The 144,179-nt window shown below is 41.0% G+C and overlaps 1 protein-coding gene across 3 annotated transcripts; it reads left to right on the forward strand.

Moving 5' to 3' along the window:
* Positions 1 to 49,172: 49,172 nt before the first annotated feature.
* lmo3 (LIM domain only 3) lies at positions 49,173 to 113,735 on the forward strand. Of its 3 annotated transcripts, none has more exons than XM_073480272.1 (5): positions 49,173 to 49,452; positions 53,374 to 53,587; positions 94,538 to 94,663; positions 111,481 to 111,577; positions 111,847 to 113,735. In XM_073480272.1, the coding sequence occupies exons 2-5, from the start codon at positions 53,382 to 53,384 to the stop codon at positions 111,976 to 111,978; spliced, it is 561 nt and encodes a 186-aa protein (XP_073336373.1). In that variant the 5' UTR covers positions 49,173 to 49,452; positions 53,374 to 53,381; the 3' UTR covers positions 111,979 to 113,735. The 3 variants fall into 3 exon arrangements, with proteins under 3 accessions (XP_073336373.1, XP_073336375.1, XP_073336374.1); XM_073480274.1 differs by lacking the exon at positions 49,173 to 49,452 and adding an exon at positions 49,803 to 50,121; XM_073480273.1 differs by lacking the exon at positions 49,173 to 49,452 and adding an exon at positions 49,803 to 50,121 and having other exon boundaries at positions 111,481 to 111,935.
* The last annotated feature ends 30,444 nt before the right edge of the window (positions 113,736 to 144,179 follow it).

Raw genomic sequence — 144,179 nt, forward strand, 5'->3', positions numbered from 1 at the left:
AATAATCATAAAAAACAAACAAACTAAAATTTTCATTTTATATACTGGGCCCTCAAAGTCCTCTCTGAAACCTCCGATGGCTTTAGTCTGTGACATGAGGAAATTCAAACTTTTTCATAAATTAAAAAGTTTGAAATTTTTGTTTGTTTGTTTTTCTTTTTTAGTGGAAATAGTGACCAAAATAAGTAACCTTCAGAGCTAAACCTGTTGACAATCCAAAGCATTAATACACCATACCACCACAGCAATGATATCATACATAACAGCTCCACAATTTTCTGGCGAAACCTGCAATAATCTTCGTAAAAACTAACAAACTAAAGACCACATACATTCACTGAGCGAGGATTATGAAAATAAAGTGCATATTTCTCGATAAAAATATAATCAAAACACATTTTAATGTAATACCTATCTTAAAATATTACATTTTTCACTGGAAATAAAAGGAATGGCAACCATGTTTTTTGTTCTCGCAGCCAGAAAGTTGACTGTCACATGACGTGGACGCAGGCAATAGGCAAGAATAGGCCAAACAAAAGTAGACATCTCACAATTTAAGAGGCGTTATTGTGAAACTAGTACATTTTGCCCTGTGGACCAACGTACCTATTACACATTTTCATGTGAGACTGGGTCGGGAGAAGAGCTGGGGGAAAGGCCACCCAGGGGGAGAAGAGAGCTCAGAGGGCAGGCAGCCCAGTCAGAGAAGAGAAGAGAAGAGAAGAGAAGAGAAGAGAAGAGAAGAGAAGAATGGAAGGAGCTAGAGTTTTGACTACCTGCTCAGTGGGGGGTCTGTCACCCTGACCAATTGTAGCTTAAAACTGGGTCTCTGGTCAGTCTTTGCACCTAGGTTTGAATACTGGAGAATTCTGGGGAACTGAGTTCAGTTCAGAGTCCAATTTCAAATCACTATGAACAACTTCTGTGGATCCCAACAGAGCTACATTTCAGCATTTTAGTGATTCTTTGGATGTGTATTTGAAGCCTCACCAATTATTATTATTATTTTACTAGACTGGGTTGAAATTTATCTTGATTATCAAAGATACCCTTTGGCAACATGTTTTCATTAAAGTCACTGTTGCTGATTTGTTACAGTAATCAAATTAATAACAGGAAGTCATTTTTTTACCTGTACAAAGAATCTCTCATTTTCAAAAATTCAGATCTCCACTAGTTTTCATTTTCTTGCAACTATTTATATCCAATTTTGGTTCTGTTTAGTATTAATGTAGTTCTATCACATCCAGAAGTTACTTGGTCCTGCAAAAACAAAATTGAGTGCCACCAATCTTGGTAAATGTAGCTTTATTGTTATTTTGAATGTAGATTTTCCCAAGAAGTATTATTACTATTAGTAGATATTTGTACCGTGTTGACTTCAGGGTCTGCTATCTGTCTGATACCTATTGAGCCTGTTTTTTATTGGGTTCTTGACACTTTCAAGTTACAGCTTGTAATGGCTTAGTTAGTTGCATACTTGATGATGTCATCTTGTTCTTGTGACTAGACAAAATATTAATCTTACCTCCTTAGCAAAATAAACATACCATTTCATAATGTTAAACTCTCTGAACTAATTTCTGACATCAACAACTCATGCAAACTTCTCCAGGCTGTCTTGTGACAGTTGGCTGCTGCTTCTAGGATTTTCCAATGGAGTAGGGGTCCATGATCTCACTATCACATCAACTGCTTAATGATGAAATAAATTATGATTGCACTTTTTAAATAATTCTTGTTATATTGCAATCCATTTTGCAGTAATCCACCCAAACCTGTTTCAGGTGGAATTATCCCAGAGTGGCTATATTATTAACATGCTATCAGTTGATTATGTCAGAAATTAGTTCAGAAAAGGTTTTGAAATTGTGAAATAATGTATGTGCACTGAGCTAAGAAAACAAGATTAATATTGTGTCCTGGGGTAAGGAACAGGATGACATAATCTATGCAGCAAACCAAACCATTACAAGCTGTAACTTGCAAATTTCCTAAAACCCAGTGAAAAACAGGCTCAATAGGTGTCAGGCAGATAGAAAACCTTGAAGTCAACTTGATGCAAATATCTAGCTATGAAATAAAACCACTGAATACAACATTCAGTGAAGGAGTAATATAACATCTTTGAATATTATATATATATATGCAAGGAGTATCAACACTTTCACAGACAAAAGTTTCAAGTCCAAATCACCCAAAACATTTTTTTTTTTTCAGCTCTGAAGCTATATTTAGAAAGAATCGCAAAAATGCTGAAATTTAGCTTGGAAAAGATATTGAGGAAAGCAATATGCCATCATCAGTAAGGGAAAAAACTGTACTCAGGTATTAAATTGACTATTCATTCATGTGTACGTAAAAATGGCGATGGCAAATCCAATATAAACATCCCATTCTAAGCGGCACAGTTTGACTGTCTGCTGATGCTCGCCATCGCAATCAGGGATTGTCGGGATGAGATTAAAAGATATTTTCCTCTTCAGGCGGAGTAAATTGGTTTTGGATTAAGGCTGATTGATTGCTGCTGAGGTATACAGCAGTCTGTTTGAAATGCTTCTGAACACACAAGTAATTTCAGTCCAGGCTACTCAAGGAAATCACACTGGATGGAATCGATGGATATTATGTAGCAGTTACCAGCATTGTATTGTTCAAGGTTATCATTAAAGGCCTGGAGAAATATTATTCAAAGGCTCATCATATGGTACTGAATGGGATAGCATGTAATTTTACGAGACAGAGAGAGTTTGTGTTAAGATGTTGTGCGTGTGTGTATAAATGTGTATACAGTACAGATGTACTTTCCATACGTATATTTGCATTTATGGATCAATATGCCTTGGCACCAAGAATAACAAGGACTTGAAATGAGACAAGCCTTAGTCTTAGATCCTCTACTTGCAATAGTTCTGTGTGTTGAAATTAAATGAAAAAAAACTCTCATTCTGAAATGCAGAACAGCTTCAGTGCAAATTAATCTAACTCTGCATGAGATTTTGAAATGTATTTTCTGTGCTTAATAATTTTGTCATTGACAAACTTCCACCGATCAATTAATTTGCGAAACTAACATTACTAAAGCAGTTAGATTCAGAGATTCAATCTTGACTTTGGATTTTCCATCATTATTCACTTTGCCATGATAAACATTGAATGTTCCTAACTGTCCTACCAAGGAGTTCATTTTATTGTGCTTTATTACTGCCATGCCCAGACACACCAAATAGACAACAAAGAGGTAGGTAGTGCTGGAGTCCAACTGTTGGATCACCTCTCGTTGCCAATGTCTTGGCCAAAAAGCTACATTTGAACACAACCCCAAGGCGTCAGCCTCCAGCCAACTAGCTTGTTAGCTCTGTGCCTGCATGGAAGGAAATAACTCTGTATACCACAGTGTTTCCCACAGGATTTCATGAGACTATGGCAGATGGACCTCAGACCCTCTAGGGGGGTGTGGGGGCATGCTCCCTAGGAAGAAAATGTTGCACATTTTGAAGTCAAATGCATGAAGTTGTAGAAAATATGGAATGTAGAAAATAATAAAATATAACGCTGAGCTTTGGCTCTGCTGCCTGTTAATTAGTCCCAATAATTTACTATACTTCAAGGCGCTATTTGTAAGAAAAGATGATTTTTGAGTCTCATTCCCAACTCGTCAAATAATGACGCTCTGGGTTTCCCAACTCGTCAAATAATGACGCTTTGGGATGGCCGCTGAACCATTCTACAATCCCAAAGCGTCATTATTTGACGAGTTGGGAATGACACTCAAAAATCAACTTTTCTTTAAAAAAAACACTTTTAACAGCTTTGGCAATACCATGTTAACACAAGCCTAGGCTATAGTCAATATTCAATATCAATCTATTGCTTTCAATTTTGCATTAGTCCATAGTTGTAACTAAACCTTCACTGAGAGAATAAGATAATCATTGTCTTGTTTCAAAATTATGAGCACCCATGAGTGCCATCTTAGCTTTACTGTATATTGTCAGGACTGCCTGGTTGAGCTTGCTACTGAAAAACCCATGTTTTATTTTGTGCCCGCACATATGAACATGTGTACACACATGACATGATTACCTTTTCAGAGCTGCTTTCCGTAAGAAATAACGTGAGTTGTATTTCAGTCTCACGTTTATCAGGCATAAAGTCATAGAACATCATTGGAAGTGGCTGGTAAATAAAACACAGAGACCAAGAGATACACTGAATGGACGGCAAGCTAGCACATCAACTTAAAATTGCTGTTATTTGAAACCACAAGACAGCTGTGCCTGCTGTACTAGACTTAGCTGTATTTCAGAGAAAGAAGCTTTTTCTAGCAAGATTACTGCCTAGAAACGAGTAAAGTAGGATGAATATGATTGCAAACATGAAGGGAGTTTCCCTTCATATTTTCTCATGGTGTATGTATGTATGTATACCAGAGTATGTGTTTGTGTTCACTCGGAAAATCTCTTAGGACAGACTGACCCATGTTCAACTGCTGTTCACATGGAATCCTTCTCCACTTCGGCCTTCAAAGTTCTCGTTTGAATATTTGCTACTACCACCAAGATCTGCACGTGAGAGCGTGTGCATGTATAGCAGGGGGCTTGACTGACTGGGAATGAAAGATACTTTGCTGAAGCAGCGGTGCAAAATGTTAGAGATCTTAAGTGCAAATAAGACTGAGGCAGGCTGCCAGAGTCCAGTTAATGAATGGGAAACACTACCACCAGGTGGAGGTATTCTGTTGCCATGATTCAAAAAGAGAAACCGGAAGACTCAGGACTGCTGATCTATAAATCATTGTCATAAACCCATTTTCACACCACTCTTGCTATTATAGCCAATTGAGAACATGTATGATAAAAGTTGCAAATAACACTGGTGAAGTGGCAGAGGCTAAAAATAAGGAGGAATAGCACTAAATGGGTGACATCATGGGCTCAAGAGCATTTCCTTTTCATTTTCTCATTTTTCTTCTTGTGCACAGATTTGCTTCGCTGAAAAGCCAGAGTGATGACAACCAACCTTACAGCTAGTTGGCACAGCCACACACACCGCAGGACTCTGCTGCTCGCCTGCTGCTAATAGCTCACTAGCTCCCCTCCCGCCAACATCAGCGCAACATATTTGCAAGGTCCTGCCAGAAAGCCATTTGTGACTGAGGGGATAGATGAGCCGGTACTGCAGAACAGTTCTCCTAATGTTAGGTCTTGTGCTGAGAGACCAGTCAGTGATTGTAACTAGACCTGAAACAGCACTGTGAAGAGAGAGGTCACTATGGTAAAAGCAGGAGAAGACATGTTCCACTGTAGTCAGCATAATCAGTTCAATTTATCATTTGAGATTGTCTGATTGTCCTGAGCGCAGCATGCAACAGCATGAGAGCTAACAGCCAATGGAGCTAACAGCTTACAGCAATTGTCCCCAAGAATCCTGATCGGGGCACCCTTACTAAAATTAGTGGTGAGTTTTAATGTTTGCTAGTGGTAAACTTCCCCAAAAAGTCATAAATTAAAATGAAATGAGCTGGCTGAATTTAATGCAATTTTGCATTGTTTTCTTTCTGTTAAAATGTTAATGCCACATACTTTTAATTCATGTGCAGTAATAAATAAGTTGTATGCACCTGGTGGGCTTCATAGAAATGTGTCTAATTCTGAGATACTAATAGAATATAATGTAAGTAGTTATTTGGTGATTTGTGTTAAACTAGCACCAATAGACCATGTTCATCAAGAGTATACTATGTAGACAGCTTTCATTTCAGATATTGCTCACGTTTATTCTTCAATAGTTATTTCCTGAGCTGATTTTGAACCAGGCTTTAGCTTTATTTTCCTTCAGCTGTCTTGTCTAAGGTCTGTTTCTCTGTAACATATTCTCAAAATGTAACTCCACTCATATTACAGGTGCTGTTTTGATGTCTGCTCTAATTCAATAGTATGTACATAGCTTTAATTTGCATTCATTACTCAGAGGGCCAAAGGAAAAAGTTGTTATTGTGTTGTACTGATCAATAAGTCCCTGAATTTTACATTTGAAATACAGCAAAATGCATTTGAGCTATTTGTGAGAATGTAGGGATTAGAATATATTGCCTTTTCTTTTGAGGAGCATGTTCACTAGAGATTTACCCAATATAATCCAACACCAATCTCTTTTCAACATTACCATCATCTTGTGGCCTGTGTGTGTGTGGCCAGTCCACAGATTCTTATTTGAATTTTCCATTCCACCACCTATAGATGGTGTTGTTCAGTAATTTTTCAAGCCGGTTCATAGACTGATGACATCGTCTCAGAGGGGCTCTTTCATACCGCTTTTCCCCCAAAAAAAGCGGATCTACACAGGTTTTTTAAATGCGGGTCAACCCGCTAAAAATCAAGTATTGACCCCATTCCCACTACAGGCAAGGCAGAAACAGTTGTAACAGAAGATAAAACAACAATAGACTCATTGTGAAAGAAGAATCTGTAAAATGGTGGATAAATTATTTTGAGCGTCACAACCCCAACAAAATGACTCGTTTCACTATCATAATTTGAGCCACTCAGTCCAATAACATTTGGAAAGTCTAGGAAGGATGCGCAATTAAATTATTTTATCCACCTTCAAGTTAGCCGGGTGCTTAACCAGAAGTTAGCCGCCTCGATCGGCGATCCAAGTATTTTCATAGTGCCACCATTGGATGTTGATAATGTGTCATCATTTCATGCAGCAGAATTGAGCGTGTTCACCCAGGTCTTACGTTTGGATCAAAGCCGACCAGAGGTGATAAAAACCCAGGTCTACTGCAGAGTCAATTGACCCAGGTGTAAATGCAGACTTTACACATTCCCATTAAACACAAAAGCCTGATCTTAATGGGTGTGTACACAGAGTTTACTAAAAAGAAGGTTCTAGAACAACTCACGTTAGCAGTAGCTTGCTCCGCTCGCCACCGTCCTGCCAGTCGAGATGCGTCGATCCCCGAGTGCGGCGTAACACGCATCTCGACTGGCAGGACGGTGCTAACGTGAGTTGTTCAAAAACCTTCTTTTTAGTAAACTCTGTGTACACACCCACTAAGATCAGGCTTTTGTGCCACTAAGATCAGGCTTTTGTGCCAGCCGAGAAGAGTCGTTCCCCGAGTGCGGCGTAACATTGAGCTTTCTCCTCCATGTTACGCCACACTCCGGGATCGACTCTTCTCGACTGGCAGGACGGTTACTGCTAATGTGAATTGTTCAAAAACCTTCTTTTAAGTAAACTCTGTGTACACAAACAATGTTCTCAATGCTCGTGTTCATGTGTAGAGACCCTGGTGATACTATGAGCAAAGTTTCATGTTGTGTCGAGTCTTCTTAGTGTTTTAAAAATAGCGATTTTGATGCTACCATACAATTGCCCCTAGCACGCAATTGAAAATGATTTTGACCAGAAAACGAAACTACAGTAAATCTTAAAAGTGGCTTTTTTGTCGTAATTATGCTTTTACACGAAGGTTTGACTCGGGTACATTCACAAAAAAAGCCTAGGTTGCATTTTGGCGAGAGTTACACTTTAAGTCGGATTTTTGACCAGTGGAAAAGGGGTATTAAATACAGTTTCAGATTTGTGAAACCTTCATTCTATTTGTGAAAATGCAAAAATGGCCATTTAACAGCTTTTTTCAGAAAGCCGCTTGTTGTAAATAATAAATCTAAGCTTATGCGTAATTGTTATTTTTCTTTTTTCTCAAATACATTAAGGTTTCACAAATCTGTGTCTCTGGAGTCTCCTTCTTATTATGGTCCAGATATTACCAGTCTAAGGGCGCTTTCACACCGCTAGTTCGATTATTTGGTCTGCACCAGGCAGTAAAATTGTTACATTGTAGCATACAGACTGCGGTGTGGTCCGCGTTCACACATGCAAAAGAACCAAAATTGGTCTGAATGATGTTTCGTCATCTTCCGGTAGAAATAAGCGCCAATTCGGACTTTCACAATGGAGCGACAAGTTCGTACACTGTTACTTGCGCTGGTCCTTGCTTTTTATATTGTCAATATCAGCCATTTCTGGCAAAATATCCAATTTCAGAATGAGTCGTGGCTGCGGCTGGAGAACAATCTGCGGATGTACTGGATTCGCCAACGACGTATAGCGCGTCATTTCAGGGAGAGGAGACGCGCTATTTTCACAAGTGCTGTCATGGTGATGATGAGACAAGCACCTTTCCAAAGACCCACAAGGTAGGCTATAGCCTGACAAGCCAGACCGCTAGGTTCTAGATTTCTAGGCTGTAGAATCTGTTATGCTGTTTATACATTTCGTTTATACCTGAGTTGGTCCAGGTTCGCGTTCTCACCAGAGGGACCGCACCAAAGGTTGGCATTTGGTGCGGAATCAAGCGGACCGAGACCAAAACTTTTGATTGTAAACCAATTACAGATCATGTCATTGTATAATTCATTGTCATTTCATCTTCCCCATATTGATTATGATTTTCAGTCCATGAACTGGCTTGAAAATGACTGAACAACACCATCTATAAGCAGTATTTTATTATTTTTATTATTATTATTATTATTAGTAGTAGTAGTAGTAGTAGTAGTAGTAGTAGTATTTTTACTACTACTATTATTATTGGTTCCAGTGCGACCATGGTGTCGATTTATTGACGATCACTGCGTGATTCTGGTTATTCTGGTCTTTCACACCGAACTGTTGTTCGATGCTTATCAAGAGCAACACACGAAGAAGTCAATAACTTCTGGGTCACACAAATCGGACAAACTAAATATTATCATGGCCCGTTTTTTGATCTGAGCATTAAATCAAAGTATGAAAAAACAAACTGTTATTTGATTTTTGGTATCAGATTCATAAACGAATAAAAAATATTTTTTTCATTTTCTGATGTTGGTTTTCCAATTGAATATTAAAAGAATGAATGACACACGGATTAAACCCTTTATTTGAATTTGGTTTTTTTTTTTTTTGATTCTGAAAACAAAACAGAAAAAATGATTTTTGATTTTAAACAAATTGATTCTGACACTGCTAAGCAGCCAGGGACAGGTGGTCCCTTTTGTAATAAGTCTGCCTGGCCTGGGAGGCGATAGTGAGTTACTGTAGCCTCTTTAGCCTCTCAGGCTGTCCCTTCTTGTAATAATACCTCCTGGCCTGAGGGTCGATAGTTCCAGAAGTTCCAGAAAAACACCTTTTATCATCATCATCTCAGACAACAGGTCCTGAAAAGAAACCTAATCCACAGTAGAGAAAAGAAGCAATGTAAAAAAAAGTTAAACAAGAGTACATTTTGTCGGGACTTTCCAACACTGGAGACAGCTGTGGGAGTAAAGAGCTGAACTCGCAAAGTTTCTTTAGACTGGTAAGTAACACAAACTGTAACAGTTAGTGTGATGTGACTGTTTTCTAGTTACTGAGGTGTTGCTAAAACTGAGCTAAGTAGGCTATAATGTAAACTTGTACACAAACAGCACACGTGAAGATCATACAGTAAGATAGCAGTCTTATTTTGACCAACTCTCGGAGGATCAGCAGTTTAGTCGAGTTTTGCGTTTTTTTGCTCTGCTGTCAGTTATTATCATATTCATCATATTCTATCCACTTGGCATTACTGTTACAAGAAGAGGCGAGATTTGAGGTTATGTAACTTCGCTATACATTTTTGAGGACATTATAAGGTTAATTATGAGTGTCTCACTGTAGCAATGACACTGTTAGATATTGTGCACAGTTAGTAAATCATGAAATTCTTGCTCCAGGAAAGAACAAGGAGCAGCTCTGGCTTCTACCCCCATGAAGAAACGACAAGGCCTGCAGAGCTGGAAGATCCTGCTGTATCAAGCATTGGACCGAGTGACAGTGACAAGTAATGCTAAAGTGGCTGAAGATCTCAGTTAGTTTACTGTAAACCGTGTGTCCTGTGAAAACCATGTGGCTGTCTGATGAACACATTTTTCTCTGCAGTCCATTTTGTGGAGTTAAGTGATAATATAAAATTGTTAGTTTTGTACTCAACTGCTTCATACTTTCTTCCTAAAAGAGGGCAGATGGCATTGTGACGTATGTATTATGAGTACTGACATAATCTGACTGAAATAATGAATAAACTTTGTCTGCAATAGTTCACGCTGTATATTTCTTAGTCTGATCATATCACTGTTTACACTGTATCATAAACTCAGTCCTACCGTGCTCTAATAAAAACATTGTGTCTAAACAAATGTCAAATGTAGGTTACAGTGGTTGTTAAGTATGCCTGCTTACACAGACCTGTGTTTGTTACACCAATAGAATGAGCTGTTTGGAATTTAGTATCAGTGTATACCTCCAAGTTTTTTGCAATTATTGTGTAAGAAAAGAATGCAACTGAGAAATGGTGAATATATGGGTTAATAAATACATCCATGGTAGTAATTATTTCAGTCCTTACAATTTAAACAATTTGCAACAATTAATTTGCAAAGAAACAAATTAAATATATAAAATAAATAACAAAAAGGGTTTGAACTAAACATTGCTACAGGGGGAAATACTTACCCTCATTCGCTTGAAGCAGATGGCTGGAAATTACAAATAGTCCTTTAATGTATATATATCTTGTCTTTAACAGGCTATCACAAACAACAATTACTTCAGCTAAAAAAAAACCCGCTCTACTTTATATCTTTGGATGCTCATTGTTACAAAAACAGTTTATTGCTGGTATTAGCATGACGAAAAGAGAGTACTTGCTGAAGAAAAACATACCTGCACCTGCACGCACCTTGCACACCTTCACTGGTGCCACCACATATTCATTCATTCATCACAAAACTATACAAATGAAATGACAAAATCTAACCTGAGCATTAGCAATGTTGTCTATCATTTGTTGTCATGTAACATGAGTAAAAGTATAAGGCTACACAAACCACAAGCAAGGTAAGGTAAACAAGGCTTAATTTGCTGCCACTTTTTGCAATATAGTGTATTTAATATTATGTCATCTTAAACAAAAAGCTTTCCAGTTTCATCCTTTGTTTTCTAAGATGGGTGGATCAAAATAGAAATTTCACTAATGTTATAATGTTGTTAGCCCTAGTAGATGACTAAACCGTCTTCACTGCCCACTATTGCTAACCACCAAACTGGCAATATTGAGCTAACTAGCTAATAGGTCAACTAGCTTCCAAATTAGTAAACAGCTTTTATCAGCCACACAGCAACTGTGATTTTAATGTTGATTTTAATGAATGACTTAGCCATAAGAGACTGTTTAATTAATGCTACCATTTCTAACAGTAGGTACTCTGTCCTGTTTTCCATGCTAAACAGCTACTGTTAGCTAAGGCTAAAATCCCTGTTGTTGATGGGCGGCTCCAGGGTCTCAGCACGGACTTCATGTCATCCAAGTTGTCCCCCTCACAGCAGAGCATCTGGTTGACTGCGGGTCAGGGTTATGCTGGGAAGATCCCCAAGCAAATGATTCATGACAGCAGACTCCCTTCCGGTCGGCATTTTTCAGTAAGATGTTGATGAAGGTTCTCAGTCATCCAGGTCATGGTAAATCTGAGTGCTGTACTGTAGGCAACTGAACTTGTTTCAGTTTCTTGAAGACGTTTCACCTCTCATCCAAGAGGCTTCTTCAGTTCTAACTAACTGGATGGGAGTTGCAGGCTTTTAAACTCTGTGTGGAGTTTACCAAAACATAGTTTTGTATAAAACTTGTGGATATTAGGCTGTTTCATGTTCTCTTTAAAGGTGCAGTTGGTAAGTCTTATAAAAGTAACTTTTTGTCATATTTGCTAAAACTGTCACTATGTAAAGACAGCATTACATGAAATTAGTAATCTGTGAAAAAAAAACAGGCTCATTTAGCCCCACCTACTGCTCCTACTGCAAATTGCCAGAATCCACCGCGACCGGACACAAAGAACCAATCAGAGTCAGGGTGGTGTCTAATGGAGTGTCTGACAGCTGTCAATCACTGCTCACGCACACACTGCAGACAGCGCCCTCCCCCTTCCTCCTCAGCTCATGCTAGCGCTCGGTCAAGCTCATATCTCCGAGAGTGGCTTCAGGAGCTTAGAGAAAGTAATGGCTCAGCAACAACCATCAGTGAGGAAAAAACTACCGATATCTCCGTTACCAACAACAGCATACACGGCAAAGACGAGTAAAAAGAGGAAGCCAGAGCCAGAGCCACTACTCCGTAGTGTATGTGATGTTACTGTGATGTTGCAGTCGGGCTAACGTTAGCTTGTTTCCGATGCTAGGGCTAACGTTACTGGCTGGCGTTGTTTTATTAGAAAGTAGCAGAAAATATCTTTATGAAGTGACCTGGCAGTCTTATCGGTTTTGTTTTTGTCCTCGTAATTATGTGGAACGTTTCTGTGCTCTCACAGATAAATGTTGTCATACGTGGTTTACTGGCCATTTAGCAATATTCACAACAGTTTTGGTTATAAAAAAAAACATTGAAGTAACTTACTGAAATCAGTGTTTGCTGGGTTTTTACTGAATACATATTGCTGTAGATTACTTTTCATGTCGACATGATTTATTTCTGCTTGTTTGTTGGCCAGCAATGTACTATTCACAACAGTAATATCTAACAGGGTTCCCGCGGGTCCTTAAAAAGTCTTAAAATGTCTTAAATTAAAATCCGGGTAATTAAGGTCTTAAATTGTCTTAAATTTACAGTAAATTTGCTGTAGGTATTAAACTCAAAGCGGTGCGTTTAATGCCGATGGGAAAGCACTGTGGCCCGCCGCCGTAAAACTTCTAATTCTAAGTGTTTGTTTCATTAACTTACCGTGCAGTAAATAGGAGACTTCGCGATTAATAGATGTTATACGGTACGTCGCGACGTATCGTCAGCGTCGCTGACGTCGGGCTGCGTTTCGCGGTTGTCGAGGTGAGCGGAAAGATGGGAAAGTGCAAATTTAACGAAAAATGGATGGACGATGATAAATTCAAGAGATGGTTGGCCCCTGCTGAAAATAACAACAACAACGCCATGTGCAAATTATGCAAGAAGACCTTTTCGTTAGGGACGATGGGGCTCAAAGCCGTCGAATCGCACATGAAAGGAGACAAACACCAGCGGTATGCGGCAGCAGCTTCTAGCCTGAGCAGGGCCAGGCTAATCCCTGCGTTGTTTGCCGCGCAACCTAAAGTTACTTCAGACGTCACCTCTCAGTCAGCTATGACGAGCTTCGTTTCACCGCTAGAGACCCAAAAAGCAGAGGTAATGTGGGTTCTCCACACTGTTGTGAGGCACAATTCATTTAAATCGAACGAAGACATAAGTGGCGTCTTTGCTGCCATGTTTCCCGATTCCCAGCTTGCCAAGTCATTCACCTGCGGTGAAAATAAATCGGCATACATCGCCAAATATGGCATCGCTCCATTCATTAAAAAGGAGCTATCGCGCAGCGTCTGTGAGAAGACATACGTTGTCATGTTTGATGAGAGCATGAACAAAACTACGAAGACTAAACAAATGGACCTTCATTTGCGGTTCTGGAGCACAGATGCGACGGGAACACAGCGCGTCATCTCCCGCTACTATGGGTCGGAGTTCATGGATCACTACAGAGCCGAGGACATGTTGGGTCATTTCAATGTAAGTAACGTTACGATTGTGTTTGAAATTATTTTATTCAGGTCATAGTCTACGATGACTTTGACAATCTGAAAGGTAACACACATTAGCTCAGAGTTTAGGGTGTGTAACTGTTGGTAGTTGTAGTTGATATTTGTCTAAATATGCCGTGATTTTACGGGTTGTTGGTGGGACGGTAGGGCAAATCTAGGTAACAGCTGTTAACTTCGGCTGTCGCTTGTTGCCATAGCAACAGTAAACATTCACGTAAGGGCTAATGAGCTGTAAATAGAGATGCAGAATGAAGCTATGTTGTGGATATGTTGTGTTTTAGCACAGAATACATGATTTAACCAGTTAGTAAACCTATAGAAAATAATTTGCAAAATTTACCATTACATTTATAGGACGAGTAGTAGTATTTTTATCTTGGCACATTGAATTAATAATTTCCTTTTTTTCCCCCCCATTTGTGCAGGAAATTACAAAGGAGCTGAATCCGAACAACATGCTCTCACTGTCGATGGATGGGCCTCATGTTAACTGGAAGTTTGTTGAACTCTTACAAGAGGAACACAGAGAGCAGTGTGGTGGAGCCCAACTACAAATAATTGGGAGTTGTGGCCTTCACACAATGCACAACTCATTCAAGAATGGCTTCACGGTGTGGCAAGTTGAGAAAGTCCTGAAAGCCCTGCACTACCTCTTTCATTGTGCACCTGCAAGGAGGGAAGACTTTGTGTTAGTGACCAAGTGTGATAAATTTCCTCTACCATTTTGTGGACATCGTTGGCTGGAAAACCTTCCAGCAGTGGAGAGAGCCATTGAAATTTGGCCATATATTGTCACCTATGTGGATCAAGTCAAAGCCAAGAAGCTCCCCAATCCAAGGTCATCATCATATGACACCATCGCAGAAGCCTGGATGGATCCCATTATCCTGGCAAAGTTGCACTTCTTCATGAGTATCTCAAGAAGTTTTCAGCCATTTCTCAGCAAGTACCAGACAGATGCCCCGATGATTCCCTTCCTCGGCAGAGATTTGGAAGATCTGATCAGGGTAGGCCTAATGACTACTAAAAATGTATTAATGGTTTAGTCATTCAAGCACCATTACTTACAGAGGATATGAACAATAAAACAAAGTAATGAGTTGTGACGTCAGCATGTTGATGTTTGTAGAAAGTATTGTAAATACTGTAATACTTATTCCAATTTTGATTCTAAAAATAATTATTATGCCTGTGCTATTCTACTTTCAGAGCCTTCTCAGACGCTTCATAAAGCGAGATGTTCAGGTTGATGTTTCCCCAGTAAAGCTGGTCAAGCTTGATGTGACAGACCAAAAGCTTTGGGTCAGTCCAAAGCAAGTGGACATCGGCATGGGAGCCACAGCTGTCCTCAAGGTAACATTTATTATCTTAGATAACAATGTGCTATATCAGCTACAAAGTCACTTGACTAGTGAAGTATTTATGCTGAAACATTAAGAGATTAGATTCATTGTTTAGACATCAAGCAGTTGCCATATTAACATGATTTGTTGAATATTGTGTAGTGTAAGTTACACATAGGGGGAGTTTATTTGATGTTTCAGGTGACACGTGACTTTTGTGCTTTTGTCAGGGACAGTCAGGCAGTCAGAGTGGTGGAAGTGAGCTTGATGTGTTACAGTTCATGCGAGACAGCCAGAATGTTCTGTCAAAAATTTGTCAGAACATTCTATTGAAGTGCCCCCTGAAATACCCCACTGTCCGAAATATGATGTGCCTGGACCCCCAAAAGATGCACACTGAACCAGACAGGTGCCTGCAAAAAATGAAGGCCCTCATCATGAGATTTGTGCAGGACAAGAAGTTGTCAGGAGGAGTCACAGCGGGTAATATGTATAGACATATTAGAAATGTGAACACTTACCTTGTGTTTAGCAAAGGGAGTCTTTGGGCACCTTCTTTAAATCAGTGGTTTTAAAAGTGGATTCCAGGGGTCCTTGAGGGGCTTTCCAGGAGGTCCCCAGCAAAAAGGGGAATCATTTATTTTCACTGTAATTCCATCCATAAATAACACAGTTACAGGATGTATGACTATTTTGGTAATGTGATTCATACACTTTTTGTATTAAAACATCTAAATGCAAAAATCTTAAAAGATGGGGATTTGTGGTCTAATTTGTGTCAGTTTAGGGGTCCCTGACATGAAAAATGTTATTGTGTCTCTCTTCTTTGACTAAGATGATGTTATTTAATCAGCAAATTGTCATATTTTAGATGTCAAGCGATACTAGCCTATTATTTTGCAGTTCATCTTTTTAGTTGTATTTTATTTTATTGGAAATATAGCCCAGTATGAGTTCTAAAAATGTCTGTAGGCCTAATATATGTTCTTAGACATAATAATTGAGATTCATTTTCCAGGTTATACTGAATATAAATCTCTTGCAATTTCCACAAAATATAATTTTAACTTTAATTATTACAAATGTGCTTGTCTTTATCTAAATGCAGGTGATGAGATTGGACAACAATTTCAGAAGTTCCTCTTCATTGAGGCCAGAGGAGAGGATTTTATGGCCTTCAGTGCATTGGATGGAAAATCGCGAGTTGACAGCTTCTTGCATAAGGCCATGAATGGATATGCAGAACTTTGGAGCTTTGTGGAAAAGCTGTTGCTTCTGTCCCATGGACAAGCTACTGTGGAGCGTGGATTCTCCATAAACAAGGAGGTGGAGATGTGCAATATGCACGAGGACACTATAGTCTCACAGAGACTGATCTGCGACTATGTGAGGGTGTGTGGTGGAGTGGTCAAAGTGCCACTGACTAAAGAGCTGCTAAATGAGTGTGCAACTGCACGCAGCCGGTACAGGATCTTCTTGGAAGATGAGAGGAAGAAAAAGGAAAAGACAAAACAGAGGGACAAGAGAAAAGGGGCTGAAAATGAGCTTGAAGAGCTACGCAAGAAAAGAAGAACAATCTCAACTGTGTGCGAAACTCTAGAGAAGGATGCAGATAGCCTTGCAGAGAAGGCTGAGAATACAGCAGGGACCAAGATGGCAGAACTCATCACTAAATCCAACTCGATGAGAAAAAGATGCAAGGACAAGAAAGGGGAGTTGATGGACCTAGACCGTGAAATTGAGAAGAGGGTGGTGGAGCTACACCACATGTCTTAAGGAGAATTTGGGATGTTGTTGCGTTAAGTGTTGGAAGTGTTTATTATTCCTTCTCCTTATTTGGAAAAAAGAATTTTCGCAGGATTAACAAATGATGGAGAAGGCGTGTTTGTTTGTGTTTACAATAAAATAAAATATTTTCTACCGACATTTTTGGGTCTTAAATTATATTTGATGAGGTCTTAAAAAGGTCTTAAAAAGCATTAAATTTGACTTTTAAAATGGTGCAAGAACCCTGATCTAACGTCGCACGCATGCCACGTCGCATGCATGCCAGTCTCCTGGGGAAGGACTTTGGAGGCAGGGCAGGAGTGCAGCGGAGAGGGAGGGGGAGAGATCTGAAAGTTGTATTTGTTCAAATTTAATGCTAAGTCTTCTCTCTCCTCAAAGTTACCAACTGCACCTTTAAGTTCCTATTTTAGTTTACTTTGTGCTCATATTGCACATTTTCATTTTTTAGTTTTTAATAGGATTGTATGACTTTGTGGTTGGTGTCTTCACCTCTAAACCACAGGATAGCCCTAAAATGACAAATTTTATCAAATTAAGTTTAAATAAATCAAATTGCTCTTTTTTAGTAGGAGGGGGTGCAAATTGGGTGATGTTTCAATTTAGCCTTAAGTCTATGTGGGAGAATGTATAATAAAAAAAAATTTAAACTTAGGAGTGGAAAATGGTAGATTGATGTGTACATAGTCACAGGACACTGGCAAGTGTCAATTAATTCTCGTTGGTTGAAGATAAACATGTCCAGTATGTGGATGGTTTTTGTATCATATTGTCTTTGATTCACAATGTTGCAGTAGATTTTTACTGATCTGTTTCAGTGAAATTACACAAATTATTGATGAATGTAAAGCTATAGGTTCTACTGTTTCCATCTACTACTTCCCGTCAGGCACTGACTTTTATTCCCTGTGTAGAGTCAGAGAGAATGAGAGAACCTAATACCATAGTCCTAGCTCTTTGACTACTACTGTTCTCCTTTTATATTCTGACTAAGTGAATAGGCGCTTGAATTAAGTAATCTCAATTAACTCTCAGCGGAGTAATAAGAAGGGTCAGTGCTCTTTGGGACAGCTATTCTTTAGGTTAGAAGTGCTCCCTACTGACCTATTACAGAAGGTGATTCTCCAGACTTTTGAGGGAGATGGCTCTGGAACTTAGTTCTGCCACTTCCCTTTCTGCTAAGACAAAATTGGCCTGCGGGGGAGAGGACAAGTTGTCATTAAAATTACGTATCCCTTGACCCCACTTGAAGGTCGTATACTGGCAGCAATTACTGAGTGTGTCTTTAAGGAGAGGCTTTGCTGGTCGTTAGTATAGACAGTCCCCTGGCTTATCCCCCTGGGGGAGAAGAAGTGTGTGTGTGTGTGTGTGTGTGTGTGTGTGTGTGTGTGTGTGTGTGTCTGACGAGAGAGAGGCTGGAGGACCAGGCTGCAGTATCCAATCTTTAAGCCCCTGGCCTGTGAGGACTCCACTATAGGAGGAGAATGATAGCAGTGAGGGACTAGAGTGTCCTCTAGTAAATGTCAAAGCCCTCAGTGAGGAGATTCTCTAAGAAGGACAGATATTTGAAATGTTACTGATGGGACAAACACTCACATCTGGTCATCATGACAGTTTCATATCAATATTCTGTATTTCCTCAACCTACAAAAATCTTGACTCTTATGTTTCACATTTTAAGGGTGTTCTGAATACAGTTTAGATAAAAAGAGTTTGATTGACAGGATGAATAACCTTGAAGAAAACAGAAACTGAAGGCCCATTCAGATATGCAACAATGGCATCACTGCCCTCTGAAACCTGCAACGAATACCTGCGTGGTCACTAGAAACAAGGCAGCCAGGCACAGAAGGAAAAACAGACACACTAATATTGTGTGTGTTCTTATTCCGTAATTTTACAACACAAGACTTCAGTTGTATCAAGACCTCAGGAGGAAAGCCCTATCTTGAAAACATGTTTCCAACAAAGTAGGAAGTAGACATTTCAGGTTTGTAATAACAATTCATGGCCAAAGTTGTATAGTATAATTTATTGTTTCTACTGGACTAATTACCAGGCAACAGATACATTTTACATTTTTTATTTTCTACATTTTACATTTTCTACAATTTCTTATTTATGTTCATGTTACTTATGATATAGCCTCTTAATTTTTATCTCAAAGTGCACCAAATTAATGCATTTAACTTTAAAATGTCCGAAATTGCATTCAACTCCTCCCGGCCCATTTTGAGTATTTGGTTATGTCATGTAGTGTGACCAATGCCCCTAGAGTGTCCCAGACTTTAGTGAATACAGTAAAGATCTTAAGAGCTGCTTTGCCTCAGCCCCTGTCCTGATCCAACCAGATCCTGCTAGCCAGTTTGTTGTAGGGGTTGGATGTCTTAGACATTGGGGAATCCCACCAAACCTCAACTTATAATATACTTCAATTATGTAACTTTCACTCCTGTGGGCTCTCTTCTGCTGAGAGAAATTATGATATTGGTAACTGGGAACTTCTTGCTGGCTTTTGAGGAAAGTTGTCACTAGTTGGTGGGTGCTGCCCAGCCCTTCATCATTTAGAAAGATCACAAGAACCTCTCCTTTATCAGCCCCCAATCCCATCCTGTCAACCACCTGTTTTGCTGCTTCCATCAACAGGGAAATAGAATCATTGATCAAACAACCAACACAACAACCAACTTAGGTAAAGGACCCACCAACTCCTCTTGCTTGACCTGTCATCCTGGTGCCAACCAAGCTAGTCTTCCTCCATAAGAGGTTTTGGTGGCCCACCATGTGCTCAAAACAAGTCTTTAATCAAGCCTACCTCTGGCCTGCTCTTTCCCCTGCCTTTTCACCAGTTGCTTTTTTCTCAACGCTTTGGATTTGGCAAATGGCATCCCAAGATGAAACGGTAAAAATGGTCATACCCACAATATTAGATTGATTTTCAAAGTTACCCATTGTCTTGTCCTGTCCAGACTTCCATCTGCTATTGAGACCATGGACCTTAAGGTAGACCATATCCTCTTCCTGCAAAGAATCTCATTGTGTCAGACATTATGTCTGACAGAGGCCCCACAGTGCCCCTCACTGGTAGGAAGGCATTTTGTTCAGCCCACAGATATCTTGTGGTCACTATCCCCAGTCTAATAGCCAAACTGAGTGCAGCAATCAGGTGGAGGCTGTGGTCCGTTGCATCACCTCGGGTAATCCATTCAGCTGGAGCACCCAACTGCCCTTAGTGAAGTAAGCTCACAACACTTTACCAAATGCCTCCTAAAGTATGTCCCCTTTCCTTTGCTCTCATGGATTTCAACCTCCTTTATTCCCTGCACATAAAGAAGAAATACTCATTCTCTCTGTCCAAGCTCACATGCACTGCTGTCACAGAACCTTGAAGCTAGCCCTCTCTACCCTCCTCTGCTCCTCCTCCAGGACCCAGAGGCAACCAAACTGCCAGTGCCAGTGCCTGCAAATCACTCCACACTCAGCCTTAAACCTGTCGGTGTGAATGTGTAAAATCAACATTCACTCCTGCATCAATTGACTTTGAAAGGGTTTCAAAAAGAAAATTAAGCTTGGGTCCTTTTGAGTCCTGCTACATCTTTCTTAGATAATGGAATCTTGATGATGAATGAGGAGTCTTACAGCCTCAGAAAAGAAGCTACTCCATGGTCTGGTGGTATGGCAGCGGATACTTCTGTATCTTTTGCCAGATGGCAACAGGGTGAACAGACTGGCTTGGGTGGGTGTTGTCTTTTAGTATCTTTGGGCTCTGTGTAGACATCTCACTTCACTGATGTCACTGATGCTCTGTAGATGGTACGAATGATGTTCTGGTGGTTTTAATCACCCACTGTAGAGCCTTCCTGCCCTGTCCTGGCTGTGATGAACCATGACAGTTTGTGATGTTTCCAGCCAAGATGCTTTCTATTGCTCCTCTGTAAAAGTTGACCAGAGTCTTGCTCTGGAATTTAGCCTTCCTAAGTTTCCATGGGAAGTAAAGCCTTTTCTGTGCTTTCTTAACCAGGGTGGGTGATGTGTGATGACCAAGATAGGTTCTCAGTGATGGTAATTTCAGACAGGGGTGTGTGTCTTTGCCTCCTTTTTTCTAAAATCAGCAATCAGCTCCTTGGTTTTGCTGACATAGAGCAGTAGATTGTTCTCTGTGCACCACTCTGCAAGATTGTTGATTTCCTCCTGATATGAACTTTCATCGTTGTTTGTTTTGCGGATGATGGTGGTGGTGTCGTCCGCATACTTCACAATAGAGAGAAAAATCATTCCTTTGAGGACAACACTGTAAACATCTTGGCCAGAGAAGACAGATGGTTTGAAAGAGGAGTAAAATAATCCATCTAAGTCAAGCTGGAACGACCATCTTTGAACAGAGGAGGTGGCCTCCGACACTTCTTATCACCCACCTACAATGCTGTACCCTCCCTCTGAGTTCCCTCCGCAGACAGCTTAACAACCATTCACATCTGGGCTCACCTAGCCCATACATCCCACATGAAGGCCGGTTGGGTCAACAGCTCACAAGTGGCCCTAACGACTCTGAAAGTCAGAGTTCACACGTGACCTTAACAACTCTGTAAGGACACTCCCACACAGTGTTTAAAGCCTGGAACTCCCCTCCAGTTAGTTAGAACTGAAGAAGCCTCTTTGATGAGAGGTGAAACGTCTTCAAGAAACTGAAACTGAAAGTCCAGTTGCCTACGATATAGCACTTAGAATTTCACAATAGAGTTCTCTTGATGTCTAGGAGTGGACCTTGCAGTAGTCACACGTATTTATTGCCTCCAGCTCCAATCGTCTGTTCACCTAGGTGAACATGTTATTTTTTGCCCCTTGTATGATAAGATTCATAATGATATGAAGTGTGTTCAAGTTTGGTATGCTGGCTTGTCATTACTTTTAAATCTGTCTCTGTTCAAGCAGCACTTGAACATTGTTCAGTCAGTGCTGAGCTTCAAAGAGAAACTGAAGTAAAAGATATAAATAAAGTTAACTGTTGTTCATGGTTTCTGTGTTTGTCAGCCTCAGATCGGTACATTGCATGTGCAACCCTCAACACAGATTAGAAAAAAATGAGATGTCTCACTCTTTAGCAACTGGCGTTATCAGATCCAGACAAAATTATGACTTTTTAAATTGTCTCCCTTAACTGGATCCCTTAACTGGAGTCTCCCTTAACTGGATCCCCACCAAGCCCTTATCTGGATTTCACACCAACCTGGTGTTCTCTGTGTCCTGGCCCAGTCTCAACTGCTTCTCAGCCTGCCTGACAGCCATCATCCAAGCAAATTAAGCAACACTTGACATCTAAGACAGCCTAAAGCTCAATGGAGTTATTTCCCTTAATAAAATCATGCACTTCCTGAATTTTGTGGGCCACTGTGATGTCACCCATAGCTTTGTGCAGGGCCGAAATAAAGCCAATTTCTGTCATAACACATAAAGGTGTTTACACACAAAGATCAGCAAATTTTGCCTCATGAAACCCATGTGAGTTTGACTGCAGGTTTATATGCCCTAAACAGCCAGAATACCTTGTGCATTAGCTGCAAGATGGAAAGCAACAACAGGCACCGAGGGTATATGTTTATGTTTGATCTGTGCGTAGTTAATACTCAGCAAATACATTATTTTTCTGCTTCTTTTTATTATCCAGTTATTTATTTTCCCCATCTTCTCTGTATGTTCATGAAGTAAAGTACATTTCCCCTCCATTTAGCAGTCAAACAAGAGAGTTATAGCACATTACAGTGGATTTTGGCACCTCCATGGCTTGCTACAGGAGACAAGAGCGTAGATAAATCCAGTTTTTAATCACCCCTCAATTTCTGGTGTTTTCCTCCAGAGGCTCCGGTTGTCTCTTCCAGAGCTCGCTGGCTCCAGCTGCTGTCTGCCGGTTAACACCAACAGAGTAGCTTGTCTAAATCACTGGCTTCTGTCCCTCCACTTCAGTCTTTTAGTTTAATTAACCGCACAGAAAGCCATATTATGTGTCAGATATATGAATTTAAATTCTCCAAAAGGCATCAACACCACAAATATGGCCAAGAGATCAAGGTCAGTGACAGGATATAGCTGAGGTGAAGCCGAGCAGACAGCTCACGGGTACCTGTCACACAAAACAGCCACAGCCCTAAATAAAGGACCTATTTGTAATTTCCAGCCACCTTCTTCAAACGAATAGGGGGCAGTATTTATCCCCTTCTCAATGTTTAGTTCAAACCCTTTTTGTCATTTATCTTATGAGTTGCATTCTTTTGTTACACAATAAGTGCTAAATAAAACTTTTGGAGGTATACATTGATACTAAATTCTAAGAACAGCTCATTATATTGGTGTAACAAACACAGGTCTGTGTAAGCAGGCATACTTAACCACTGAAATCTGCATTTGAGTAAAGCTGGCACAAAAGCCTTTCCTTGTGGTCGGAATGTTTCATTATTCATTCATTATGTTCATCACAAAAAGTCTTTCATGTTCAGACATTTATTACAATGTTTACAAAACTTACACAACTATCAGTGCAATAGTGGACACTAAAATGCCACTCCTTTTTTAGAGGAAGGAATTTGCCTTAAAAATTAAAAATGAAGGCTAATTACTGCAACAGTCAAGACCATTAATATAGTACACAAAAAATGTCTATGAAATATTAGGAATTACTATAACAAATACTATATTACGTATATTTATGTTTTAGACTCGCAAAGTTGTACAGTTTTGTGTAAACCTTATCATCATGGGATGTGCAAAAGCTCACAGTATGATACAGTGTGAACAGTGATATGATCAGGCTGAGGCTAACCATAACCCTATTTTTCAGCTCTGCAGTCCCTGGTCGTTTCTTCATGGGGGTAGAAGCCAGAGCTGCTCCTTGTTCATACCTGTAGCAAAAATGTCATGATTTACTGTACACAATATCTAACAGTGTCATTGCTACAGTGAAACGTGTAATAAACCTTGTAATGTCCTCCAAAATTATAGTGAAGTTATGCAGGTATAAGAGGTTGAATTGTGCAGCGTCTCGCCCAGATTCAGAACGTGTTTAGTAAACACAAGTCAGTCTGTGGCTCGTCCAACAATGTTAAAGACTGTGGCCTAGGTTTGGGTGCTCCCTTTCAGTAACTGCTGCATGGGTGAAAACTAGTGCTTCCAGCAACATGTTATGATGGGACTCTGGTAAGTTGTGCAGGCAGCTGTACTTAAGCTCTTTGTGCATCAGGCTCTTGCCAGAACTGATGGTGTGTTCAGGTGCACTTCCAGCCAATGGGAATACTCACCCACAGCTGTCTCCAGTGCATCACTTCTTTTTTCTGCCGTGGAAATGGTTTATTTCAGGAGCTGTTGTCTGAAATGATGATAAGTTGTTTCTCTGGAGCTTCTGGATCTTTGGGTTTACTGAATAACTAACTGGGCTGTAAACTTTTATGTGGTAGTTCCCGCTGACCAGCTCGATGTCTTCATCCTGTCCTGTGACAGAGTAGAGGCTAGGGCCAGGAGGTACTATTACAGAAGGGATGGTCCGTCCTAGCTGCTTCAGGCTGCTTAGCAGTGGATATGTCTGCAATGCAATGCGTACTGTAGGTGTCTTGGACATAATGCCAAAACTGTTACTTCTTCACACTCTGTTGATAGGGTTAGTTCATTTTTTGAAACTTTTAAATTTAAATTATTAATTAGCGATTGAGTCATATAAAAATGTACCCCCATACAGTTGTCATGAAAAGATGAATTAGGTATAGAGACCAAAACTGGTTTTTGTACTGGGTTTTAGTAATCATTGTTTTTTTCTGCTGTAAAGCAGGGCATTTTAACATGGGCTCTTATGGGGATTGACTCGCTTTTGAAGCCAGCTTCAAGTGGCCACTCGAGGAACTGCAGTTTTTGGTACTTCCACAATGGCTTCATTTCTCTTGCCTGAAGGCTGCTGCTTGGGCTTGATCTACATGTGTTTTCCATCTATGGACCTCAAACTATTTGAAAGGATCCACAATCCAGAAACCATGGGAAATGTTGGTACACTCTCCGACTGTAACAGCCTAGCACAACTCGGAGACAATCAAGAACACAGTTGCCAATCTTAATTCATAGCAAGCAGCATCACTTACTGTATCTGTTCACCTTTGTTCTTTTGTCATTTCTAGAAAAATGAGCACTGCATTTAAAAGGCCCAGGATATAGAATTTAGTGGGATTTAGAGGCATCTATTGGCAGAAAATGAATCAAATTTTTGTAAGTGTATAATCACCTGGTATTTCAGGGAGTCTGACATGTTGTACTGCCGTGTTTCTTCAGTAGCCCAGAATGGACAAACCAAACACTGACTCTGGAAAATGCCTTTCGAGTTATTAGTGGCCACCATAACAGATGATGAGGCAAGGGGTATTTCATTTAAAGAAAAAAAAACCTGCATCTTAAAATGAAGGGCTTAAATTTAGAAAAAATAGGTAGGTTAACTTTTTCTTCTCTGTTAAATTAATTCCTTAAGTGTCTCAACCAATTAAACTATCTCAACATGTTCACTAATGAATGGCTTCTACACCTTTTCTGTTTCTTTTCCTCTTATATACCTGTTATGTCTCTTTTTAAATCCCTTTCAAGTTGCTGCTTTAATATTTACATTTACATTTAGGGCATTTAGCAGATGCTTTTGTCCCAAGTGACTTACACTAATTCATACATGAATACACTGATGGCAGTGGCTGCCATGCAAGGTGCCAACCAGCACATCAGGAGCAGTTTTGGGGTTCAGTATCTTGCCCCAGGACACTTCGACATGCAGACCAGGGGAATCGAACCAGCGACCTTCCAATAACAAGACGCTTATTATGTCGGGTCTTTCTGTCTGGACCCAAATGCAGAGAGAGCAGAGGCAGTGATCAAGGTGCAAAGGAATTTATTTGAATTCAGAGGGTTCGTGGAGGGGGTGGTAGTGGATGAGCTTGGCTGGTCAGCAGGCAGGCAGAGTCATCTGGGAGCTGCACAGGTGGAACTCTGGACGCCGGAGTGGAGGGGCGCTGGAGATTTCTGCACACAAGGTAGAAAATAAAACACAATCTCATGAGATGGAGCTCACAGAGAAAAAAAACACGAAGAGAAGAGAACCCTAAACCGTCTGCCCGTTGGACTGTGGGTGGTATCCCGAGGAGAGGCTGACTGAAGCCCCGATTGCACGACAAAACGCCACTATCCACCACGAACTGGAGGCTTGGGTCCAGGTGGAAGAGAACTGGGGCGGTGGCGAATAGTGTCTCAAGACGGCCAAAAGCCACGTCAGTTTCGGGTGACCACAGATAAGGGAGCTTGGTCGACGTGAGCTGGGTGAGAGGGGCAGCCACCCAGCTGTAATCACGGATGAACCGTCTATAAAAACTGGCGAACCCCCGGAAACGTTGCCGGTGCCTACGGCTCTCCGGCACCGACCAGTCGGTCACCCCCAGCACCTTCGAGGCGTCCGCCCTCACTTGTCCACGCTCGATAATGAAACTGAGGAAATCCACTGACGTCGTATGAGACTTGCACTTCTCTGCCTTGACGTACAATCTGTTCTCCAGTAGACACTGGAGCACCAACCAGACATGTTGAACGTGCTCCTCCTGGCTCCGGGTGAAGATGAGGATGTCATCCAAGTAAACGAACATGAACCGGCTCAACATGTCACAGAGGACGTCGTTGACCAGGTTCTGGAACACAGCTGGTGCATTGGTAAGGCCGAAGGGCACGACCAGGTATTCAAAATGGCCCAGAGGTGTCTTGAATGCCGTCTTCCACTTGTCCTTCTCACAAATTCGCACCAAGTGATATGCGTTACGAAGGTCTAATTTAAAGAAGACTGCGGCTTGATGAAGAGGTCCGAAGCCAGAGTCGATGAGGGGCAGAGGATAGTTGTTTTTAATGGTAATGTCATTTAAACCTCGATAGTCAATGCAGGAGCAGAGAGAGCTCTCCTTCTTTGCCACGAAGAAGAATCCCACCCCTACTGGCGAGGAGGATGGGCGGATGAGTCCGGAGGCGAGGGAGTCAGTGATGTAGGCTTCCATGGCATCTCGTTCTGGGCGAGTGATGTTGTAAAAACCGACTTGAAGGCAGAGTGGCACCAGGTAGCAGGTCAATAGCGCAGTCACATGGTCGGTGAGGAGGTAATGAAAGGGCTCGATCCTTGCTGAACACATTGCTGAGGTCACGATAGACTGGGGGAACTGAAGAGAGGTCACTGGGTTGTGGAATGACAAGTGTCGAGGGGTTACAGGAGGGGCAGCAGAGTGCAGGCAATAGGAATGACAGTGAACACTCCTATTCACAACTCTGGAACCGGACCAGTCAATGTGTGGATTATGCCGCTTTAACCATGGAAGCCCCAGTACCAGGGGGGATTGAGGCGAAGGGATAATGAACAGTTGAATAGTCTCTCGGTGATTACCTGACAGGAGCAGGGTCAGTGGGATTGTTCGTTGAGTTACCTGCGCTAAGAGTCTGCCGTCCAGAGCGAAGACACCTTCTGAGATGAAAGGGTGAATGTGGGGATATGGGCCTAGGTTACAATGTCTGAGTCTATAATGCGCCCAATGAGTACTTGCAGAAGTAAAGATTGTTGAGGCCAAGAGAGCATCCCCTGGAGCTGGATACAAGAGGAGGGGGTACTGGTGGTGATAGTTCGACTCATCAACGCCCCTCCATGACATTATGAGCCTGCTCTTTTGGCCACAGAGGACAGCGGGAAATGACGTGGCTGGTCCTCCCACAGTAGAGACACAGTCCCTCCTGGAACCTGCGCTAGCGCTCCGCTGGGGTAAGGCGCATCCGGCCAAGCTGCATCGGTTCCTCCGATGTCACAGGAGGGGGTGGAGATGGGTCAAAGATACTAGTTGACACCAGTTTTCTGGGCTGGGGAATAGCTGTGGCTACGCTAACGGCCCTCTCCCTGCATCTCTCTCTTAACCTATTGTCCAACCTAATAGCTAGTGAGATCCTCCAAGCCACTGAGTTTCTTCCCTGTCTGAGTGAAAGCAGGCGATTAGACACCTCCCAGCCCTGCACCGGAAAGTCAAATATCTTAAGCAGTTCTGCTGAAAATAGAGGATATGACTGGAGGGAAGGAGCCTGAGATCTAGACGCTGCTACTGCCCACTGAGAGGCCCCATCACACAGTAGACTTTTAATAAATGCTATCTTGGCTCTGTCAGTACAATAAGTGTTGGGTTGCTGATCGAAAACTAGTGAGCACTGATGTAAAATGATGCAGATGAGGATGCAGCAGGTGGGGGTGCGGGGCTTACATTCGCAGTGACAAGAGACAACTGGGAGTACACCTGGTCCATGCGGCCTCCTAGTTGTGTCACGCTAGTGGTCAAACCTTGAAAGGCATCCATCACCTCCCAGAGGGCTTGCTCATGGTGTCCGACCATGACTCCTTGGGATGTGAGGACGTAACGCAGATGCTCAGTCTCCACTTGGTCCATATTGTGGATATATATTGTTCTGTTATGTCGGGTCATTCTGTCTGGACCCACATGCAGAGAGAGCGGAGGCAGTGGTCAAGGTGCAAAGGAATTTATTTGAATTCAGAGGGTTCATGGAGGGGGACGTAGTGGATGAGCTTGGCTGGTTGGCAGGCAGGCAGGCAGAGTCGTCTGGGAGCTGCACAGGTGGAACTCTGGAAGCTGGAGTGGAGAGGCGCTAGAGATTTCTGCACACGAGGTAGAAAAAGTAACACAATCTTATGAGATGGAGCTCACAGTGAAAAAAACACAAAGAGATCCGTGGAATGAATAATATCAACTCTAGGAAAAATACTAAGCTAATACAATGATTAGAGGCACTCGATATAGTCACCGTAACTGGCGGAACAATCTGCGCCGGAGTGGAGATGAGACCGGAGTTATATAGCAGGGGATGATGAGTGAAATGATTTGCAGGTGCGGCTCTCTGCTACTGCCGACACTGCTGCCACGCCCACAGGTCCAGACACACAGGTAAACAGGAGCAGGTGAGAAAAAAGGGAGGGGGAAGACAGACAGGGGAGAAAACACAAAAACACAACAACAATCCCGACTGCTACGGTCAGACCGTGACAATGCTGGCTCTACCCCTGAGTCAAATCCCTCCCTCATATTGGCGCTTTACATTTACTTCTATAAGTGATGAAGTGATGTTGTCCACTGTCCATCCACAATACCATGCCTTTTTCGAGTCATGATGCTTCTGTGCACATCAAACTTTACAGTTTCTACTGCAAATTAATGGGTGTGTTGGAGGTGGGGAAAACTTAAAACAGTTCACACAGTTCCACAAAATATTGTGGATCACTTAAAACTTCTCTCTCCGCTTTCCCATGGAAACCCCTGCACACTTAATCTTTTTTGGCTGGCCAAAGTGTGGCCTGGATACGCAACATGATATGATACCCTTGAGCATACTATTTCTATATATACAGTATATATATATATATATATATACATATCTTTTATTTATTTTTCTTTTTTTAAAGGGAAGTATAAGACATAATATGTAGGAATCCAGCCTTCCTGACTCTGCCCCTCCTGCCCCTACCCATCCTCCTCGCTAGCCAAGCCTGCTCCTTTATTCACCATACTTCCCACTGTGCCTTGAACCAAACCATCAGCCAAGAACCCCCTGTGTTCAGCAAAGACCATGCCCATCACCAAGCCTGACTGCACCAACCATACAACTGTGCCATCGACCTGCAGCCTGGAGCTCCACTTTCCAGCAGCTGGTTGTAAAATCTCTCGTGTTCTGAACATCAAACAATGGAGAAGCACCTGCAGGACTCCTTGGCTGCAGGTATTATTAGACCCTCTTCAACTCCAGTGGGTGCTGGTTTTTAATTTGTTGGAAAGAAAGATGGAACCTAAAAATATCCTCTGCCATGCATCAGTTCCGCCCATGGTCATGGAGCCAAAAGTCTATCTCTGGACGCCTATCATCTTGTCCACATCAGAGAGGGGGACAAGTGGAAGACAGTGTTCAACACTCCCTTAGGCCACTTCGAGTATTTGGCCATTTGGACCAGAATCTGGTGAATGAAGTGTTGAGGGATATGATCGGATGTTTTGTGTTTGTCTGTATGATATTCTGATCTTATCCAACTCTTCTCTGCACCAGCAGCATGTACGTCAAGTTCTCCAACAACTGTTGGAAAACAAGCTTTTTGTTAAAGCCGAAAAGTGTGAATTTCATGCTTCATCTGTGTCATTTTTGGGGGTATGTAATTGCACCAGCATTCCTGGAGCTCAAGCACCGCTTCACATTGGTGCCAGTCCTCACTCAACAAGACCCTGAGGTCCAGTTCATTGTGGAAGTGGATGCCTCTGACCCCTCCTAAACTTCCCCTCTGAAACAAAAACTCCATCCATGTGCCTTTTTTTCTGATAAGCTCTCACCTGCAGAAAGAAACTATGACATTGGAAATTGTGAACTTTTGGCAGTCAAACTGGCTCTGGAAGAACAGTGCCACTGGCTGGAGGGTGCTGCACTTCCATTCATTGTGTGATCAGACCAAAAAAACCTCTCCGACATCCAGACCGCCAAACATCTGACTCCCGGCAAGCCAGGTGGCCCTTGTTTTTTGGTCGCTTCAATTTCACATTCACTCACCACTCTGGTTCAAGGAATATCAAGACTGATGCCCTTTTCCACCAGCTTTTTGCTTACTACTCCAGCGCTGAGCCATATACTGTCCTGCTGCTTGTCTACATCATTGCTGCCATCTCCTGGGATCAACACCTGCCCCGTAGTCATCGGACTTGGAAGAAGGCCTAAGCTGCCATTCTTCGGTCATCAACCAGGTCTCAATTCCAAGCCAATCATTGCCGTATCCCAGCTCCTGTCTATGCCCCAGGCCAAAAGGTATGGCTCTCTTCTAAAGACCACCCCCTCAAAGATAGATAGATAGATAGATAGATACTTTATTGATTGCGAGGGAAATTCAAGGTCTCCAGTAGCTTATAAACAACACACACAACATACACATACAACATAAACAGGATGATAAAAGGTGATTCTAAGAAACTTGCCCCTCAGTTCATTGGTCCCTTTGAAATTGAAAGTATCATCAATACCTCTGCTGTGTGAATGAAACTTCCTGCCTCTCTCAAGATTCATCCTACCTTTCATGTGTCCCTGATTAACCCTATCCTCTCCAGTTCCCTTTCCCCTCCAACTCTTGCACCTCCCCACCCCAGATGATAGATGACCACCCTGCCTAGGGTTGAGGGGCTCTGTTACATCCGCTCCTTGAACATTATCTATTACCTTTTCTCAGTAACCTGCTGTCGCCCTTGGAGCTGCACCCTCTCTCTCTCTCTCTCTCATTATGAATAGTTGTCTGCAGGTGTGCCGGAGTCAGGGAGCAGCCACCAGCTGCCATAATTACCATAATCAAGATCTCCTCAGGGCGCACACATGGCCCAGTTGCCCAGGCGCTTGTGCTAGTGCATGAGCAACTGTACTGTGCCCAAGCACCCCTCTTCCAAATGTTTCAGGGCCAAGGAAGTATACAGTGTTTGAGCATGGTACGAATCGCTCAAGCTAGTCAAACAAACTTAGGGGTCAAACGTGCTTGGGCACAGTACGAATTTCTTAGAGTGAGTGCGCCCTCAAATACCCTGCTCTGTCACATCCACCCTGCCAGTTCATCATTGTTACTACATCCTGCCTTCCTGACTCCGGCCCTATCCATCCTGATTACCAGCCAAGCCTGCTCTTTATTCATCACACCTGCCACATTCCCTTGGACCCACCCATCAGCCAAAAACTCCCTGAACCTTTAACATTTTTACCTGAGTCAGATCAGATAGATTTAATGATGAATGGCAGTTTATTCACCACAAGAAGAGTGATCATTTTTGTTTATTTTGGGTTATTCACAGTGTTCATCCACCCCAAACAGCAACATTACTTTACTGTACATAAGCTGTAGGCTAACCTTACTGAGCAACAGCACACACCAATTCAGAAACTTCCCAGAGACTTCCGTTCTCTCTCTTCTTTTCCCCTCTCCTGTCTGTAACATTACATTCATGAAGTAAATTACATTTACCCTCCAGCTCCAGTCAGTAGTCAGCATAACAGTACATAAACACCTGGCAATGGAGCTCACCTCCACAGATTGCTGCTGCAGTCAGGTTGATAAACAAGATTGAAGATAAATCCACATTTTAATCCCAAAAGTTATAAAGTATTCTATTCTGCCCTCGCTATATGTCAGATACAGCTAGACAGATAGCTAACAATAATGAAGGGAACTCTGAAGTCTCTTTGAGGATTGAGGTTTTTTGTTTTCTTCTTCCTCAGTTTTATTTCACAGTTCTTCCATTCATTCTTTTTTGTAAGACTGTAAACAAACAACAGAAATATAAAATTACAAAATGTAACGTCTTTTGTGTCTTTTCACCACAATAAAACATAAAGTTTCACACATTTACATTCACATAAATCACAAATAAATCAACTAATAAGTCTATGGCGTAGCGCCACGGCCCCCTACTGGGCAAATTGTATATTACGCCGGCAAAACAGAAACGCATTTACCGCGAGTTTAGCTCGTAAAAAACGATACAGTCAGAAACGTAATGACCTGTATAACATAAAGTAAACAATTAGCTTGTAGAATAACCATAATGCAGTGGTGTAAACTTACAGACAAAGATTTAACCAGCGCTGTATTGCAGCAGACTCAAGTGCGTGATTTCTTGTTGCTTGAGTTGGTCCATCTTTCAAATGGGTCCGACTGGGAACTCAAAACGCCAGAGGGCGGAACACTCCTCACCTGGTATATTATTATACCACTATAAACATCTTAATAACTCAAATGTTAATCACCAAACTATAAGATCAAACAAATATACAACCAATCACCATCTATGAACACTATTGTTACTTATCAGAATGTCTATCACTTTATGAGTCTTTAGACATAAGAAAAACAAGCTCTGAGATGGGCCTAATGTAGGTTTTTGTTGTGCCCTGTCTCACAACTTTAACTTCAACCTTACGGACTTTGTTGTCTTTGCTCGGCAATGTCGTCATCACAAGTCCAATAGGCCAGTTGTTCCGTTGAGCCTGACTGTCTTTCATCAGAACTACATCATCCACTTGAATGTTTGGCTTGTCATCAGTCCACTTGTGACGTTTCTGGAGAGTCACCAGATATTCCTGTCTCCATCGCTTCCAGAAGCTCTCTGCCAAACACTGCACCTGTTTCCACTGATTTTTGTGAAGATCCTTCTGATCAAAGTCACCTGGAGGAGCTGTCACTGGAGTCATCTTTTGAGTGAGAATCAGTGCAGGTGTCAATATAGTAGGATTGTCGGGATCAGTTGACACTGAAGTTAACGGCCTGGCGTTTAGAATGGCCATGACTTCTGCCATCAGTGTTGTCAACACTTCATGTGTGAGGTGTTTGGTGTCAGACCGCAGCAACATCCCATCCAGAATACGACGTGCTACACCTATCAGTCTTTCCCAACAACCTCCCATATGGGATGAGTGGGGGCTGTTGAAAGTCCACGTGCAGCCCTGTTTGTCAAGGTAACTTGTCAGCTCTGGATCACTGGTGTTGATTTTCAACTCTCTGCACGCTCCAATAAAGTTTGTGCCTCTGTCAGAGCGAAGCTGTTTGGATGGTCCACGGATAGCAAAGAATCGTCTTAAAGCATTTATGAAACTTGAAGTGGACATGGATTCTAACACTTCGATGTGTGTTGCTCTCGTGCTCATGCATGTGAATAACACTGCCCATCGCTTACTTTCAGCGCTGCCTCCACGGGTGCGGCGAGTGACAATGCTCCACGGCCCAAAGACGTCTAATCCGATGTGGGTAAAAGGTGGTTCTGAGCTGAGTCTGTCATCTGGTAAGGGTGCCATTTTTTGTTCCATTAACCTCCCTCTCAGTTTTTTGCAGGTCACGCAGTTATGAAGGACACTACACACCAGCCGTTTTCCTCCCACTATCCATACTCCTGCTGACCGGATGGCACCTTCAGTAAGGTGATGACCCTGATGGAAAATGTCCTCATGATAATGTCTCACTATGAGAGTTGTGATGTGGTGTGTTTTTGGCAATATGACAGGATGTCTCTCATCTTTTGTTAAGTCAGCGTTATTAAGGCGTCCTGCAATCCGAAGGAGTCCGTCCTCGTCGATGAAAGGATTTAACTTTCTCAGTGGACTCTTCTTTGAGAGTTGAATCCTGTCTCTCAAACAGTTTAACTCTTCCCCATAGGATTCTTGCTGGATGCAACGAATGATGACTGTTTTTGCTTGCCACCGTGCATCGACAGCATCCGCTTTGTGTGACTTGGAGAATGTTCTTGTTACTTGAATGAGTTTTGTGATAGCTTGCAGTAATCTTTTCCAGCTAGAAAATCGTTCAAAGCGTGCTGAGCTGAACTGGCCTTCTGTAGCTTTGGTGTAGTTGACAGCAACCTGAGGCCGGATTTCCACATCATGTTCAGGATTCACAAGATCAAAACAGTTGCTTTGTGGAGACTCACGTGTGCTTTTCAGGAATCCGGGGCCTGAGAACCAGTTTGAAGCTCTGAGGATGTCTACAGACTGGGGCCTGGTGGTGTGATCCGCCGGGTTCTGTTCGGTGGCAACATACTGCCACTGTTGAGGATGACTTGATTTCCTGATGCGATTGACTCGGTTGGCAACATACACATGAAATCTTATGGAGGTGTTATTGATGTATCCGAGAACAATCCTGCTATCAGTAAAAAATCTCACAGCATGCATTTCAATGTCCATTTCACTGCAGATCACGTCCGCCATCTCAGCTGCCACAGCGGCACACAGCTCTAAACGTGGAACTGTATGGGCTGGATGCGGCGCCAACTTTGCTTTGCCCATAATGAATCCTATGTGGCACTGGTTTTCATCATTGGTGACACGCAGGTAGGCTACTGCTGCGATAGCCTGAGTGGAGGCGTCAGAGAATAAACAAAGCTCACGACGTTGAGATGAGGCAAGAGAGATAGGCACATACCTTCTTTTGATGTGTAGCTTTTCTAACTCCAGGAGGGACTCTTTCCACAGCTTCCAGGACGCTTGCTTGTCTGATGGGAGAGGATCATCCCAGTCATATTCTTTAGATGACAGTTCTCTGACCAGAGCTTTTCCCTGAACTGTGATGGGAGCCACGAAGCCCAGTGGATCATAGAGGCTCTGAACTGTTGACAAGATACCTCTTTTTGTGAACGGTTTCTCCTCGTGGGATACCTGGAAACTGAAACTGTCACTCTCCAGATCCCATATCAGTCCGAGGCTCCGTTGAAGTGGGAGAGGATCTGCTCCTAAGTTGAGGTTTTTTAAGTCTTTGGCAAGGTCCTCGGGGGCAAATGCTGTCATGACTTTGTTGCTATTGGAAGCAATTTTGTGGAGCTTTAAGTTGGATGCTGCTAACATTTTTTGAGTCCTCTTCAGCAGATCGATGGCTTCCTCTTCAATCGGAACTGACATCAACCCGTCATCCACGTAGAAGTTCCTCATGACGAACTCCTTACTGTCTGTGCCGTATTCATCCTGATATTCTTGTACAGCTCTTTGCAGCCCATATATGGCAACTGATGGTGAGGGGCTGTTGCCGAATATGTGCACCTTCATTCTGTATTCTGTGATGTTGTTGTTGAGGTTGTTATCTTTGTACCAAAGAAACCGTAGATAGTCACGATGATCTTCTCGAACAACAAATGCGTAGAACATTTGCTGAATATCAGCTGTGACTGCAATGTTCTCTCTCCGGAAGCGCATTAAGACACCCAGCAGGGAGTTGTTTAAGTCTGGCCCGCTGAGCAACACGTCATTCAGTGACACACCATCATATTCGGCACTTGAATCAAAAACCACTCTGATTTGATTTGGTTTTTGAGGATGATAGACTCCGAATAGAGGCAAGTACCACCTTTCTTGCTGTTCATCTAATGCTGGTGCCAGTTCCACTTGGTCATTCTCAAACACTTTTTTTATGAACTCCAGAAAGTGTTCTTTCATGTCTGTGCGTCTCTCTAGTGTTCGTCGGAGAGACAAGAGTCGTCGCAGAGCCATGTCTCTGTTGTTTGGAAGACGGCGGCGGGGTTTGCAGAATGGCAGCGGTGCTACCCAGCTATTTGCTTGATCCATGTAAACCTGTTTGTCCATGATGTCCAGGAATGTTTGATCATCAACTGACAGAGCTACTTTTTCATCATCAGGGTGACTGTCGAAGACTGTAGCTCCAAGTTTTCCTGTCTCCTCGCCTTGGAATGTGCAGCTCACAGTACTTGGTTGATGAGTGTTTTTTGTCATAAGTGTCTCTTTCACTTGTATTTTGTTAGGACATGGACTCCATTTGGCAGTGTGTGTGTCTTGTAGACTCTGACACTGGGTGGTTTGTGAGCTCGGTCCAGGCAAACGTCTCCTACAATAACCCACCCGAGGTCAAGACGTTGTGCGTAGGGGTCATCATGGTTACCATTACACTGCTGCCTCACTTTGTGCACTCGCAAAATGTCTCTTCCTAGCAGGATGTAGATCTGCGCATTGTCATTGAGAGGTGGTATTTTGTCTGTTAAATGTCTCAGATGGGGGAAATAGCGGGCTATTTCAGGTGTGGGGATTTCATCTCGGTCGTCTGGAATCATTTCACACTCAATGAGAGTTGGAAGCTTGATCTTGATCTTTCCATCACAGGATTCCACCACAAACTTTGCTGCTCTCCTCCCTGTAGTTTCCATAACGCCAGAACACGTCTTTAATGTGTACGGAGATGCTTTTTCATGGAGGTCAAAGTGATTGAAAAACTCAGGGCGAGCAAGTGAACGATTGCTCTGGTCGTCTAACACTGCATATGTCTGAATTATCTTTTCTGGTTGATCTTCAGGGTAGATGTTAACTAAACATATTTTGCAGCAGGATTTGGCGTTGGTGTTTTCTCCACAAACCTCTGTACATTTTGATGTTACTGCAGGGGGAGCTCTTGGAGGACTCTCGTGGGTCTCCTCCTCCTCACCTTGATCTGCTGGGACTTCTAAGACCCAGGGTGCTCGACCAGGATGTAAAGCTGATGTCTGAGTTTTGCTACCACATTCTCTGCAGATTATTTCTTTGTCACAGTCTTTTGCTCTATGTTTGGTCGAGCTGCAGCACTTGAAGCAGATGTTCTTCTCCTTGAGGTAGGTTTTACGCTCCTCTATGGGCTTGCTGCGGAAGGTGCGGCATTTTCTGAGAGCGTGAGGCTTGTTATGTAGAGGGCACAGACGTTCTGGATCTATAGCTCCTTTTTCGACAGAGCCTGTGGGAGCCGCTGTAGCTTCAGAGAAGACACCAGTCTTCCTCACCGACACTGGTACTTTGTTGTTGTATCTTGTAGGTTTCTCTGTCTTGGTGGGACCTGAGTAGTGAGCTTGAGATATCATAAAGCTAGGGTCATTTCTGGTTTTAGCTTCAGAACGAATAAACTGTGAGAAGAAAGAGAAGGGTGGATAGGGGACATGGTTGTATTCTTTGTACTTTGACCCTTGGGAAATCCACTTTTCTTGGATACTAAATGGGAGCTTTTCTAATATGGGGTTCACTCCACGTGATGTGTCGAGATATGCTAGTCCTGGGAGGAATCCTCCTTCCTTTGCATATTCAAGTTCAAGCAAGAGGTCTCCAAGCTCTCTTAATCTCACATTGTGTCTGTTTGTGATTCTGGGGAATTCCTCGATCCTCTTCAGGAGTGAATGCTCAACTGCCTCAGGGGTTCCATAGGTGTCTTCTAGTCTTTGCCAAACCATGTTTAGCCCTGCAACTGAGTTGTGGCTGTGTATGGCTCTGATTCTTTTTGCTTGTTCTTTAGATGCTGGCCCGAGCCATTTAATCAGGAGGTTTAACTCTTCTCTTGGAGTTAAGGCAAGTTCATCAATGACAATTTGAAAAGAGGTTTTCCACGCCCAATAGTTCTCCGGGTGGTCGTCGAACTCCATCAAACCAGATGTGACTACTTCTCTCCTCATGAGGTATTTTGCGACATCTGGCATGGCTGCTGTCTGCTTTGAGGAGTTGTCATGGTCCCACCTCTGCTGCGCAGGCTGTCTCAGGTAAGTTGAATTTACAGTTGGATCTAAATGTCTCTTTTTTTGTGTTTGCACAGCAGGGACATTTGAGGAGTATGTTGTGTGGCGCTCACTGCTTGCTGGATGTTCACATCTTTCTGAGCTGTTTGTAGGTGAGTATCTTCATTTTCAATTTTGAGATGGCTCATTTCTTGCTCAACTTTCTCTACTGCAGGTTGTGAACATGTGTGCATGGATATGTGCTCTGACGTGCCACGGCTGTGTTGCAGAACGTACTCACTTGTCCGTTGTGCAGCGTTAGATGGTGAGAGAGGTAGGTCAATGTCATGACGAGAGTCTATCTCTGCATTGTCTACAGAAGCCACAAACACTGCCTCTTCTGCGGTGGCTGTAGCTGCATCCTTTTCTTTCTGTAGAATGTGCATTTTTGCTTTTAATGTTGCCTCTTGAACCATCATCTCCGCTTCTTGTTTTGCAAATGAAGCTTGTGTGCGAGCAGCTTTGGCTCTTGCTCGAGCTTTGGCTCTTGATCGAGCTTTGAGTGTAGCAGAGCTTGCTGTTGATGACTTGCTGCTTGACTGTGCAGTGGATCTTGTCGCCAAGGACTGACGTGTATCATCTGTGTTACGTCGTTCATCCATCTTAGTTGCTTGGGTGACGTTGCGTAGGCAATGATGAAATCCGTGATGAGCTGCTTCGTGAAGAACTTGGTGTATTACTGTCTTCTTACTATTCTGCCCTCGCTATATGTCAGATACAGCTAGACAGATAGCTAACAATAATGAAGGGAACTCTGAAGTCTCTTTGAGGATTGAGGTTTTTTGTTTTCTTCTTCCTCAGTTTTATTTCACAGTTCTTCCATTCATTCTTTTTTGTAAGACTGTAAACAAACAACAGAAATATAAAATTACAAAATGTAACGTCTTTTGTGTCTTTTCACCACAATAAAACATAAAGTTTCACACATTTACATTCACATAAATCACAGATAAATCAACTAATAAGTCTATGGCGTAGCGCCACGGCCCCCTACTGGGCAAATTGTATATTACGCCGGCAAAACAGAAACGCATTTACCGCGAGTTTAGCTCGTAAAAAACGATAGTCAGAAACGTAATGACCTGTATCACATAAAGTAAACAATTAGCTTGTAGAATAACCATAATGCAGTGGTGTAAACTTACAAAGATTTAACCAGCGCTGTATTGCAGCAGACTCAAGTGCGTGATTTCTTGTTGCTCGAGTTGGTCCGTCTTTCAAATGGGTCCGACTGGGAACCAAACTCAAAACGCCAGAGGGCGGAACATATTCTCTAAGATCTCCTCCCGTTGGCAAATGGCTCCAGATCAAAGCATAGGCCTAATCCACTATGACTCGGGGTCTTTATTCTCCAGAGGGTCAGGCTCTGTACTGCACCTGACTCTCTAGCTGGCTCTAAGAAGCTGAACCGCGGCTACATCCCCCCACTCTGCCCAGCCCTCCACACAACACTCTGCAAATGTCTTTTGTTTTGTTTTGATAGAGAGAAGCTGCATACTTTTAAGGGGCCAAACTTTTAAATTCCCTATGTCAAACTCTGAATTTACAGCATTATTTATTTTTTCTGTGCTCTGTTTATTAGTCTTCCCAATGAGAAAAGAAACATTGTGACAGAAAAAAACACAATCACTCCACCTTTTTAATGTAAATTCCCTCTGCTTAAAAAGTCTATTTTTGCGCTTGACAGAACAAATTAATCTTTGCAATGTACAACATAGTGAAACTGGTACTCTGCATTTAACACATCCCGAGGGAGCAGTGGGTGTGCACATGCCTGGGGACCAACTCCAGTGCCAGTCACTTGGGTCAAGGGCACTGGCTGGAGGATCAACCTAAGGGTTCATGTTTTGATGGCGGGGCAAACCCATGCAAAGCCCGCACAGAAAGGCCCCAGTGGGATTCAAACCCAGGAACTTCTTGCTGTGAGGCAACAGTGCTGACTACTGAGCCCCCGTGCTGCCTCAAAGGACTGGAATGAGGATGCAAGTTGAATAGGTCTGCCCTAGAAATGTTTTGGTTGTTCCCAGAAACAAAAAAATCTAGTTCTTTTTTTCATAAATCATTACCAGGATCATGTTTATTCAGCAATATAAAGAGTAAAGGAACAATGTTGTACCCAGATAATCAGCAATTATTTTTGTAAATGTATATACAATGTAAAACAGTCAAATCTAACTGAACTTATGTAACTAAAGAAAAACAGCATGCAAAACTAAACAGAACACATATTATATTCTACTTTCACTTTATTAATGACAATATGGTGGTATTGACCTGCAGAGGATTATTGTATAGATCACTGTGTTGACAAATAAAATCAAGCACTGTTACGCACAGGCATAATGATGACCATCAGCTCTTCAACATACTGTATTCACAAAAGTGAATTCAAAGAGTCATAATAAGCTATAGACAATATATCTGACCATTTGTATTCATATTTCAGACTCTGCAGTTTATATGCACCCTTTACATTTCATTTCTATTTGAGTTAGCATGCTTGTGTAGTTTGTTTAACCAGTATTCCATCTTTGTTCAATATTATACAGACACATCCTATCCCGGGTGTGGTTTGAGTTTGCAGTATATGTTTAAGTACAGATCATTTACATCAACATGTCCGGATAAATTAAACACAGACAAGTAATGTTAAGTTAAATAAGTTTATTGGTTCAATTCAGTTTATGTGCAATTAAGTAACTTTTACAGATGCATTGTTTTGGTGCTTTTGTTTCATACTCACCATGTGGTCCAGTGGCAAAAGGAGGAAAAGTTCATTACTTCCTGCTTATATAACCTGGATGACATCATCAGTGAGGTCATCGGGCGTTACCATCTATGGGGGGATGTAGATTGTGTGGGAGTGTGAAATGTGTATGGTTTTGATATTATGTGATGTATTTGAGCACAGATGTGTGTGAGAGAGAAGATTATGTGAATTCCCATTGTGTGATGAAGTGAAGATTAATAATTAGATGCTTACCTGTTTTCAGAAGAAATAGGAGGCTTCCCTGCTGCTTGGGTGAGTCCAGGTGGATTCCTGTCTTTGGCTCCCAGCATGCAGGGGAAGTCAGTTGAGTGTGTGGTGTCAGAGAGAGAGGACACCAGGTGTGCAGGAGAGTGCACAGTGTGTTCCACTTTAACGTTGAGTTGAGTTTTTTTTTTCAGTTAAGCTGAGTTAACTGTTATTTCTTTGATACTTTTTGTAAATATCTTTTCTTTGTTTGGTTCACTGTGCATTTTTGGTGGCACTCTTTTGTAAAAATAAACCTCTATTTTGATACTTGAACCCTGCTTTGCGAGTCTGCCTCCTACACTCCATTCGCTCAGGCCAGCCCTACAACATTTGGTGGCAGTTGGTGGGTCCCAGGCCAGTAGGAGGCAGTGAAGAATATGTCAAGTAGAGGAAGAGGAAGGAAATTCGGAGCAGCTGAGGGTCCACCAGTGTCCACCATATCCCAGGATGTCCAAGACCAGCAGGGAGCAGCAGGTGGTCAACCTCAGGAACAAGAGAGCATGGCTGAGCTCTCAAGTCTTCTGCGGTGCCTAATGCAACGGCAGGCAGATCGTGATATCAAGGCAGAGCAGGAAGGCAGACGACAAGAGGACAGGTGGCAACGATTCCAACATCAGCTTACCAAGCTCCAACAGGAAGTACATCAGGACCGTGTGGATCGTCAGCTGCCCAGGGACGAGGCAGCAGCACCTGGTACATCCACCCCCTCTATAGAGCCAGCATCTGAACCACCTCACAGTCCATCAATCCAGCACAGGCCCGAGGCTGGCCCACTGCAGTCGGCTAATGGAGGACAGCCTTCCAGTCTGGTGAGGTTTTCGGGTTGGAAAGGTCCCAAGATGCAGCCATATAGTGAAGGTGAGGACATTGAACACTATTTAATCACCTTTGAGAGAATTGCTCATGCCTGCCAGTGGCCACGGGAGGAGTGGGCTCTCCACCTAGCCCCACTGCTGGCCCGCAAAGCACGTTCAGCATATGTGGCAATGGACATTGATGACACCATGGACTATGAGAAAGTTAAATGTGCTGTTTTCCAGAGTTGGCATCCCAAAGGAGATCATTACAGACCAAGGTACAAACTTCACATCAAGTTTTCTAAAAGAGGTGTACAGTCTGCTGGGAATTCAAGGTGTGAGGACCAGCCCCTACCATCCACAGACTGATGGCCTCGTTGAGCACTTTAATAAGACACTCAAGTCCATGCTGAGGAAGTTTGTTAATGACTCTAGGTCTGATTGGGACCAATGGCTTCCATTCTTGTTGTTTGCATACAGGGAAGTCCCGCAAGCATCAACCGGCTTCTCACCTTTTCAGCTTTTGTATGGTCATCCAGTGAGGGGGCCAATGGACGCCCTGAAGGAGGCTTGGGAGTGTCCCAGGCCACAACAGCAATGCAGTGAGCTATCATATGTGCTGAAGATGAGAGACAAATTAGAAATGTTCCAAGAGCTTGCAAATAATAATCTGGTTCAAGCACAGGAGAGACAGAAGAAGAGTTACGACAAGGCGTCAAGGAGGAGAGTGTTCAAGGAGGGCCAAAAAGTTCTCCTTCTGCTGCCAACATCTGACAGTGGTCTCCTGGCCAAGTGGCAGGGGCCATACATTGTCAACAAGAAGACAGGTCCAGTCACTTATGAACTCTTGTTGCCGGACCACCGGAAAAAACATCAGGTTTTCCATGTAAACCTGTTGAAAGAGTGGGTAGACCAACCAGAGCACTCTGCCACCTTGTGGGCACGCACAGTAACTGACGAGGAAGAGCTGCAGGAGCAGTATTTTCCATCTGCATCAGAGACTGCTGTTTTTCCAGATGAAAGTCATCTCACACCAGATGAACGCCAGGAACTGCAAGCCCACATGACAAAAGAACTCTTCAGCCTTAAACCAGGTTGTACTCACCTCATTGAACATCAGATCCGTCTGCGGTCACCTGAACAGCAGCCTATCAGGGACACAACCTGCCGCATTCCAGCCAGGCTGGTTCCTGAATTGAAGCAGGAAGTGGAGGAGATGCTGGCTACAGGGATCATCGAGTGTTGGTCCCAAAGAAGGATGACACTAAATTGAGATTTTGTGTCAATTTTTCAAAGCTGAATGCTGTGTCTGCCTTTGATCCGTATCCTATGCCAAGGGTGGATGAACTGATTGAGCGCTTGGGAAATGCCAGCTTCCTGACGACCCTTGACCTCTGCAAGGGGTACTGGCAAGTGCCCTTAACAGACTCTTCAAAGGACTTCACAACATTCAGGGTCCCAAGTGGCCTGTTTAGATTCAGAATGATGCCCTTCGGTTTGCATGGAGCTCCAGCGACGTTTCAGAGGTTAGTGGATTAGATGTTGAGAGGAGCAGAGGACTATGCAGCGGCCTACATTGATGACATCGTTATCTTCAGTCGAACCTGGGAAGAGCACATGCAACATCTTAACGATGTGTTCCAACGCATCAGGAGTGCGGCCTGGTTATCAATGCCAGGAAGTGTCACATTGCCAAGCCTGAGGTTCAGTACCTTGGCTATGTGATTGGAGGTGGTGGAATCCGTCCTCAGGTAGGAAAGGGGGGGGGGGGGCGGGGGGTGACAAAGTGGGTGAGACCACACCATTTGTCCCTTTTTTACATTTCATTTCCAGTATTCCATCTTTGTTCAATATTATGCAGACACATCCTATCCCGGGTGTGGTTTGAGTTTGCAGTATATATTTAAGTACAGATCATTTACATCAACATGTCCAGATAAATCAAACACAGACAAGTAATGTTAAGTTAAATAAGTTTATTGGTTCAATTCAGTTTATGTGCAATTAAGTAACTTTTACAGATGCATTGTTTTGGGTGCTTTTGTTTCATACTCACCTTCCTGCTTTTATAACCTGAATGATATCATCAGTGAGGTCATTGGGCGTTACCATCTATGGGGGGGTGTAGATTGTGTGGGAGTGTGAAATGTGTATGGTTTTGATATTATGTGATGTATTTGAGCACAGATGTGTGTGTGAGAGAAGATTATGTGAATTCCCATTGTGTGATGAAGTGAAGATTAATAATATGGATGCTTACCTGTTTTCAGAAGAAATAGGAGGCTTCCCTGCTGCTTGGGTGAGTCCAGGTGGATTCCTGTCTTTGGCTCCCAGCATGCAGGGGAAGTCAGTTGAGTGTGTGGTGTCAGAGAGAGAGGACACCAGGTGTGCAGGAGAGTGCACAGTGTGTTCCACTTTAACGTTGAGTTGAGTTTTTTTTTCAGTTAAGCTGAGTTAACTGTTATTTCTTTGATACTTTTTGTAAATATCTTTTTTTGTTTGGTTCACTGTGCATTTTTGGTGGCACTCTTTTGTAAAAATAAACCTCTATTTTGATACTTGAACCCTGCTTTGCGAGTCTGCCTCCTACACTCCATTCGCTCAGGCCAGCCCTACAACACACAGCCTCTAACACACTGATAATGTATGATGATTTATTCTTTCTTCTACCACCTCATACTCAAAAACACCACAGGTACATCAAGGGAGCCTAGCCACAAAATTGCCAAAAGTGCATCTGGCACACTCCAGTGCACTGGATGTGGCCATAGACTGTTTAAAAGATGATCACTATTTTCTTCATTAGTCTTCTTCAATACAGCATGATTTTGTATATTATGGTCCCATTTGGGGTATAATAGACGATATAGCAGGACATGCTTTAGGCCATAGCTGCCTTGTGATTGACACATAGCTACCAAGGCATAATGTCCTTTGGTTCTCAGTCAGATTTACCCCTCTCTCCTCCCCACCACCCTCTTGTCATAACTGCTTACATTTGGCACCAACAAAAAACAAGATGGTGACAGCCAAAATGCCAAATTTAAGGATTCAAACAGTAGTGGGTGATGTCACAGTGGCTATATCCACTTCTTTTATAGTCTACTGGCATGGTGCACTAGGGATTCAAGAAAAGAAAGCTCTTTGTGTCCTCCAGTGCACACAGTGCAGCAAATAACCCTCTACTGACTTGTGGAGTCAAGGGGCTAAAAACAAACTCTGAAAAGAGAAGGTATTGACAGCTGCTGATTGAGTGGTCCTTAAATGTAAGCCTCTATGTTTAATATATTTTTTTCTTTTCAGTTTTGTAAAATATTTTCAGTTGTATGCAGTTGTTGGTTCTAGCTGTCTGCGGGGAAAATGCAGTGCATGTAGTGTGGCACCAATGGGCAGAGTTGCAGTGCATTTATCATTTAACAGTCCCAAACCCTGTTTGAGATTAAAAAGTTTAATTATGTGACGCAATTAAAACTACCACACCTACGTAATAAAGACACACAGGGAACCCTTAACTATTTAACCATTCAGAGGCATATAGAGGCCAACTAATCTTATACTGTGCGGGCATGCCAAAGGGCACTTAATCACATTTTCTTGCAGAGTTGGCCACCATAGAGGATTCTTTCTCAGGTTGTAGGGGTCGTGTCAAACATGGACACTTACATTGAACTTATAAATAAAATTAAATACAACATTTTCATATATAAAAATAATTACACCTTTGCATTGCACAAGCAATGTTAATCAAAAATTACCTATATTAAAATTATTTCATGAATGGCTGAGTGTTTCTTGGCTATATCTTTTAAAATCATTCACCACCAAGTTTTGTAATTGCATCAAAACAAAATTAGGCCACAAGCAAGAAGTGGTGGGACAAAGGACTCTTCCTTACTCTGTATTACCCACCTTCCAGTGACCTTGTTCAGACCACACACATCTCTAAACTCTGCCTTCATTGTGATCTCAGTTACACACCCATAAAATGTTGTGACTGCATCTGGCACGGTTGTGATGCCATTGTGTTAACATATCTCTCAACAGTTCGCTTCTGTGGTAGTTTCCACTACAAAAGGTGTGTCCAGGACAGTACTAGCCACACAGCTAGACTTGCATGCATCAGATGTGCAAAAGCAGCCGTGTTGAGTTGTGAAATGTGTGGCAGATGAACAGTCTCTGGAATTTGAAAGTTCCTATCAAATTCCATATTGAATACTTTAAATCTTACTCTGTCTACTTCTATCTTATATACAACACACACTCACACACACACACACACACACACACACATACACACACATTTTACCCCCAAGCTTAGTATTTGGAAAACAGTTGAACTCCATGGCTGAGTTTTGGATACACAAAAAATGCTTGTTATGAGGATATACCGACACCTGTGCTTGCTAATAGAAATGATTCATATAATGATGTAGGCTACTGTTACCAACACACTTGAAGATATCTGCCCTCCAGTCAGTAGCTGCAGGCTTGCTTATAGAAACACACACAAAGGACCATTTCAATCTGGGTCAGGTATTCAGACTTCCAGAAAAAGTATGTGCAGTACATGTGTGACAACATAAAGATGTGATAACATTTTATCCAAAACCGCTTGCTCAGAAAATACCTGATTACACCCCATCACAAGCAGTGTTTCATACATCAGTGTGAAATTGCCTTCTTTTTTAAAGTGCAAAAGCGTGACATTACCATCTCCCCAAGTGCTTTCTGTTTTAGCACTCTAGCTAATTAGATGGGTGATAGGAGTGGCACTGATTGACATTATAAAAGCTGCACAATCACTCCTCACCAGTCCGTTCCCCCCCCCCCCCCCCCCCCCCACTTCCTCCCCTCTCTTCTCAAAGTTGCCATCAGAGGAATTATTTAAGATAAAAGACACTATGGGAAAAAAGATGATCCCTTGACAGATATTATCATTACAACCCTTTATGGAAAGTGCTAACTTTTTTTTCCTTCCTCTTTCTTTCTCCGTCTGTGCCACTCACTGTCTCTCTTTCTCTGCCTCCCAATAGACAGAAAAAGGCAAGGAGAGAGGAAAGAGGAATAGAGGAGTGAGTGAGCTCTGTCAATTGGAGTGAGTGCACTGCTAAGTCTGGCTACACTACAAAGGTTAGCAGATCTGACTGTCAATAGTGTCTTGTGGGTGGGAGGGGGAGGAGGGAGGAGACATGGAGGTGAGGTGGTGGAGGGAGGTGGGGGGCGGTCGCTTTGAGAGAAAGAGATACTTTGATATTTCGGAATGTTAGAAGGGTGAATGTGGAGAACTGGAGGTTGGGGATCTAATTACCAGGCCATAATTGGGGGCTGGGGAATAGGTTGCCGTCCTCTCAACTCGCTGCAGATCAATTATGTTAAGAGAACATCTGTAAGTAGAGCTTAATGAGGTCCATTAGAGCAACATGCGCTGCCTTCCCTAACGGTGCTTGTCAGCTTCTTGGATGAGCTGGAGTGTGCTGCTGACTGGGGACCTGGTGGAGGGGCTTAAATAGGAGAGGAAGCTCAACTCTCCGCCGCTTTTCCCTGTCAGAGAACCAGAGACAGAGACACACAGACAGACAGGGGAGGGAGAAGGTGAGGAAGCAGCAAGGGGGTGAGAGACGCCATCTGAACCTGGTCCGGGACGCGCAGAGCTGGGGGGGAGCCGAGTTTAGGGTGATCTCACATCCCGAGAACTTGAGCAGGGAACTGTTCTCCAACTCTTTTTGCCAAGTTTTCTTTCGACAATCTGGAGTTGAACAAGCACTAAAAAGTTCCCTTGTGGACACTTTGATTCAAAGTCAAGAGAAACGAAGAAATACACCGCTGCAGTAACCCTGGGCACTTGTTTTAGGCATCCCTGGCTGTTCATCAAGGTACGTGTGTTTCTGTGTTGTGAATTTAATGCTTCCCGCAGAGCGACGGCTGCACGTAAAGCATCGAGCGAGCTACGCAAATACCATAAACACAGCCAGCACAGGAAACAGCTGCCGAGGAAAATAGAAATGTATTTGGCTTCTCCCGTACATGCTTTATCCTCTTTTATCCAGACAATCTGGTGGTTAAATGAAGCCGCCGCCAATGTTGAGTATTATGTGTCGGGTTTTGTTACTGGTGCCGCTTTTTCCCTCATATAAGACAGGTGCGGAGGGTTGGGGTCAGGTTCAAACATGACAAGCTTCTTCTCAATCTGTTTGCGCATTTATAAAGGGTAGATGGGGGTGATGGAGGGGATTTCCCTTGGATGAAGAGCCTTCATCTGTGCCTTGTGATGGCTCTTCTCCACCCGCAACCTATACTGCCTTCGGTCTCCATCTTCCATTCAGATGGAGGATGAATATCAGGCGGAAAGCAGTGAGTGAAGGGAGGGTGGAAGGGCACTGGGAGAGAGGTGGCAGCCTAACACACTACACACACTCCTGCAGCAAATTGCATGATTACCAAGATAGGCCGCCTTGAAATAATTCAATCCATGACAAAACCTAATTACTGGCAGGTAATACCCTGTCAGCTTTAATGCATCTCATCACTCATAATGGCGCATAGAGCATTTTATGACCCATCTCATTATCGCTGCATTTTAGGCTGGAGCCGCATGCCAACTATTGACTTGTGTCTCCCACAGCCACCCCCCGCCGAATTTTAAGGGAAGAACGAACACTTGTCAGGCTGTGTGTTGAAGCACTGTGTGGCGTGTATGCAATAGGGAGGCGCGAGGCAGAGGTGTGGGGTCGCCGTGCCCTAACAAGTAGGCCGCATCCAGTCAAAACAGGACCGTTAATTGATGCGGACTTGTGCAATAACAGGGCGAAGAATGACTTGGTCCGCAAATTACAGAAATAATGTAAATAAAGAATGTTTAGATGCGGGAATCAGCCCAGTCTGCCACAGAGGAGCCTGGGACCTCACATTGCACGTGTTGTGCGTTCTTAGAGAAAGAATGTCTGAGAAAGAGGAGTCAGTGTCCTCGATGGAGACAGGTTTAAGTGTCTATATTAGATCTGCTTCCTCTTTCTATTTCTTCTAGATCTGCTTCGTTTGTTTTCTCAGTTGAGTTTGTCACTGATCTGAATGGAAAAGCACCATGGTAACCAAAAATATATATGAATGGGAAAATGGTTTATTGACACTGTGGTTATTTGTGCACAGACTAATCGTTTAAAGGTTAATTAATTAAGACTCCTAATAGGTCTGAGCCTAGTAATCCAATACATTACACCACTGGTCTGACTACTGAAGTTATTTAAATCATTTGTCCCGACGGTCCAATTGTTCTGTGTGCACTTCTAAACAAACCTACTTGTGTGTCTTTCTCCATTATGTAGGCTAATGAGCACCTTGCGTCGCGCATCTGCGGCTGCAAGATTGAAGGACGTTGGAAAATGTGGGCGTTCCGGGGACGCACACGTGATGCTTGCCCTCCGTTATAGTGGAGCAGCTGGTAATAAGTAAATGACCTTATCGTGGCGGTGTAATGTCTCACCAGTGAGGGATTGGGGGTTTGGAGATAATAAAGCTCGACTTCCCCCGTCTCCCGCCATTCAGTCGCTGATACATGCGCACACTCCATGCATGTTCCATAGCAGGCGGATGGACACCTGTAGCTGGGTATCATACAAAGTGGCCGCTCTGATCCATGTGGAGCTCATTTCTTTCACCCTGAAGATCAGTGCAGTGCGACGGGCGATGTCAGTTTGGTGAACTTTTTCTGTTCAGAGGGGATCTGTAGCTAGAATCCGCCGCTGGAGTTCAGGCTTCTGCTTAACTTGTTGGGAAAGGTGAGTGAGCTGGAGCAGTGAGCTATCTATTTTGGCATTTTTTCATTTTGAAAGAACAATCTTTGCTGTAATTTAAATGTTCTTAATCATTCAAACAAGGCCACAGTTAAATCAGATTTCACGATTGTATGGCTTTGGTATTTTTAAATAGTCTATATGCGTGAAAACTGAGAGTGAATGATTATCAGCTTTAATTTTCCGATGGTGATTTGGGCAGCGGAGTGAGGGAAACGTCCCCCTTTTCGTACAGACAACACGATGCCCGGGCGCACGTCAAAGCGCTGATTAGCGAAGCAGCGTGCAGCAGGAGCCGCTGTGTAAGGTGGCTAGTAGGATTAGATGGTCGCAGCGCCGCGGAGGGGAAGCATCTCTTTGTCGTCCTGTCATACGCTGCCTGCATCTCCCTGCACATACAGCTCCGGTCGCCGTGTGACGCCCGACGGCAGCGAACAGCTCGCTTTAGCTCCTCCGCCTGTGTTTTGTTTGCCGGTGTTCCCCCTTTTTTTCAATCCTCTCTGGTCGCCGTGCTGGATTGTTCCCCCTCTAACAAAGCCTGATCCCAACCTGCTTGCAGACAGCTGCTCTCCGGACCAGGCGGCTCCGGGTTGCACGGTGGTGCTTCGGCTGCTTCAGCGGTTCAACAAATGCAGAAAAGGGAGAAAAGTTTCGGTAAGATGCTTACTTTGCGCTTCGGTATACGAACGGCATGTTTCATGTGTGTTTAGTGTGCTCTGCAACGACAAGTTACAGCATCTCTGCATCGAAAACGACGTGTCTACATTTGACTGCTGCTGCTCTAACCGGATCCATTGTCTCTTCAATCGCTGATAACGTTTCATGAAGAAATTAAAGTGATGTGCTCTGGTGTTATGTTAGTGATCACACAGCTGGTATGTAGCCGACACGCTGCTGTGCAACGGCTCCAGTCTCTGTTATGTGCTTGTGCATGGCAAATTGAGTCTCTGTGTTAAACCCGTTATTGGCCTTTACCAGCACTCCGCTGCCATGGCAACAGTAATTAAACTGATAGGGTGAAATGTCAGCGTCGTGTTACCGAACAGCTGGGACTCAAATATTAGGCTTTTCTGCGCTCCATCGCTCCATCATCCTCCATCCGCTCTGGGCTGGGATGATGATACATGTGGCCGGAGACGTGCAGCATGGGAAGCTCAGCGAGTGGGAATGAGGAAAGGGAGTATACGAGCCAGCGCGCAAGCAAAACAGATAGGCTATCATTAGGGCTCCGAGCAGCTGTGATTTCCCTTCCGTTATGGAAAATTAAGCTTTTGTTCAGCACTCCCCCGGGCAGTCGGAAGAGCGACGTGGGCAAATTCCTGCATTGCTTCTCTCCTTCTCCCCCGAGTTGATAAAAGAGGAGTCGAAACTCTTCCGTCTTTTGGATTGGTAATGAGTAGCAGGGACTTTGTTGTGTTAACGAGGAGGACGGATCAGTGCCGCTGAACAGGCGCAGCGGAGAGCAGCCGGCCGAGCAGCCGTGCGCCCCGCGCTCTAAATCCAGCCAATTAACAAATCAACAGCCCCAACGCACTGGAACAAATGAGCTGAGCTAAGCTCTCGCCGCACTGCAGCCAGTTTTATGGGTTCTGTCTTTGCAAATATTTTTCTACTAAAAGAATAGTATGGATAGACTGTGTGGTAGGCGAGGAAAAACATCTTGTGTGATGACAGATTTGAAAATGAAAGAGCTGTGCCAGTGTTTTACACGTTTCAAGCCCATTGAAGAGCTACAACTCGTGCAAACGTTTTCATCACTGTCACTGAAACTTAGTTCAGTAACGTTAAAATGGTTATGCCACGTAGGAACTGCCAAGGAAGCCACTAGTTTATTTACGACATAAAATTACAACTTGCAGAAAGTTAGAACCGTCCTAGCGAACATCAGGTAAGAGTTAGTGTTGTGTGGTCTGTACAGCCTGTTCAACAAGAATGCATTTACACACAAATGTAATAGATGACACGAGTATGGAGTGTTCAAGTTCTTGTACGTGTATTGTAGTGAAATTGATGGTAAATAGCAGGAAACACAAAAATCTAAATCTAATCTAAACTATGCATTTTCCTAATTGGAAATGGTACAGAATAAAAAATATTAATTTATAAATATAAATGATTAATTTATGAATATAATAATTTATGCCAACTGATATGTTTGAAATAAAATGGTAAAAGGAAAGTTTCAGCAGGCCTTTTTCAAAACAGCAAAGCTAAAGCTGTACTTAGGAAATATTGTGTGTGTGTGTGTGTGTGTGTGTGTGTGTGTGTGTGTGTGTGTGAGAGAGAGAGAGAGAGAGAGAGAGAGAGAGAGAGAGAGAGAGAGAGAGAGAGAGAGAGAGAGAATGGGGGACAAAGGGTAGTGGGGTGGTGACTGTCCTCAGGGAATAGTAGTAGAATACTAATTCCAGCCTGGTGCTAGGCCACATTGTCCCCCTCTCTTCTCACCCAGTGGGCCAACAAAGGCTCTCCACAGTCAGCTCAGGCCAAACAATACTGCTGCTGCAAAGCTCCTCGTCTGGAGCCACGCCCCTTTAAGCACAGAGGAGGTCAACGTGAAAAAAAAGTGTCCAGGAACAAATGTGAAACTGTGTCTTTGTGTCTGTGTGGGCTGCTTGTTGATGTCACAATACTTAAACAGTGCTGCTATTACTGTTGGTTTGTAGTGATCTTACTGGTCAGAGCTCAAACTGTAGACTGCCAAACCAGCCGACATTCACTTCATCTGACTTTCTCTTTAATTGTCAGTCAGTAAATTGCTGCCTACTGGGACCATTAATATCCATTTACTCACAGCTGTTAAATCATCTGTGTTAAATATATTTTAATAATGCTTTAAATTATTATTTTTTACATATTTATTTATTTATTAGTATTTTTTTCCATAGCAATACCATGATTGTAATTTTTTGTCTTTAATAACTCTAACACGTCAGTATATGTCATATTTCTGTTAAGCCAGATCAGTGCAGGAGTCTCCTCAAAACTGTTCTCCACACATAATGGAGTCAAAGTCTTAATTTAATACTGATGCCTTTATATCACCGACATAAGCAAATGGGAAGAAAGGCTATTTCTGTACAGTATTATAGTTATTCTTTATTCATCACACCAGGTCGGATTCTGACTTGAACAGGTTGGATAAGTCATAAAATGAAAATTATTGTTTAATGTGAAGTGCTGAGAATGAATTGAGGAGTCTCACAGCCTGAGGAAAGAAGCTGCTCTGTAGTCTGTTGGTATGGTACCAAAACAAAGTTTACTTTGTTTCGCTTTGTCTCCAGGATAAAAAAAAAGTAAAAATTCCTCGTAGCAGATTTAATCTATTTCAAAAAGTAAATATTTTGTTAATTGTCTCGGATCTCCCTGTAACTGTCTCACTTGCAAATCTGTTATATTTTTTGCAGCTCCTTGTTTGGTCTGCAAACAAAAAGCCTGAATACTGACTTTATGAGTAAACCTGACTTTGCCCCTTTTTCCAGTATGAACACACGACACACTCAAAACCTCCTGGAAAATTATTTTTAGTCTGGAGTTGGGAGACAGCTGTGTATAATCTTGGCCCTTCATGAAACATGGTTTTAGAACCACAGTTTAGGATTTTAATCTGTGTACAGAAATACAGTACGAGTGAAAAAAGATAACATTATTTGAAAATGTTAGTTGCTTACTAAAATCTGTGTTTTTTTGACAATTATATGTAGGACTGTAATAGTCCATGAATGCTCACGTCAACTAAACAAAGCTTTATAAAATTTAAAATGTCTTAAATTATACTTTAAATGCATCACATTCCTTGCTTGATCATTTAGCTTCATCGTGTCTTAGACTTTTTGTGTGTTTCTTTTTTCACTCTAAGAATGTTGTTGGTCGATGAGTGTTTGAAGCCTCTTTCTGTGCTTCCCCCAGGTATACAAATGCTCTCCGTTCAGCCGGACACCAAGCCAAAAGGCTGTGCCGGCTGCAACCGGAAGATCAAGGACCGTTACCTGCTGAAGGCCCTCGATAAGTACTGGCACGAGGACTGCCTCAAGTGTGCCTGCTGTGACTGCAGGTTGGGCGAGGTGGGCTCCACACTCTACACCAAAGCAAACCTCATCCTGTGCCGGAGAGACTACCTACGGTAAGAAAGACAGCCGACATCTTTACCGCTTCTGTGTGTCATTCAACAAACCGTGTGTTCTATCCACATCTCACAGTCTGGTCACAGTGTGTACAGAGTCAATTCACTGAAATTCATTTTACACACATTTAGAGTTACAGCTGAGCTCCCCTTTTAGATTTTTTAGATTTACTACGATTCTAATACGATTTCTTAGAGTTTATTATTTAGTTGTTGCATTATTGTCATTATTGTTTTTGGTTTATTCAGAAAACATCAGTATAAAGGTCTTGAGACTCTCATTTGACCCATTTCCATAAATTGTGTTTTTGTACTGTTTCCATTTATTTTTTGTGCCGTTTCCATTTGTTAGCCTTTGAAATCCTGTAATTACCTTGGAACATGGTTGATATGGCACCTTATTTTCAGGATCAGCAGTGCTGTTTGAAACTGAAGTGATATGGGGTGTGTATAGTTGCAGTCAAGATTTTAATTTGTTATATACATGTAGAATTTAGATATTTCTTGAAAAGGCCTACTTTAAAATATGACAGCTCATTACAGAAATGTTATCCAACTAATCAGTGGAATCTATGAGGTTTTTTAGTGAAACTGTCTGGCAGCCACTATGAGCATAAAACAGCATAACCAGTAATAAACAACACAGGCAAAATTGATAAAGTACAACAACAAAGATTTACTCAGATTTACTCCATTCGCAAAATGCAATAATAAAGTTCACTTTGTTCTCAGGCTCTATAGATATTAGACAACCAAAGTTAATGTCACTATTATCCTGGCCAAAATAATTGTTATTCATGATATTATCCTGTTGATCATCAAAATAGGCTTACTACCAATTATTGTGATCAGATTGACTGGTTTACAAGGTATTTCACATTCATATACGGTATTTAGCTGTTTTCACATTTCTTTTCTTTCATTTATTTCTCGTTTGTATTTAAATATCAATAAATTATTTTTCGAAGTCAAATGTGACCCCATGTGTACATGAAGCAACCCCAACTAAGTGTCCTGACCCCAACAGAAGAAACTCTGCTGCTTCAGCACTTTGTGATTTACAGGAACTGACTAACCTTCTTTTATTCTGTTTCTGGGAATTAACTATGATTTTTAAAGCTTCATTTCACTTGCACTGAATTATATTTGTTTGCCTGAATAGAATTCACTTACCTGTTCATTAGTTGGAATATAACGTATCCCTTTTTTATAAACAGAAATATAAGTTAAAAGCCCTTTTATTTGCAGTTCGAGTACGGTGTATTTTCTAATCTGGCATTACAGCTAGTTTACAGTTAGCAGACATATTATTGTCAAGTTGGCATTAAAGGAGTAGCCCATACACCAAATGGTACTCTCACTGTTATAAATTAAATTACAAGATTATAACTGATAACTCTATAATTTGAAAAAGAGGTCTAATACATAACAGGTCAATTAATCAATCAATTAATCAATTAATGCCAATAACATTGAACTAAACTAGTCTGTAATGTTCCCTAATGGTGTAAACTGTTTTAATTCTGGTTTGTTGAGTGATGATCACTCAACAAACCAGAATTTAATTTCTGCATGTATAACAAAAATCTTTTGTTATACACATGAGTATAGTTTATATGGTCAACAATTATTAATTCAGCCTTTTAAAAATAAGTGTCAATAATAAGTGGGGTAATTCCAATATGAATCTTATCTGATTTCTTCTGTCTTTTCAGAGCTGCTAGGGTTGTGCTGCATGTATCAAGGCCTACTGAGGGACAAACAGCTGCTGGCTTAAATTAAGTTTATATAAGGAATTAATTTGTAGTTTATGGAGGCTTGTCATATGTAAAGCTCTGCATTGACACAGGCTACACATAAATTGATTTCTGTTTTAAATTAATTCAGCTAGAAAAGGTTTGAGATGATTACAATTATCTTCACACTGGTATAAATATATTACACTTCCTATACATTTACAACAACCACTGCAGTTCCAATAGTGATGGATATGTCTTTATTAAAAACACAAAGGGATGACAGGCTTATAGCATTCTCTCTATGGTGTTGCCGCTGACACAGGATCATTTTATTTTTCCTGCCTACATACATCCTACATTATATGAACAGTTATTTTTTTCATCTTATATAGTTTGTAGACTCAATCAGCAAAAATAAAAAATATATAAAATATAAATTACAGGACATCAGACATCATCTTAAAAATCATCAGCATTTTGTGTTAGCTGACCATAATTAAATATATAGTCCTGTTTACGCTTTGTTAACATGTCTGAACCTGTGGCAAAGAGCACATGGTGCATTTTTATATAAGTAACAGCTGCTTTTAGGACATGTTTGACATGAATATATATAGAACACTATCATTAGGGGAGTGAACCTTCCACATAAAGACTAAATGTACTGTAAGTCAGACGGTGGGTATGTTTGCCCTGTGTGCCTGCTGCAGGCCCTGGCACACATCATTTTGTTTCAGCATCAGTTATGAGATAGTCGCTGTTAGGTGCTGTACTAGAGGCTTTGGGGAGAAGCTGCTGTACCAGAGAATAATCAAAAAGTGAGTGTGCTGTCAGGCGTTGGTAGAACATTATATGAGACACTATTATTTTTAAGTAAAATCCACTGATCAGCTACAACCTTGAACACGGTCCCCTTGTGATGCCATAACAGCTCTGACCCATCAAGGCATGGACAATGGACCTCTTGGGGTGTCCTGTGGTGTCTGGCACTGTTATGTTGGCAGCAGATGCTTTGGGACTTGTAAGGTACTGGGTGTGGCTTCTGTGGATTTGGGGTTGTTTCAGCGCATCCTACGGATGCTCGATCGGACTGGGTTCTAGAGAGTTTGGAGGGCAGGTCGACGCCTTGGGCTCTTTGTTGTTTTACTCATTCCATTCCTAAGCAGTTTTTGGGCTGTGGGAAGGCACACTGGGGGAGGTCGCTGTACACGATGTGTAACAATGTGTCAGTGTGTGTGGTACGTCTCAAAATATTATCCTCATGAATGCTAGGACTCAAGTGGTTTTAATGTTTTAGCTGATCAATGTATGTGCATCTACCCGAGGCCCCCAATGTGATCATGTGAGAGGTCAAATTTAAGTTGCTTCGGAATTAAGTCTCTAACCCGAACCAAATTAGGTGGAAAGAAGAAAAAAAAGCCATGATGTGCCACAGTTACAGTTACTCTCTTTATGATGCATGGGTGGATTAATGAATGGATACACCAGACACCAACCCTTGGGCCCAAGCAGTCAGGAGGCCCCTAAGCAGAGCCTTTTAAAAACATCTAAGTTGTTCAATAGTCAGTGGGTGAGGTCAAAAGTAAAGATGACCTGATCATGTCCTTTAATACTGAGTATCTTCCCATCCTGAGTGCAATCTAATGCTTATCTATATTATATCTTCATACAGCCAAAACAGTGCATAGTTTGGTAGCCAAATAAGCCTTTGGTAAAATTAGTAAAGCACGTCAAATAGTTGACTGCAGAGTAACTCTGCTTCAAGACTCCCTGTAGTGGTTTGAGATAATGTTTTGCAATAAGTCCTAATGCACATCACAGCTGACCCAGGGGGCCAATCTGATGTTACACAGACAGTGTAATAGGTGTTTAATGTTTTGTTTGCAGTGTTCAGTGTAAGTAAGGAGGCAAATGGATTTTTTTTTTTAACCCAGCCCAAAGCCCAAGTTTTAATGTTGAAACTCTATCTATCTATCTATCTATCTATCTATCTATCTATCTATCTATCTATCTATCTCTCTCTCTCTCTCTCTCTCTCTCTCTCTCTCTCTCTCTCTCTCTCTCTCTCTCTCTCTCTCTCTCTCTCTCTCTCTCTCTCTCTCTCTCTCTCTCTCTCTGGTCTTTTAGTTTTGCACACTTTTACACAGACTAAATATTTACCTCTTCCAAGTGATAAATCTCTGTGGTCACAAGAAGCCAGTGACCACAGTTCAAGTTTTTTGTTTCAACATCATCATTAAGTGTGAAACCACTGGATATTTTTAAGGAGACCTCCGGGAAATTTTCCATCCATGTTTGTGGTGACAGAAAACAGGTATTTTATGCCAAAACATGATCTCTTCCTAACCAAGTGGATTTTGTGCCTAAACCTAACCAAAGTATAGGCACAGCGTTGTGACAAGAGAAAAATTGAAAATTTCATGAGATTTGTGGACAATCGATTAGATTAGATTAGAGAGTTTATTGTCATTATACAGTGTACTACGAAATTAAAAGGCCTCCACATTAAGGTGCACAAAAAACAGGCATCCACACCTACAAAACAAACTACACAATACAGGCAACCCAGCAAATAAATAAATTTATGGAATCGGAAAATAGGAAAGTGCAGCCTCTAGATATGATCGTACTTTAGTTTTTCAATGTGATGTGTCATGTAAATAGATCAACACTTCAAGCCAAGTACCAGGACCACTGAAAGAGCTTTAGAACAAAAACTGTAAATGCCATCAATGTATCAGTTGGTGTGGACATTGTTTGTACAACACTAACGCACACAGTAGCAGTGAGGCCAGGCATATATTTCTGTACAGGCGTGCAGGGTAAGGGGGAGACCAATTCCAACATGTTATACTTTCATCTTCGAAGTTCAAGGTGACTGAATTGATTTGACGCTCGCTATCACGCGAGTGGCCTGCCCGTGAATGCGCCCTGACATCTCCTCAATGCTAGCTAATGAATGGCAAATATAGCAAACCGCAGCACTCCACATCTGATCTGCAGAACAACAAAGAAAGCCAGGCTCCTTCACTGAGGCAATCAATGGCTGCAACATCACAAAGCAATACAATTTTACACACACACTAACACACACAATACAGGAATACACACTCCCTCACACAAAAAGCAACCTCAGATGTATTATTTCTACTTATGTTTATCTCAGTCTGTCAGCCCAGGTTAGCGACGAGAGGAAAAATAAGGATTACTTTACATTTAGTCCGTTTTTATATTCCGTTGGCTTTTAAAGTAAATTATTCGTGCCTTCATTATACACCCCCACCCCTTTCTCCAAGTCAATCCTTTTCTTCTTTGCAGGGTGGCATGTTATTAGGCCTGACATAACCAGGGTTAATAGAATTCTTCAGGGGTCTACAACCATGAGTGATATGATCCTACCAGCTGAGAAATAACAAACCTCTATCACTATACACAAAAAGTAAAAAAAATATGGGGAGAAAAACTTGAAGCTTCAGCAGTCCCTGCGTGTTCAAATATGTTGTACAGAGAGGAATTTGTGTGTATGTGTAACCACACCATCCCTTTATAAACCTGCGACTGCAAACACAATTATAGGTATTATCTCCTACAGCTTGATTTGTGCTTTGCTCTCTTAGAATATGGAGAAATGCTGCAAGGACATTTTATCAACAAATGATCCCTTTGAAACCGAAGCCTCCATTGATGATAGTGGTAATAGCGCGACGCCACTGTTTATGCTGATGTGTGATTTTCACAGTACAGAACGATAATGTTTGAAAGCCCAGAGGAGGGAGAGGAGCAGACAGACTGACACATTTAAGTTAAAAAAAACACTGACAAAATGAAGACTGCGGCACAGTGTCCTGCTTACCTGCCACCACACACACACAACACTAGGGCTGGCTCCAAGGCCTGGTGCAGGCATGAAAACACTGTTGAGCATCAGTTAATGGAAAACTGTAAATTTAAAGGCATCCATTTAAAGACAGCGCCATGAGAATATTTATTTATTTATTTATTTATTTATTTATTTATTTATCTATTCATTCATTTTTTTAATCCAAACTTCAATTTTCCTCTACAGTGGTTTTACTAAGATTGTAAATGCAAGCAAACTCACAGAGCCGTCAACATGGCTGGATTTATTAACGTTTGCGAAAGCTGGCTATCAGTGAGAGATAACCAACATGTAGAGCATGGTTCAGTGTAACAACTCACATTTTTTTCGTCTTTCAGAATCTTTGTACTTCGCAGCCACCTTGTATAACCATGTATGTAAATGTAAATCATAAATGTATGTTTTTTCATCTCACATCGGGCTTATGACACATTGTCAGTTTGTGTGTCAGCATCAGACGTGACTGTGACATCAAGTCAAGCATTATCTCCAGGGACCGGCAGGGAGTAAAGAGAAAAGGCTCTGGCTGTCTGAAGCTCATCTATTCCTTTCAGAAATCTCATTTAGTTACATTCTTCCTTATGAATACGTGTCATACCATTTAATAAAAAAAAACTGTTCAGGGTGTGATTACTCACAAAGAAGCAAAATATAGCCTTCTTAGCTCAAACACCCACAATCCAATGAAGTGTTTAAGGCCATGATCCAAATTATAAATTCTTCACCCTTTTAAGACTCACTCTACTGATTCATAGTTCAATCCTGGCTCTCCTCTGAATGTAGCCACTATAAGGGGCTAAAATAGGCTTTTACAGGCTCCCTCAAGACCTAAAGGAATGAATGTTGCCAACTCTTGCTAACTGTGAAGTGGCTAAAGTAGCTATACTGACAATGATGTAGGATGACACCAAATAGTGTTTGGTTATGAAAAATGTTCATTACAGTCACAATAAAGATAGAGAAAACAGCATAAGAGTAGTCAGTGTCAGACTGAATTACTGGAGTGGTAATTAAACGGCCATTCAGCAGTAATATCTGGCTATAGCTACAGCTATAGTTCTATCCAAATACAGCACAGACGCATTCAACAGAGCAGACTTGACTCCCAGCTAGTTAGTCATTTTAAAGGCATCAGTGGATTGTAAACAGTTACACAAAGAGCTCATAGCCTGTGATTTCTGAGCAGCCACTGCATAACATCCAGCTCACTTGACGGAACTGTGCTCCTTGGAGATTTGCAGGGAGCTGGGTGTAGTTTGTCATCAGTTCTCTCCTCTCTGATTCTCTGCAGGCTCAAAGATTCAGGCCAGCTCCTCTTTCTCTAATGACTAGTGCAGGTGTTCAGCTGTTCTCCCAACTAACACTGAAGGGCACAAGGACGTCCTCAGTCAGGCTGCTGGTCAATAACACCAGAGCTTACTTTTCTTTGCCTCCTCTAGTGTAGGGTCTGTTTCAGGAGTAGATCCACAGTAGTGTAGTGTATCTTTTACTCAGTACTTCACATTACTGCTGACCATTTTCAAAGCATGCAGTGGTGTTACTTTTTTATGTTTTTCTGTACTTGCAGCTTGAGAATGAGGTAACGTATGCTCTGTGAGTGACATACTTATGTTACGAAAGTTAGACATTAATTACATTCCAAAAGTCATAATATGTGTTGATATGTGAACTGTTTGTCAGCAGGCTTTATTTTGAAAATCTAACCAAATGTTGCATTTTACAGATGATTGTTTACTTGACCACGTAGCCCCTAACATGCAGAACTGTTACTAGGTGTAGGTAGAATGTCATAGTTTGAACCTTTGGGCCACTGACCATATTTTATGAGTTGGGACTGAGAACGTGTTGCCATAGCAAGGGATTTCTCAGAAGCAAAACAGAAGAAATTAAAATTTTAACCTATCATATTTTTGAATGATCAAGGACACTGTTGTGTTTCTGGTTGAGAAAATTTGAGAATATCATTAAAATAAAGTCTTTACTATGGGAACTGATAGTGGAAAAAAAATACATCCAGGCAGTGGGTCCTAGGTTCTCCAATAGGACTGATGCTCATTGTTCTATAGCGCCGCAATAATATTAGAGTGAATGGACCGCCATTGCAGCATTTTTGTTTTTCTATGGCGTGACAGCAGTAGAACAGTGCAGTGCAGTTTAAATTTAAAAGTCAAGTCAGTCACACACTGATAGACCAACAGGCATTGGCTCATCCATTCTTTTGATGTCTCAAATTAAGTGCTTATCCCATGTATTTAAGTTAGTATCATTAATAAGGATACGTTAAATGGCATAAACTTACCCTACAATTAAGTTTCAAACTGCTTTGCTGAGGTCTTCTTCTTCAACTCAAAGATTCCTCTTAGGACAAAACAATTATTTGAGGCCTGAAAAAGAAGTAGCCTTCAATTTTTTTGAATCCCTTGAGCACTTGAGGAGGAGAATTTGCCTGGAATGCATTGGTTCATTCAGACCCAGGATTGAATCCTTTCTCTGCTGCCTGTTATTACAATAGAGCACTCAGCATGCACAAAGAACCTCTCCTGCTCAAGCTTTTAATGGGACTTATAGGTGGAGAATGCAGCACTCAGTCTGTCAGCCTTGCCACTTTACCTTCTTATTTCTTCATCTTTCTCAAACACACACACACTTCTCCATCTCCCTCTTAAGTCTCAGCCCTCTTGGCCTTCTTTGATGCCGCTAATCAGGCTCTCCATCACTTTAGAGGGGACACAGATGATTACCTGATTCTAATTACATATGAGGGGGAAACTTTGTTTGATGTCTTTTGTGTGTTTCTCCCTCTGGCTTCCTATCACTATAGCCCCCTCCACACCCCTTTACCCTCCCCAACTTGTGCGCACGCACGCACACACGCACACACACACACACACACACACACACACACTCTCCTCTCCTCAAACCATCTTCACCTCTCTCCCCTGGAGACTCCTCTGTTTGAGGCGAGACATACATGCTGCAGTGAGGAGGCCTCAGCGCTACAAGGTGAACTATTCCCCGGCATGTGTTATTATTAATAACTGCCAGAGAGAGGGGTCACCCAAGACAACTCCTTGAAAAGAACCCCAGGCAAGGCAAGTAGGCCGCAGCTGGGTGTGTTGTAAAACAATACACCCCTTCCCCCTGAGGAGATGTGCTGTTTAAAACAAGAATAATGCATGGGGAGAGAGGGGAGAGCCACACAGCCACATTTTTCGCCTGTGAAAAATTAAGATGTCACCACCTGGCGCTTTTAAACATACCTTACCATTGAGCTGAAGGTATTCGAATATGAATAGGTTGGGCTATAACTTTCAGCACCTTTTCCCTCAGTCTCTTTCTCAGCAATCCTGCTTTGTCTGTAAACTTCTGATGGCAGTGTTAAATAGTGACTGCAAAGCCACCGGGAGAAAAGAAATGAAAATGGGAGAAATGCTAATCACTTGTCAAATTATGGGGCATCTCTAGTTAGTGGAATTCATGGGGTTTTTATTGCTATTTTAGCTGTGCATCACAACAGTGACGTTTCAGTGAAAATACCGTGGCTGTGATTAAGGTTTGAATGCATGGTATTATTACACAGTAATCAAAGGGCAACATGAATTCACTAAAATAGAATCTGAATCCCACATGTCCCTTTATCTTTGAGATATTTCTTTTGACAGAGGGAAATATGTGACTGCAATTTCCTCGTTCTTACCTTTTCATTAGGTTTCTTTAGGCCTCACTTAGTGTGCATGCATCACAAATCCAGTTTTAGTGCCCTCACCCTCCATCTCTCTAAATGAAGTTGGTTTTGGTGAGGTCAAGGTTCACAGTGTGGTCTATGTTATGTTTTGATCTGAGCTGTGCTGAGGGATAGAATGGGATAATTTTTCCCATGTGGCTATCAGACCTATAGCATATTATTTTCATACCTCCTTATAAAAGTCTAAAATTGCTGCATGACTTTCTCCTGATGATTTGGGGATTTGAAAGGAACTGAGATGTATCCTGCTGCAGTGATTCCTCCCACACAATCAGCAAGGAGAGCATGATGGTTGAGGATGTTACAATGATCGGGATGATCTCAAAGGTTGTCAGAGGAGGAAAGCTCCTCCATTATTTACTCTGTTAACTCTTAGATCCCTGAAAATGGCTGTTGATGCTCTCTAAGAGATGTATTTGTGCTTGTATTTTCTACCACTGATAATGCAAATTGGCATGTACCCAGAGCATTAATGTAAGCACATACTGTAGGTAATGAGTGAACAGTTGTGTTTATACAGAAGACATAGACACAGAAATGATTGGGCCCCTGAAAATGTCCAGTAGTGTTAGCTGTAAAGTTAGTCTCCTGGCTATCGTTTGATTCTTCAACCTGGCTGGGAGCAGCTTTCACAGCTGACTAAAAGTTAAATTATTATTTAAAGCCCTTGGCAGCCCTCTTTGTCTTCTTCTTTCTTTTTTGCATCCCAATTTAATTGCACCTACTGGTGTAACAAGGAAATTCACTCCAACATTAAGTTGTTTACATCAGTACATTTCTCAGGTCATGTGGCTAGCTGCCTGGCCACATGGTTCTTACCATTTTCATTTTACAACCCCCCTAAAGAAACAGTAAATACAAGATTTATTTGTATTGTTTAAACAAGTAATGATGAAAATTTTGGTTCAAAATAAAGATTGGTTTTCATTACTTATTTAGAATGAACATGATCATTGCTTGCCTACATTGGCCCTCCTAGCAGCTGGGCCCCAGAAAGCTTCACCCTTGTTCTCTTCTTATGGGTGGCCCTGCTTGAAGTTAGATAGTTTGGTTAAGGAAACTGAGGAGTTGAAGGAACCACTGAGTGGTATACAGATGTCAGGCCTTTTGTTTGTAAAGTTTGTAAAATGTTCTGATTGTATTGACTTAATTTCTCATCATATTTAGTCAGTTATTTTTTTTATGCATTACCTCCACCAAGGAGGTTATGTTTCATTTGTGTCCGTTGGTTGGTTTGTTAGCAGGATTCTAAAAAACTACTGAATGGATTTCCAGGAAACTTGGAGGATGAAATAGAACCCCATTAACTTATTGGTGTGGATCCGGATAAAGGGACAGATCTAGGAATTTTTTCTCACTCTCATTTTACATTGCGAGATAGGGTGTTTTGACGCACTTTTGGTTATTTCTCAGCAAATAATGCATGGATCTTGATGGATAAAGAAACAGGCATATTTAGGTGGCTGGTATCTATGAGTGAGTTCAGTTTAATGGGGATCCAAATCAAGATCACACCTAAATCAAGATCTAGTGGATAACCCTAAGCCTAACCCCTGTATATGTTTTCATTGAGGGTAGTCTTTATCTAGCTGCTATACAGCAACAAACAGGGATAGAAACCTGCAACTACCGCCAATGTGCAGCTGATATAATGGGGATTCAGAACAGTGACAACAACTTTAATGTATCTTTCATAGTATATCCAAACGGATATGACGGATTTTGGTGCAGATCCAGATTTGTGGGGAGAGTAAACTAGATTATGCTCAGCAGCAGAATGTTTTACAAACGTTTTAAAATGTATACCCAATGAGATCTGCTTAAATTATAGTTAAGCTGTTCGTTATGGGTTTAAAATTTAGAACGATACAGGGCTTTTGAATTTGATATTGGATTAGGCTTGATTAAAATTAAAGGGGACTGTTGGGCCTTGGCGGAGGTATGCGCTCCACTGAGTGTTTTTCTTACCCTACACAATGCACCTTCACATTTGTTATGTCTAAAATAGTCAAAAATAAAGAGAGTGAATCTTAAAATATCTCAAGCAGCTTTGAAGAAAACACCATATATGATATGTTTGTAAAAACAGCTGTATCCTCTTCAAATTAACTCTTAATATGACAACACTGTCACAGAAGTAGATTGTAATGATTAAATCATAACTGGAAATCAGTGACAATGGCTTAATTTGATCAAGAAAAAGAAGACAAATATGATGAATACAAATAGGTAATAACCCATACTTAATGTCATGTAAATGTTAATACATTTACTGTGAGATGCCTGGTCTGGTCCCACGTCTGGGCCCAGGTTATGTTCAGAGTTTGGCTTGAAATCAGCTATAAAGCTCCTTCCACTAATCAGCTCCTTTGGAAATAGCATCTTACTATAATCAATCCTCACCAGCCATACTTATTCTGAGCTGAGGGAACACGTTATACATATGCAGACTTGCCGAGCTGTAACGTTACATTAATGCCACTGAACGAAGCTGAGCAATTACAGTAGCATTTACTGTATGTATCGCGTTGTGGTTTTTTTTTTTCTCCACAGGAACAGGAATATTGTGTTATTTTATGAGGTTGTTTATAAGGTTGTTCGTGCTCCTACTCAACAACTGAATGTGTTTGTAATGATCCCTGGTCATTTATCCATGTTGGCTGTAAAAGAAGCCTTCAAAAAACATAGAATATTAAAAGTTCTCTATTATATCTATGACGTTTACTTGCATATGAAATGTGGTGTAATTCCTTTAAACCATAACGTAATTACTTTGTTTATATGCTCGATCCTGATTTGATGAAGTCAACTGGTATAGGTTATAATACAGCTAATGGGAAGCAGAAGAAAAAATATTGTAGTCTGTTGGTATTCATCACAGACAATACTGAATCAATGAAAATTAAAGCTGCAAGCAGCGATGAACGGGCCCTCGCCCCACGTACATCGGGCCATGGCGCCGTTGGAGGCCACGCGCCCAGATATGTGCTCGCCCGTTGCCTGTGGAAATTTAAAATGGGATACGTGTCACACAAAACACAACAGTGACATCTTCAGTGACTTCCTGTGTCCAGTGGGTGGCGCTATGGATATGACGTAGTATTGATGCATAGAAGGACTGAGGGTTAAACCCTCTACATGTGTGAGCAATTAGGTGTAGATGGGAACTTGTATGTTGAAGTTGTAAGGAATTCCTGCTTATGGCGAGGGATCGAAATTGACCACCCCCCGCCACGCCCATCAGGTGTAACGTAGGCGAAAGCTTTTGACAACTTTTTGTAGCCCTGTCTAAATGTAAATAAGTTAATCAGTTAAATAAATAAGTAATAAATAAGTTTTCTATAAAGAAGTTATTTTATTGTAATTCATATAATAGGAACTGTTAGTTAAAATGCATATGAGTTCAGTTTGTGATTATAAGAAAAACTAATACGTCAAGACAGTACTTAAAATGTGTTCATAATATATGTTTGGTTGAATGTACAGGCGACTGGTGTTTTTATTTGTCACTCATCCCTGTATAGCCTGTCAATTGGTCGTCTGCTCCATTGTCATGAGCTGTCGTTCAGTCAGGAGAGCATGGGGGTGGGACTTGGAGGAAGCAGGTTAGATCAAGGTAGAGACGCGAGTAAAGAAGAGCACCAGAGAAAAGACGACACAAGTAGTAAATGTAACACCGGAGTATTGTCCTCCTATCGGGATAAATGCAGAGTTTGTCATCGGTATGGAAATATAACGGTTTACAGAAGGTAAATGTTTATTTGTGTTGTGGTAATCACGGACTGTGTTACTGCTAATGTCACAATGTGAATGCTAAACGTGATTAGCGATTAGCTAGCATGCAACGGGTATTTGCACAGGTTTAGCTGTAGTAGCCTCATGTTACTCATTATGTTTACCTGTGTGTGTACTGTCTGTTCTGTGAATTTGGACTGAGTTCATGGAAGTGCATAGAGACTTTATTTATTATTAAAGGATGTAAATGTATGTTGTCAGAGGACTGGACCAGGAAGCCCTCCTTGGACCTTTTCCCCTCTGAGCGACGGCGGTCGGCTAGCGGGAGAGTGGCGTGTCTCGTGGCAACATTTTTATTTCTGAGACTGTTTGACTTTATTAACAGTGCACATTCTTTTGGTACTGAATTTGTGTTTATTGAGATGTACTGTGAGTTGGACAGAAAAGTCTGTGATAAGTGATATTTTTGTGTTAATAGTGGGTTATATTTGATACTTTAAAAGTACTGTGTGTGAGTGATAATTAGAATATATCACAGGGATTCATTGGTACAAAATATTATTTGTTCAGGGTTAAAACATATATACTGAATAAATTACAGGGACCAGCCCATACAAAATCATTTAAATTCATATTATTTCTTGCAAGATTTTTTATATCTTATTTCATAATCTACTAAGTGGAGGCACCAACCAATTATTTTTACTTACCTTATGGTCAATACATAGGTTAATACGGCACCACAAAACATTAAAATTAAGAACCCAGAGCCCGCCCAGAGTGATACTTTCCACACAGTTCATTGTAAATAAGTAGGTATTCTCAATCACTGGGGTAGGGTGCTACATTTTCATCATGAAGGTATGAGGATGAGACTTAGTGACTGGGAAGTCTGTGGTGTTAAATCTGTAGGAAAAGTTGAATAAAGTACGAGGCATAGAAATGGGTACCTATACCGCATGTCCTTTATTAGGTGATGGTCTCAGACCTCAGTGCAGTTCTTGAGTATGATATTTAAATACATTGTGTATGAAGTTTACTGTTTAAGAGCTCTACAGTGTGCATTTGTCACAAAGCAAGTTGATAACCAATAGTGGTTTCCGTTATCTCTGACTGAGGTTTTAGGTTTTGTCAAGCCAGCTCACGCAAAGAAAGTCTAGCTCTCTGAACTAGTTTCATAGTGCAGGCTCTGCTCTACCTCAAGATGATTATAAACAGCTACATGCCTAGAGAGGATTCTACCTTGGCATTTTTTTTGGATGTTGTTAAGCTACTGTCAATTTAACTCAACCTTTCCTGCAGGTATTTCACATTAAAAGCTTTCTGAAGGAAGGAATTTTGCAACCCAATCGCCAGAATAAATGTTGTTTTGGCTTACAGGCTGGCCACACTGGATGCGTGAGTAGCACATGTGCATGGCGTAATGTCTTGCTTTTCAATTCGGTGTCCGTGATATCAGGTTAGAGCAGCCACACTGGCAGCGTGAGTTGCGCTTCTCACACGTGTGTGAAGCTGCAGTTGCAGTGGCACGTCATCTAGAGATACGGATTCTCGCCTACCGTGATACGTTCGCATTTCTTGGCAAAAATAGACCTGAAAATGACCTGTAGACAGTCACATCGCAATCATACCAACCTTTTACTACAGTTTTAATATTTGTGGAGCAGGTGAAGGGCAGTTTTTTCCTGTGCACTCTCTTTTTCTTTCTCCCCCTCTCTCTCTCCCTCCCTCTCTTTCCTCCTCCTGCTTTCTCGCTCTTTCAACGGGGGTAAAGGAAGTCATGTCATCATATTTATTGATAACTATCAAAGGCAAACTCCATGTAAACAGATAGGGCAGGCAGGAGCTGTGCTGCAGCAGCAACACTGCCTGTGTGGACACACACATGCAAGTGAGATGCAGCAGCTCAGCAACGCAGCCTCCTGTGTGGCCGAATTACGACGGTACTACAGAGTACCGATTAACATGAAATCAATCATTTCCGAACTTTGGTACCTGATAGCACATCTTTACAGTAACAAACGGAGTGATCTTAACAAGATACTGTTTACTTTACTAAAACAGTATGTTTATTTGGATGTCTGAAACCTTGGTATGAAACCAACAATATTTGATTTGCATGCTACCTATGAGGAAATATTACATTATGCATTGATTTTATATACCAAGCGCTTAGCCTTATAGCTCAATGCTAGCACATAATGGGAATTCCTATTAATGCCCTAACAGAGGTCAACATCGCTGCCGCAATAAAAATATATCCATTTTAATTCACATACTTCCCATAAAGCGACATGTGTGCCCATATTTGCAGGCATATAAAGTATTTATTATGTTCTGTAAGCAAACCAATGACTGCTGGCTTCACATTGTTAGCTCAGACTGCTACTGTGTAGCTTCAACACTGAGCATCTACAGCAAGCTCAAAGGTTCAAAACTCAAATTCAGAATGTCCAATGTGTTTAAAATATCACCAACACTGGTGGAGACATTGCGTGCCAGGAGAGGGCAGCACATATACAATATATATCTTGATGTTTTCTATTATATTTATTCTTATAGCACTCAGTGGATGAGCGGGAACAGCTAGATGTAGCGGTTTACTTCATATAGTAATAAGTAATCATATGTATAAGTAATCATAAGTATATATTTTTTCATTATATTGTACATTTCATTTTCCACTTTTATGAGGTCAGGTCAAGGGGTTTAAAAGAACAGTTTTTCAGGTTTCAGGGGCTCTATTCATTTTTGCCCAACATCTTATTTTATTCAGCCTATTATTTTATTAATGCAGCAGGGACTGCTAAATGTAGCAGTTTACTGAAAAAAAATATTTTCCAGTTCTATACGCAGTGTAGCAATGATGCTGTTGAAATAAAACTCAGAAAGTATGACTTACATGTGATGTGTATTGTTATTGGAAATATGATTCATGATAAAAAGTGTATGTATTTATTTCATGTTTTCCCATGGTTCCATGGGGGAGAACTCAAATGACACTTTTCTTATTACACAGAGAATTACAGTAAATGCAGGAAAAAAGATTAGGGGTAGGGGTATTTTGGCTTAAAATACCTGTCTTGGTTGCCACAAACACGGCTGCAGATGGCCCAACTTTCTGTCAAAAATAAATAAATGATGTTGCCACAAACACAGCTGGGAATTGTCCCAAAGGTGTGACTGTGATATGAGATTATGACACATACAAATTGCTTACATTGTATCCTGGTGACCTGGACTGGGATCTTGCTCATTAAGCAGCTGAAAGTATTTAAATCTGTGCAGGATATATTGAGTGTTTCAGTGTTTCACTGGAGGGGAGCTTAACTGTAATCAAAAAAATGGTAATGGTCTCACTCGTTAAGGATATATTGTGATTATAAATGGATCAAGTGTCTTGTCACATTAATCTGCCATATTTTATGATACTTCTGTGGATAACCTGTAGTTTTGTCCATATTTTTTATCAGTTATTACTGTACAGTAAACATTGTTCTCAACAAGTTGAATACCAAAATCTGGAAGGACATTGCTACTAAGTCCAACTGATCCAAAAACACAAGCAGTCACACAATTAAACAGCTTGATAACAAATCCCCAATTTAGTCACACTTTCCATATTAAATATTAATCACAGTTTACAGACCTACATGCCTCATCATTGATCTGCTGTACTTACTGCTGGTTTGATTCCAACCTGTCCCGTCATCTGACTGCGTGTATTTCTGGACCTGTCAGGCATGTGTGTGTCAGTGATGACCGATGACAGCTTTCAACATTCTCACAATGTCTAGGTTTCAGTGTTACCATGTACACGTGTACTCTGTACTTATAGTGTAGGTCATGCTTAATTATACAGATGGAAAACATTGTGTACTATCCAACCAAACCCAATCATATTTTTATATCTACTGAGATGTTATAAGTGTGTTGCCTCCTGTATGGCCTTCAGAGCTGGCTGATACACAGCCTCAGTGCTGTGTTTCATCAGTAGGCTTATCTAATGCAGTGTCCAATACATATCAACCAGGGTAATGAAAAATTCATTGAGTCAGTTACTTTCTGCAATTGGACACATCCATCATCTCCTGATACTTTGTAATATTGGAAATCATGTGACCTGCCCAGTCATGAACCCCCTTTGGCCAGGCAGACATCTTTGTAATGAATATTGACTCGTATTGCGTTAAATTCATTCAAGCAAGTCAAGCCTTTTAACTGTCTGAAACACATTGGGCCCCACTCCAGTCACAGGCCCCAAAGTGTCAGCATTACATTTCTTTCAAGGGTTTCTTTTAATATTCACACAATTGAAGTCATATCAGTGAAGTGAGATGTCTGCACAGTCCAAAGGACACTAAAAGACACCCACCCTAGCCACAGTCACCCTGCTGCCATATGGCAAAAGAGACAGAAGTATCCACTGCCATACCACCAGACTACACAGCAGCTTCTTTCCTCAGGCTATGAGAGACTCCTCAATTCATCCTCCGCACTCCATAATATAAAAGTTTTTTTTTTTTTCTTATATAACATAAACATAACCTTTAGAGACAGTTTGAAGCTGATGCTGGTAACTCCATTACCTACTGACTGGACTCAGGCTAAATTTAAATTCCTTCCAAAATAGTAGCTCAGGTGGACTTCTCTCCTCGTCCCAACTATTTGATATCCTCTCTCCTTCCAGATTAACCTTTATGGCCCTAATAAATGGTCTATATTGACATCAAAGGGATGGGAAGATGGTGCTATGCCTTATGGGAAGAGGAACATAGGCCTGCTGATAGAGCCTGAGCCCAGCTCCCCTTCTCACCGAACAGTTATCGCGCCTGTCCACTTCGAAATTATGCTCTTCTTTGTCTTTTTAATTAAACCCAAGTGCAGTTTGGAGGCTAGTTGACCTTTGCTGCCCCCTCTTTATGGGGAGTGCCGCAGGTCATTTCCATGCATATATTAATGGCTCACCCTCCTCCCTTTTCCTCTTAGGCAATGATCCTTAAGGATTTGAGGATTAAGGAGAGGTTTGGTTCTCAAATACTGCACGTTTTTAATCGGCTAGTGTTTTGCTAGTAGAAGTACTTCGATAGAGGAGAAACAGAATGTTAAGGTTTTAGGTAAAATGGTTAAGCATTTTATGTGATTATGTTTTGTCTGTAGCCATACTTTACCTTCTAAACCCTTATATTCAGTTCCATTTAAAGTAGTTTAAAATTGAGAAAAGATATATTTTTTCCTCACTCTGTGGCAATATGACTCATGTGCGTGTGTCATTATATATTCATATATTCAACATTCTAATTTAAATGATGTTTTCATGATTTAAACGCAAGGAATTATTCTAAATGTTATGTTCATCATTTATATACTGCACATTTGTCATCCATTCCTTATACCGAAAGAAGAAACTAGGACGTCAGTGCCTTCCAAACTGTATACGACAATATAAAAAGATTCATGAGTATCTCCTGATCTACCCCAACCTTGGTTAAAGTTTGATTAAGTTTAGACAGCTAAGTTTATGAGAAGATTGAGACATCAACATCAATGCATGACATAGACAAGAAGATGTGGATCATTGTTTCTGGTAAAGCTCTGCATTAACAGCCAGCCCTAGGCAAGTTTTACTTCGGAGGCCCTCCTTACTTTACCTTATTTATGGCCTGGAGTTAATAAACTCCTTCATGCTACAGAAAAACATAGAACATGTATACATATATACAGTTATTTATATACATAACATGTAGTGCATCTTTTGAAGTTGTGTCAGGGTGTATTTAAAACAGCAGCAACAAGAAGGTGATGATAATGTGGCCGGCATCTTCACATCAACATCTGGGAAACACTGGCCATCAACTTTGACTGTGTGAACACCAAGCATCAACTCGTCCCATTGTAGTCCTGTGCTCTGTTGGCCTGGAACGCAATCAAGTGCAACAGCTTGATCCAAGATGCTGTGGCGGCCCCTGAAAAAAATGTGGGCACAACAGTCTGTGATTTCCCATTGTTTGGCCAGTCCCATTTGTCCATTTCCTTTTTCTGTGACCAGACATTAGCCAGGAGCAGTCTTAAAACCAAGCTGGATTAGCATAGCTGCTTTACCAACTCTCTTCCTCCCTGGAGCACTCCAGCTGGTCAGGTTGGATGGTTGAAAGATGCCGTGGTCATTGATCATGTCAAAGTCCACTGCTTTTAATCCACTTTCTTCTCCGGTGCTGATAAATGTATTTCCGCGTAGATAATACATGTTTCAGTAACAGTAAAAAAAACAAACAAAAGAACCAAATGTATGCCATAGCAATACATATATATGTGTGTGTGTGTGTGTGTGTATATGTATACATATGTAACTATTTACAAGGACATCGTCACAAGCCTTTGATATTGTACTATCACAATATGGCAAGAACATTCCTCCAATCGGAAATCTCTGTTTTCTGCACCTTGCGCATGCAGGCAGGAGTGACAGTGAGTTATGGTTATGGGGACACTCCCTGTCCCTCTGAAACTTTGTTGTGATTCCCAATAATACATTATTAGGTTTTTTATGCCAATGCAAAATCATGAATGACAATAATTGCTTTATGTATGAATGTATCCAATTGCACAAGCCTCAAAGAGGCTTCTGCTTCTGTTGTAAATAGCCAGGCTACTTCTGGCAAGAGAATTGACCTATTGCCACACTTCCACCTTCTGAGGACATAATTAAGGACTGTTCCAATCACTCAGATACTCAGTAGGTCAGTCAGTTGTTGTGCGGGCCCTTGTGTGCCAGCCAAAAAATACTGTCTGTTTGTTCCGTGTGTTACTGTAACAATTTCTTAAGTGTGTCCTACCTGCCAAGATAAACAACAGATATTTGTGAACACACTGTTTTAACTGATTTCAGTTAGTATAACACTTAGTGTAGATATGTGGGCCCCTTGGTCAAAGAGATGTTGATTGGCTTTACATTGTTTATTCATAAAGGAGGTCCTCTGTACTGGGTATAAGGATAGTAAGTGTACAGGGTGGGCTGGTGCTGTCTCTCATGTCAGAGTCAGATGTTAGACTTCGTCAGCCTAATCTCCTCTGTTTTTGTGGCACTATAAAAGTTTTTCACCTTTGCTTATGAAAGGTATCAGTCATTATTTGAAAGGCTAGAATAAAAGTATTTTTAGGGGAAAAAAGTCATATAAAAATGTGTATGAATATTATTCATCAATATACAAATACATAAATATATACAGGTAGGTTTGAAGAGGAAATAAGGTTCAAGGTTAATTTATTTATCATTCTACAACACAAGTTTGTACAATGAAATACAAATTGTAGTCCATTTATGTTACACAGGAAAATATGCTTTTTTTGGTGAAGTGTTGACGATGAGTTGAAGAGTCTCACAGCTTGAGGAGAGAAGCTGCTATGTATTCTGGTGGTACGGCAGTGGATACTTCTTATGCCAGAAGGCAGCAGGGTGAACAGACTGTGGCTGGGGTGGGTGTTGTCTTTTAGTATTCTTTGGGATACTAAAAAAAGCGACGTGCTACATCTATTTTAGAAAATGGAGTATTTATAACTGAGGATAACTGAGGAGCTAAATTTAGAAAGACCGTAGTATCAATAAGCTCCGACGTTATCGGTTCTGCTAACAGTATTGGAAAAACTAAAGGCATTCATCTATGATTGATTTTCACTTTCCCAATCTTGAACAGAGAACTCTGCGTTGGCACTTGTCCTGTGCAGGGGGCAGGGCGGGCTCTGTCACTCTGACACACACGCTGGCACAGACAGAGACACAGACACCCTGCTCCGAGTGTCAATGGTGGAGAGAGCCAAACGTTCAAAAGTGTGGTTATACTTCATGAGAATCAATGCAGACTATGCTTGTTGCCGCAAGTGCAACACATTTTTCTACGTTTTTGGAGGAAGTTAAGCCTTTTCTGTGCTTTTTTAACCAGGGTGGTGATGTGTAATGACCAAGATAGATTCTCAATGATGGTAATTCCAAAGACCCAAATTTGTTCACCTGCTCCACCTCAGCTCCAATGATGTAGCTAGGGATGTGTGTCTTTGACTCCTTCTTTCTTAAATCAACAATCAGGTTTTGCTGACATTAACCAGTTGATTGTTCTCTGTGCACAACTCTGCAACATTGTTGATTTCTTCCTGATATGAACACTTGTTGTTTATAATGCTGCCGATGATGGTAGCGTTGTCCACATACTTCACAAAAGAGTTCCCTTGATGTCTGGGAGTGCAGTCATGGGTGTAGAGTGTAAACAGGAGGGGGCTGAGCACACAGCCCTTGGGCGCTTTGGTGTTGAGCAAATACGATCAAGAGATGCGACTGCCAATTCGCACTCAAGTTGCAGAGTGTTGTACTCAAGCCCAGAGTGTTACATTTTCCAATCAACATCGTAGGTGAGATTGTATTGAATGCTGAGCTGAGGTCAGCAAACAGCATTCTGATGTAGCTGTTCTTATTCTCCTGGTGCGTGAAGACTGAGTGAAGAGCAGTAGATATGGCAACCTCTGTACATCTGTTGGTTCTGAAAGAATACTGGTGAGGGCCAGGCTCACAAGGATGTTATCTTTGATATGCTGGAGAACCAGTTTCTCAAAGCACTTCATCAGGATGGGGATGAAAGCCACATGACATTAATCATTAAGACTGTGTACAGCAGACTTTTTAGGTATGGGGCAGTGGTGGCTGTCTTGAGGCAGGAGGTACTCCTGCGTTCTTTCGATAGTAAAAAAAAAAAGTAGGCCATGACCTAAGCATGTGCAAAATGTAGACATGAATTGTCTTTGGCAATGAATGACTGGACTTTGTACAACTGCAAAATAATACAGCAGCCAGCAGACTGTAGCAATCCCTCCCTGCCTCTGGTTGTACAGTGGGACTACCAGGACACCCAGGGGAGTGTGACATGGTTGGACAGCAGAGAACACGCACTTGGCCACGGGTCCCACTGATCTCCCTCCCTCTCGTTGTCCAGGGCCACAAACATCTCTGTAAACGAACTGTATGTTCAGTGGTTGTCTGGTATTAATGGGTTGGTGGTTTGTAAAAACAAATAACTAGCAGCGATGCTGATACAGTGGATTGAGAGCCATTGTTACCCTGCCGGTAAAGACACCGTCACTTTGGCATCTGCAGTGTCTCTTGGCTCGTTAGGTGAAGCAGACAAGCGGGTTGGCAGAGCAGGGTCAGGGCAGCCAGGCTGCAGCCCACCCTGCGGACAGCCAGCCTAGTGACACACTGCAGCGAAGAGTGGCTCTAGAGCATGAATGACTTCAACAGGAGCAGCAGAAGACCGGGAGAAGTGCCAAAGAGGTCGTAGTGTTATGACAGTTCAAACACCGCCGAAAACAGAGATCACCAGAGCTACTGTGTGAGCTAACAGTTTGAGTCAAGCATAGAGAACGCAATCGATGAAGCCAACTAATCAGAGGTGGAGTAGGGTGGGTCTTATGAGAACTCAGGTGGGACCCATAATAACAGAATGCTTTCTTCTTGAGTTGCAAGAATGCATCTGTACTGATTTCATTTGTTAGATCAATGAGCTTTACGAGCAAAATAACCATGTGATATGTTGGTAGATATCATCACAGTTCCACAATGGTATTGCAATTTTTTTTTAATCACAGTACCGTGAAATTTGGTATATCGTTACATCCCTAGTAATAACATCAGTTAGCTGATAGGTATATTAGGGATGTTGAATATATTAGGGTTACCTGAATCAGCAGGCTTACTTATATAATGTAATGGGATGTAAAGTGTGCAAAGATACTAGGGATGAAATTAGTGTTTTGTATAAAATGTATACAGAGACCATTTGGTTAGAATGTACACCCCTGTAATTAAGACCGACTCAACACTTGCCAAAAATGTTTCCTGACTTGGGTACAGTGGTATACCGTGGCAGTTATCATACCTTGCACATTTGCTTATCTACTGTATTTAGTTCTATTGCATTAGTGTTGTTAAAATATACATATTTCAAGTTTATATCAAGTCTCATGTTTGTGACATAATATTTTATCACAACAGTATTGTAGTTGCAACAACAGTAACAGTTGTATTTCAATGATTAAGGAATAACATAGAATGAAATATGGTATGTGGCATCAGTCAGAAAGCTGGTTGTTTTTTTTTTGTTGCATCACTGCTGTACTCTGTAGCAGCAGTCCGTGTGTTTTGATTTGTTTTCATGTTTAATGTTGTGTGTATCTAAAGGGCCCTTCGTGATCACTGCCTCTGCAGCACGGGCCCCATGCCTCAGATTGGAAGACACCGCTGGCTGCAGCACCACCACATATTTGGCTGCCACCTCTGTTCTGCAGGCATGTGAGAGCATGATAACAGCCCTGCTGTTTGAAACACAGTGATATGCAGCACCCCTCCCCTCCTCAGCCCTACAGGCTTTGGCCCACATTGGCTTTGTTTTGTTTCAGGGCTGTGTGTTTGGTAATCATTCACAGATTCTAGCCTGTATACAACCACACTCCCATAGTCAGTCCAAAAAAATACCCCCCTCACCTGAAAAGTTGAGTGTGGTTGGAGGGCGAGGTGGAACCCACCTGATGCCCAAGAGGGAGTCTCCCTTGGTAACCTCCACATCTCTCTGTTTTAAACTATAGATGCTAAATTGCTCCAAGTGACAAAAGCAGATGTGTTGTGGCGGGCAGGATCAAACGGCCATGCATGATTAATGTGGCCTGCCGGACAAGATTAAGCAAGACGAGTGTCTGCCTTTGTGCCTGATAATGAAAGGATGAAGCAAGAAGATGGAGCAGAGGAGGGAGAAATACAGAGAGGTGGATGACAAATACAGAGATAGAGCACCTGTTAGGCAAACACTCCCCCTCTTGTATGAACTTTAACCTCTGCATGTGTATATGTGTGTCGGAGTATGTGCACACACAGTAACACCGTTAGTCAAATCTGTATGAACTGAATAGTTTGTTACTATCCAATGAAATACGATGGAACAGCTCCATGTATTAATTGAATAAAATAAATCTGTACAGCCTTAGCTAAAAGGTTATGTAAGTCAATAAACCATAATAAATGATAAAAGTGAAATTTTCATTGATTATTGAATTAAAAACTACAAAAATCTGACATGTTCCCAAATTTTACCAAATAAAAACACAAACCATAGTGATCCAACACAGTTCGGAATGTAGATAAATATTAACAAAATCATTTGTTAACACTCCATAAGTTACTTGAACTATGAATGTTTTTTTTGTTTGTTTTTTAGATATGCTCATTTTTATGTGCAAAGGTGTTTTGATAGGTACATCTGCAATTTCCCCAGTGCCTACTGTATTTTGGTACTCTTGCTTATTGTCATCTCATTTCCTAGATCATCTTAAACTGCCCCTAAAGGCAATAAACGATTACAACTGATACAATTATTGAAACTGTGTCATAATAATCGACCTGCTTCTCTACTCCTCTGGCACCACTTCCCTGTGCTACTATGCGTTGTCACACTGTATAGCACCGCACGTACAGTTATATCTTAAACAACTTAAAGCGCATGGCCCCTAACAGGTCTGTTTTCCTTGAGTTGAATTTGAAATTAAAAATAGGTTTCCAGGTAAATCCAACAATTCTGGATCTGAATTCATAACCATGTAAATATACCACACTAGCTGCTGGTTGTTGTTGGATATTCCGCCTTTGATCACCAGGGACTCAGTCAAGAGTAAGTGAGTGTCCTGAGCACTTACCACTCAGCTTTGTAGTGGTTTGGGGGACTAATACAGTACTCATATTTAAGAGGACCCATAGGGTGTTATAGTGTTGGATCATAATCAAACAGTTCTGGCAGGGCCAAAAATGCCTGCACCAGACATGTTAGTAATATTGTGGATACATCTGAATGTTCTGTTTCTGTGTCAAATGTGATTGTGTCCAAATGAGTCTTCCACCACTAAAAGTGACAAGTGTCAGTGCTGAAACCTCAGAATATAGGAAAGCTGTTAATTCATTGTCATCATCCTGTTTTAATTTAACAGCGCTTGACATCTGAGATCTGTGCACTACCTGCATCATCTGATGATATAATACAATAAAATATAATATAATGTTATATGGTAGCACAATGATGCAGTGGTTAACAGCGTCACCACACAGAAAGGTTCCGAGTTCTCCCTGTCCCCTTGAGGCTTGAGCAGTCAGATGATCAGACTAGGTAGGACCTGTGCATCCATCAATATCAACTTGATACTTTGCAAGTTGATATTATTGCTGAAAGAGTAAAACTTTTATGCTAGTTTCTAATCAAAAATTTGCATATTCATATTTTCCTGAAACAGCATTGTCTTTCATGTGTCAGAGGTGTTAATCAATCAATCAGTCAGTCAATCAATCAATCAGACTTTATTATGTAAAGCACTTTTCATACAGCAAAAGTATCATGAAGTATGTGAGTCAAGCAGCATGTCTGATTGTGTTACACTGAACCTGAGATGCAGTCGTTCAGCTCAGATTGCCAGCAATTATTGTGATGATGTGTGTGCACACGGAAGTGTGTGTGGACACGGCAGCATGTATGGAAGTGGCGGTGTGTGTGGAGATTGTGGGCTTCAGCCAGGCCTTCTGTGCCAGCCCTAGTTAATGAGGCCTTTATGGAGATGAAGTTGGGTTCGGGAGAGGAGGACGTTGAGACAAGGGCTAGCCAGGGAGACTGAAGCTGGCTGAAGCTGTCAGAACAGTGAGGGGTGGAGAGGGGTAGATGCAGCACTGTGGAAAACAGGACTTCAAAATGCTGATTGGTTGGTGTCAGCCCCACTTACAGGCGTTATTTGGATGGTATAGGCAGAGCTGTGAAGCCTGCATTGAACCCCTGAGCGACTTCTCAATTAGTGGGCGGCCTAGCGGAACTGCCAGACACTGTTGTTCCCCCCACACCCCACCTCACCATTCCCCTGCCCTGATCCAGCCGCTGCCTCCCAGGACATACGTGAGCCAGATCTCCAGTTATCGCTGCTGGTTATTAGTTATTGAGTGCTGACTTGGTGGCAATGATAGAATCATAGCAGAAACAATGACTGTAGCTCTGAAAAGGACTTTAGACTCTTGTTGTTTTAATTTTGCCAAAGCTTTGCAAACATAACATCATGTTTTTGATGTTGTGCTCTCCTTCATGATAACCACAGCACTCAAGAATAGGAGAGTCATGCTTTGTGACAGGTCGAACCTGAATCTCCGTGATAACACACACCACAGTGAGGAAGGAGAGAGCCTGGCTTGCGTAACCAAGCTGAGCCAGTTGTAGTCGCTGTGATACGCTTCTGTAAAATGAGATGTAAATGCAACAATTTTAACAGCCTGATTTATTCATGAGGAAGCCAAAAGAAAGAGAGGAATGCTAATGCTACACACTGCTTTGCCCTTGGCCAGGGCACAGCGACAAACAAATCACTCAGCAAAGGAATTAACAACTTCATTAAGTTACCCCTGCATCACTTTTTCTGTGCTGGAGGATGCAACAGCTATCTACTGCTACAAAAGGTGACATTTTCAGATTTAATAAAACCTGTTGGCTTAAACTCTTTCTCAGGCATCATCTCATCATGGTTTTCCAAGCCAAGACCACAAAACTAAAAGAAATCAGTCAGGACAAATCCATACAAGACTTATTATTGAGAAGACATGCCATCTATAATTGGTTTTGGAGGTATAAAAGAATCAATGTGTTGCTGAGGTCATTCGTGCTTTTTGTATATGTGATGTTTATCTGATACATGGTGGTGAGAGGCTGGAGAACACAGCAGTGACTGCAGAGAGACTGCTGCTGCATTGATTGCACCTTCCACCAGTTTTACATACGCTTTTAATCTGTGAAATACTAAAAAGGCAATCAAAGCAATCTACAACCGTGCTGTCAGAACAACGTCCATGTATCAGTCTAGTTATTTCTCAGCAACCTCCAATGCATTAAGGCTTGTGGGTGGGAGAACTGGGCCTTACACACACAGACAGAGGTCATCCTGTTCACAACACATCACACAGGCTCAAAATGACAACACAGCGTATTTTCTCTATGGTATGAGGATCTGACAATGTGCTGATGGTAACATGCATTTTTTTACCCAATATTCATTGGCATAATAATATCAAATAAAATAAACAGCACAGACAGCGCTGTACCTAAAAAAAGTATGAAAATGAGGACAAATAAAATGTGCATTTAGCACTTCAACATCAAAATTGAAGGCACCTTTTAAAAAACCTGAGCATGAATGAACACTGAATTTCAAAGTAGACACAATTTAAAAAACAAACATATAAATAGCAAGGAAAATGCCCACCTGATATATTTATAACTGATATGAAATAATGACATTGTAAATATTTTTAAAATCAACTATTAAAATCACTTAATCTAGGGTGCATTCTTGACATTGATTTTGGTCAAAGTGAACACACACAGAGTATTGTTCAAACCCCAAGAAAAAGCTAGTTAATATATTTCTAGTTAAGAGTATTTTATTAAAATCACTTGATTTGTCAGCATGGTGTATATGAATATAAATGTATTGCATATTGAAATCAGAGCATAGTGTGAGCAGAATCAAGGTAACATGAGCACCTAACAAGAACTTATTCAGATACAAATCTGGAGGATGTGTGGCCAAGCATATTATTTTGAAACTTGATAGACGTCACATCTGAGTTTCAAATGGTGAGCAGTGAGCTGAAAGGGCATTGTGGAGTAAGGGTTCTCTTGTGGTACTAACAACATCATTGGATGCGTCTTTAAAGATATTGAATATCAGAAAAAAAGACCAATGAGTGAAGAAATATTGACACTGGTATCAGCATTTAAAAACTAATTTCAGTAAAGTTCTGTTTTACCACAAAGCAGATTTGGTCTTAAAGATAGTTTAGTCATGCTTTCTTGCTCATGATGTAGCAGCAATCCCCCTGGTGCTCCTATCACAAACAATTGCTCTGCATCAGTGATATGGAAAGCCTCTCAGACTTAAATGGTTGTCCATTTTTGGGTTTGGCCAGACCTGAGGCTTCTGTAGGCTCTCATTAATTTAATTGTCTGCAATCAGACTATTCATTATCAAGGTCTCCTTTGTTTCACAGCTTGCTTGGCTTCATTTTCTCACGTTTGCCTCATCACCACGTTTTTCAAACGATAAAGAACCAGTGTACTCCACTAAATGTAAACTTTTGTGTACATAATGCCTCGCTGTGATACCCAGATGTACTCAATCATAAGGGAGGGATGTTTTTTTTTCTTAGTAATATGAATTAAATGAATTCATCTGACTGCACAAAGTATGTACTGTTCTGTGCAGTATGCATACAATTGGGACATGTCACTTAATAATAACATTGAGCCTTGAACTTTGACCCTCTTGCTCATATATCCATCGCAATCCTAGGGCAAAATTTGATGTAAAAAGAAAAAGTATGCAATTTGGAATGTAGCTGTCAGCTGACTGTGTTCTCCAGCGGCTCAGTCAATGTGACATATCTTTAGCTGCACAGAGAATTGAGGGTCAGACTAGCCAGAAGAAAAGCATGCTAGTTTGCATACTGAAAAATTACCTGTATTCAACAGGACATACAAGTATTTTTGGCATACTGCATTTGACAGACCATTTATTGTCAGTCATGGATATACAAAGGATTTTTGCAGGTAAAAAGGGAAGCAATGGCACAAACATCATCTCATGCTGAGCCAGAAAAACAAGGTGTGTAGATGTTGTTGTGTAGAATTCCAAATTACATGAACATGATATCAACTGGTAGCCCTGTAAACAGTGATAACACCCGGGGCAAGTTTTATGACGAATCCAACTTCTAGAAAAAGTAACATTAACCTACATAACACAATGTTATTTTTATATACAAAGAAAGAAATCACTTGACTAATGAATATGCTTGATTTACAAAAGGAGACATACATAAAGATTTGTCATTTCACAATGTTTAAATCACAACTCAAACTTAACTCAACTAGCTCAGTAACCCTCAAAACTGCTATATGATAATACTATTTAAAGGGAGTCTGGGGACTTTCTTACTGTTTTACTGTGTGTGTGTGTGTGTGTGTGTGTGTGTGTATTTGTGCGTGTGTGTGTGTGTATTTGTGCGTGTGCCAATATTCCAATAAATTTAACATAAATACATTAATAATACGTTAGCCTACTGATATTAATTACTAACAACAAATAATAAATTTACTATCATCACAATGTATAATTCATTTGGAAGTTAACAGCAGTTTTTGATGTACACTTTTTGATTTTTAAATGATTAAGACATGCACTTTAAATATAATTAAGGTGCGACTGAAATAAAGCTTGTTTATTTAAAAAGAAAAATATTCTGGGCTAAGCCCCGAATGTCCTCAAGTCTGAGAAACACCCCTGAAATTATCAGCACAATTTCCACCAATTGTCTTGATGGGCAGAATAAGCCACAATGAGGTCCTGTCAGCAGAAACTGTTTAGCTTTTTTGACGACAGATTGTTCATAGTTTTCTTCTGATATGTAGCAGATAAGATAATAAGAAATCAACAAATATGAAAAAATATTGCTGCCTGATGAACCATGTGTCAAACGCATCTGTCTGTCTTTTCTGTCAAAGATATTTTAAAGAAAAAAATCATTTAATTGTTGAAAGTGAATCAGGTCAGCCATTTGATTTGACCATTGCAAGCTACAACACAAAACAGTTATCTACTGGTTATGTTTTATTTTATTCTATTATTTATAAATTTTTTGTATGTGTATCCACTACAGTGAATAAAATGCATGTGAATACACCCCTCGTTTTTGTAAATTCATTTGTTATATTTTTTCGTTTCTTTAAAGTTCAAATGCCAGGGAATGGATACAAATAAATGTGTCTTCCTCTGCAGCCTCCACCTCAGTTTTCAGTTTAATAAGATGGCACATAGATGTTAAAAGCTCTGAAAGCACCCTATAATTGTTATGTTGTGTTTAGGAAAGCTTGGCTGCCATTAACCTCCCCAAACCACAATTCACTTCACACATTGAGCAATTACCTCACCAGCAATTCACGAGTTGTGTTTGTCCTGAAGTTCCTGTAATTAAATTGGGCTTTTCACATGTAAGCTGAAAATGCTAAAAGGTCAAATTGGGCACCGGTAACCACGAGTGATTGAGTCTGAAGGAGGGTCACACACATTCAAGGGTCTGTTTCCATCCAGCCTTTAATTGTCCTAATGAGAGGGGTCATATTTCCTTAAGGACAGGTCAAAAGTGTGGTGCCTTTTTTTGTTTCCCAAAAGCACAGAAGGAATGTGATTTGATGAAAAAAATGAGAGGCCCTCAATGGCAATATCGTTTAAACAGCATTTGAAGTATAGCCTGTATGATTAGGGTTAAAAGCAATCAGCCAAAGCTCTTAGTGGTCTCAAATAAATCAGCTTAACCATCAATGAGTAGCTAAAACCCACTGAAGGTGATGAACATGGTTTACTAATAGCATAAACATATGCTGACTATGCATACATTTCTGTATGTTGAGGTGAAAACTAATGAAATCTGGTACTGTAATTGAAGGTTCACAGTTTTTTCAAGCCTGTCTTGAATCAAAATCCAATAGCCAGAATAAATGTTGGCAATGTACATTTCTGCAAAACTACAGATAAGTCCAAACTTAAAAATAAAAATATAAAGATGCTGTTATGTTTAGGTTCATTTTTACATTTTTCTCTATGCTTATTCTCTGGTTAGGTTTAGGCACAAAGACCTGGTTTGTGTTAGGAAAACATCATGTTTTGATTTGAAATAGCTGTTTGGTCACCATAAACAAGGCTGCAAATGTCCTAAGATCTTGTTAAAAACACCCAATTTTGTTGCAACAAACATGGCTGGAATTTGTGCAGAGGTCTCCTATCCAGTGGTGTCACGCCTACAAATAATAAAACCTTGTGGTCCCTCATCAAAACTATTCAGTGGTTTCATACTTGGAAATGTTCACCGTCCCCTCCACCTCTCAGCATTAAAGTCAGGCTATAAACATGTAGTGTGAATGTGATAAAACACGTTTTGGAGACAAGTCAATATGGTAGATAGCCTATGACACAAACAAAGTTGAACGTACCTGTGGTGTGCAGAAACACTGAAGAAAAGGCCGAAACAGTTTTTGGTTATGTAATCATAAGTTGAATCTTGTTCCTAAAATGCACTGTCGCTGAAAATGGAAATCAACGGACTGTACTGAACTGATAATCATCAAAATAAAAAAAGGTTAATCTTTGGAAACCATTTCATAAGCAGATATCAGTCTACAACATACTTTGGGGTTAGTACACTAAAAACTACAGTATTTTAGGATATATTTGTATTGAGAGGCATTGTATTGGTCTTTTCATGGGAATTGTTTACCACTGTATATAGAATAATACCAACTTTTAAGTATCATGGGCAAATACTGCACTGGTTATATTTTCCAAAACCATGCTTCAGTCTCTCTTGAATGTACTACAGCATGATTCTTTCTTGTTTCAATAGACATATACTTGATTTTTTTCTAAAGAAAACATTGCATTTCTCTGCACTGACAGATTTTTGCTTTTCTCTCACTTTCTTCGAATAACACAGACACCATATGTGTCTCTATTCAGGACACAAAAATGGTATTTTGATTTAACTAAAATGCCTAAGTTCACCTACCATGACATACTATTTTTTGGACCGTCCCCTTCAGTTGAGATTAGCTAAATTAGCTGTGAAGAGCAATGACTTGTGGGACTGCATTTTTGGTGTACATAATTACAGGACTAGTGTGCCACTGCCTGGCACTCAGCGTGGTACTGCAGGTGGGTTGGCGTAGGGAACTGCATATTGAAGTCAACATCTGGCTCCTGCAGAGCTCAACATCTTTCAATACATCCTCTTCAATATGTACCCAAACGCAGCACTGCCAAAAAAGTGTGCTGAAAGCTTTTTCCTGGTTATTTTGTTTGGAGTGAGCATTTTCTGAAGACTTGTTTCAGAAGAAATTTTGACCAGGAATTATGAAATGTTAGGTGTGAGTAGATTTGGATGAAAGAGTTAAAGGTTAAAGATAAGGGATCATCTTGTAATGAGTTAAGGTAGGGTTTGATTAAATTTCAATATATGTTGGTAATGTAGGATAAGTCTGCCACCAGTAATTTATCTCTTCTTCTCACAGATTCAGAGATGTGTGATGTTGAATGGTGAGTGTTTCTCAACCTTTTCGAGAAGTTTCTATAGGAGCTAATTAGATGGCACTTGGAGGCTGCTCTTCAAGATGACAGTTCACGGGAATGTTCCTCTGTATGGTTGGCAGTCTCTCAGAAAGCAGGCCATAATTCATCATTAGGATGCCACAGTCCAGGTGCAGATGAGAACTGATAGAGCCGGCAGCCAGGCAAGTTGGGGCACTCAAGGAAGAAAATCTTATCCCAATGAAAATTCCCATGTCATGCCCATGGTAATTGTTATAATTTTGCCCCTAGGGTTGTTTAATCACTGACGATCACACAAGCAGGAGTGACAAAATTGAGAAATGCACAAGTCTGATTACATTTGCACCCCTTAACTGTCTCCTATCGCCTGCCTGACACAGTTAACATCAGCACTTCAGATTTCTGCAGGCTCATCTTCCTGTTTCTGTTCTCCTGCATGTGATTTTTTTCAAGATGAAAAACTTAAGCCACTCCTCAATGTGGTTAAATTCCAAGTGGGACACCAGCATACCTCCATTCAGGGTGGATCATCAAATGGACAAAGCACAGTCCCATTAAAAAGCCTATGTTGAGATGCAACAAATCATTTGTCTGTTATTAACCCTGAGCCTGTAATTATGCAGATTGCCATAGATTTTCTCTGGGTGCCTGGAAGTGAGATCCAGAGGTTGTTCTCAATGTGGCAGGCAGACGAGGGAATGGCTGTGCATTACTGAACTTGCCACATTCATCATGTTGACTGATGGCACAGGGAGTTGGTCCCCGGGTCCTGGTGGTTAATGTAGTGGGTAATTAACTGTCATTTGCCTAGTAATAGGCCGATGATCAATGGTTTGTGAGGAAACAAATTCTAATCCGGCAGCTGATGAATGCATGCTGGGGCTGGCGCAATTGAAGTGGTGGGAGGGATGGAAGAGATGGGGGTTGGGGGAGGAAAGAGAAGAGCAAAGCCGCCACTGGAATTTCAAAATGGAGGCACTGGTGCTATCAGTGCCCTTCCACTCTCCAAAATGGATTAACCCCCCCAAAATCTTAATTTGTTGCCCTTGATGGTGTTGGAATTCCCAGTCAGGTAAGTTTAAAAAACAAAAACCATTTGTTCTCTTCAGTGATACCTGAATATCGATTTTATGGATTATTAAGGTCTTTGTACGAAGCATTTGTTAATAGATAATTAGACCCTTATATGTCCTATAAGGCATTGTTCTCACTTTAGATCCAGTAGTTGCAAAAAACTTGGTTAACTACTAATCAATGCAGAACAGAGTATGTTCAGTTTTGATAAAGCAACAAAAAAGCTAAGTAAAGGTTTAACACTTAAACACTTGAATAGTTGTTCATGTTAATAAGCATCTAATGGGGACTTATAAGGGCTTTATTACCTTAACCCTAACCCCCATTAAGTAATATAATAATTAATATAAAGAGATATAAAGATTTTTTTCAACCTGTACAATAACCGATAATTACCTGCTTCTCATGGCCGACACAGATAAGATAACAGATACTCTCACACCTGAGGGTAAGAAAAACTATTGCCACTTTCACACCAAAATTAATGTCTATATGTGTGGGTTTTTTTTATGTAGGTAAACCCGCTGAAAAATTTGACATGTTTGTCTCTGTTTTTGTTTTTGTTTTGTTTCACGGTCATAATCATAAACGCACCAGAAAAAAATGCTTAATAACATTCTGAATTAAAGACATTGTTTTTTCTAGAACTGATGATTACAGAAGCTGAGGACTGAGACATCTCACTTCTTTTGCATCTCTGTTGTGAGTTGCACATGCACAGTACTGATCAGGTGGCAAGGATCTGGTCCAGGGAATCCACTGACAATGTAATGGTGATTACTTCATAAATATCTTTTATGTCAGTTTCTCTTTCAAACTCAGCATCGACTGAATGATGTTTAATCTGCTTGAACAGAGACGCCTGGAAACAAGCTAACATCCTTAACTTCAGCGCATGTCAGAGCATCATGCCTGACAAGCAGCAAAAATTTGCATGTCCACCTGGGTATTGTGTTTTCATCAGAGCCAAGCGGAGCTGGAGCTGATAAACACCTGCGACTACTGTAGAATCATCCGATCAGGGAGTGAATGCCGTACACATTCACATTAAAGACAAAAGACAGATTTTAGTGGGTTTTTTTTTTTTCCAGTGTGAAAGGGGTATAAGATGTCAATGGACTGTATTTATAAAGCACTTTTCTAGTCTTAGCTACTACTCAAGTGCTTTACAACAAAAGTCAGCATTCACTCATACAAATACACTCACACACAGATGGAAGAGCCATGATATAAACAATGATAGCCAATAATTTTTCGCTTCGATATATACAGTATATTGTTCTCCCCTCCCTGTAAATGCATAGTTTTGGTTTTGGTTTGACTTATCTGTCCCTTAAGATTTTTGCCTCTACCTTAATACATTGGAGGTGAACAGAATGTAGTTTGTGGTGGTGACAGCTATGAAAATCACATTTTAAACGTTCAACAGCAACATCTCTCTCCAGTTCTCTGTCCCTGTCTCCATAAAATATCCCACAGAACACACTGAACAATTTTCCATAAAAACTGCTTTGAATTTTAGTATACCTGTGTCTACAGTGCTGAGAATGTGTTTATTGTACTTGGCCAACAAGTTAGTAATAAAGAAAGACAGTCCTTGCTGCTTCTGGTTTGAGTTTTGACCTCCTTTTTGGTTTGTTAAAAGTCATCATAGGCTATGCTACTCAGCACTAGTAAAACCACAAAAGCAGATTTATCATAATTTGTAATTTAAGTTTTTTCCACGCACCTATGTAAGTGTTCTCTTACAGTTGACAGAGTTGTGTGTCACTTCTAGTTGGAATGTTTTTGGGCATTTGATGGAGCAGTGTCAGCTTGACGGTGGGACATCCTTCCTGCAAAGCGGTTCAAACTTGAGCTCAATGGAAATAATTTATTGTATGTCTCAGCCAGAGTCAAAGACCTGCAGTGACTTAAAATGCTTGCACTGAATTTTAAGTTCGGTTTATCACCTCAACATGTCATTTTAAATAATTAAGCAGCATGTGGCAGCGACAAACAAAGGTTTACAACAGCACCTTCCATGTACCAATATTTCTAATCTCAATAATCAAAAAGTAAAAAAAATCTCCAACAGTAATTTTTTACTGGCTAATCATGGCCTAGATGTTTTCAGCTGTAAAAGAGAAGGTTTCTGCTTTCCTTTACTGAGGAAGCTGTGATGGGAATGTTTATGATGATGCGCTAGCAGCTTTTAGTACAATGTGATTCAGTGCTGATTTACTCTTTAAAAGCTATCGTAATATGTTGTCTAAAATATTGATATAACATAAAATTAGAAAGCTATTCAAGTAACTCTCTCTCCCCCATCAAACACATTTGCATTTGTACATTATCTGTGGCTCCATTTATATTTTCCAGGATCTATTTCCTACACCCCAGTTATAGGGAGGCCATTTTATTTTGGATTTATCTTGAGAAAGCTCAGAAAAAACACTGGCATGACACCACTCCTGTATTCTCTAAAGGGGGTGGGGGCCTGCTCACTCAGATTGGGTTTTGGGGTCCATTGGGCTAAAGCCTTGCGGAATAATTTAATTGGTGTCTGTTTTTCTCTCATTAAATAGGTACCACTGAGCCATACCAGGCTGTAATGCACAGTGAATGCCTTTTGACTGAAACAAGGTATTGGGCACTGATTGCCTCTATTCTTTTTCAAATTCAGATTTGAGCAAAGTATGAATTTTAATTTCATGTTTTATCTTCAACCTCTTTAAATATACATGCTATCTTGTCAGCCAAGGATATGAAGTGTATGTCAAGCCCGCTATTCTACATATGTTATTCTGCTTTCTTTTTTGCTCAGTAGAACTTTGTCAGCCTGAGAGAGATGCTTTAGAAATGTTTATATCTATTACCAATTATAAAACAGTGCTGAAAACATTGAGTCCCGGGCCTCTGTCTTTCATGTTAGGTCTCTAAACCGTCATCCTCTGATTGTGTCGGAGCCTGTGCCGTTAAATTCATTACAACCAAACCGCGCTTAATTTGCCTCCTCCCTTGAGAGCCATTAGCGTCTATGGCATCAAACTGCCGGAGCGGTGAAAGACGAGTGACAGGTAGGCCCCATCCATCTTCCCTACCCGCAGGGTTAGCCAGGGTTCCTGTGCGCTGCCTGTTTGAAAAGTGTTTGCCACCCAAGAGCCAAGTGAACCCGGCTGATAAGATGCTATGCTGCCACAGATGCAGTTTGGGTAAATCTCTGAAGACTGTCATCAGCCACTCCACTTCTTTTGCTCAGCTTGTCAGAAAAAAGATTTGTTTGATTTAAGAAAGCAATGTATGCATTGTTCCCAATAGTTACCACAGGTTGGGAGTAGGTGTTCAATCATTTAAAGCAGTGGTTCGAGCAGCACAAGATTATATGGGATCAATTATGCAGCAAACAAGTGAATGCAGCCAGGAGCTTGGATAGACTGGTTGGGAATCCTGGGGGTCTTTGGATTTTTTAAATTCAGTAATATTTTATTGAGTTGGTTTTTCAAAAAGAACATGGGTTCCATTTCCTTAGAAAGAGAAATCAATGCACGTATTTGCTGAAAAATATTATCAAAAATAGAAATGTATCTTTCCAGAGTCCAGTAACTCAGCTTGAATGGTAGAATGTTAGTGTCCAATAAAGGCCTATATTTCTGGGGTGTCTGGGTGTCAATGGATAATCTATAATTAATTTGTAATTTAATAACAAAATGGCCATAAACCTAAAAATTCATGACAGACAGACGGATAGATGGAGAGACAGACTGACAAATGGCAGATAGACAGATAGACAGATCATTCATTCTTTTAATATTCAATTGGGAAACCAAAATCGGAAAATGAAAAAAACATTTATTTCTTTATTCATTTATAAATCTGATACCAAAAAACAAATAATGGTTTGTTTTTTCATACTTCGATTTTCCAAGATCAAAAAAAGGGCTGAACTTGATTTTGATATTGACTTTTTCCGATTTGTGTGACCCAGAAGTTATTGACTTCTTTGTGTGTTGCACTTGATAAGCGTGCAGCAAATCCACCCACCAACAGTTCAGTGTGAAAGACAGCCTGAATAACTAGAAACATGCAGTGATTGTAAGTCAGCAAATTCACCCACCAACAGTTCAGTGTGATTGACAGCCTGAATAACCAGAATCACGCAGTAATTGTAAGTCAGCAAATTCACCCACCAACAGTTCAGTGTGAAAGCAAGCCTGGATAACCAGAATCACGCAGTAATTGTAAGTCAGCAAATTCACCCACCAACAGTTCAGTGTGAAAGCAAGCCTGGATAACCAGAATCACCTGGTGATTGTAAGTCAATAAATCAACACCATGGTCGCACTGGGACCATATGCTAATATAATAAAGACTTATTTGAAACTGCAAAGAAGCATGCAGTGATTTCCACCACACAGCAACAGACAATGCTGAAGTTAGCGTCCGATTCACAGCTTCTTATTGGAATTATTTGGGAAAGTGGCATGCCGCCTATAGATGGCACTGTTCAGTCATTTTCAAGCCAGTTCATGGACTGAAAAACGTAATAAATATGGGTAAGATGAAATGACAATAAATTATACAATGACACGGTCTGTAATTGGTTTACAATCCTAAGTATTGATCATTTTAACTCTAGCATTTCTTTCTTATTGTCCTTGCTCATGGTAAACTGATTTTCAGTCTTGTTTCTATTCCTACCTATTTGCTGTGATTCTACCTGCTACCAGTAGTCTCAAGAAACAGGGATACAATACAAGCAATGCAGGCAAAGAACTAGACTACAGAAAAATAAAGACCTGGATTTTTTTTGTATTCACAGTGCCTACAAAAAGTATTCACTCCCTCAGATGTTTTCCTCTTGTATTGCTTTTATAAAATGGAATCATGGTCAATATACAAAAAATATACAAAATGAAAAACTCTTTAATGTCAACGTGAAAACAGATTTCCAGTCTATACACCTGTTCATTCTTTACTTGCCTACCAAACAGCACATGAAAGTAATTGAGTCAGTCCCAGTGTTGCCTCTTTAATTGTATATATCTAAAACTTCCAGGTTTGTTAAAATTAAGCTCATGAGACAAACCAGGTTACCAGGTTACTCTTTTTTGGTTTTAGACATATACATTTAGACTTTATCTCACTAGTCCAGAAAATAAACAGTATCTTGAAGCAAATCTATTTATGTCCTACATGATTAAATTCTTTAGAATTCAGGTTTTAGCCATAGAGCATGATTATGTAAGGATGCTTTATTAAAACATTTTTTTTAAAACTTTTACATTAAGTAAGGTTTTGTTCGTGGTCTGATTCTGAGGTTTTACTTTGTCACTTCATTTGAGCAATAATCAAAGTAGTGGACTTATTTATTGAGTCAAGCTCCCACCTCAAGGGACCAACACTGGATGTTCACAGATACAAAGACTTTTTTTGAGTGAAGTAAAGTGACAGTCCTTGTCAACAGCATAGGCCAAATTAAATTAGCAAGAGATGAGAGAAGAACATGGAGAGAAATAGTGAAACAGAACACTGTTTTGAGTCAAGCTGACCGGCTGAAAATGCTTAAAATGTTGCTCTTTGACTCAGATACCTTCCATCATTTATAATCCAGAGATTTGAGTGCATGCTATAGTATCTGAAAATTATCCAAAGAGACAAAGACATTTACCCCTGCACATTGAGAGGCGTTAGATGCCATACAAAGTTCTGCTGTTATGCTCAAACATTCAATCTCATTATCTCACACTAAATATATCATTTCTTTTTTCTTTTTAAATTTTATTTTAGATTAATTACTTGGCTTTGCAAGAAGCTAAATCATCATTTCATCTATTTTATGTGAAGGCCTTTTGGCAATGCACATTTGTGCAGAAAAAAGAAAGGACAAGAGATACCACAAATGTATCTAAATTTAGACTGCTCAAATGGAAAGGCATAATTCTTTTAATTAAGTCAGCACTAATCCATTGGATTGACCCTCTATGTTTTCATCCACCTACCATGTTACAAGAGATATCCTTCATTGTCTCAAGGTGTGTTGACAGTGGCTCTTAATTCTGTAGGTATTCATGAGGGCACAATCTATCTGCTTTCTTTGCCTCTGGGAAACATACTTTCCAAAGGTTAATAAACAACCCTGCATATCCCAAGCCCTGAGATCATTTATCAGATTGCAATCTCTTACAGACTCTAAGAGTGGCATGCCGTTTTATCATTTTAACAACGATGACTAAAAGTGCCTCAAGAAGTCTGCCTAATGGGTTATTTTGCTATATGATTTTGTTATCAGATATTTTCCCCTTGGTAGTCTGGTCGAAGTCACTGTGTAGTAGCAGCCCTGTATCCCTAATGAATACTCACATTAATGTCCCCAGAGCGGCTGGAGAAATAATAGGGTCCTCCCTGGGCAGTAGTGCTACCCATGTCCCATCTATTTGTATGGCACAAGCTGTGGCCTGCTATTTTTTTACTGTGCCACTGTAGCCCAAGTCTGTCCAATCTATTTTGTGACTGATTCAGAGATCCTATCTGTCTCACCAGGTTATGTTAGTGTGTTTAACACAATCTCTTTGACAGCTGTCACTCTCATTCTCAGTCACCAAGAAGCAGCAGAAGCAGCCATACTTTATTTTTTGCCGTAATTTTACTTGATATATTGTCAGTTATTATGGGATGCAGGGGTGGGAAAGTGGTGGGCGTGGTCAAAATAGTTTAGGAGTTCAGATGTTCTGAGCTCATGTCCTTTTAAAATTCTGGACTCAAATTATTAGAATAGAAATTGCTATGTTACATCATTAGGGCATGATGTCTTGGTAAAGGAAATTGTGTTTAACTTTTGAGTCCCCACAAATTTACCTCATGTCATAATCACTTTTATTGTTGAAAATGACAAATTCCTTGATGCTTTTTAACGCTTTGTTAAGGGGCATATCATGCAATCATCAGTCGGTGGGAAAAACAATTGCACATCAACACCAAGGAGAAGATCCATCACATAAAAAGAAAAGTAAATAAATAAGTGATACAAAGATTAAAGTATACAAATAAATTAATATGCAAAAAATAAATATGTTGTTAGTATGTCACTTTGGGTGTATTTAACAGTGCTGTGTTTGTGTTGTTTCTTGAACATCACAATTAATGTTCTTCCAGGACCATCTTTGCAACGCTGGCCTGGGTTTATATCCTGAGTGAAACATACTGTTATTCTGTCCACTTATTATTTTTACACTATTTTCACTTATTATTCCCTTTTTTTTGTTTTCAGTCGCGCTTGGTTAAAGGTGTTATTGATAACATTCAGCCAGTAAATGTGGCCTTCCATTGCATTCAAGTTACAATACAGCTGTTGTTTGAATCATCACTTTGAAAGTCGTCACTTATTTAAATGAAGAATTCCTGCTGGTGAGACTCAGGGGGCAGTTTCCCTGTTAAAAGTCTTTGCACTAAAGCATTGTTGACACGTCCCTGATTTTTGTGAACTCTCTTGAAGTCTTGGGAAATGACTTAAATTATACATCTTTCTTGTGTGTGTGTGTGTGTGTGTGTGTGTGTGTATGTGTTTGTGTGGGTGGGTGGCTCAGGTTGTTTGGTGTGACAGGGAACTGCGCAGCTTGCAGCAAACTTATTCCAGCCTTTGAGATGGTCATGAGGGCCAAGGAGAATGTCTACCACCTGGACTGCTTCGCATGCCAGCTCTGCAATCAGAGGTGAGTGATTGGACCACTTCTCTTCTCCCATACCTGCAGCTATGACTTGTCAGGGAAGCAAGCATGGAGCGTAGTAAATCCCAAAGTGCTGCTGATAATTTAAGAAAGATCCCACATTGCAAATGTATCACTCTAACCAGTGACCAAGTACACACATCTAGGTCCATAGGGACACCTGCTGGACCAAGAAGGGTCATCATAATCCTGCACGCTATTGTACAGTAGCAGCTTAGAGCTACAAGTGCAGTTACATGGCCAAACATATTCTGCAAATCAGTCTTCATTACTGGGTCTCCACCTGTATCCTGTAGATAGGATGTGGTCAGAAATTTCAGGACACTTCTCGTTTCCACAGCACCAGAGAGGGAATACTTTAAGGCATTGAACTTGATACACACCCTTCTTTAATAAACTCCAGTGTCACCCCAACTAAACCTTTATGATGCTACTTACTGAACACAAGATTCACAATGTAGGAGATACACTAATAATAAACACTCGTTAATGGGGCACCACCTCCGTTATTTTGTCTATTTGAATAATCCGGAGGTAATTAATCAAATTCGACTGGACAAGTTTAACTTGTATCAATTTTAATCAATTTCAGATCAATTTATTCATCTCATATATGAAGCAGTGAGATTCTACACATATCCATCGGTTCTCCACATTAAAAACAAACCTGCACAGACAACGACATGCGGTTAAACATGTTTATTGACTAAATAATTCAGGTTAAATAAATGAAATGGCAATTTAAATGAATAACACAGGTAACAGGAAATGTGAAATAACTAAGTAATGGGTTATTAGTGGAATATAGGCTGATGGTGAGATCACGAGTTAGGTTGAAGCATTTAAATATTACGGTAGTAATTTTTAATACTAACGAGACCCTAACCGAATTTCTCTTAAGCTAAAAGATCAGAACCAGAGCCATAAACCATCTCATGTATCATGTGTGAATCCAGCTGTTGTGAGTGATGGAGAGCCTACTTTCACCGCAGAGGTGTTGAGTCCGCGGCGGCGGATTTCCTCAGGTGTTTTGCAGCTCTAGCAGTCAGTCAGTCCCGGTCCGATGGCCGGGGTCAGCTCGTCCGGTATCAGTCGGTTGGGCACCTCGGTCCTTTGTCTTAGGAAGAGGGCAGCTGGTCCCGTACCGATCCGGTGCAGATCTTGGCTCAGTGCCCAGCGGGATGATACCGCTAGCGAGCGCTGGGGGCTTGTCAAAGAGTCTGTCTTTCGTTGGAAACCGTTTGCACGGTCTCAGACACAGCAAGTTGCTGTGTCGTGATGATGATTGTGATAAAGATGTTCTTCTTCGTTTCTTCGAGTGGTTTTCAGGCTCTGACTTTGTAAACTAGATTTAACTTCTTGAATAAAATAACTGAGGAGGATACGTTGATCAAGCGGATCTTCCGTTGTTAGTTAATGCAAGGTAATCTAAATTAAGTTTACTTCTTCAAAAGCGAGTTACGATACTTAACGGTATAAAACAAATTAAAACAGAACTTCGTTCTGGTACAAACTTAATAAAAGAAGCTAATCAATACTGCGAAAAATATAAAGTGAGAAAAATCAACGCGTGAGCACTTCTGATGAGATCGCTGTCTTGGAGCGTGTTTCAAAGTAAAGTAAAGAGCTTCAAAATAAGTTACAAAAGAAAAACTTAAACAAAACTTTTTTAAAAACAAAACAAAAAAACTAAACAAAAACTCTGGACCGAGAGACGTGATCTCTCCGTTTTATTACTTGCAAATCGAGGCGTGTCTAGGCGGGGCTTACCGGCTTTTATCTCCAAGATTTAGTGGAGGTGTTAAGATTCACAGAAACTCACTGAACTAAACCGTGCTTCACCTTCTCAGTTTCTCACCATGGCTCAATAGATGTACTTTGTCTATCATGACAAGGATTATGACGTGATTAAACATTAATTATACATATTCAGCTTAATACTTGTTAAAACAAAGACATATCAGAGTCATTTACTGGTTATAACCATGACCATATTAAACAGAATATTTCTCGTCCAACTGTATCAGGACTCACCATCAGGAGGTGCTGTGGTTCCACCGAACACAGTACAGATTAAACATTAAAATTTGATCTCAGTCAATCTTAATCGTAGAGAAACGGGAGAAAGACCAGTTTTATGAACTTCTCTTACTGTTTCTTAATGTGTTAGAAATAAGATTGTGAGATACTGACTTAATGGTTAATTAGAAATGGTCTGAAATCTGGAAGAATACAGAGACCATTTGGTTTGGAATGCGAGCAGATAGCATCCAGATGTGTCATAAATTTAAAGAAGACAGAGTAACAGCATAGAAAAACACGTCAGAAGGTGTCCGATGTCCACTCTGTGAATGTTTGTGGATCAGAAGTCATAGAGACAGAGAGAGAAATAGGTAGAAAGTGATCAGGCGTGTTACTTAATCTGCAAATGTAAAGACATTGTATTAACACATTCTGAAGACATTCGTTCGTCCCTCCTGGTGAACTGACACAGGTAACTTCATGACCTGTGTGAGGAGGTTCTGGTCAAAGGGAAAAGAGAGTTCAGAAATGGGAGTTTAGTTGTAAATTAATTAAAACTGTCCTCATTTGAAGTCTTTATGGTCCAGGAAACACTATCCTCTCTGCCAGGAGATAAGATGGTCAGCCTGGAAGGCGCCTCCTTCCTGTAAATAATCTTCATCCAGATGAGAAGAATTAACAAGAACAACAGGCCTCAATTTAATGCAGAGGCGATGGACAGAGGTTCCTACAACAATAACATAATAACATGAACTTGTTTCCTTTTTTCTGTCTCTTAAATTTTTAATTTGGAATGTCCAGTACCCTCATAGTCGCCCTCCCCCAGAGGAGAGTGACTGTGAGAGTTGATTCTGAAAGTGCTTCAAGTTGTTAATGCAACAACCGGACAACCAATCAGATCCCTCATGGAAATCCTGCCTGCAAAAGCTGACACTAGGGTTTGATGGATCATTTGAAAATGTACTGCTGCGGATTCGTCACTGCAGTGGTATGCCAGTGCATTTATGGCCTGAGTCTCCTTCAAATTAAGTAGTAGGCCTACATATGACACTTCATCCAACCATGTCTGAAGGCAACGACAGCGTCTATACTGTTCTAAACCCATCCTCATTGTAAAAACAACGATGCAGTTTAACAGTCAAATCAGCTCATTGCAACCAATATTTACATTTCTTGTTCGGAGATGACCTCAAGTGGCCAAAGTAATTGTTATGGCAGCAAAGGAAGAAGTCAGGTGAATTAATAGTGGCAAAGGATGAATCGTCAGGTGAAACAAACACAGGATTTTCATGTAGGAGACCACTGTTTGAGTCAAGTGTGGAACCAGAAATCAAGTTACAATAAGTAAAGTAGTTATTTCAGTCCAAACCACAATGTTTTCCTAAACTTAACCAAGTACTTTTCTTGCCTAAACCTAACCAAACTGCGACCGTACAGCAAAGCTCCATTGTGCCGAACAATGGTATGTTGCTGCAGTCATGTTGTCTTGGAAACAGTGATATTTGTCTTTTGGCAATTCTTAATTGGGGTATCAGCCACTGTTAGAAGATAGCAAAAAGTCTTTATGAAGAAAGTACTGAAGCCCGTAGCCCTGCACACCCAATGTCTTTAAAAGGTTTCACGGCATATGTAAAACATTCCTGTGCATTCATGTTCTGTGAACGTTGTAGGAACATTCTCCAAACATTCTGGAGAGCCTATGTGCCCAGACAGTAGTCATGTTACTATGATGGAACAATGTGGAGACTTTCTGTGAACATTCTTGGAGGTAATGAACAATCCAGACTGTTATCGAAGGTTTTTTGAAGGTTACAAGAAACACTATCAAACAGAAAACTGTAGGGGAACATTAGGAAGGTTATGTGTTGGCTGGGTTCCTGCTTTTCTCTCATCTCTCTTCCCAAACTCGGTCATTGCAGACACATGAACACAAGCACCCACCAGCACCCCCTCACACAGACACACACAAACCAGGCACATTGTGCATGCTAAAGGCAAAAGACCTGGTTACACACAATTAGCACTCAGTTATTGTCTTGCCACTTCAGCTGGCTGCACCAGACAGCCTCTCCTAATGGAAGAAGTCAGCTAATCTTCATCAGCCAGGCCCAGGCAGGCCAACTCTGCTCTCCCACATTAAACCCATTTAAGCGCAAGAAAATCTTTCTTTTTATATTAGGCCAGTTGATGAACTGTTGAATAAAATCGACGTCAGTGTGTTTCACACGGTCCGCTGTGGCCTGAACACGTAACACTCAGATGCCCATCACAATTTCACCGGAACCTGGCCAAGATTTATGGTGTGGCACCAGTTATAATTGAAGTTGTTCTACAGCTCTGACTTTTTGTTTTCCTTTTTCTTTCTTTTCATTGGTAAAGCTGTTCAGGGAGAGATATTGGACCTTTGCAGAATATATATTTAAAGATCAATTTTTAAGCCATGATTTCACATCCAAGAGGAATGTCATTGCCCAAAAAGTAACTGAAATAACGTATGACAACATAATTCAATGATAATGTAAACTGTAAAAATCAAATTCTGATGCACAAATTATATTTGCTAATCCCTCCATCTGCAAACGAAATCACAGTAAGATTTAATCTCTTAAGTCATAAATCTGACATTTGTAACAGAATTTATCAATGCCTGTCTTTTAGAAGATTTGGGATTTAGAGTCTTGTCCAAGTGAGTTTCTCAACATTTATATCCAGATTAATAGATTGACCTTTAACAATTTTTTCTTAGCTGTAGCCTGTGATCTATTAGGAGATCTCACTTAAGATTCCCTGAATAGTTTCTCAGGGTCTTGATTCAGCTGGCTTGAAAATGGGCTCCTGTTCTTTGTCTGGCATACCGATCTGCTGCCCTGTTCATCTACACCAGCTCTGTCCCCTCTCGTTTCCCAGCCTCCAACAAACATGAAAGCCTCCATTGACCCCTTCCCCCACAGGCCCTTCAATAAAGCAATCTAATCCATCTCGCAAATGGCTCAGAGATTTCTCTGTGGAACATCGTCAAATGTGAAATCTGATAAACAGACCAGGTGATCACAAGGTCAGCAGAGGTCACACAGTGTAATTATGTATCGTCCCTGCAGGTCAGCCACAGCCCATGTTGCCGTTTGAAGGTTGACTTGCTACAATCAAGTATAAACACACACAGCCATCCCCATCACAAACACATGTACTTGCTCATTGCATCAATCCGTGCCATCAGTTGCTTTGTGGGTACATCCACTCTCGTGTATCCCACAGAGCAAAGACAGGGAACTTGAAGCAAGTGATTATTCTGATTTCATCAAGGACTCACTGCAGGACTGTAATGGTCATTGCCATGCTGAGCTATTAAGAACCTTGCTTAAGTTATAGGCCAATTAGTGCAGTGCAGAGACAGAAAGACAGGCCAGTTAGCTGAGAGTGGACATGTCACTGCGTTCATGACCTGCAACTGCTTTCTTGTTCTTTGTCATCACCATCAAATTGGCAGCTCTTACTGGCCACAAAAGAAAGGAATAATATACTGTAAATGGGAACACCTTACCAGTTATCTTACTTGTGTATCTGCCAGAGATCAAAGGGCGTTTCCCCTGTTTCCTCACTCTGTGCATGACTTTAAATGGTATCAAGCTGAGGGGAGTGAATAGCTCCTGTCTCTGGTCCATCGGTGAACATATAGGATCCTACATTGGCTCTGATTTCTCATGTCTGCACCCAATGTGGCCTTACTATGTTAATCTGCACATACATCTACCATTGTGACCTTCCCACCAGCCAGAATTTTTCCAACCTGAGCTGAGGAAAAGAAGCCCCACTATGGTTATAGTTCCAAAGGGATGTAGGGCTGGTTCTGTGGAGAGAGGGGGTGTTGGTGAGGGTGGGGGTGTTGGGAATAAGAACAGAGATATGAGACTTCATCCAACAAGCAGTTAGCCACAGATCAGCCCAGGGGGACAGCTAATCGATGGGGCTGTCGTCTAGCCTCATCATCTAGCCAGTGCTGGCCCAATTTCCAATTTCCCCCAGATGAGCTGGAGGCCACAGTCTAGGGAGGCTAGAGGAAGGTTAGAGTAGAGGGGAGCAGGATGGGTGACAATGCAGTGGAAGGTCAGTGCTGATAAGGGAGGATGCTCCATACTTGAGCACTGGAAGGAGGGACTCACACCACTTGGGTTCAGCACAGCTTAGCTCAGCCATGGTGCCTTGTATGTCATGAGTTATCCTTGTCAGACAGGGGCCTAATAGCCAATAAGGGAAACAGTTGTCACTTTTTATGCAATTCGCGTTGAGAACTCAGAGCCTGTGCAGCCAGCCTACGAGAGGACACAATTTAATATATGATCCTGCACTTTTTTAGTCCAATAGTGTACACTTTAAAGTAAAAATGATCAATTTCATACAAATAAATGTTTTTATCCACTCATGGAGATGACAGAAAAGTGTTTCAACCAAGAGCCAGTACAGACTGTAGATTTTCAGTTCTAAATATCCTCACTGTGTACCATCAGAGGCCACATTGTTTGAGGTCTGCATTTTAACTTGTCATGATGTGTTGACCAGTAATGTGCATGTGACTAGTTTAGTTTAGAGTTTAGTTTAGTAACAGCCAAGTCCCCTAGTGCTGGATATTTAAGGACGCAAAAGGGGTTTGCAATTGAAAGAACCTTTGGATAGCCTTGCTAAATCATTATTTTAGGTATTTGGGTGAGAAATGTGGCAACCCAATCAGCAAAATAAATGTTGGTAAAGTATGTGTCTAAAACTACAGTTAGGTTAAAACTTAATGTTTTTTTATATTGCAACTTTACGTTTCTTCAGGTTCAATTTAAATTGTTTCTCTTGTAAGCCATGCTTATGTTCTGGTTAGGTTAAGGCTCAAAAACCACTTGGTTGGAGTTAGGAAAATATCATGTCTTGGTTGCCACAAACAAAGCTCGAGATGGCCCAACTGCCCGTCAAAATTGTTTCTTGTCACCACAGACACAGCAGGAAGTTGTCCTGGGGTGTCCTTAAAAATATCCAGTGACAGTCACATTTACAAATGCTAAAACATAGACGCAAACAGCAGTCACTGGCTTGGCAGCCTTGTCGCCTCTAACTCAACCACCATCCTCTACCCCTACCATCATTAAAGTCAGGTAAGTCAGGGCTAATGTGATATGACTCAGTTTGTAGACATGCAATATGGTATGTAGCCTATGACACATACAAATTTTTATGTATCCGTGGTTTGCAGAAACGTAAACTGCTAACATTTTATGTTGGCGACTGGCCTAAACGTGGACTTGAAATGGGAGGTAGCATTTGGAGTTGGACACAGCCTAATGCCTAGTGACCAGAAAGCAGCACGGCAAAATTTAGTCATGCATGCTCATGAAATTGATGGTGTTGAAAGTTTAATGATGCACTGATAACCCCAGCAAGTTGACTTGCTTAAACATTTGAGTGATTGCCATACAGAAAGAAAATCTGAAACAGAGAAATTAGTTGGTTGCTGCAATTAAGTTCAGCACAATAAAACCAAAATTATACTAAAAGTCTGCAGTAAATGTAACTTTTTTGCCAGACAACACAACTCAGCAATTTATATTACAATGATTAAATTTCCCAGTTTCATTTTGTGTTCTTTATCATTTAAGTCAGACATTTAAGTTGAGGAAATTGAAACGGTTTCTTATTTATTAATTAAGCTGGATGTCAGCTAACCTTTATCCAGGTTCAGCTTCACCTGTCGATTATGGTTAAAATGCAGTTCAGTTCATAAAGTGGGCAGACATGAGGCACATTGCCAGAGGTTAGTTCATCCATGACATGAACCCTGCCTTCCAGCCAGGTTTTGAACAACATCTTCCTGAGGGCAGAAGACAGGAACATCTTTAAAGGTGATCTCAACATCCTTACAAAGTGTGAGAGACAAAGAAAAAACGCTTTTACTTTTTTTCCATTGCCAGTTAACACTTGGAAGTAATACTTATGTGAACCATGATATGTTTACACAATTTGACTGGAATCATTGAGTGTTGTAAGCTTGTACTACTTTGTACTTTTATAATATAAAATAAAATAAAACTGCTCATGGAAACAATCTTGAGGAAGTCAGAAGGACCTTACCCAAGACTGACCAAATGAATGAGACAGGGCAGCATATTACTGTTTGCACAGTTAACTGGAAGGCAGAAAATACAGAGCATACCAGGCATTGAGCAAAAATGGTCCACAGCTGATGATAACTTCAGTTAACAACAAAAACTGGAAATATTTGCGCACCATAGTCTGTTGCAGTAAGTAGGCTAACAGTTGACCAGTGTAACATCTCTTCTTAATTATATTCATTATAAGTTAAATGTACTACAAGGATCTTTCAACTGTTATGAAACTATCTCAATTTAACACTGATGTCTCTATATGACCTACATAAGCAAATGAGAACTACAGTGAGAAGATTGGCTATTCCTGTATAGTTATTCTTAATGCCTTTCACCAGGTTGGATTCCTGAAATTAAAACTTTTAAATTTTTATGCTGTGTGCTGAGGATAAATGGAGGTGTCTCAGCCAGGCGAGCGATTCTGCTGTCCTGACATTGGTCGGGAGTTCGTTCCACCACTGGGCCACCAACACAGAGAAGAGTCGCGACTTTGCTGAGCGGCCTTTGTTTGCTCTCAGCGATGGCGGTACCAGCCGGCCAGCTGATGTAGTAGAGTGAAGTGCTCGCGTTGGGGCATGTGGTCTGACCAGTGTTTGGAGGTAGATGGATACAGTTCCGTTGACGGCCTTGAAGGCCAGCACCATGGTCTTGAATCTGATGTGGGCCGCAACAGGAAGCCAGTGGAGGTCACGGAGGAGGGGGGTCACATGGGAGAATTTGGGTAGATTGAAAACAAGGCGCGCTGCAGCGTTCTGGATACATTGCAAGGGTTTAGTTGCAGAGGCTGGGAGTCCAGCCAAGAGAGAGTTTGCAGTAGTCCAGACTGTTCAACAGTCTTCGTTCGACTGTCCTGACGCTGCAGCTGACGCTGTAGTGACTAGCCTATATGTGCTAGATAAAACAATATGTGCTAGATAAAACAACATGACTGTAACTGCAATGCGTTATGTTAAGTACGTGAGTTAATTACTTCACTAGTTAAATAAAAGAACTTGGAGTGCCCTGGTAGCTCATCTGGTAGGGTGTGCCCCCATGTACAGTGGCTGTGGCCTCGCTGCAGCAGCCCAGGGCCTAATCCGACCTGTGGTAGAGCAGGTTAATGTTAACTTTGATGGTGCAAAACAGCCAATACGATGGCTTCCTTTATTTGTGGCCGCATTGTTTGTTTAACAATTGAATTTTCAGTGATAACAGTACATAAAACCTGACATCTGTAAGTGCAGAGCATCACAGATGGAGAAAAACATTTAAAAAGAACAGCATGTTTTAAAACACAGCCACAGTGGACATTTAGCATCACTGATGAAGACAAAATAAATTTTAAAAAATGCCAATCTCCCCCTTTGACATTATTTTCAGTACATTACATTCCCAAAAGAAAATCTCATCTGCAGTGTGTCCTTGTGCTGCTGCTGCTGTCTGAATGGCCAGCAGCAATCTGCTAGAGAAGATTTACAACATGCTGTTACAATCAAGCATCAGTGTCATCTGGCCAAGTGTTTCAGAACCTGTATGCATCTTAACTGTAATTACATTTAGTGCAGTTGAGACTGGTTTCTCTCTTTGACAATCTCCCTGTTTCTTCACAAGTGGAAAGTGAATACTCTAGTTAACAAAAGCCTCCCAGGCAAATTGCTGGCATCGCAATACATCTTTGTGTGTGCCTGTGGAAGCCATTCTTTCTTTTCCTCCTACAACAAGAGGTCTCTGAAGACTCATTAGTCACAGTCACCTTTAAGTAAAGGAAGGAAGATGGAGGGAAATAAGTGAAGGCAGCACAGCAAGAGAAGAAGACAGCACCAGCAGAGTTGACTGACTGTGAATACAACCATGGCTCAAAGTGGGCCAGTACTCACCGGTATGCAGTACCGACACTTCTACGTTTTACTCCTTGATATAACGTGACTTTTTCTTGCACACTGACACTGCTCACACGAAGTAGAGAAGAGGTAGTAGGCCTATCCAGGGACAAGTGTTGGCAATATGGCATTACTGTACTGTACAGACGCAGCTCCCTTAAATTTCCTGTTCCTCTGTGGCGGGCCCTGGCCAATCTGTCGGGTCCCTGCTGTGACCTGAGTTCTTGGCTGGACTGAGATGCCATTCTGATGACGTAGTGAACGCAGGGCCAACTCGTATCGCCCCTAAACACCATGTGTGGAAACCACTTGCAGTGGTTTATCTGTCCACCAGTTGGAGCAGTGATTATAGCAGCTGAATGGGTTACTGCGCCTGAAATCAGCTGTTCTTACTGTATGACAGGCCTATAGTATTTGATGTGTAAGAGCGAGTGTGCTTACCACACAGAGCATATTTCATGATTATTAGTCTACCATATCATAAGGTCTTAAATATTATGCTTCAGCTTTTTGTTTTTCAACAGTACTAAATGAAAATTAAAGTAATAGTGCTGGGAAATTAATGATTTTTTAGTGTGGTACCGAGACAAACTATAATAGTGTCAGAGCGGTTGTTTTTTCTGTTGTTGATGTTGTTTGTTATTGTATTTATGTAAATGTAATTTATGGTGCTCTTAGATTGCTGCTAGACCGGAAAGAGAGCAAACTTATATCTTATGTATGTTATGTATCTTTTTGTTCTTACTTAATGGGTAATGGCCATCCTAACAGGTTTCCCAGCTCCCATGGCCAGTACGTTTCAATGCACATTTAAGTCATGCTATGGTGATAGTTCGATTAGGCCATTTAATTGGACTACTGCCATTGTCCCAGTATACAAGCACCAGGAGAGAATCAATTTATTGACGGAAGTACAGTATATCCAACTCCACCATGATAGGTGGTAATATGCACCGTTTCAGCCAGTTGCTACTGGACCTTCATCCGGTTGACCTATTATGTCGCATACCAACTAAAATAAGAAGCGGCAAACAGGCTGCAAAGCAGTGAAAACATGGATGACTTTTTGGCACTGTACGAAAATGTGTATTTCTTGCTCTAGCACTCGCCATGTTGATACATTTATCGTCGTCTTCTTCTTTTATTTTTCCCGGCTTCCTGCTATGGATTTATGCCACGGGCGACGTCAGGGTCATGTGGTGCATGCGCAGAAAACCAAGGCCAGTTCAGGTCTGACCAAGGCGTATACATGAAAGAGTAAATCGACTTCCAGCTGCATTATCTGGGTGTTAGTCCAACTTTGAGAAATTCAATTTAGTACAATTTCAGTCGGACTAACATGTTTACATGGACTTTAAAAGTCCAGTTTAACACAATAGTCTGACTTTTTCTAACATCATGTAAACGTAGGGATTGTCACACAAAGTAAAAGGCTTTTGATGTAGACATTCAGCACATTAAGGTTCAGCGGGTAAAGTAGATTGAAGCTCTTGCTGGTGCTACTATTCCAATTTTCATTGCCTCATATTGTTCTTCTCCTGCCTCCAGCTTCATGCATCTTTAAACACATAAAATTTTAGTGCCTGTATGGTGTAGAAAGAAATTAGAAACACTTGTAACTGTGTAACATCAGTGCCACAGAATATAATATATTAAATAATTTGTGATTTTTGACAAATCTGTCTAGATTAAAATCATTATTTCTTTGTTTAAGATTAGAAGATATTTGAAAAGTAGCAATTCTACAGTGTAAGCAAGTTACAAGTAAAAGTCTGTGAAAGCACTGGAGCTTTTAAGCTAGCCAACCTGGTTCTAGAGCTCTGAATTGCTGCCCATATAATAGATTTCTTAAGCAGGTGGTAGTTAAAATGGGGATGTCAATGGAGAATAATCAACAACAGAAAAATATGTCTACTTAAAGATAACCACTTTTAAATTGATGTATTTTGGTGATCGTCATGTTCCACATTATCTGAAGATGACATTGGCAGGACAGAAATGTTAGTTGCTAATGAGTCTTTAGGGCATACCCAAACAAAATAACTTCTCCTTAACAGACAACAACTTCTGACTTAATGAACAAGGTGAAATAAAATACTGATTTGCTTTAATGGTAATTTTACCTGGCATATCAGTCTGATGATGAGGCTACATATGATGAAAGCTTTTTTTTAGGCTCATGGTGGAACAACACAATGTATGTTGAGTTTTTCTCTGGTTAGATGATAACACATATTTTGTTCAAATCGACTGTATTTGTAGATTTGAGATTTTTCTAGTTATTTTAATTGTTTAGGGTTTCTCTCACATGTGAATCGGTGTAAGCACATGTATCATTTTCCACTAAAATTGTGGCTAAAGTTTAAAGTGAGTGATCAGTCTGTCAAATCAGGTTGAATCAGGTCTTAAACTGTCATAGTCAAATGATACTTAGTAATTACCAAGTAATATTTTTAAAATGTCTTTGAAATTACACCCCAACTATCAAAATAATAACCTCAAAATTTATTGAACAATTCCCCAACATGATTTAATAAATAATATTCTGCTATTTTCAACAAGTAGTTAACAAATAAATTTAATTTTTTTTAGTACATTTCAAGGAAAGTTCCAACTGGTTTCTACTTCTGCTGATCATGCCATTTTAATTGTCAAGTTTCTCTCTAACTTCCCCTCAGCAGGCCACTAAGTTGAAGTGAATTGTTGCTTCTTATTTTTCATCTGTATTCTAAATATACAAGGTAAATTGATTGCCATTTTTTAAAACACAAAGGTAAAAAAAAAAAAAAAACAACTTTATTTGAGTCCTTTGTGCTACATCTATTTTAGAAAATGGAGAGTTGATGATGAATTTAGGGCCTGGGGAATAAAGCTGCTCTGTAGTCTGGTGGTTTGGCAGCAGATACTTTTGTATCTTTTTCCAGATGTCAGCAGGGTGAACAGACAGTTGGGGGCTGGGTGTTGTCTTATAGTATCCTTTGGGCGGTGTACAGACATCTCACTTTACTGATATTATTGATGCACTGTAGATGGTACCAATGATGTTCTGGGCGGGATGAATCACCCACTGTAGAGCTTTTCCTGTCCTCGGCGTACAAGGACTATGCCAGTTTATGATGTTTCCAGTCAGAATGCTATCTATTGCTCCTCTGTAAAAGTTCACCAGAATCTGGCTCTGGAATTTAGCCTCCGTAAGTTTCCGTAGGTAGTAGAGCCTTTTCTGTGCTTTTTCAGGGTGGTGATGTATGATGGTGATGCTAGGTTAACATGCTAAGGTCTAACTTCCCCTTGGCCACAAAATTTAAGTGAGTTGTTGCAGCTTAATTATAATAACTAGTTCTGGCTAAAGGCCCCTACACAACAGGCCGGCAGTCTGCTTTTGGACATTGTCAGGGCAGTCACGCAGTTTGGTGTGTCACCCACCATTGGCGCGAGACAGCCCTTTTCGAACAGTTGCTTGTCGCTAATGAAATCACTCTGATTGGCTTAAAACCCCTTAAGTTTGTTGCTGTAATATCCATGATTTCACCAGTTTAGTGAGTACCACAAATACTACTTCATAATCAAGAATCAAGTGACTAATTTCCCATTTTAAAAGTTTTGCGCATTAATTGCCTATTGCCTATTGCCTTATAGTAATGTATTCACACCGGGGATGTAGTGCTACATGTTTAAGTACCGAAGCGCACCTAAGAAGAGCCCATGCAATGCCCAGGGGCATGCGCACATGTTATGGCTTGTTTCGAAGGTCAAGTAACTACTGTTCCGACAGTGGGAAGTTTAAATGCAATAGACAATTATAACTGACCACATGATTAAATGTCATGTTGAGAATGTAATGCAGCAATCAGCCAAAACATCTGTTTTGAATGTTGTACCAAGCATGGAGCTGGACTCATGGAACTGGCCATTCTACTCTAATGTTATTGTCCTTTGACATAATAGCAGATGTGGAAAAAAACTGCTGTTAACATAGGTTGGGGTTTATTTATTTATGTCTTTAGTGACGACTGGATCTTCAAGTGCTTACAAAATTATATGACTCTCTGATTATGCAAACTGAGCATTTTATTCCCTCAAAAAGTGGCGAACAGCGCTCCAGTGCACTCTGGCACAAACACGTGAAGTTCAATGTCACCCCTTTTATAGTTTGAGATAACAATACTTAAGCGAATAAACAAGTAACAGGAAAAAAAAGTTATTTACAACGATCTAAGTACCTGCTTATAATAGTGTGTGAATAAATTGTGACAGAGAAAGACAGAGAGAGTCTGCATAATAAGCAGAAGTTACTATTTATTAACTACATGTTGAGAAATTGCAGAATCTTATTATTAAATAATATTGTGGTAATTTTAAATACATTTTGCGGTAATTATTGTGGAAGTTTGGGGGAAATTCAAAGAAATTTCAAATATGTTACTTGATAATTATCAGCTATTGCCATGAAATGTCTGTACCTGTAAAATAAAGTTTTATCAAATTATGTAATTATTTATTATATCAGCAGTGACACACAAACTAGTTTATATTTTATTTCTATAAACTGCTTTTATTGAAAGTGCAGTTACAGCAAGAATTACATTTTAATTATCTAAGAAAGAGAGTCGTATAGAAGATGTACTCTGCAATTTTCATAGAGTGAAAATACTAGGGCAACACAAGGTCCTTTATTAGACATGCCTGTGATGGGCCTAGTCCAATATCCTCATCATAATTGGTGGACAGATGTCACATATTCTGTTGACATTTAACCGAGCAGAAACAATTTGTCTGTGTGAAATAAGTTGAGGGCATGGATAAGAGCAGTAAGAAGAGTGTGAGGAGGACGAGAAGGAGGAGAGGATGTTACTAGAAGAAAGGGTCTAATAAAACTAAAGGCAGATAAAGTTAAAGTGGGATTGGGCTTGGTGTCAGGAAAGACAGAAACGGATAGATTCTGCGATAGACAGGACATTTATTGGATGTGGATGACACCATTAAATTAAAACAGCTCTGCTTCGGCCAAACAGCCCAGATCAATGGATATTAGTCGACTATGTTTAGTTTGGTAGTGAATGTGTGCAAGCATCCAATAACCACAATAGATAGGAAAACATACTGCATTGCAGGATAAACCTTTCTTTATGCTGAAAAAAAAAATGCATAGTTACTTGTTAATAGGATCATGCTTCAAAGTTTAGGAAAGAAAGCACAAGCACAGAACTCCAATCCAGTTTTATAATTAATCATCACTGTTTTGAAAGCAAAAGCAACTGCTCCTCTTGCAGGTATTCATTTGTGTTATATGCACAACACAAGTCTCCAGTCATGGCTATCTCAGGAGAAAAAGAGAAGCCGACTTTCTAAACAATTACTTTAAATCCATTCTTGTCTCTCCCCAGATGTGTGTGTGCCATTTGTCTGTTCATTCATCCTCTGGCTATTGCTGCCATTGACAACAGTAAGGTTATGTCCTTAGTATTGTGTCTGGAAATGTGGTTTAACAACTTGAGGTGGAGTTTTATTCTACAATTACACACAAATGACACTTTTTGGCGATTTTTTTTAAATGAATTATCTTGGATTTTAATGTAAGATTTTTTTTTTTTCTGACAAAATCTTTTTGAAATGATTACAGCATAATCTTAGGGTAAAGATTGGTGGGCAGACATGTAAGTAGAAATTTTGGAGAAAACACATACATTTCTGTTTGTCAGCTATGATTGTGAAAATATTCATCCAAAAGCAAAAAGAAAAAAAAACTAGCTAGAATAAATTGATTTTATGTGCAAATTCTGCCTCACTGTCTCTTATGTATGTTGCCTGGGCATTAATGGCATAAAAGTACTTCCAGATAAGATTTCAAGAAGGAGTCATCAAGGGGATTTTATTCATTTCCCACAGTACTGGGAAAGTTAGCTGAAAGGCATCCCTATGATCAGCTTGGATTCAGTAAATTGGCGACTGACAGACTGGTCTGCTCATTTTCATCCAATTTATCATCAAACATTTGCTTTTATTTCAAGAAACTCACCATTCTCGCACGTTAGGTATATTGTGCCAATACCTACGGTGTATTTGAATCCTGCTAATTGGTCCCAAATGGAAGCAACAACTCATGCTCTCAATCTGCCCTGAAGCCCTGAATAAATGTTGTGAGCAGCCCAAGCTCGTCAGGTGCCTCCTGAGTTCCATCCTCTGCATCCAGCTCCCAGCACTCAACTCAGCAGTCCTAATGCCCAGGGAAGGCAAAAGAGGCAAGGCTCACTGTCCCCACCCCCCACACCAGCACCACCTGCCCCTGGTAAATACTGGCACTGCTGCTGCCGACCTTGTCCAACCTGCACTTTGAGGGAGATAAGTGGCCCTCAGGACAATACAACTACATTTACCGCCCTAACATGCTCAACATAATCTCCACTTGGTGCCATGCTGAAAGGTCAAATGTAACTGTGTGCCCCCCCGGCTAAAGCAACTCAGGGATGCCAAGGTCGGTGGGGTTTTCTGTGCCTGCTGCAGGTGCAAAGGAACCCCTGCCTGAAACAGAGAGAATTCCATTCATATATACACCATCCACCCACCCCCTAAACCTATTAGGACACATCCCTTCTTGTAATTGAGTTGACCGTTTCCTGGAGGTAAACCCCTCCTCTGTGGAGGTTGGTGTTGGAACACAGGTTATGGTGGCGAAAGTACTATAGTCAAGAAGCAAGTGCAAGCGCTCAGTACTAATGATGAGATTCTTGCTTGGATGCTTAAGTTAACCCCCCCACCTCTCTCTCTTTGTTTGTTGCAGGTTTTGTGTGGGAGACAAGTTTTTCCTGAAGAACAACATGATCCTGTGCCAGTCAGACTATGAGGAGGGGCTAATGAAGGAGGGCTACGCTTCCCAGGTCCGCTGACCCTCGTGGGCCGAGAAGGAGGAGTAGTAGAAACAGAGACAAAAGGAGAGCTTTTAATCACACAACAAAAAACACTATTGCCTCCTGTTCAGCTCCACCCCCCACATGTACATAACTAAGCAAGCCTCTTTGGGAGGGGACACACTGCTGTAAAGAATAGCCATAGAGACGCCAGTGTGGCAGGGTAGGCCCTGGAAGCCTACAACAAACTTCAAGTATGAAAAAAATTGTTTGTCAATTTCTTTGTTTGTGACTTTCAGATGCTGCCTCTTTCCTCCTGGCCATCAAACGTCTGCCTCAGGGCAATTTCTAACCAACAGCTGACCACCGATTATGAAAGAAAAAAAAATAACCCACCTAATGGAATCTTGTCTCATCTTACCTGTCAATGACAGACAGTGTTCCCACCTGACTGCACAGACAAACAATTTCTACTTGAATCTAAAATACACTGAGGGGTTGTCAATCAATGTCATTTGAGATAATGACCTTTTTACTGTATGATGTGTGTGTGTGTGTGTGTGTGTGTGTGTGTGTGTGTGTGTGTGTGTGTGTGTGTGTGTGTGTGTGTGGACCCCCCTTCACATGACAACCTCAGTCTTTCAGTCTCACGAGGCTTGGTCTTATCCATACAGAAATTTCATGATCTAAAGATCACAAAATTGATCTTGACAGTGTCAACATGCTTCGAAATCACACAGCTACATTATCCAACGTGCAATGAAACAGTCTGTGAAATAATGAGTGCTTTTCTCTGGATGGATGAAAGTTCACACACTATATAAATATATTTGAGTCCACTCTGTCATTAGAAGACCATTGAGCCATTGCGCTCTTCACCCTTGAAGACTAATGTGATGTAGGTATTAGATCTGAAATAGTCTGGTAACACCATTTCAGAATGTACAAAAGCGTGATTGGCTGTATTCAATATCAATTAAAAGACCTTTTCTGGTCAAAGTAAGCAGGTTTTGAATACATTAAAGCAGCACTAATCAGTATTTGTCTTTATATTAAAAATGGATAAGATGACTGCTTTTAATGTGAAAGGCCTCTCAAGTGGCGATGAAGCCTCAGAGAAACATCACCTGACTTTCAGCTATGAGCCTTTTAGTGTCTTGCCCACTCAGCACCAAAAAGGAGTCAAACTTAGCAACTATTTGGTGAATATTGGACTTTCAGTCATCGGGTGACACAAACATGACCCCAATGAGATGCTAATGTTGCTCTGTGTTGAATGTTACTTATTTACTAACACATTAGGCAACATCTTTGGTTAAGGTGATGATAAAGTATGTCAGACATTCTGTTTTCAGCTGTACTGCTGTCCCCAAATGTCAAAAAAAATCTGTTAAAACAGCTTTAAACATCATGGATTAGACTTTATGCCTGTAGACAAAATCCTGGGTGTTCAAATTGTCTTCAGGTGAGGTGACAAGAGTCAGTTCCATTCCTGAAATGCATTTCCTCAGAGCTACTTTGAGCTGGGCAGCCTGGATTTGGACTGTGACACCAGGCTTGTGAAGGAAGGCTTTTTGCTGGAGACAGTCTTTCTGTTTGTTAAAGCCTCGCTTTCACACTGGGCGAACTGAGCTGTGGGAAGTCCTAAAGGAGGCAGGTTGTTGTCATGGTTGTAGGGGTGTAAGGATTGGTGAGGATGGTGGGGGTTGGTTACTTTTTGTACACTATTTGATAAGATTTCAGTGCATCACCTGCTGTTCAAAAATTGGCATAGCTTGACATGCTGATACTTGAATCTATTAAATGATTTCTCAATCACCGTTTGGCTTATGTTGAAGATGGCTTTTCAATTCTCAGCACAGCTTTGGGTTCAGTTAACTGAACTCAGCAGCAAGTCAGTCACCAACGGCTCACTGCTGCAGAGAAATTACACCCTTTTCTGCTGAGAAGAAAACAAACCTTTGATTTTCAGTATTAAATATCAGCATCTGAGTGTGTGCAACAATGCTCAGCAACATTTCTATGCTGGAAACTCTTTGTAAATTGTGGTTGTACATAAATTAAAAAAAAATATTCACTTTTGCTTGCTATTGTACAATGATTTCTTTTTACGTTTCATCCAGCATGAGATGTTTATTTTTAGGACAACACTTGTAAATACTGTAATTGTAATAATTTTAAGCACAAATGTAATACAGTTTTATTGTGTTACCAGTCAGTGTGGTGTTTTTTTTCCCTGGTTTTCATAGTTTTCACTATTATTTCACTAGATGTCAGACTGAGATTAAATTATGAAGAAAGTTTACACCTTCATACTTTACATATCTATTTATAAGTCCCTTTGTTCGCTCGAGCAACAGAGTTTAGGCATCTAGATCACAGGCACAACATTAGATCCTGTCTCTTACCCTAACCAGCAAAGCATGTTGCAGCCCATCATATATGGCTGATCCAAAGTGCAATAATTTCCTCAGTTTGTTGTCTCTGCTCTTTGTAATGTGCCGTTTTCGGTTTTGCTCTGCTTACAAAACCTCAGAGCGAAGACTCTGGTGGCAGGATTTCTTTGACTCTAAAGAAACACAATAGGCTTTATTCTTATCAGAGGAAAAAGTGGATTATCTTTTTGTTTGTTTGTTTTTACTATTTTACTGCCATGTGTCAAACATGGAACAAGAGATAAGCCAACGCTTCATTTATACTTGCCATCTGCAGCTTTCAAGAAGGGATGCCAGCTATCTCCTCATGGGTTGTTTCAACTAATTACCTAGATTTCAATTTAGAATAATCTGGAAGTCTAGGTAAAACATGTGGATTAAAGTTATTGCTCTAATTAGTAAGGTGCTTCTTAAAGTGCCCTGTGAAGTTTGTCGACACCAATGCTTATTTTACTGAACATCATATTGAGGCCAATTAAGCTAATTGAATTTCCTTATACAGAGACACAAAGAAGAGAGAGAAGCTGTTGTCCAGCTGTTGAAAGTCCTTTAGTAGATGAAAACATTCAGAGGACATGGAGATTACAGCCTAGTCAAATTAAAAGGAAGTGTGGCAACCATAAGGAGAATTCTCACTAATGGCACGCATGCAATATTATGGCTCAGCTGCTTTGGAGTCAGATGTTGAATCTGCTGAATCCTAATGCTGTTAATATGTTTTTGCCATGTTTTCTGGTGTCACAGGGATGATGCAACACAATGTGATGGCCATCTGCACCAATAAAACATGCAGATGAATGAAGTTGATGTTTAAATGATTTTTCACTAGCCCAAGCAAACATGGAATGTTTAAATCAATCATCATAGCCCAAAATCACAATCACATTGCCTCAGTGGGCTTTACAATCAGGACAGAGAATGACATCCTCTGTCTTCAGACCCTCTTTTCAAGTGAGGAAAAACTCCTCCATCCAGACTCTGGGATAAAACTCCCAAGGCAGGTTTGCACTAACCTCTGAAAAGTTATGGGAGTACTGCGAACGCCAAATGGTATTCTTTCAAACTCTGTGGTTAGAGAAAAGGATATCCCACCATGGGTGAATAATGTTCATCCCCAGAACAGGTATCTGGGTGCTTGGACCCATTCTCAGAAATTAAAATCCACATGCCCTGTAAAACAATGTAATCCACCTGGACCTAGGCCAATGTATAGTCATCATATGGCATTGCGTATGGCATCATCTGTTCCCCAAAGAGTCAATACAATATATATATACAAAACAATCTTCTATTATATGGGTCATATTGGACCCAGTGTCAAGCAAGAATTGAACTTTCTTGCTATTCACTAAGACCTGTGCCTCTCTACATGTTCCAGCAAATGGTGGATGACTGGTGGGCCGGACCATATCTGTCATTTCCAGTTACCTGTTCTGTTATGGTTGGAATTAGTCGTTTTAAGCGGCCTCTTTCCAGTCACTTGCCATGTGGCCCCTGGCAGTTTTCTTCCAAAAACAAAGCCTCTTTACATACCTCTTCAAAAAAGAGCTCTGGATCATGCCTTTTTAAGCATTGCAGGTCCCTTTATTCATATCTCACTGTCTTTTAGGCCCAGGATGAAGTGCAGCCCAGCACTTCCGTGACCCATTATGTATGTTTTTACAACCTAAACAATTTTTATTGATTCATTTTGTTTTATTGTCTTTTTACTATTAGTATTTTACATCATTTCAATATCTTAGTATGATCTGGACCTGTAAGAACTTTTTAATTTTTAATTTGCCATTTTTAATTTCCACTGTCCTAAGTTGCCATGTATGCCATGTATGATATGTGCCTCTATGTTTTTCCCATATGTGTGTATGAGGACTCTACTGCAAACAAAATCTACCTCTGGGTACTAACAAAGTAACTTGAACTTGAACTTGAACAGGGATGGTCTGGTGATACTTTACTCAGCATCTATGGCCCGGCTTTCTTAAACGCCGAGCATAGGTCCGGATGGATTCCTCTGGCCTCTGCCTGCAATCATAAAACATAGCATATTACACTGAACTAAAATATAAACGCAACACTTTTGTTTTTGCTCCCATTTTTCATGAGCTGAACTCAAAGATCTAAAACATTTTCTATATACACAAAAGACCATTTCCCACGAATATTGTTCACAAATCTGTCTAAATCTGTGTTAGTGAGCACTTCTCCTTTGCCGAGATAATCCATCCCACCTCACAGGTGTGGCATATCACGATGCTGATTAGACAGCATGATTATTGCACAGGTGTGCCTTAGGCAGGCCACAATAAAAGGCCACTCTAAAATGTTAAGTTTTATCACACAGCACAATGCCACAGATGTCACAAGTTTTGAGGGAGCGTGCAATTGGCATGCTGACTGCAGGAATGTCCACCAGAGCTGTTGCCCGTGAATTGAATGTTCATTTCTCGACCGTAAGCCGTCTCCAAAGGCGTTTCAGACAATTTGGCAGTACATCCAACCGGCCTCACAACCGCAGACCACGTGTAACCACACCAGCCCAGGACCTCCACATCCAGCATGTTCACCTCCAAGATCGTCTGAGACCAGTCACCCGGACAGCTGCTGCAACAATCGGTTTGCATAACCAAAGAATTTCTGCACAAACTGTCAGAAACTGTCTCAGGGAAGCTCATCTGCATGCTCGTCGTTCTCATCGGGGTCTCGACCTGACTGCAGTTCGTCGTCGTAACCGACGAGTGGGCAAATGCTCACATTCGATGGCACGTTGGAGAGGTGTTCTCTTCATGGATGAATCCCGGTTTTCACTGTTCAGGGCAGATGGCAGACAGCGTGTGTGGCGTCATGTGGGTGAGCGGTTTGCTGATGTCAACGTTGTGGATTGAGTGGCCCATGGTGGCGGTGGGGTTATGGTATGGGCAGGTGTATGTTATGGACAACGAACACAGGTGCATTTTATTGATGGCATTTTGAATGCACAGTGATACCGTGACGAGATCCTGAGGCCCATTGTTGTGCCATTCATCCACGACCATCACCTCATGTTGTAGCATGATAATGCACGGCCCCATGTTGCAAGGATCTGTACACAATTCCTGGAAGCTGAAAACATCCCAGTTCTTGCATGGCCAGCATACTCACCGGACATGTCACCCATTGAGCATGTTTGGGATGCTCTGGATCAGCGTATACAACAGCGTGTTCCAGTTCCTGCCAATATCCAGCAACTTTGCACAGCCATTGAAGAGGAGTGGACCAACATTCCACAGGCCACAATCAACAACCTGATCAACTCTATGCAAAGGAGATGTGTTGCACTGCGTGAGGCAAATGGTGGTCACACCAGATACTGACTGGTTTTCTGACCCCCCCAGACCCCACCAATAAAGCAAAACTGCACATTTCAGAGTGGCCTTTTATTGTGGCCAGCCTAAGGCACACCTGTGCAATATTCATGCTGTCTAATCAGCATCTTGATATGCCACACCTGTGAGGTGGGATGGATTATCTCGGCAAAGGAGAAGTGCTCACTAACACAGATTTAGACAGATTTGTGAACAATATTTGTGGGAAATGGTCCTTTGTGTATGTAGAAAATGTTTTAGATCTTTGAGTTCAGCTCATGAAAAATGGGAGCAAAAACAAAAGTGTTGCGTTTATATTTTTGTTCAGTGTATGTACAAACAGATGTCCTCAGTTCTCTCAACTGAAGGCTCAGCTTGCCCCAGAATAATAATTTAACACCAAAGTTCCCATTCTAGTGTACTCAGAATAAATAAAGACTGGAAGAAGAAAAAAAAAATGGCAGTGGTACAGGAGTGGGAGTCATTCTGAATGGGAGTGGGATGGGAGTGAGAGTCATTTTACCAGGAGTGGGATGGGACAGGAATTTTTTTTTTACTCTGGCCTGGGATTGGGACGGGACAAGATTTTTTTCTGTGGGAGTGGGATGGGACAGGAGTGAAAATCCACTCCCGTGTCACCCTCCAAAATGCAAACCAAAATGTGAAACACAGCAAACACAAATGTCATTGTCAACAATGCAGGAACTTATCATTTACACTGATCTTATAACACCTGTTTGAGTTTATCCACCTCGAGGTCATCAAAAATTTTATCGCAATTAATCACATGATTGTCCATAGTAAACTCATGCTTAATCACAAATAAATCGCACATTTTTTTAAATCTTTTCTAAATGTATCTTAAAGAGACAAGTTTTAATACTCTTATCAACATGGGAGTGGACAAATATGCTTGCTTTATGCAAATGTATGTGATTATTGCAACAATCCAAAACACTGACAAATACTGTCCAGAATATTCTCCAGAATAACCATGCTCAAAAAATATAAGGAAAGCATAACATGGCAAGTTTGTCACATGTAGAGTTGTCCAGGTGTCTCCATTGCAATCTGTCCAGTGTGGTCTGCCTTTAGCGAGGGGGAGCAGGGCTCTCTGCATCAGCGGTGTGCTTGGCCAGCCAGTTGTTTTGAGACTTCAATTGAAACTCGACTTTAAGCTTTAAGTCAAGCGAATGATTTCTTATATTTACAGTATACCCTTCACGTCACAATTTTTTAAATACTGTATATCCTCAACAATATTTTCCATTTAAATGTTTCTTTTTTTATGTTCCTTCTTGATTGTGTTTAAGCTCTGCAACATTTTTTTTTTAACCCAATCACAGAAAAAAATGCTACCATAATACCTTGTATAGTGGTTACACACTGCCATACACTAGTCAGTGTTAGCTAGAAAATGGAGGGATGTAGCCATTTTAATTTGGGTTTTGTCGTTGTAATAATTTAGAGTTGCCTGACCTCAGGGCAACTCTACCTCCTGGGTGATGGGAGATGTATATAGACAAATGTATGACTATGAACCTATGAGAAATTCCCTTACATTGTTCGTAAAGCAGCTTGTGTAATTCATAATAGAGAACTAAGCCACAGATTTTGAGGGGTCAACAATATTTTGAAAAGCTGTTGAAAGTGGACTATTGGCATGCTGCAGTGACCCCGATGGTGACCCCGATACTAGGACATCAACATCCGAGATCTCGTCCAGAAAAGTGCAGTCCTAGGAACAGCTAAGCTACTATGCAGCTCCCAGGCCTCAGGTAGAGGACCCAAGCTTATATATGGGCTGTGAATCGATTAAAATACTTAATTGCGATGAATCGCACGATTGTCCATTGTTAATCACAAATTAATCGAACGTTTTCTTATCTGTTCTAAATGTACTTTAAAGGGATATTTTTCAACTTTTTAAAATCCTAACAACATGGGAGTGGACAAATATGCTTGCTTTATGCAAATGTATGTTTATTATTACTGCAACAATCCAAAACAATGACAAATACTGTCCAGAATATTCTCCAGAATAACCTCAAAGGTACTGCATGCTGTTACGACCCCCTTTAAGTGAGGTCTAACACAAGACAGCACAACAAGTTATAGTTTAAAGGAAGGTAAATTGTATTTATTAACCAATCATCAAACAAAACAAAAAAACTGATGGGCTGGCCAAAATAAACAAAAGAAGAGCAGCCTCCCAGACCAACCCACCAGGGCCGTCGGAACTGGGGTTAACCCTCTACCCTAACCCAACAAAGCAACTAAACCTAATTGAAATGAAGCCACGAAAACTGAACTACCGCACCCATCAGATAAACATAAATCAAAAACATAATACCTCAGCCAGCCTCCCAGCTGACTGACTGCACTGTTTGTCTGGTGGACTGCAGTGAGAGCAAGGCAAGAGAGAGCAAGAGCCTAGTGCCATACCCCCTCTTATTGGATATTCCCAAATCAGCCAGACCGCTATCACCTGGCAGTCAAGCCAATCACCAGCCACGGTGACACATCCTGGCCAGCAGAGAGGGAGCATGTAACACATGCTCAAAAGATATGCTGAAAGCATAACATGGCAAACTCAAGCGTAGAGTTGGTAGAGTTGCCCTAAGGTCAGGCAACTCTAAATTATTACAAGAACAAACCCAAATTAAAATGGCTACATCCATCCATTTTCTAGCTAACACTGACTAGTGTATGGCAGTGTGTAACCACTATACAAGGTATTATGGTAGCATTTTTTTCTGTGATTGGGTTAAAAAAAAATTGTTGCAGAGCTTAAACACAATCAAGAAGGAACATAAAAAAAGAAACATTTAAATGGAAAATATTGTTGAGGATATATTTAAAAAATTGTGACGTGAAGGGTATACTGTAAATATAAGAAATAATTTGCTTGACTTAAAGCTTAAAAATATTCAATTAGCCTTTATCATATTTTGCTACAAAAATGTTTTTGACAGTTCAAATCACCTCATCTACACAGTTTGACAAAATATAAATGCATAATAAATACTGTTACAAGACAATGTTGACAGTTTTTATAAAATAAGCTCCTAATATATAGCCAATAGGCAATATTCTGTGACTACCCACATTTTTCGGACAGAGTATGATTAATTTCTTTATAGAATTACATTTTAAATATCCAGCAGCAACCTCTTTTTGAATACATTGCCCAGGTTATGCTGAAAAATCCACAGAACCAACTTTCAACAGTTCTCATTGCTGATACAAAATTTTATATAGAAAGTAGTTCAGGGTTGTCTGTGGATTATCCAAAGTAACCAGGATATTTTTTCTGTAAAGAGCAGCTGAAATAGTCTTCAAGCTTGTCATGGTGTATTCTTTGCCATGTCCCTAAAAATGGTTTTCACTTACACATTATCATGTCAATAGATAGTGGAGTGAACTACATTGAACAATTTTTTTCTCTACAAGTAGCTGACTTGAGAAAGTTACTTCCGTCTGAGATAAAATTAGCCTCCTTTTGCTCCCTCGTGTCTGTCTAAAATTTGGAGTAGTCCTTCACAAAGCAATCAGCTTTACCAAAGGGGAAGGCGGAACTGGGAGGCACAACAGTGCAAAACTGTGTTTTATTTAACAGTCTTTATTACAATATCAGCCACTCACAGCTCACTGGGGCATTCAGTGAGGTGTACTCTCACCCCCTCCACCCTTTAAGAGAGGGTAAAAAAAACCTTTAAAGTAGAACAAACCCTGATAAAGTAAAGAAGATGAAGAAGCAACAGCTTGGCCATGTCCCTCTCAGCTACTGTGAGCTGATGAAGCAAAAATAAAAACAGTTTCTCCCACAATAGGGTCTGCAGTCATTAAGAGCGTTTAGAAAAAGCATTAGCTGCCAGACTGCGTATCACTAGCATCTTCATCCCTGTGTTACAGCTGACCCTGGAGTTAGCGCTGGATGTGCAGTTAGACCTGCTCTCCTTTGCCAAACGGCTTCAGGGGCAAAAATAATGATCTTTACAGACATGCCAATGCTATCTAGACCAGATAACACTGCCTTAATTACTCCTTATCCTTTGGCCCTTTCAAGGCGATGGGCGCCCTGGCAAATATATCCCCATCGTTGGGTCATTAACTCTTTATTGCAGGGATAATGGACTTTGTATTTTTGGTCTGATGTGAATGTACTACCCAAACTGAGCACAACCCCCTGAAAGATTAGTCAGCCCTCAGCAACAACACGCAACACTCAGGACAACATTACTGATTCAACAATTAGACACTGGTAGTCAACTTTTGCTCTATAGAAAAGGCTACTGATTAGTTCAAAGTCTCTGAAGTTGTTGTTAAAGAACTGTCTCACCAACAATTATTTAGATATTTCATCTGTGCTGGTAATCTCAGTTGTCTATTAAAATCAGGCCCACATTGGCACTATTCAGTGCCAGTCAGATTTTGAGCCCTTTCAAACCCCGCTGCAGTCCTAGAGGGAGGAAACATGGAGCAAGGAGCAGTAAACTAATTCTGTGTTTCAGTGGCCTCCTGTAGTGTTTTAAATTATATACACAATACTCAGAGAAAACAGCTGCAATATTAGGAATGCAGCTGCTACACCCCAGTCATGGCTGTTTAAAAAGCCACCTTCAACCAACTGTAAAAGTCAAAAAGTTGCTTTGGAATCCCTGCTTGAGATGTAGAGAGATTCCATGCTGATTTTAATAAGGCTACTTGTGGAGCCATATTACTAAAACTGGTAACCCCTTGACCTTTCCTGTTTCACCAACACATGACAAGGTATATGAAAAAGATTTATTCAAAACTAATTGCTAGATTTATGTGAAATTTATGTAAAAAAATGTAGTATTCACGATCCTCAGAGGATGAAAAATACCCACTTTTTTGCGACAAAAATGTTATCATGCCAAGGTAAAATAAAAAATTGACAGTGAGACAGGAGTGTGTGGGTATATGTTTCTTTCTTATTGTGCAGATTGTATGGTTGTGCCTCTTAAAAACACCCTAGAGCAAGGCTATTCAATTATAAATTCAAGTGGGCCAGATTTTAAAACCAAGAAATTTAGCTGGGCCAGACATTTGCAGCGGCCAGTAAGCAGCAGGAAATGACAAATTTTAAACAAACACAAATGAAACAAGCAATGGTCGTTCACTGTTTCCCTTTTAAATTTGGTCACATCTGACACAGGCACATCTAAAAGTGAATAAAAAAACAACAATAGAGCAAAATTGAACAGAATCTGTGGTCTTAGTGTAACTTTTTTATCACTTTTGAAATGAAAAACATTTTGGTCACATCTGACACAGGCACATATCAAAGTGCATAATAACAAAAAGCAAAAAAAACAAAAACAAACCAAAAACAAACAAAAAACTGACATATATGCACAATTGTGTGATATCAGTTTTGTCTGTTGTCTCATCTACTGCTATAGACATGACATCAGCTTTCTTCAGTTCTTTCAGCAGCGTTTCAAACACATCTGTAGCAAGCATTTCAACCCTGCGATTGTTTGAATTGTCTGACAGGGCATTTTTAATCGCAGATGTCACAACGGTTTAAATTTTTTCGTCATTTATCACCTCACCTACGAAGGCCAGCATGCAGTCTTTCACGGTTTCAGTTTGTGAATGGCCTTTTTTTCTTTGCCAAAATCCAGGACACATGGAGGGAAGCAGCTGTAGCTCTCTCTTGGGCTGTGCATGACCACACCATCATGGTACAGCTCGGGCTGTAAGCTGCGATCAAACGCTGCACATTTGCAGCCCTCTCCTGTAATCCCTCGGAAAAGTTTGTCCGGAAAGTCTGGTGTTTCTCAATGTGGTGCCTCCGGACACTGTAATCTTTAAGTCCCGCAACACACTCATTGCAAATTGAGCACATTGGTTTGGTATTCAGATTTGGCGGTAAAATAAACAAGTATTTATCAGTCCAGGCAGGGTTAAACCAACGGTTTTCATTGTCAATTTTACATTTCAGGGTTGAGAAAGACATGTTTTTAGAGGTCATATCATAGGACTAGCTTACTACTACTACCGACACACTTTCACAACACAACAATTTCTGAAGTCTTGCGAAGGCTTGTTTTTTCCTCTGCTTTTCTGGCTGGACCACGGCCTGGGCCACTTTGGGGTTGCTCCATGTGCCCTGAGGGCTGCCAATGGCCTGCCCTAGAGGATAAACCCAAATGTTGACGATTCCTGACATTTCATTTAGTGCTCACAGTAGATTTATATTTGACGTTGTACACATCAAAACCATTAGGTACAAAATGTCACAAGTTGCGCACAGGATGCCTCATAATTCCAATGGCAGATTACCCTAAAAGTTATGCAGGTTCATACTCACAAAAGGGTGAAACCAATTGACTTATTATGTTTCCATTTAGTACCACCATCTGGACAATGTTTTCATGTACTCATTCCCACTAGCAGTATGGCTGTTAGAATTTTGATTTTGTTCAAATTGTTAGCCTGTGTTACCACCATAAAGTTGATAATATTTAATCAATTTTACATGGGTTTTGCAGTAGATGAAATGCATTATTTTGGCTAATTGTCAGGGTCATTAATTGCTTCACAACCATGTCTCTTTAGTGAAAAAAAAAAAGTTTGATGCAGAGTCACAAGCTAACCCAAAGAATAATTAACATTCCAGATAGTGAAAGATTTTAATGTCCCTGAGACACACAATGAGCTTCCCATTGATTGTGTAATTGCATCTCAAACATATGTTAGAGCACTAATCTGACCAAGTCAACTGATCTTGTATTCAGAGAACGCATTAGGCAAGTTATCGTTGCTGAGTAGTCTGTCTGCCATTAGCGTCAATGCAGTCAGGATGCATAGGAAGGGGCTGATGGTCGGGAGATGCAGGATTCTGTCGGCATTCAGCTTTCTGCATCCCAGAAATCTTTTGAAGTAGCAGGGTAACCTCTACCAGATGCCCATTCAGGCCCCAGTCAGTTCAACCATGCCAGAAAAAGTACTGCAATCTACTTTAACACACGCACACGCACACACACACACACACACACACACACACACACACACACACACAAACTAACCAACAACAGAAGCCATGCACATCAGTTATTTTAAGTGTCTTAGTGATAAAAGTGGGCCTCAAGTAGTGTGAAGATAAATATTAATGTTTTTCTAAGATGGCAGTATGTCAATACTGTCGTATTTCAAACACTAATAACTTGTTTTTTTGTTCAGACATGATTTACGTTGAATCAAAAGAAACAGTTGAAGCTGTACTGTGTTTACTGATCCAGCCACAAATCAAACACCCAATCTGGTCATGCTGCTTCAGGAGGAGCGTGGGGGGTCAGCTTTTCTCTTTTTCCCAGTTAGTAACAGAGATCTGTGGATTTCTGTTTGTCTGTTGCCCTGGTTTCTTACACTGCCAGTGTCATGGCAATCAAGACTAGATGCACCCAGAACAGGGAAAGCGTTGCCACCGCCCCATCACCACGTGCCGATCCTGTCTGTTTACTGTTTCCATATGACCTAATCTCAAATAAAATAGAGAGATGATTGTCATCTGCAGGGGGGGCAGGAGCTGCATTATTCTCAACAATAACCTTCAGAAAATCTTTCAAAGAAAAAGGGAAAAAATCGAGAAGCAGATTATTCAAAAGGCAATTTTCTCTCAGTTTCCAACCCACCCAGCTCGTTTACTGGAGAAGCGTTGTTTGATAAAACATCTTATTTTGTGTGTGAAATGGTAGAGGAGACTCCCTCTCTCTCTCCTCCCCTCTCTCCGAAGGTTGAGTGTAATCAAACAGGACAGATGGGGGATCTAAGGAGAACTGTTTGTATCAGCGATAAACAGAGGTTCAGTTATAGAAAATAGAGAAACCAACAGGCCTTGTATCTACACACTATACACACTCACAAACTTTCTGTTAAATGTACAAGCAGACAATGGAAATCAAAAAGTATATGTGCAACATTATATGACCAAAAGTATACTTTGCCTGGAGCTGCTGCTAATTCTTTGGTCAAGACTACATAGTTACATGTAGGGCTGTCTCAGATTTTCACTACACAATTATCATGCCCAAACGGATTCAGGATAATGATATTATCACAATAACTAAAAAAAAAAAAAAAAACAACTTTGCTAGCTATGTGATTTGACTTTTTTTTGCAAATAAATTCGAAAATTACACTCACAAGGGTAGGTAGGTGGACAAATAGTCATCTGAAAAACCAACCAGAGCCTAACATCTGTGCTGGATTATGTGCACACTATCATGTATGTATTATCAACACAATATAATTTTTTTATTTTTTTAATATCAGGGTTATCGTTAGAAAGTTGCACCGGAATGCACTGTAATGTACTGTACTAGGGATGTAACGATGCATCGTGACACGATTAAAAATCGGTACAAATGCGTGACGATTCGCACCGGTTGACAGAGAAAAAGGAATGGCGAATGCGAGAGAAGTTTTTTTTTTTTTTTTTTTTAGAAATAGGTTACGTTATCTTAAAAAAAAGTCACTGGTTGGTGATTCATTTGTTCATGATCAGACGTCAAGTCACGTGACTTACGTCACTACGTAGGTACGGGGCACAGAACGAGGGAAGACATGGCGACGGTAGGCAACGACTTTCAAAATCACCTGTGTGGCGGCATTTTGGATTCCCCATATACACAAATACAACCGGTGAGAAATGGACAGACAAAACCAAAACAGCATGTAAATATTGCAAGAGACTGATAACATATACCGGCAACACGAGCAACATGCAGCAGCATATTAGCCACCACCACAGTGAGAAGCAAAGTAACATTACGCCACCTCCTGAGCGAAAATTGCCGAAGGGGCAAACCACCCTGACGAGAGGCTTTGCATCTCCTCTCCCCCATAACAACGCAAGAGCGCAAGGAATTACCAGGGCAATTGGTTATTTTATTGGAAAAGATTTGAGGCCATTTTCAGTCGTTGAAAATGAGGGCTTTCGGCTGTTGATGAACACGCTGGAGCCAAGATACCGCATCCCGTCACAACAGCACTTCAGCCAGGTGGTGGTGCCAAAACTCTACCAGGAGGTAAGAGCTCATGTGGTGACCATTTAAGTTGCACTTTTTATAAGAGGACACAAACTGTTTTACAGAGTTTCTGTAAAGAAAGCACCTCTAAGATTTTTTTCCTACGCATAAAAGATCATTTTATTTGGTCATAATTTGTCTGTAGCTCATTTTGATTAAAAAAAAAAAAATTGTGAGAAAATCGTATCGTGAACAAAAAATCGTGAACCGTATCGAATCGTGAGTTGAGTTACATCCCTATACTGTACTCCTCTCTTATCTGACTGCTGCAGGCTAGAGTTTGAAAGTATCCAGCCAGTAAACTCCGCCCCCTGCACTCAGGCCTCTCTCCAAAGCCTCCAAACCATGAATGTGCACTGTCCGACAACTGCCGAATACTGCCAATGGAGTCCAAGTCCTCACAAGCGGTGGGAAGAAGAGTAATTGTGCATTGTTTTCATCACAACATCTAACAACAAGTAGCTACCTCATGTCTCATTTACCTGTAAGACACCTAATATTATCATATTGAACGTAAACAACCAACATAGCCATTGCTAGCACTGATAGAGGTCAAGCTAGGTTTGTTAGCATTCAGACATTGTTTTGAAAGTGTATTTTGATGTTGTAACTCATTGCTGGTTAGCTAGCAGCAGCTGGCTATGGTAACATTAGATATGGCAAAGCTAAAACATGAAGATTAGTGGTGGGCCTGCTACATATCTTATTTTTTTGTTTCCCTCAGTGATTCACAAAGAAACATGAATATTGTATTGGACTCATGATGATATGGTGTTTTGCATGTGGTCGAGCTTCCACGATGAGAGCATAGTTGACTGATGACGAAGACACGCCAGAGCGAGGCACATCATCCCGTCAGAGGACGACAGGAGGGCAACCAGCAGTGTCCAAAGAAGTGGAGGCAGAGGCCGTGGACGTGGGAGGGCGACAGGTCAAGGAGCAGATGTTCATACGTCGAGTAGAAGATCTTCAAGCTCAAAGGATTGCACATGAGCAGGTTAGCATCTAACGTAGAACATTACTGGTGCTTTTTTTCCTGTTAAACACCACCTACAACTATTTGTGTTTGTACAGTATGTTGACCAGGCATGTGAATTGGACACACAAGTGCCCTAATCAGAATCACATTTTTTGCCAAGTAGTTTTTCACAATTTGAATTTGTGTTTTGGTGCATAGCAATAAACACAGTAAGTAGAAAAATGTAAAGAAAGATAAAGGGCTGGTACTTCAAAAAAAAGCATTCATCATTGAAAGTGTATATGTTCACAGTATGCTAAGGACAGTCAAGCTCTGTTCCATAAAAATATCTAATCATGTTGCTCATCGATTGCTTTACAGGCCAGAATTCAAGGACTACATTTGGAGCAATCACATCAAGTGCTGAACTCTGCCTGACACCTATTTATTTGTCATTCTGTATTTACTCCTTGTTTTGCATTACCTCTAACTTGTTTGAATAAAGTCTTGAAAATGATAGATGCCTTTTCTTTACACTTCCAGCATAAACAACCATCCCATTACAGTTCTTACACTTTATGTGATGCACTTATAATAATTGAATTAGGTAAGACTCTTGTTTACTCCATTTTTTGGAACACATGTAAATAAATAACACAACAAAAATAGTATACCTTTTATCGTTTAGACAATATACAGTACAATTAGCATAAACAACTATGTACAGGAAGGACGTCCAGAGGTTTCTTGTCTGATAATAAACACAGTTCACTGGTGGCCAACAGGTTAGGCTGTTGATGTCGGTGCTGTCTCAATCCTCTACTGTTTCGGCAGTTATTGTCCTGTAGAAAGAATAGCACAATTCCTTGTCTGACAGTAAATACAGCTTTTCAAGGACCTTGAAATTACTTTCAATTTATTATAACTTGAGTTGCATTTTATGCAGTGACAAATATTCCTGAAAACAACCAGAAATAGTCTCTGTTACATCAGAATTGTGCCATTTACAGTCATTTCATATTTACCAATTCTATTTTTGGGGGGGTTAGCAAAACGTCACTTTCAGAGTAATTTACATAGTTTCACATTCTCATTATTTTTTCTATGCATTTTGACAGTAGTGTGTACAAGCTCTACTTGCTGGACTGTTTGTTGGACACCTTGGAGTACTTGGACTAAGAGAAAGGAGTTCCATCATCTCTGCAAAAAATATAATAATTACAGAAAACTGGATAAGGATGGAGAACTAAATGTGTTTACAGGACATAAAGTTACATCTGAATGTGTTCATGGGGCATGAAAATGTTATTGATTCTGTCAAAGACAACACAGGACTGTTGCTATGTAAAAAAAAATCAAGTGTGGAGTTAGGTGGGTGATGGGAAGCTTATGTGATGGGTGGCAAGCGATTATTTATAGGGATTGTCAGGTGCATTCTGTGTTTCCCACATTCTACTGTGGTCAGCTGACAGTCAGATCATGAATTTAAATGCAAAGTCTATTTTCTTAAAAAAATGTCTTACTAACATGCAATACTCTCAAGCGGTAGACTGACATGTGACTGTTAGACTGTTAGGACCAGTACTTGAAGCATTTTCCTGGTGCAGCTAATGAAATGATGCCATTCCTTTTTGTATTGTATCCCTGCTAAGGAGCACATTCATGCACATAATACAAAACCAATTTGATACGAAAGAAGGACACATGCATATATGAAATGTATCCATCATATTACATGAATAACAGTGGTCTGATCCATGTTGCTACCAGCATCAAGTTACACTCACCTGTCAGAGAGAGACTCTGCAGAAATAGTGGAAACATTAGGGCGTGGTTCTGTCGTGAACTGACGCTTCAAGGCTGGAAGTTGATGCGTCCCTCTCATAACTATAGAAGACAGAAATAGGATACATCAGCACATTTGTAAAATGTCTAGTTCAAAGTCTTTATGAATGAACGATCACATAAATACCATCTAACGACATCTGCTTACAGGTACAATGCAAACTATATTCACAGATATATGTAATCTTCCCATGACCTCTGAACAGTGGACTTGGCCTTTCACACGTGTAGCACACAAGAATTTGTCCGTCCCTCACATACAGCTCGTCTGGCTAATGTCCAAACAGCCCAGGGTAGCAGTGCATGTGTGAACACTGCTATATGGATTAGATCCACGTTACATGTAAATATGTTTCATACGGCGTCTATCACAGCTAGCTAGCTAACGTTGGCTACAAGCTGACGATGCTAATGATGGGCTAATACATACGACAGCAACAGGAGCTAACATTAGCAACATTGACTACATAATGCACAGTAATAATACATTTCCCCCAACCAAAACAAACCAACTCATTACCTGTCCAACAGAGACACAGCTAACATGGCGTCCGTTTTCAGGCCTTTGACTCCAGCAGTTGTCGCCATCGTTGAACAGCCACTCCAGTGTTGACTCTTGTTTCACCGTTTGAGCTATCCAACTACTTTTTGTTTGTAGCCTTCTCGAGTTTGGTCTTTCTTTTGTTGCTCTGTTTGGCAGGTTTGGCTGGTAATGAAAAGTGTGGCTGTACTTTCTCTGCCATTCTTGTCCGTAGACAGCTCCAGCAGTGCGGTGTACTCCGGTCAGGTGCAATGAGTGATGGGCGGAGTCAGTGCAGGGTGGGCATGTAAGGACAGATTGATAGACAGGTAGACTGTCCATACAATATCTTCAGGTCGCTAAAATTGATTGGATGAAGTTTTTACAGCCCTGTCGCTGCCAGAGAAGATTGATTACCTTTTTTTTCTCCAAATCATTTTATATTTTGATTGCTGTCTGGATTGTTAAGAGATTGTATACAAATACAATAAAAAATGTTTCTGGACAGAATTACCAACCCCAGCTTTAAGTATTCATTTTTACTGTCCTTTTAACATTTGGCGACTAGTTATCAGTCATTACTGGAAATAACAATAATAGCTGCAGTTATTACTTAGTTTGTTACAAGCACTGGATTTTAAGAGATTGTTCTATGTTACTAGTAGTTTATTTATTTTTTACTACTTTTATTATTATAATCAAAGGGACAGTGATCCTGGAAGAAGATTTCAACTTATTCATATCTTTTCTTTGAAACAAGCTATCGCTTTTTTTAGGATTGGGGTATGGTTTGTATGAAGCAATGATGGCAACAATTCAATGTATGGTTTTAAAAAAATGTCATATTATCTAATAACACATTGTCTTTTCTCTCTTCTGTCCTGTCTGTCTTATCTTACTTCACAAACCCCTCTGCGATTCAGCCTCCACGAAATCAGCAAAAGAAATCTGGAAGGGTTAGTATGTCTGCTTTTTACATTGTCAGGCATGTACAAGTACACAGTATTGTGTACTGTATATTGCAAGGTTCATTTTCCTCCAGCCCTCATTTAATTGTTGAAATGCATTGTTGACTGTTATCAGCATTGTGTGTTGTGTTTTCTATGATGCAAACTTGCTACTTAATAGCTGTTGTTAAGACAAATTAATCCTCAAAATGCAATATTATCTGATGAGAAGATAATCTGTGATGTAGTAATGGTTCTTATATCTCCCAATCCCAAAATTTGCTGGTCCTAGAAATAAACATGACCATAAACATGGATGATTGGCAAAAAAAGAAGACAGACATCAGCTGTAAGGTGTGTTTTATCTCTACATTTGACATTTCAAATTGTCACTCAAAATTTACAGCTCTTCCACTGCTGTTGGACCATCCAGGGACCTACAGGAGAAAAGGCAAATTATAATGGTAAGCATTTGTTTCATAGCAAGCTACAATAAGTTAAAAACTGGCATGGAGAATTTATTTTTTCATGAGTACTACGGTGTAGTTTTATGCTGCTTTGTGTATTTGCTATGTTGCTATTGGTTAAGGAGAGGGATAGTGTCAAATGTTGTAAATGTAACAGCATTTCATTATGAGGCCTTAATTTATTTCATGAGACCCGACTGTACAGACAGCTCTGCAGGAGGCTTAGTAAACCATTAAAAGTCAAAATTGAGAGATTGCCACCTTAAAAGAAGGTGTTGCTTATCGAGGAGGGAGATTTCCTACGGGAAAGACTTAAAGAAGGTAAAGATGTTTTGATGAGATTACAAGCTCATAAATGTACATGTAAGTTGACAGTGACTGTGTATTGTGAAGTAATTAATTTCTTTTGTACAGCTCTTGCACTCGAAAATGACATGGGAGCTGACGTTGAGCTGTCCAAAATCATGATCTAATTTGCAGTTGTAATTTTTCAAATATATGGTGCCTAAATAGACAAAGGCTGGCGTTATTTGGTGGGTTACAAAGATGATTAATGAATAAGCATCAAATGGATAATACATGTGATGTCACAATTATTCCACTAATGATCATGTGTTATTATCAATGTTAAAGACAGACCAGGGAACCTCTTCATTTGAGGGACCACAAACATGATGAAGTCATGAAAAATTAAAGTAATGCTAAGTAATCATGATTACAACGCCTGTAATTCAACAGATTGCACGTGCACTGCTTGTCTTGTCCCTTTAACCGCAGACCTACCGATGAAGAAGACATGAACATCATTAATAAGTGAGAAGTTATGATGATTGAAGCACCTAAGTTAACAAATTAATTAATGTAATGGGCCTGCATGAAGTCCGGCATGACATACTATTTATACATGTGATAGTACTGATAGTTCATCAGGTAGTACATGAATGAATTCAACCTTTTTCATGCATGAATTCATACTTGAATACATAATAATTCATGTACACTTACTGTAAAGCATTCCGCATAGGTTTGGCGTGTGCTCCTTATTGCTCCTTATCGCTCACTGTAGTACTGTGCAAAAGTTTTAGGCAGGTGTGAAAAAATGCTGTAAACTAAGAATGCTTTCAAAAATGGAAGTGTAAATGAAAAAGGCAGTGAATGAACAGAAGATCCATCTAAATCATATCAATATTTGGTGTGACCACCCTTTGCCTTCAAAACAGCATCAATTCTTCTAGGTACACTTGCACACAGTTTTTGTAGGAACTCGGCTGGTAGGTCGTTCCAAACATGTTGGAGAACTAACCACAGATCTTCTGTGGATGTAGGCTTCCTCAAATCCTTCTGTCCCTTAATGTAAACCCAGACAGACTCGATGATGTTGACATCAGGGCTGTGTGGGGGCCATACCATCACTTCCAGGACTTCTTGTTCTTCTTTACGCTGAAGATAGTTCTTAATGACATTGGCTGTATGTTCGGGGTCGTTGTCCTGCTGCAAAATAAATTTGGGGCCAATCATACGCCTCCCTGATGGTATTGCATGATGGATAAGTATCTGCCTGTATTTCTCAGCACTTAGGACACCATTAATCCTGACAAAATCTCCATCTCCATTTGCAGAAATGCAGTCTCAAACTTGCAAGGAACCTCCACCATGCTTCACTGTTGCCTGCAGACACTCATTATTGTACCGCACTCCAGCCCTTCGGCAAACAAACTGCCTTCTGCTACAGCCAAGTATTTCAAATTTTGACTCATCAGTCCAGAGCACCTACTGCCATTTTTGTGCACCCCAGTTCCTATGTTTTCATGAATAGTTGAGTCGCTTGGCCTTGTTTCCATGTCGGAGGTATGGCTTTTTGGCTGCAACTCTTCCATGAAGACCATGAAGATGGGTGTACCTGGGTCCCACAGGTTTCTGCCAGTTCTGAGCTGATGGCACTGTTGGACATCTTCCGATTCTGAAGGGAAATAAGCTTGATATGTTTTTCATCTGCTGCGCTAAGTTTCCTTGACCGACCACTGCGTCTACCATCCTCAACGTTGCCGGTTTCTTTGTGCCTCTTCAAAAGAGCTTGAACAGCACATCTTGAAACCCCAGTCTGCTTTGAAATCTTTGTCTGGGAGAGACCTTGCTGATGCAGTATAACTACCTTGTGTCTTTTCGCTGTGCTCAGTCTTACCATGGGGTATGACCTGTGACATGAAACTGTCTTCCACAACCTCACCTTGGTAGCAGAGTTTGGCTGTTCCTCACCCAGTTTGAAGCCTCCTACACAGCTGTTTCTGTTTCAGTGTATCACTGTGTTTCAACTTACTTGTGAAACTGATGATCATTAGCACCTGTTTGGTATAACTGGTTGATCATACACCTAACTTTAATCCTACAAAATCCCTGACTTTGTGCAAGTGTACCTATAAGAATTGATGCTGGTTTGAAGGCAGAGGGTAGTAACACCAAATATTGATTTAATTCAGATTTTTCTTTTGTTCGCTCACTTTGCATTTTGTAAATCGATAAAAATAAACAATCATTATTTACATTTTTGAAAGCATTTTCGTCTTCGGCACAGGGACAAAGCAGGACATCTTCCACATCACAAGGACCCTCTGTAGACTCAAGCTCATGCTAAAGACATGGTGAAGTACTCCACATAGCTGGGGGGCACAGGCTTTGAGCACCTTGGGGCTGACACCATCAGGACCCGCAGTCTTGCACGAGTGGAGTCTCATCAGCTGTCTCCTAACGTGGTCAGCTGTGACGTTCACTGGAGGATGAAAGGCTGTAAGGAGGAGGAAGGGGGGCGGAGAAGGTGGTAGTTGGTAGACAGCAGTAGGATTGATGGTGGTGTTATCAGGGGGTGCAGGGGTCTCAGTATCAAATCTGTTAAAAAACAGATTGAGTTTGTTGGCACGGTCCACGCTGCCTTCAACTCCTCTATTGCCAGCTGATCTGAATCCAGTGATGGTCCTCATTCCTCTCCAGACCTCTCTCGTATTGTTCTGCTGAAGTTTCCACTCCAGCTTCCTCCTATAGTTTTCTTTACCCTCCCTGATCTTCACCTTTAGGCGTCCCTGTATTGTTCTCACCTCCTCCCTGTTGCCAGCTCTGAAAGCCCTCTTCTTTTCATCAAGGATTTCTTTGATGTCCTTTGTTACCCACGACTCGTTATTTGGGTAACAATGTACGGTCTCAGCTGGAACAGTGGAGTCTACACAAAAGTTGATATAGTCCGTGATGCACTCTGTGAGCCCATCAATGTCCTCTCCATACGGCTCACAAAGTGACTGCCAGTCCGTGATCTCAAAACATCCCTGAAGTGTCTCATAAGCTTCTTCCGACCATCTCCTCACAGTCCTTGTGGTCGCAGGCTGGCTCTTCACCAGGGGCACATAACTGGGGTTGAGCTGCACCAGGTTGTGGTCTGATCTACCCAGTGGGGGTACGGGAGAGGAGTTGTATGCATCCTTCACATTAGCATACAGCAAGTCCAGGGTCCTCTGCTCTCTGGTTAGACAGCTCACATACTGTGTGAAGTTGGGCAGCACTGTATCCATGGTGACATGATTGAAGTCACCCTAGATAGCAATGAATGCACTCGGGTGTTGAGTCTGTAACCGGGCTATGGCGGAGTGGATGACGTCACACGCCGATGTCGGGTTGGCAGAGGGAGGAATGTAAACAGTCACCACAACAACATGTGAAAACTCCCGAGGCAGATAATATGGCCGGAGTCCAATGGCAAACAGTTCAATGTCTGGGCAACAGATGCGCTCTTTGACAGTAATATGAGCAGGACTGCACCACCTGTTGTTAACCACCAGCATGTTTGGAGAGGGCATGGCTTAAGTAAGTGTCACATGGGTAAATTAATGATTTTATTGTGTATTTTAAAGGGATAGTTCGGATTTTTTGACATGAAGTTGTATGACATCCTCACCATCAGTGTCGTGCATCAGCAGTGACTTTTCCCCCACTGCGTCCTGTGAGCCGAGGTCTGTCCCGCTGTTGTTGCTGAAGAAAGTAGTTACGGCTAGTTTGCAGGGGCACGAAGATAAAGCGTTTTGCTTCAAAAAACAATATCCGTTCAAAAGAGTAAAACATTTGCATCACGAAATCGTTTACGACAAAAAAGTCAGACCTCACGATCACCTGGCACTATTTCCCCTCCCTTCGTATCACTGCGTGCTTCCGCCTGTTGACACACGGCACCGCTCCGTCAGCTGTTTCACGGTGTTTACATGCTCGGATGTGAGAGAGAGCTAACGTGAGTACTAGCGAGATTATTAGACAAGAGGATATATAAAAATGGTGCGGATTTGCAATTATCCGGGTTGCAACAACAAAGATCACACCAAGTCGCCGTATATATTTCACCGCTTTCCTGTCACGGACATTGCTATTAGGCAACTTTGGCTTCTTGCCATAGGCTTGAACATTGAAGCGAGACTGCCAAGGGTGAAAAAGCTTCGTGTGTGTAGTGCACACTTCAGCAAGGACGATTATGTTCCTACACGCCCAGGAAAGAGGAAGAAACATGTTTTGAAGAGCGCTGCTGTGCCACGACCCCAGGTAAGAACAACTATCTACAAGCTAAAGATGGTGCCTTTTTATATGATGGCTGTTATTATTATTGTCAGCAACTATGTACTGTCTGTACAGGTCCAACTTCAGCTTGGACCGCTTCTCTGTCTCTCTCCTCTCTCTCTGCCCGTTCTAACTCCATTTGACGAAGCTCGGTGTCTGTGTATTCGGGTTCATAAAGATATCCCTTTGGCTCTGTGGTAAAAGGAATGTCTTCATCACTCGTTTCGTAGTCAGACATATTTACGTTTACCATCCGAGCATGTAAACACCGTGAAACAGCTGACGGAGCGTTGCCGTGTGTCAACAGGCGGAAGCGCGCAGTGATACGAAAGGAGGGGAAGTAGTGCCAGGTGATCGTGAGGTCTGACTTTTTTGTCGTAAACGATTTTGTGATGCAAATGTTTTACTCCTTTGAACGGATATTGTTTTTTTGAAGCAAAACGCTTTATCTTAGTGACCCCGCAAACTAGCCGTAACTACTTTCTTCAGCAACAACAGCGGGACAGACCTCGGCTCACAGGATGCAGTGGGGGAAAAGTCACTGCTGATGCACGACACTGATGGTGAGGATGTCATACAACTTCATGTCAAAAAATCCGAACTATCCCTTTAAGCTCCCAGTGTGTTTTTATTTTGTCACATTTCTGATTTTAGTGTGTAGTTTTATCTGTGTTTTTATTGCATGTATTGTATACTGGGAGTGTGTTGTGCTTTTATTTTGAAAATCCCATGTTGTGACACCCCGGCACAATCACCTGCACCTGAGATGATGAGATGATGAGATTGGCAGCCTTTTAAAAGTATCGAGAGCAAGCAGGAGGACAGAGAAGGGAAGACAGAGAGAAACGAGACGTATAGAGCGGATGAAGGGGCAGGAGGCGGAGCAGGACCAGAGGGAGAGGTGCCGACCGCAGTGGTCACGCCGGAGCCACCGTTGGACGGAGAGGCTGATTGACAGAGGGTTCCGTGAAGAAACGGGCAGAGTGGTGCTCTGCCCCTTGTGTGAGTAGCGGCCCTGGATGACAAAGTTTGACTTGCTATGCCTGTAAGTGTGTTAGGAGTGCGGTGACTGCTGGCTTGCCTCCCAATAGCTGGAGGATAGTACCCAGGGGAAGACGATGACCGTGGTGGACCAAAGAAGCCAAGCGATCACAGGTCCGCGAACACGAGGCGTGTCGGCACCCTCCCTACGAGCCGACCGAGCCACCCCGCCAGCGTTTGGCACATGTGCTACAGCCGCTTCCTCTCGCAGATAAGACTCTGAACTGTTTTATTGGTTTTCCTCACCCCTTAGTTTTAGCTTCCCTCTTTTTAGTCTTTTAGTGCCTTTTTACCAGCCCCCGTCTTACCATTTTTATGGACTTTTACCTGTGGTTTTAACCTGTATTTATTCTGTGAATAAATATCAGTGTTCATGCTCCTCAAGTTTTGTGTTGTTTCTTGGTTTTAGCAATTGCTCTCTCGCCTGATTTTAAACTACACAATCATTTTTAATACATCTTTTATACTTACACAAACACACACCATAACACCTATACACATGACATAAGAGCTAATACAAAAAGTTAAAAACAATATATTAAATAACAAGCTAAAAAGTAGTAAATTATAAAACGAACAGGAGCGACCGCAACAGGCTGCATGCACGGTGCCGCATGCGCACTAGAATATATGTATATATATACACACATATATTCAGCTGTATTAAACATAACATTTTTGATTTTGACGGTACACACTGGTACCCTCAAAGCACCCCAATCAAAGAAACTCCTCCAAGATCTATTTCTTGGGGCTGGCGTTTAAGGGTATTCCGTTTCCCCCCTTTTCCACCCTCCCTAAATTTAATCAAGCGATAGAGTGAGGAAACAAGAAGTAGTAGATAAAAGTGTTGAGAATGGTAATGATGCCAAGTAATGATTTCCCTAGAGGAAATCTGATCTGTTGCCACAGGGAAAAGATGGAGAAGAAAGGCCTGGGGGAGGGAGGGGCAAACCATATCAGCATTTCATGCAGGAGCACCTAAGCCATAGGAGGGATAGAAGAGACCAAATAATGGAGAGGAAAGATTTTTAAGCACCCTGTGGGTGGCTTCGTCTCCCTCTCTTTCTCTTCTCTTTTCTCTCTTATTCTGACTCTCTGCATCTCTCTCTCCATTCTCTTCATCCCTCCTCTGTACTTGGAACAGATAGCATATCTGTATAAAGACAGAATGCTCAGGGGTAATGATGGTTAGGCATAAGGTGAAATTAAACAGCTAAAAGGTATGATTTAACAATGTCCAAAACTTAGCAAGTCTAAGGTAAACAAAAAAATAGATGTGTATCCTCCTTGGAGTGGTTAAAATTCAGCCAGAGGATTTCCAGAAGATTGTGGATGGCTATCAAAAGCACCTAATTGAGGTGAAAATGGCCAAGGGACATTTAACCAAATATTAGTTATAGTATGTATATTTTGTGTCCCAGCAGATTTGATCACATTTTCAGAAGACCTATAATAAATTCATTATTGAACTAAACTTCATGAATGTTTTTTGTGACAAAATAGTATGTCTTCCACTCATTCCATCACAGAAAAATGAGAGTTGTAGAAATCATTGGAACTAAAGACTGCATTGATATACATGTTCTTTACAAGTGTATTTAACTTTTAACCACTGCTGTACATGGCTGGTATCGATGAGGATGTACAATTTGATGTGAATCCTAATAAAAATCCAGATCTAGTGGATTTAAATACGTTTTATTTGATATTGAATTTGGCTTGATTGAATTAAAGGAGTGTGTTCGGTCCTGGCAGAGGTATGTGTTCTATTGAGTGCCATTCTACTGGAGTTCTGTGTTAATTGTTTTGGTTTTACAGTCCACACATTCTTCAACAGCTACTTCAGTGAAATAGGCTCTGATAAACCCACTGTCACTACAGCCTAGCACTAAAAAGCAGACAAGGCTGGTGAAGAAAGTAATTTATACAAAGTGTTGGATAAGAAAAGTGGATATTGGACGCCAACATAAGTCCACAGCAACATTTTGTTCTGTGAAGTTGCTAAGATTAGGCTTTTTTTTTTTTTTTTTTTTTTTTTTAGCTCTTAGCTCTCTAAAGATCACCACTTCCTGCATTGGAGCTGGTGTTGGATGTAAATCTTGTCCAGGAGAATACTCCATTTTGAGCGTGATTCCTTGAAATGCAGGGTTGGAAAAATTTGACTACATAACAAGGAGGGAGTAAGTTGGCCTTAGACTTTTCAGTTCCAACTGTGTTTAGACTTATACCTAGGTGTGATGTAAGCTTCGGTGCACAACAGAATTACTGTAAGTTGCTGTGGGCCTGAAAAAACATAACTGAGAGCAGGAGCTCTGTTCTCTCATCCATGAACAGCCCATCTTCTATTTTCCAGTGCCATCTTTATCCACAAATAGAACTCAAGAATCTAACTGCCTCCCACAACAACTCTAGGGTTGAGGTATTGTGGCATTTCAAAATCTCATTATGTAATGACCAGAGTAAAGCAGAGCTGACCACAGGTAAGTAACCAGGATCCAGAACTGAGCTGCTTTTCTAATCTGTGTGATGGGGGTTCAGGTCACACATTTAAAGGGATAGTTCGGATTTTTTGACATGAAGTTGTATGACATCCTCACCATCAGTGTCGTGCATCAGCAGTGACTTTTCCCCCACTGCGTCCTGTGAGTCGAGGTCTGTCCCGCTGTTGTTGCTGAAGAAAGTAGTTACGGCTAGTTTGCGGGGTCACTAAGATAAAGCGTTTTGCTTCAAAAAACAATATCCGTTCAAAGGAGTAAAACATTTGCATCACAAAATCGTTTACGACAAAAAAGTCAGACCTCACGATCACCTGGCACTACTTCCCCTCCCTTCGTATCACTGCGCGCTTCCGCCTGTTGACACACGGCACCGCTCCGTCAGCTGTTTCACGGTGTTTACATGCTCGGATGGTAAACGTAAATATGTCTGACTACGAAACGAGTGATGAAGACATTCCTTTTACCACAGAGCCAAAGGGATATCTTTATGAACCCGAATACACAGACACCGAGCTTCGTCAAATGGAGTTAGAACGGGCAGAGAGAGAGGAGAGAGACAGAGAAGCGGTCCAAGCTGAAGTTGGACCTGTACAGACAGTACATAGTTGCTGACAATAATAATAACAGCCATCATATAAAAAGGCACCATCTTTAGCTTGTAGATAGTTGTTCTTACCTGGGGTCGTGGCACAGCAGCGCTCTTCAAAACATGTTTCTTCCTCTTTCCTGGGCGTGTAGGAACATAATCGTCCTTGCTGAAGTGTGCACTACACACACGAAGCTTTTTCACCCTTGGCAGTCTCGCTTCAATGTTCAAGCCTATGGCAAGAAGCCAAAGTTGCCTAATAGCAATGTCCGTGACAGGAAAGCGGTGAAATATATACGGCGACTTGGTGTGATCTTTGTTGTTGCAACCCGGATAATCGCAAATCCGCACCATTTTTATATATCCTCTTGTCTAATAATCTCGCTAGTACTCACGTTAGCTCTCACGTTAGCTCTCTCGCACATCCGAGCATGTAAACACCGTGAAACAGCTGACGGAGCGGTGCCGTGTGTCAACAGGCGGAAGCGCGCAGTGATACGAAGGGAGGGGAAATAGTGCCAGGTGATCGTGAGGTCTGACTTTTTTGTCGTAAACGATATTTTGATGCAAATGTTTTACTCTTTTGAACGGATATTGTTTTTTGAAGCAAAACGCTTTATCTTCGTGACCCCGCAAACTAGCCGTAACTACTTTCTTCAGCAACAACAGCAGGACAGACCTCGGCTCACAGGACGCAGTGGGGGAAAAGTCACTGCTGATGCACGACACTGATGGTGAGGATGTCATACAACTTCATGTCAAAAAATCCGAACTATCCCTTTAAGAGTTATTGTGACAGGGCATGGGAGAGGAAATAGATGTGCCAGAGGACATGGAAAAGATTAACAGAATCTAAGCTAATGTGTGTCTGTCAATTGACACCACTCTCCATCCATTCTTAAGGAGACAGGTCATGAAAAACTCTTTTCTTCATCATGTTCAGAGTGTATGCTGTGAGTAGTAATTATTATCTTACTCTGTTCAATTATTGATTTGTGAGTACCACACAGTGGAAGAGAGAGCATACAATGCACAGGCATGGCATGCAGAAATTTGCGCTTCTTTAGGTTTTGTCTCAATATTTCCCTTATGCTGTCATTTCCAGATCCCAGTTTTTCAAGCAGGCTAAAACCATCATCAGCTATGGTTTTCCCAAATGCAGTGTTGCAGTCTCAGCTGCAGCATCAGAGGCATCTCCACAGTGCATGATGTTGCCTTGATAGATTGCACCTTCATCCTCATGATCTAATCTGTCAGAGGGCTAGCAACACAGCTAACAGAGAAATCTTTCTGTAGTCTTCTGTAGTCTGCCTACCAGGGACATGTTTGTCTATGTCTCCTTGGCCTGCAGAAATGTAGAAATGATCACACACTACAACTGCCATAATAGTAAGCATCACTGTAGCTCAGACACTTATCAACCAATAACAATCTATGGTCTTTGAACTCAGGTAGCGACAGCACTGTCAACATTTTTGAATGCAGTGCTCGATATTTTGTCATTTGGTAGGTTGTCAGGCAATGTGTTTGTAAAACAATTCTAAATACCCTTAAATTATATAAAAAAAAATGTTGGGCTGGGTTAACTGGAAGGTGTGAATGTGTCTTCTCTATACTGTATGTAACCCTTTTACCATAGGCTTGTGAAATATGAAACACTATGTGGCACTGAATAAAGCCTTAAACCCTTTTAACTCTAATACTTTGTCAAATGGTGAAGGAGACATCTGATTGTATAATAAAACTGTCTATTGTAAGCTATGACTCACTCTCACTGATTACTAATGAGAGCATTACTAAACACAGCATGTCATCACAAATAACACAGTATATCAGTTTTAATTTGTATTAATTGAATGCAAACATTGTACATCAATTTCTAGTCTTTAGTCTGTTAACCTGAGCGCTCTTTTTCATTTTGTTTGTTTTAGCAAGCTTGCATTAAGGTTTATCGGTGCGCTTTGACCTGTTAAGAACTAGCCTCTATTTTGGGTCTCAGCTCGAAAATGAAATTGCCCATAATTAATGGTGTATCTCTGCAACTACAAGGTCTATTTGAATAATCGAGGTATCATAATAAATGGAACACTTGAAATATTTGTTCAGATGTATTAGTACAAGTATATATGTTACTGGGTCTGAGTAAATGAAGTTGGCACACAACATAAACTAAGATTAATTACAATTTTGAAATGAATATCCCTTAGGAATGATACAGTTGCAGCTCCAAATCTCTAGTGAACCATAGCAAAACATCTGAACATTACCTCTGCCAACTTTTATGCTAATAAAGTGAATCAGAGCAGAATTAGAGAGGTTTTAGTACAGAGTACTCCGGCAGAATTTCCAAATGTGCCATTTTGGCACATTTTGGCACCATCTCTGCTATTCAAAATTTCTCATGTACCAAACTATATATTTCACTTGTATGATACCAAGTTGGGCTCCGCACCAAGCATTATTCATGTAGACACAGAGCCCTCCTCCTCTTGTCTTACCGGAGTCCTGTGTCCTGTCAGCTCTGAACTAGGTCTGCTCATCCATTACAATAGATTGATCCAGGATGTTAGGGGTTAACCATGTCTCTTTGAAGATGTGCGCGACCGCACATTAGCCAGAAGACAGCTTGGTTGAGGAACAGCTCTCGGTCCAAGTCATGTCAGCTTAGCCCTGATGCCGGCTCTCTTCCCTCTCTTACTGGGGTGGTCGCAATGCTTTCAATGATGTTTTGTCCTGCTCGTTTGGCTTGCTGCTCGGCAGAAGCCGCTGGTAAAGATCCTGCAGTCTACTACACTCAGTCCAAACCCCAAACATGTTTTCCGATGCTGATAATGCATCTCTGTCATAGGTTAATCATTCTTAGCAGAAGGGGGCATGAAGTAAAAAGATAGAAAAATCATATCGAAAAAGTAGCATGGATTTAAGGAGCTACTGGCTGCTGCAACTGCATGTGCCGCAGTTGTCATAAACATCGTCATGTACCCTAATTGTGAAGCATTACCAATATTTTTAAAAGGCCATAAAGTAATTGTTTACATTAGAGAACTAATGACCTGGAGGACTTTTATTTCCAGTTGACCTCAGTGTAGGGTGACCAGACGTCCCCATTTTCTGGGGACAGTCCCCGTTTTTGGTGTCCTGTCCACGGCTGGAGCTGTCCAGAAATGTCTCCGTTTTTAATTGTGCAGTTCACTAACAAAGATCACGCCATCATTTAGCATAAAGGTAGTTTATTTGAATTGATAGAAGGCTTGATGAGGATAGGGAAGGGGGTCGAGTGCGGTGGACGGAGGAAAAGGGGGTCGAGTGCAGGGGATGGAGGAAAAGGGGGTCATGGTAGGTGGATGAACGAAAAGGGGGTCGAGATTGGTGGATGAAGGAAAAGGTGGTCAACTATCGTTGGATGAAGTAGAAAGGGTAAAGATCGAGATGGAGGAGAGGGGATCGTATAAGGTTGTAGAGTTTCTGGACCATCTAGGAACCAGGGAGGTTGAGGGACCTTTGTTGAGCGACCTTTGTTTGCTCTCAGCGATGGCGGTACCAGCCGGCCAGCTGATGTAGTGGAGTGAAGTGCTCACACTGGGGTGTGTGGTCTGACCAGTGTTTGGAGGTAGATGGGTGCAGTTCCGTTGATGGCCTTGAAGGCCAGTACCAAGTAATGTCATAGGCCACCTCCTCTGTTCAAAGATGGTCGTTCCAGTTTGACATTTGACACAAGTTGGCCCTACTGTGTTGTGCCATTTGTTTATGGAGAGGTCTCCCCAATGTACGAATCTGTGCAGTCCTGGCTGCATTGAAGAGCATAAACTACATTACTCTGTTTATGCCTGGGTGTATTGTCCTTAGGATGGACAAGTTTCTGCCTCAGCGTTTTGGTAGGTTTAAGTGAACCAGGATATGATGTTTATTGAATATCCTCCTGAGTCTCTCAGATATTCCCGCGACATAGGGAATGACGATGTTGTGACGTTTTCTCGTCTCCTCCTCTCCTCCTCTCTGTCTGCTCTGGAACTTTTAGAGGTTTTGACAAAGGAACAGTTTGGGTAACCACAGGTTTTAACTCCTTCCTCTCTTTCTTTGTGGGCACGGTCTCAGCCCGATGGTTTAAGGTTCTGATGACCCCCAGCTTGTGCTCTAGTGGGTAATGAGAGTCGAACAGCAAGTATTGATCTATGTGTGTAGGTTTTCTGTACATCTCAATGTTGAGGCTTCTGTCTTTTTTAATGTGTACTGCACAGTCCAAGAAGGGGAGACTGTCTCCTCTGACATCTTCCCGCGTGAACTTGATGTTATTGTCCACAGCGTTTATATGTTCTGTGAAGGCTTCCACTTCCCTTGCTCT

This window comes from Pagrus major, chromosome 14, assembly GCF_040436345.1.
Source record: "Pagrus major chromosome 14, Pma_NU_1.0".
NCBI classification, from domain to species: domain Eukaryota; kingdom Metazoa; phylum Chordata; class Actinopteri; order Spariformes; family Sparidae; genus Pagrus; species Pagrus major.

Coding starts and splice junctions, on each gene's coding strand:
- lmo3 (XM_073480274.1), top strand. CDS start 50,097: ATGCAGAAAAGGGAGAAAAGTTTCG. Junction 50,122..53,373: donor GAAAAGGGAGAAAAGTTTCG/GTAAGATGCTTA, acceptor TGCTTCCCCCAG/GTATACAAATGCTCTCCGTT. Junction 53,588..94,537: donor TGCCGGAGAGACTACCTACG/GTAAGAAAGACA, acceptor TGGGTGGCTCAG/GTTGTTTGGTGTGACAGGGA.